At 48.9% G+C, this 138010-nt stretch overlaps 6 protein-coding genes across 15 annotated transcripts; 4 read left to right on the forward strand and 2 right to left on the reverse strand.

Moving 5' to 3' along the window:
• Positions 1–10822: 10822 nt before the first annotated feature.
• Hdac5 (histone deacetylase 5) lies at positions 10823–45975 on the forward strand. Of its 4 annotated transcripts, none has more exons than XM_047544159.1 (27): positions 10823–10979; positions 16338–16548; positions 23248–23322; positions 34448–34707; positions 34792–34936; positions 35036–35150; positions 35409–35539; positions 35697–35843; positions 35932–36044; positions 36374–36505; positions 36725–36947; positions 38023–38234; positions 38481–38771; positions 39467–39632; positions 40296–40429; positions 40752–40872; positions 41350–41399; positions 41530–41637; positions 42040–42095; positions 42219–42306; positions 43801–43920; positions 44163–44260; positions 44433–44551; positions 45038–45171; positions 45389–45473; positions 45604–45769; positions 45854–45975. In XM_047544159.1, exons 2-27 carry the CDS (start codon positions 16527–16529, stop codon positions 45891–45893), a joined length of 3351 nt encoding a protein of 1116 aa, XP_047400115.1. In that variant the 5' UTR covers positions 10823–10979; positions 16338–16526; the 3' UTR covers positions 45894–45975. The 4 variants fall into 4 exon arrangements, with proteins under 4 accessions (XP_047400115.1, XP_047400117.1, XP_047400116.1 ...); XM_047544161.1 differs by having other exon boundaries at positions 23251–23322; XM_047544160.1 differs by lacking the exon at positions 10823–10979 and adding an exon at positions 11008–11232.
• A 1838-nt stretch (positions 45976–47813) lies between these two features.
• G6pc3 (glucose-6-phosphatase catalytic subunit 3) lies at positions 47814–52386 on the reverse strand. 2 transcript variants are annotated; one of them, XM_047545839.1, is made up of 6 exons: positions 52060–52386; positions 49796–49902; positions 49371–49461; positions 49058–49176; positions 48706–48847; positions 47814–48477 (listed from the first exon to the last, which is right to left on the reverse strand). In XM_047545839.1, exons 1-6 carry the CDS (start codon positions 52275–52277, stop codon positions 48114–48116), a joined length of 1041 nt encoding a protein of 346 aa, XP_047401795.1. In that variant the 5' UTR covers positions 52278–52386; the 3' UTR covers positions 47814–48113. The 2 variants fall into 2 exon arrangements, with proteins under 2 accessions (XP_047401795.1, XP_047401796.1); XM_047545840.1 differs by lacking the exon at positions 49058–49176 and having other exon boundaries at positions 48303–48477.
• A 5498-nt stretch (positions 52387–57884) lies between these two features.
• Positions 57885–83805, forward strand: Lsm12 (LSM12 homolog). Of its 2 annotated transcripts, none has more exons than XM_047542631.1 (5): positions 57885–58094; positions 59875–60008; positions 79583–79692; positions 81260–81374; positions 82227–83805. In XM_047542631.1, exons 1-5 carry the CDS (start codon positions 57971–57973, stop codon positions 82317–82319), a joined length of 576 nt encoding a protein of 191 aa, XP_047398587.1. In that variant the 5' UTR covers positions 57885–57970; the 3' UTR covers positions 82320–83805. The 2 variants fall into 2 exon arrangements, with proteins under 2 accessions (XP_047398587.1, XP_047398586.1); XM_047542630.1 differs by having other exon boundaries at positions 57889–58094; positions 81260–81386; positions 82227–83798.
• Positions 83806–94599: 10794 nt separating this feature from the next.
• Positions 94600–98298, forward strand: Tmem101 (transmembrane protein 101). Of its 4 annotated transcripts, none has more exons than XM_047547731.1 (4): positions 94600–94781; positions 95071–95251; positions 96162–96308; positions 97251–98298. In XM_047547731.1, the coding sequence occupies exons 1-4, from the start codon at positions 94645–94647 to the stop codon at positions 97488–97490; spliced, it is 705 nt and encodes a 234-aa protein (XP_047403687.1). In that variant the 5' UTR covers positions 94600–94644; the 3' UTR covers positions 97491–98298. The 4 variants fall into 4 exon arrangements, with proteins under 4 accessions (XP_047403687.1, XP_047403685.1, XP_047403686.1 ...); XM_047547729.1 differs by having other exon boundaries at positions 97300–98297; XM_047547730.1 differs by having other exon boundaries at positions 94605–94754; positions 97300–98297.
• Positions 98255–103883, reverse strand: Nags (N-acetylglutamate synthase). Its single transcript, XM_047547727.1, has 7 exons — positions 103395–103883; positions 102622–102896; positions 102297–102510; positions 101805–101985; positions 101026–101197; positions 100760–100942; positions 98255–100030 (listed from the first exon to the last, which is right to left on the reverse strand). The coding sequence occupies exons 1-7, from the start codon at positions 103815–103817 to the stop codon at positions 99877–99879; spliced, it is 1602 nt and encodes a 533-aa protein (XP_047403683.1). The 5' UTR covers positions 103818–103883; the 3' UTR covers positions 98255–99876.
• A 29747-nt stretch (positions 103884–133630) lies between these two features.
• Positions 133631–135268, forward strand: Pyy (peptide YY). 2 transcript variants are annotated; one of them, XM_047547075.1, is made up of 3 exons: positions 133631–134264; positions 134657–134844; positions 134957–135268. In XM_047547075.1, exons 2-3 carry the CDS (start codon positions 134657–134659, stop codon positions 135039–135041), a joined length of 273 nt encoding a protein of 90 aa, XP_047403031.1. In that variant the 5' UTR covers positions 133631–134264; the 3' UTR covers positions 135042–135268. The 2 variants fall into 2 exon arrangements, with proteins under 2 accessions (XP_047403031.1, XP_047403030.1); XM_047547074.1 differs by lacking the exon at positions 133631–134264 and having other exon boundaries at positions 134588–134844.
• The last annotated feature ends 2742 nt before the right edge of the window (positions 135269–138010 follow it).

Below are 138010 nucleotides of genomic sequence, written 5' to 3' on the forward strand. Positions count from 1 at the left end.
CCCTATCCTCTACGCCCCCATCCAACAGCCACCTCCCCAAGGCAATCCCGGTTGATCCTCCTCCCGTGCTGAGGGTTAGTGGAAGGGAGCCTGGACCCCTCGTGGCGTGGCAAGGTCTGGCTTTGGAAGCACAGCTGACCCATTCAGTGCTGTGGGGCACATCTGCCCTAAATGTGAGGCACAGTCTGGGGCACATTACAGCTGGCTGGATCCCGGGGAAATGGCATCCAGTTTGCTTGGGAGGAGCATTAAGACAAGGATGGGGGCTGGGGTTGTGGCTCAGTGGTACAGTGCTTGCCTGGCATGTGTGAGGCACTGGGTTTGACTCTCAGCACCACATATAAATAAATAAATAAAATAAAGATCCATCGACAGCTTATATAATATATATATTATATGCATATAATATATATTATGTATGTATATATATATTTTATATATATATATATATATATATATATATATATATAGACAAGCATGGAGGCAGAGGGAAGGAGAGAAGGAAATGCAGAAGGGTGCTGTGGCGCACCAGTGACTGGAAGGGAGGAGGGAATAGGGGCAAGTGTTCCTCTGATTTCCAAGGAAGCTCCACACAGTTATCTCCCCAGTCCCTGACATCTTCACGAAATGGTAGCCTCTATGCTCTGCACACTTGTGTACACACACACACACACACACACACACACCGCCCCACATTAATCAACCTTCTCCTCTTGAACTAGATGTTACCTGAGGCTTCTAATTTGGACAACCTTGTCCCAAGGTGGCATCCCTCACTAGGTCAGAAGCCTTAAAAAAGTTTTAAAGGACTGGGGTACAACTCAGTGATAGAGTGCTTGCCTAGCATGTGTGAGGCCCTGGGTTGAATCCCCAGTACCAACCAACCAACCAACAACAACAGAAAAAATCAAATGAAAACTTGGAAACAACCCTGATTTCCATCAATAGGGGATCAAATAAAGAAACTGTGATAAAGCAACACAATGGAATACTACGGGACCACCAGAAATGATGGAGAAGATTTGATACCAAGGGAGTATTTTCATGGTGTGTTACATAAAAGATCAGCTTGTAAGATATGTATAGTGCGATATAATTTTTCTTTATATGAGCAAATAAAAAAGATATTTTATAAGTATAAAAGTTTTACCTTTTTTTTTTCTTTTCTTTTCTTTTTTTTTTTTTTTTAGCAGTACTAGGAATTGAAACCAGGGCCTTGCACATGCTCGTCAAGTGCTCTACAGCTGAGCTACATCCACACTATTTTATTTTATTTTATTTTGAGACAGGGTCCTACTATCCTCATACTTGGGATCTTCCTGCCTCAGCCTCCTGAGTAGCTGATATTACAGGCATGTGCCATCACACATAACTAATTTACCTAATTATTAACAATTGTTCTCACTGGATTATGGCTTTAGCAGTGGTTTTATTTTCCTCTTTGTACTTTTCAGATCCCCGCCCCCTAGAATTTTCTTTTCTTTTCTTTTTTTGGTGCCTATGTGCTAGGGATTAAACCTAGGGCCCTGCTCACGCTAGGCAAGTGCTCTACCACTGAGCTACATTCCCATCCACCCCCAGAACTTTCTACAATGAGTTCATAACTTTACAGTAGGAAAAAAAATTAATATATTAAGAATTTTAAAAAGCTGTATGTGGGGGTGGTAACTGGAATGAAATACAAATGGACATTTTATTTTGGTAATGAAAATGTTCCAAAACTGTATTATGGTGATAGTTGTACACCTTGATAAATTTGCTAAAAACTATTGAACTGTATACTTAAATAGGTAAATTTTATGTTATGGACAGTAAAATTGTTTTTTCAAAAAAGTTTAAGCCAAAGCCATTTGCTGGGAGGTTGGCTACTGAGGTCACTCTTCTGACCTGATGTACTTCTAGGAGCCCTGAAACAACCCCAAGGTGTGGAAGTAGGATGCCAGATAAATTATCTGCTAATTCTAGTAACCCTAATCTAGGGACCTTACTCCTGCAGGATTTCTGGGGCAGGAAAATAGATTTGGGAATGGACACTCAGGCTTGTACCTAAACCCCCATTCCCTGATACAGGATGATTCTACAAAGCCGGGAGAATGGGGCCAGGAGCCCAGGTGCTAGAAACAGCAAGGTGAAAACCGGCTGGGGTAGAGGTCATTTCCCATGTGGAAGGGAAATGCAGGTTCAATGAGTGGCAGTGGCCAAAGCTGGAGAACCAGGCTTGGGGTGAGGCTCGGGATTACCTTTGGCCATGTCCCATGCCCCTCTTCACTTATTATCCCCCAAAAACCAAATGAGGAGGATGTTGTCCATTTTCACAGATGAGGAAACAGAAATCCAAGCAATTACTAAGGAGGCTTCCAAGCTCACATAGCTGGTAAGTAGAAGAACCTCAGACCAGGTTGAGGATTTTTCCTTCTGGAGGTGCTTTCCACAAAGAAAATGGAGTCCACTGATTATACCAGTGTTAAATCAGGCCCTGGACTCTGATAACTTGGCTTCAGACCCTGTGTCTTCACTCCCTGGGTTTAGAGTTTCAGGTACTTCATCCTAAAAGTGGGCCTGGGACTGGAAATGCGGCTCAGTGGAGGTAGAGCACTTGCTTAGCATGTGCAAGCCCTGGGTTCCATCTCCAGTAATGCAAAAGAAAAATAAAGTGGGGATGATAATAATAATTATGCTCTCCACGGAGATGTTACGAGGATTAAATTGTACAGGTAAAGCGTGTCAATTGCTGCTCTGTCTGCTGGGTAGGCGTGTGTCCTCATAGATGTGTCAGGACCCTGTTGCTTGGGGAGGAGGGCTATACCTTCCAGATATCATGAATTGAGGACTTCCTGTTAGGGTATACCAGGTCCTTAGTGAATTCCCAGGAAAAACAGATATGCCTGGAGAGACCCTGTGTGACTCTGGATGTTGTCCTGACCCATCCATTTACTAATTGCTTAACTTTCCTGAGCTTCTCTCTCCTAATCTATAAGATGGAGTCTCTCCTTTGTAGAGTTATAAGAATGATAATATATGTGACAGAGTCTTTCAAAAGAAAATCTATAACTGGGCAGAGTGGCACACCCTTATAATCCCAGCTACTTGGGAGGCTAAGGCAAGAGGATTACAAGTTTGAGACTAGCAACTTAGTGAGACACCGACTCAAAAAAAATTTTTTTGGAGGGGTACTAGGGATTGAACCCAGGGACCCTTAATCCCTGAGCCATATCCCCAGCCCCTTTTTATATTTAATTTTGAGGCAGGGTCTTGCTAAATTGTTTAGGGCCTCACTAAATTGCTGAGGCTGGCTTTGAAATTGTGGTCCTCCTTCTGTCTTAGCCTCCTGAACCTCTGATTATAGGAATATGCCACTGTGCCCAGCATTCAAATTTGAAAAAAAAAAAAAATTAAAGAAAGAAAAAAGGGCTAGGGTTGTAGCTTAGTGGTAAAGCACCCCTGGGTTCAATCCCCTACCAAAAATAAAAAAAATAAAATGAAACAAAATAAAAAGGGCTGGGGGTGTGGCCCATTGGTAGAAGGCCCCGGTTTCAATCCCCAGTACCAAACAGACAGAAAAAGAAAAAGAAAGAAATTCTCTCAATAACCGTTAAGAAAAAGGTGCACAAAGTGTATGTTCACCAAAGACTTCCTGCTGGAGGGCGGCATTTGGGCCAGTGTTTGTGTGCCAATGGCTCATACCTCTCTGTGTAGCATTTAAGTCCACTGTGTCCTGTCCCCTGTTGTTTCATGACCTCAGAGCCAAGATTGCCTTCCAGAATCACTGGGTTCATACCTCCAATCACAGAAGGAAATTGAGTCTCAGGATAAATGATTTGCCTGAGCTTCTAGACAGAGGTGACTTCTATTCCCCAGGGGACATGGCCATGTTGTTTCCACAGGATGGTAAGGTCTCCCAAGGGGCAGGCACATTTGCATCTTCTGTCCTTTCCCAGCATTCTCTGGCCATGCTCTGTCCCAAGAAGACACCCTGGGAAGAACCTGTAAAGAAAGTTGTCACTTGTGTTCATATGGCCTTGAGTCCTAAGCTGGTATGCAGGAATCCTAGACAGTCCAGAAAATCCTGAGCCTCATTTCCAGGTTCCAGCAAGAAGGGTGGGAAATGATAGGCTTCCTTCTCAGCCATCCTTCAAACCTCTGCCTTGCTTGCTGTTGGAAGGGTAAGCAGGCTCTATGTAGAGCCATGTGTGTAATCCCAGCTACCTAAGAAACTGGGGCCAAAAAAAAAAAAAAAAAAGAAAAGAAGAAGGCTCAATGTGTGCCATTCCAGATCCCTAAAGGGAACTGGACTGTGAAACCTTCTCCTGGGTTCCCATCTCTGTCCCAGGCCTTCTGATCACTTGCTATTGTTTAGCAGGTAGCCAGCAGTTAGGAAGGCTTTTGGTCAGTGTGCAATCTGCAGACCAGAGGACTAACCACTTTTCTCTGCTTTCTCTTTATATACGTACATACATACATAATATTTACTATTATTATTTTGTAGGTGCCATGACATGGTAGCAGCTATACCAAGAATAATCTTTATTTTTAAACAAATTCACAGCTTGTTCTAGGAGTCATGGTACTGGCTTTCCCAGGTTTGGCCATTGCTAAGTGTAGAGACAGAGACCTGCTCCCAATTTCTAGACCAGGAAGGTGGGAGGCAGGAGTCCTGGGAAGGGACTTGAGGTGTCAAAAACTAGATAAGGGTCCTCACTTTTAACCAGGTCCTCTCTGTTCTGATGTGTTTTTTTTTGTTTGTTTGTTTGTTTGTTTGTTTGTTTGTTTGTTTTTTGCTAGGACACTAGAATAGAGTTAGCTGGCAGAACTGGAAAAGTCCTCAAAAGTCATCTCTCCAACCACACAGTTTTACAGTTGAGGAAACTGAGCCCAGAGGGATGGTGGCTCCTGCAAGGCCCCTGTTGCCCCTCCCGAAACATCTCAGAGTCAAGAGCTTCTGTGGCTGGATACTGGCCCAAAACTGGTTTCTTTCTGCCTCAGGCCCAGAGAAGAGGGCCCTGGGGGTGGGGAGGAAAGGAAAAGGAGGAAGAAATTGTTTTTCCACCCTTCCTTTTCAACTTTACCTTCTTGGACTTGCCAGAAATGTCTCCATCTGGAAGAAAGATAATCTAGTCCAACCCTCTCATGATACAAATAAAGGGACCCATTCACATTCCACTGCTGAAGAAAGAAAGAGAAAGAAGAAAGAAAGAAAGAGAAGAAAGAAAGAAAGAAAGAACCGGCCCAGAGAGAGAGAGAGGAAACGACTTGTCCGGGCTCATACAGGGGACACCTGGGCCAAACCCAGGCATTATAGGGGCAGTTTTCCTTAGGTTCTACATCTTCCTAAGTATCATTGCTTGGCTTTGTGCCTGGGAGCACATGGAGTTGCTCTAAAATAAACTTTCTTCTGGCTCCAACATTCACTGTGAACAGTCCAAAGGCAGGACTGGGCCTTAAGTACACTGAAGAATGAAAGTCCAGCCTAAATTTTGAACCTTGGCAACTATGCTGAACATTGTCACATCTGCCGTCATACCTAATTTGGTACTCACAATGTCAGAATTGAAAGGGACCTCAGAGAACAGAAGTCTAAGTTCAGCTTCCCAGATAAGGAAAGCAAGGCCCTGAGGGGAAACGACTCTTTCAACCACACACCAAGGTGGCGTTGTCCTGTGAACCCAAGTTTCCTCACCTCCTGACCTGTCGTCTTCTCCTTCTCCTTCTCTGCAGTCCCCACAGTACCTACCATTGTGCTGCCTCATAATTTTTCAGTATGCTCAATAAATTCTTGCTGAATGGAGTATAATACAAGATGCCTTTGTGTATAAGACACTTTCCATAATTGATGTAGGCCTCAGAGTACATATTGTCTTTGATAAATGACAATAATAAATGATTATTGCTAATAAATGATTATTGCTTAGGTTTATCAACTCAGTTCTTCCTCATTCTATATTATCTTCTGTCCAAGCCTGCATTTAGGCAGAACTGTTTCTACCACAGTCACTCTTTGGAGGCAAGGAGAGCTACTTAAATATGGTCCCACCAAGGACCAGAAGTGTGGGCTAGATCATTCTGGGCAGATCCTTTGGAATTCTGCCCATGTATCTGAAGATTTCTACTCCAGAGGAATTCTGGGTGAAGTTTGGAGGTGACAGTACATTGGAACTGTTTCCCAGGCACTGCTAACCCTAGAGGACACAGAGCCTGGGTGAGTGAGGGGTGTGGAGGAGGTGGGTGCTGACAGTCAGTTCAGCAGTGTCCTCCGCACAGCGAGGAAGGTCGCTTGATCTTCTGCCCCAAGTCATGGCCAAGACATTCTCATGATTCCAGACAGATATAGTAACTCCCAGAGCCCCTAGCAGTGTTGCTCACCACTTCCCATTCCTCTCCCAGCCCCTTCCAAAGTCCAATTCTATTACTACCTACCGGGTAGTTTAAACGCCTGGCTCTTCTCTTCTGTCACCAAGAGATCAAGTTTGTGCGTGGCTCCCAGGGTCAGAAGTTCCCTAGTCAGCTACTAGAGCCTACTTGCCGGTTCACTCTACCTGGGGAAACTAAGGTAGTGGCTAAGGAGACAGACCCTCAACCCCTGTTTCCATGATGAATGGACCTGGCAAGGGTCTCCACCTACTTTAGTTCTATTCTCTGTAAGGAACTTTCAGCTCCTTAGAGCTAGACACCTCTCACAGGTACTTAACAAACATATGTAGAATAAATGCTGAATTATTTAGCACTCACTTAACTGAGAAGGGGAAATCTGAAGGCTCATCTAAGTCCTATAAGGTAAAATCATTGTTTTGTTGTTGTCATGGAGATCAAAACCAGGACCTCAAATATACTAAGGATGTGCTCTACCACTGAGCTACACCCCCAGTCTCCCATGCCACAAAACCTTGTCCCTTTCAGGGGATTTGGCTGCTGCTGGGAGACTGAGATGATAATCTCAGAGACCTCCAGAGAAGGGGATTAGAGTTTTGGGTTTGGGAGCCCTACTCACCAGCTATTCGTTATTCCCTGTGTTTAGGGAACAGAGTCCAGGGTTTGAATCCCAGTTCTTGCTTCTATGAACTCTGAAATGTTAGGCAATTATTTGGCTTACCTGAGCCTCAGTTCTCTCATCAGAATGGGACATGCCTAACCAAGGTGCTCCATGAGACAATATTTGACCATCATCTATCACAGGAATGGGGAGACCCCAAGAAGAAAGAAACTGAAATCTTCCAGGACCCCCAAACCTTTACTGAGCATCTACTTTGTGAGAAATGATGTGCTTAGTGCTGGAAAGGCAAAAAGGCATCTGATATTGTCCGTTTTCTCCAATGGATCATGATCCAAGTTTAGGGAGGCAAAATATAAGCACTAAGAAAACAAGTTCCCTAGCCAACCCAACCCAGCTGCCAAGGGATATCAGAAAGTGGTGCAAGAATAATAACAAATGGGTGGTACAATTATTACAGGAAGAAACTGGGGGGACCCCTGTCCCAGAGTGATGGGGATGATTCCATGGGGGTGATCTTTTGGATGTTGTTGCATCCAAAAGTGCTCACCTTGGTTTACGAACACTCTGAATGAGTGTTCCACAAATGTTCAGATCTCTTTTGTTCCAGGAGATGTATGGTTTCTACTCTGGGAGATGAGTGGGTTTTATTCTCAAGAAACATAGTGGCATATAGGCCTGGGTACAGTGGTACACACCTGTGATTCTGGCTAAGGCAGGAGGCTCAGGCAGGAGGACTGCAAGTTTGAGGCCTGTCTGGGCAATTTAGTGAAACCTGGTCTCAAAATAAAATCTAAAAGGGGTTGGGGATGTAGTTCAGTGGTAGAATATATTCTTAGCATGTGCAAAGCCCTGGGTTTGATCTCTAACACATACATGTGCACATGAATTTGTTCTCTCTCTCTCTCTCTCTCTCACACACACACAAACTTACAGTTTATTAGAAGTTGAAACAATAATGCTATAAATACATATATATTTAAAAATTGTTATCAGAGTCAATGAAAACATATATAATAAGGGATTTGGCTTTATTAAAGGACCAAGGAAGGCCTCTTTCAAAGTGATATTTAATTGAGCTCCCACAGATGAGTAAGAGCAGGCAAAGAAAAGAGGGCAGGGCATTTCAGAAAGAAAAACAAAACAAAGGCCCGCCTGTGCAAAGGCCCTAAAGAGCAAGGAGCACATTGTTCAAGGACCCTAGAGAAAGCCACATGGCTGCCTAAAGAGAGTGCTCAGGGAGGAGAGGCTGGTGGGCAGGGACTGGATCATGTAGAAGCTTTTGACTGTTTTGTTTTGATTTTCCTTGTATGAAAAGACCAGCTGCAGCAACATCTCCTAGGGTATTAAAAACTAAGATTTCTGGGCCTCTTTTCCACTAAAAAAAAAATAAGATCTGGGGGTAGGGTTCAAGAATTATATTTTGAAAAAGTTCCTCTGGTGATTTGTTAGTACCCTAAAGTTCGAAAACCACTTTTCTGAACCAGCAGCAGATTCTAGTAACAAAATTAGAAAAGTATTTATTTATTTATTTATTTATGGTACTGGGAATCAGACTCAGGGCCTCGTGCATGCTAGATAAGTGGTTTACCACTGAGCTACATCTCCAGCCCTTTTTATCTTTTTATGTTATTTTCAGACAGGGTCTCACTAAAGTGCTTGCAGAGGCCGGCCTTGAACTTGCCATCCTCCTGCTTCTGCTTACTGAGTAGGTGAGTTACTGAGTAGGTGTGTGCCATCAAAAATAAGAAAGGTTTTGTCTGGCGTGGTGGCACGCCCAGCAACTATAATTCCAGCAACTCTGGAGGCTGAGACAGGAGGATTGCAGGTCTAGGCCAGCCTTAGCAATTTAGGGAGGCTCTAGCTATTTAGCAAGACCCTGGAGAAAAATAAAAAATTAAAAGGACTGGAGGATGAAGTTCAGTGATGAAAGAAAGAAAAAGAAAAAGAAAGGCTTTGATTAGATTTTGTGTGTAGACACACATATGTATATGTACACACACATGTTTGCACATATTTTTGTTTTGTTTTGGAGTACTGGTAATTGAAACCAGGGGCACTTCATCACTGAGCTATATCCCTAGTCCTTTTTATGAGTCAGGGTCTCTCTAAGTTGCTTAGGGCCTCTCCAAATTGCTGAGGCTGGCCTCAAAATTGTGATCCACCTGCCCAATCCTCCTGCGTTCCTGGGCTTACAAGCCTGTGTCACCTTGCCTTGTTACATTTGTATTTTTAAAAGATCATGGCTTGGGCTGGGGTTGTAGCTCAGTGGTGCAACACTTGCCTAGCATGTGTGAAGTACTGTTTTGATCTTCAGCACCACATAAAAATAAATAAATTAAATAAAGCTACCATGTCCATCTACAACTAAAAAATATTTTTTTAAAAAAAGGTCATGGGGACTGGGGATATAGCTCAGTTGGTGGAGTGCTTGCCTTGCAAGCACAGGGCCCTGGGTTCAATTCCCAGCACCACAAAAAAAAAAAAAAAAAAAAAAAGGTCATGGCTTTTGGAGAAGGCTGGGATGGATGCAGGGATTCGATTGGTTGGGTGTCAGCTACAGTATTTCAGGTGAGGGGTGATTTGCTTAGAACAAGGGGTGCTGATGGATATGTAAGATAGACAGATTCATGAGATACTTTGTGGGAAGAACCTTTATCATTTATCACAGAAACTTTTGTGTATGTCTTTTACTTTCTCTGATTAGGTAGGTAATATGATTGTTACAAAACTTCACATCTACAGGAAGAGACAAAGAAGAATGTAAAGATAATATTTTGTATATATCTTCCTACTCTTTTAATATATATACATATTCAGACATATCAGTCTAGTTTGTTGTTGCTCTTAAAATATTGGAAAGATTCAGTAATACCTGTTAGATTCCTGATTTTCAAGAAAATCAAGAGCATTTTGGTTTTGCCTGATCACACACCCCCCCATATATATATATGTATGATGGTGGGTACTGAACCCAGGGCCTCACACATGCTGACCACATGCTCTGTTTTGAGCTACACCTCCAGCCCTAGACCCATATAATTTTTAATGTCTGTCTGCTATTCCACTGAATGCATGTCCTTACTTCATTTATAAATCCCCTACTGATGGATTTTAAGTTGTTTTCAATATTTCATGCCATTATAAGCATTCTCTTTCTTTTTAGTCTCATTTTAAACCACAACAATATTTATTTTCTTAGAATAAATGTGTTGTTAGTGGAATTGCTGGGTCACTGACAAACTGTGTAGGTTTAATCATACATATTTATACTATGTTCCAAGGGGCACTGTGGTGAGGATGGCACCAAAATCAGGGACCAGCAATTTTGTAGGCTCCGGGTCTGCCCTTTTGACTGTTAGCCATATCCTGACGTTCCCCAGGCTTTTCTTTCCCTAGCACGAACTGGAGACCTGTCCAAGCCACGCAGTCTCCGTAGGGGCTTGGGCTCTCCCAGCCCCTAAGAATGCACCCCAGTTCCCCTCCCCCACCACGGGAGGGCGTGTTAGGGAGTCGTTTAGGCAGGCAAAGATTGCACCATTCACGCTCTGAAAAGGAAGTCGAAGAAGAAGCGCAGGGAACAAAGTCGTACGTCCCAAGGACTGAGCCCCAGCAGCGGATCCTGGTCCCTACAGGGCTCCTTCCACCACGACTCTCTGGACTCGGATCCCTCGGAGCTTAGGCTGGTAAGGCCCTTTAAGAAGTTGTCACGGTGGCGCTGCTGGCCCCGCCCCGCGGGGAGGGCCGAGAGAGAGGGGAGGGTTTGGTGGTGGCTGAAGCTGGTGGTGGTGGGGGGGGGTCTGGGTCTATTTTTAGCTCCGGGTCGGGTCACGTGACAGGAGTGACGTCTCCGAATGTTGTTGTTGGTGGCGGCGGCGAGCGGAGCCGGAGGAGCCGCCGCAAAGATGGAGGAGCCGTCGAGGAGGCGCTGTCGCTGCTGCCGCCGCCGCTGCTGCCGCCGCCGCCCGCGAAGCCGGAGCTCGAGCCGCAGGGGGTGAGCGCACCGCACCCGTCCGGATCCCATCTTCCCCGGCCCCCGGGACGCCCGGCGGCGCCCCCTTCTCCTGCCGTCGCTGCCCGCGGGCTCCCCGCGCGCGCGCGCCGCTCTCCGCGCCCCCCTTCCTTTCTCCCGGCGCCGGGGTGCCAGCTGGCGCCCCCCGGGAGCATCGCCAGCCCAGGAGCCCGGCCTTGGGCTTGCCGCGCGCGCCCCTCCCCACCCCTCCCATGCAGGGGCGCCTTCTCTGCAGGTAAGGGAGGGGCCCGCCTTCCTGTGCCCGGCGCCCCCAAATGGCCTGGGGACTGGCCCGGGATGTCTGACTTGCCCCCTTCTCGGCGGGTTATGTTGCGATGCAGAATGATTTGAGCCCTGCACCCAGATACTGTGCAGACCCTTCTTCTTTCAACACCCCTTTCTTGGTACTCTGAGGTCTGAGGAGCTGCCCACCCACAGCGCTTCTCCCCATCTCCTAGAACGCCTCCTTGATTTCATGTCCTTGACTTCCCGTGCATGAGGAGGGGTACTGCGGGGGCCCACCTTACTTCTCTCTTCCATTATTCTCACCCTCTCCCTGTGAAGCATTACTGCGTTTGTTCCCACCCTCTTCTGTCTGACACCCTGAAGCTAGGGAGAGAGCTAGTAAATGAATTGGAGCTCCCCCCTTCTTGTCTCGGGTGGATGCCCCCCGTTTTTCATACTGAGTCTGTATCTCATGGAGGCAGGAGCTCTGTCCGAGCCTTGTTAACTTGGGGGAGTCTGCTTTCTTACCCCACCCTTCCCTGGGCCCTGGGGAAGATGAGAACTGACTGGGTGATAAGTAATTCATCTGGGAGCCTGGGGGATAGTGAAGAGGGAAGGTAGGCATGCTTCATTTGGAGGAGAAGGTGACTACCTGATATTTCTGCTTCTGGCCTTCTAACATGAATCTTGTCCCTAGAGAGGAAGGGTAGCAGCTGCAGTTGCTTTGGGGGTTAGTGTGAAAGGGATCCACCACTCTGACAGTGACCACTGTGCTCCTGGGACTTGGAGTTAGCTTTGGAGCTTGGAGATGATGGTGGTGGTGATAGTGATTGGGTTCTGGGTCCAACTGGGAGGGGAAGATGGAGCCAGAGCATAGAAACAAAAGGAGGCAGGGGATGGGAGATTCAGGAGTCGTGGTCAGAAGAACCCCTGGCTAATTTGCCTTGCAGGATGGGATCCTGAGATGGTTCCTACCCTGAGTCTCCTTTTAGGTTCCAAAGGTGTTGTCAGGGAGGATCCTGAGTCTCCCAAGTTCCAGACACCAGGACCCCTGAACCTGTGCTCGCTGTAGAGATGATGGGCTGGGCTGGGCTGGGCTGGGCTAGGGATGTGAGTGAGCCATGTTGGGGGCTGCTTCCTTCTTCATTCCAATCTTCCCTCCCTTTCCCTCCCTAAACACAAAGCTTGGGCAGATCTTGTTTTGCCTCCTTCTCCTTTTCTTGAATCCTCTCTGCCCTCTTGCCACTTGGAGTTGAATCTGGGCTAAATGTTGATGAGGCAGGTTGGGGGTCTTGGAGTTAGAGGAACAGGCACCCACATCTCCACTCTGTCCTGGGGTGTGTGCATATGAGGGGCCAGAGACACAAGTCCCAGCTGCAGGTTACCTGGGGGCAAGGATGGAAGAGATGTTCACTCAGTCTGCCTTCCCTTCTTCTCCAGTATATGCCCCTACTTTGGATCATGTCATCTGGAGGGGGCAACCATGTCACATGCCCCACCCACCCTAAGTAGCTGCAGAGACAAAGGTTTGCCTTCCCTTTCCTAGGGGTGGCATCTTAGCTGTATGGGACCTGGGAAAGTGGGGATCATTTGTGTTTCTTCTTGGTGGTGGGGACAGGGAATCAGCCACAGAAGCTGGGGGTAGTGCAGTGGGTGCTGAAGTACCAGCTGCTCTTTAATAATTAATTCTTCCTACTCACATCCCTTCGAGGAGGGCTGTCTGGAACACCGCATCAGGCTCAGCCAGCCTGCTAGAGGACTCACTCCTGTTGGTTGGGGGGGGAGGGAGAGACAGCAAGGGGGGGCGGTTCTTGGCATTTTTGGAGCAATGTCGCTTGCTCATGAATGAAAACCTGATGCAGCCCGTGAGGGGGCCTATTGTAGCTGACTTTGGCTAATTAAACTTTCTCTGCCTTTCTTCTCCCCCACCTCACCCCAGCCCCAGCCCTAGCCCCAGCCCTTTCTTGAATGGGAACCCTGTCTAGTAGTACTGGGGAGGGGGTATCATTCTGTTTGAGGTTTTAGGGCAAACAGACCCCATCTTCTGCCCTCTGCCTCCGCCTCCTCCCTTCCTCCCCTCCCCCCCTCTTTTTTTTTCTAGAAATAGCAGCCTCCTCCATCTGGCTTGTGCAGATGCCTGGAGCTGCGTCTGAGCAGACAAACAGAAATGGGCCGATTGCAAAAATGAATTTGTCAGCCTGGTGCCTTTTTTCCTCCCATGTTGCCCTCCCCCTTTCCCTAGTTGGGGGTCTGGACATCCAAGTCAGCCACACTTCGTGGCTCTGATCCTCCTGGATGTCTGTTGGCTCAGCTTGGGGAATATACAAGGCAGTGGACACTGTCTGAGGCTGGAGAAAGTGGCCTGCTGTGGCCACAGTCAGGAAAGGTGAAGAGAAGCCCTGTGTGCCTTTGGACGGAATGTCTGGACTTGTAGCTTTTTGATGCCGTTGTTGGGGCCCATCCTGGACTCACAGCCTTGGTTCAAACTGCTTGCCACCTAAACCTGGGAGCTCATGACTTGGGCCTGCTTCTGTCAGGGTCAGAGCTAGTGTGTTAGGAGAGGGTAGCATGGTAATGCTGGAATCCAGGTTCTGGAGAAGCCCTCCAAGGCACACCTGATGCCCCAGGAATTCAGAGGGAGTTGTTTGAGGGACAAGATCCCTGCAGGGCAACATTGTGAACTTGTGGCCTTTGGGACATTGCCTTACTTCACATCTCCCTTGCTTGTCCACCCTTCTCCTCCCACCCTCTGCCAGACTTTTTTATTGCTCATAAGTGAGGTGGGGATGTCTTCCCTAGGGTTTTTACCCTACCTCCTTCACAGCTTATCTGTGAGCTTGCAGGCTGAGAGGCAGCTGGTTTCCTGCAGACTTCCCTACCTTGCTGTCCTGGCTGGAGGTGGAAGGTGGGTTTGGTTCCTGGAGTGGGGTGGAGGTCTATTTGGAAAAAACAGTTGGCCACTGGGGTGAGGGGAGCAGAGCCAGGGGATCTGCCTACTTAGGTCATCATGGAAGCCAGGCTGCTCATTGGTTTGGCATCCAAGGGATGGATCATCTGGGAGCCACACAGCTGGTCACTGACTGCCCACTGAGACCCTCCTGTAACAATAGTGAGTTTTCTGTAGAGGCAAGAACAAACAGCTCAGGTTTTGAACGTCAGGCTGCCCTCTTTCCCCTTTGTGCCCTGCCCCAGGCAAGAATCTATGCCTGTCCTGCTCAGACCCTGAACACTGCTTTGTTCCCAGGGAGTCCTGGACAGTAAGTGAAAGAAACTCACTAGACTTGAATGGAGGTCAGCAGACAATCTTTGCAGGTGGACAGGGGCCTAGGGTACTGCTGAGCTCCATGGGGTGGGGAGAAACAGTGTAACTGGGTCCTGAGCCCACTGTGAGTTCAAGGAGCTGCTCCCTTCCTCTTCTCCCCGGTAAGTGAGGATCAGCACCTTTAAGACCAGAGAGGCTGGGTGGGTGAGGATGATGGAGCCTGGGGGCTGAGCTTAATTTTTGTTTCACTGGGATCTGCTTCTCTGGAGTGTTCTGATAAGGAGGAGCCCCTCACTAAGGAGATGGGCTGAGCCACTCAGGCTGCTGGCAATCGTGGGAATTTCTGAACTTGTGTTCCCCAGCCCACGGGAAAGGGTGTGAGCGGGACTGGGCGCCAGCCCTGGTGTGGGCACGGGCTGAGCTGCCAACCCACGCGGGCCCTGCCAGGGCATCAACAGCCCCACCTTCTGCATTCCTGAGCTTGGCCCCAGCCCTGCGCAGCCTCCTTTGTCCTTAGCCCACACAGGTGCCTGTCAGGAGCCATCTAGCCCCTTCGATCTTGACCCTGAATCTGAAAGCACCTTTCTACAGCCACAGAGTCCAAGCCCTGTGAGAGAGAACAGGGGCAGCAGGCCCAGGACCTTCAGGTCTTTTCTGTGTGCCCATGTGTATGTGTGTGTGTGTGTTCCTGTGTTCCTGTCACGGATGGCTTCTGGGCTCCAAATGGACCCCACCCCTGGGAATCCTTGATGAGAATGCCAGGCTTACTGAGACTAATCCTTCCAGGAGGTGGGGCTGTCCAGGAGGCAGAGCTGACTGCCTGCGGGAGGCTTGGAGAGCAGGGTTATGGCTTAAACTTCAGCGGCTCTCAGCCTCCTCTCATTGCTTCCTGCTACTCACTTTCATTGGGTATTGGAGGGCCTGCCTTCATTTGGAAGCAAATGAATGAGATCATGTCTGGGTGGATCATGGACTGTTTAGGGATGGGCCTAGGTGGGTGCATGCCTAGTGTCTGAGACTTGAGGACAAACTGTGGGGCTGGTGGAGGGGAGAGCTGGAGAGGTGGGGACAGCTTGGGAAACCCTTGATCCTGTAGTACATCCTCCATTACTATACTGTCCCTAGCTATTTTGGGGCCCTTTGGTGCCTTTGTACAAAATGGCAAAAGGAATCCCTTGTTCTGGTGGACTCAGTGTGTGTCAGGCCATGGTTTGGCAGGCAGGGCATTGGGATACAACCTGAGCAACACATGCAAAGCTCTGAGCTTGGGCTCTGAACCCCTTAACCTGGGGGTGCTGGATCTGGGACTGGATGTCTCTGGCTTTCCCAATTCCTGGAAACTTACTGTCTTGCCTAGACCCATTGTTGAGTGGGGGACGACCAAGACAGAAACAGGTCTCTATTTCCAGACTTGGGTGGTACAAGTTCAAAAAATAGGGAGGCAGTGACTCTCCCCCTGGAAGTCCCAGCTGTGGGACTTCTGCCAGGAACTCCAGGTCAGCCCTGCATTTCCCTGCTGCCATGGATAAAGGCCAAGAAGCTCCTGAGCTTCTTCTTTGGTGCATACCTAGTACCACCTCAGGCACCCCTGGTAGTCTGTAATGTCTCCCCACCTGGCAGCAGATGCTGATATGCTTGAAAAGGAGTTTGTTTGACTGTGACCACTGTAGCCTTTTCCTACCCCTTGGGTACTAGGAACCTTACCAGTTAGGAAGAGAGGATACCAGTGTCTGATCCAGTTCTACTCTATCCTTCTGTGCCCCCAGACAGGTATAAACTGATCACTCCAAGGTCTCCTTTGATTCCCAGATTCCTGAGTTGGGGGCCTCTAACCCTGCTCCGTCTCTCCCCAGGGATGCCGTTCTGAGTGCCTGACTGCCTCACCCCGAAGGATGGCCTTGGATGGGCATTAGAGGCACGGTGGCCCCGGGCTCCTGTCCCGTCCATCTGTCTGTTATCGTCTGTCTCTCTTGACATCACCGCAGCTCCACCCCCTCCCGTCCCAGCCCCCAACGCCAGCTTCCTGCGGGCCCAGAGCCGGCATGAACTCTCCTAACAAGTCGGGTAAGAGCTGGGAGGTTGGAGAAGAGCCCCCTGGGGCCACTTTGGATGCAGTGGGCTGTGTGGGTTTCCCACCCAAACAAGCTGACTGCTGGTGTCTCAGCTGTCAGGGAACTTGGGGTCAGGAGTAGAAGAGCATTGAAAGAAAAGGACAGAGGTAGACCTGGGAATTGATGGCCCTGGGAGGGCACCTGTCTATCTCTGCCCTGAGCCTGCCCGCAGCATGAGAGCCTTTGATCCCTGTTCCTCCTTGCCTTGTGTGCCAGGCTAGGTAGGCCTGCAGGGGGTGTGTACCCCAGAATCTCTCTGGTTGGTCTGAGGCGGTGTTGGAAGTATTTCCCCAGGATAGCTGAATGCTCTGCTTCCTTTTTGTGGCGGCAGCTTCTTTCTTTGCTGGGATGTTTCTCTGTAGTTCATAATTTTTTCTTGGTGGAGGTTTGCTGGGCCTGGGCCTTCACCTCTGTGCTTGGGTGTGGCATTGGGGTGGGAGTTGGGGGACATGTTTATGAAGGAGTCTCAACTCTCTGAGGAGTCCAGGTAGATTAGTCCTCCTCGTCCTCTTGGGCCCTCAACATGGTAGATTTCTAATTTGGGGTCTTCTACTCTGACATTTCACATTCTCTTCTGCTCCTAGGACCCTGCCCAGTGCTGCCAGAAATAGTGTATGGGTGGGACTCAAGGCAGCTTTATGTTGGGGTGGGTCTGGATGTGTGCCCATGAGGATGTGTCCAAGTGGCCTGAGCTAGACCCTCAGGAGTTTCCCAGGAGGGTCATGGGTCAGTGTGGTCAGAGTAATGACTGCCTTCTCTCCCTTGACTGTCTCCTGCACAGTCTGACAAGCTCAGAGCCCATGTTGCTCAACTTTAACCCTCCATGGTCCATCCTGTCCCCACATTTTTTTCTGTAGGGGTGGATGGGTACTTTTCCTTCTTCTAGAGATAGGGAAATTGGAGCCTGGGATACAAGCCCATCTGCAGAATGGTCCAGAAGCAGCAGCAGGGAGGAATCCTGGTCACCCCCACTTGATCCCTCCTGTGGGCTTGTGGGCTTCCCCTCATGTCTTTCTACCTCTGCCCTTGCCTTCTTCATTCAACCCGTAGGGGCTGTACCAGGTGGGCTCTTGAGCTCTGGCCTCTAGCCTCTTCCTCTTAGACCGGGATGACAAAGGACAGTGGCAGTCCAGTGAATTGTCATCGTTTCCTCCTCTGCCTCAGCTGGACAGTGCACCCGTAGGTCATTTGTGTCTGGCAGTGATGCCAGCTGCTTCATTCCTCTGAGCTTTGACGCTGACCCTTCTGGGAGCCATTTCCATTCCCCGCTTCACACGGGAACCCGGTCTAACCTTTGGCCAACAGCACAGAGGCTGCTCGGAGGCATCTAGTAATGGCTTGTGAAGGATGTTTCCTAGCTGTAGGGCTTCACTCTCTGGCAGTGAAGGGTTGGCTAATCCATCCAGGATAGAAGAAGTTGTTGGGTCACCTTTCCAGATGCTGGTGGTTCAGGTTCCCTTTGCAGCCACTTCTGCCAGAGCTGGTAGGAGCATGGGGTAGTTGGAGGTGTCTCACCAGCTCCGGGACCTAGGCAGGATGGGCGTCTGAGTGGGTCTGCGGCATTAGCTATGCCTCCTGGATGGCTTTCCAGCTCCCCCCAGTAGGGGGAGATGCTGTCTTCTGTGTGTCTGGGAGAGAAGGAGGGAGCCCCAGATTGGGAACCTCATTTCAGGACTGTCGAGAGGCTTCAAAACTGGGGTCTCTGCTTGGGGGCGTCCTCCTGAGGCCCTTCCCAGTGGTTCTGGGGTCAGCTGCTGGGATGACAGCCAGCCTCCACACAGCTCTTCTTTGAGGGGTTTAGCATCTGCTATTCCCTCAACCTCAGCTAGCATCTGGGCCAGGGCTCTGCATGCCCAGTGCCTGGCAGAAGCTTGAAAATCATGTGCTTTGGGACTCTACAGAAGTACAATGAAACCACAAATTGTAGCCTGAGATTGCAGTTGTCCACTTCCCTGTGGACACCTTGGAGAGAGCCCCAAGAAGGAAAAAGTTTGGGGCCACAGGGTGGGGGACAGAGGTGGGAATGATGAGAATGGCTAGTCCCCAATGATGGGGTGCCGCAGGCCCTGAGCACCCATCCCTGCCTAATCTCTCCTCTTTCCCTAGAGCACAGATCAGCAGGGCTGGGTAAGGGCAGGGTATTTTCTGCTGTTCTTCTGTTTCTTCTGTGTCTCAGCATAGGGACTTTTGGTCTGGCAGATCCTTGCTAAATATCACCAATAAGCTCAGCCTGTAGGGGAACAAAAGAATATGAGATGGTCTATCCCTGCCCTCACAGCAAGCAAGTTAGTGTAAGAGAGTTCCTGGTAAGGGGTGGCAGATGGACACTGAGCTTCTGGACCCACCACCCCTCAGGAGTGGGAACTTATCCACCTACCTCTGGACTGGGCTGCATGCCAGTGTGTGACCTTATCTACCTCCCTCTTTGGCAGTCTTGGGAGTCTGGGCAAAGGCCATTGACGGGACTGCCTGCTTCCCTGAGGAGACCATTCCCTAGCCTCTGTCTTCATTCAGGCAGTAGGGGACACAGGAGTGAGGCATTCTTTTATTTTGCTAGAACTGATTCTGTCTGCGTGTTTTCCTCAGCGGGGTTGAAAGACTGACAGAATCTGCCACAGCTCGGGCTCAGCCCAGCCAGGTTGGAAGAGCTGCCCTGGAACCCAGGGCCTGGCCCGCTCCAGTCATATCCTCTCCTCTGTGCCATTGCTCAGAGAGGGCAAGAGTGTGGCCTTCCATGCAAGCCAGTCTGGATGGGGTCGGGGCCTGGAGGAGATGGCCAGGTTCCTTATTCCCAGTGTGGGAGGGAGACAAACTTCATGACAACACCTGTCTGCCCAGCAACTCCCAGAACCCTCCACACTTTCTCTCCTTCCCTTTCCCAGGAGGGGGAGGCAGTTACCCCCTCCCTTCTGGGTGACCAGAGAAACTGGGGCATGGGTATGGGGTGGAGCCAGGAACCACGGCGTCCTGTCTCCCAGCCCCAGGCTCTGCCTCTGAGCCCCTGGAAGGCAGGCAACCAGCCAGCCCTGAGGAAGAGAAAGTGGGTCAGTGCTGGTGTAGGGTAGGGGTCTGGGAAATGGACTCCTGGCCTCTGTTCTCCCTACATGGCACACTCTGTGCTCGCTCCAGCCTGGGATCTGTTCACCCTTCCTTCCTCTGCCCCGCTCCATCATTCCAGAGGGATTGAAGGCTTAGGATAGGATGACCAGAGGAGGCAGTGTTAACTGGGAGGGGAAGTGGAAGATGCCAAAGAAGACGTCCATATTTTTCCTGCAGTTGGTTTCACATTAGAGGTCTCAGGTAGCACATAGCTTGGACCTGTCACAGGGCAGCTCCCAGGCCATGCTCAAAGGGCAGGGAAGAACTGGAAGATAGGCAGGCCCAGTGTCTCCAGGTTGCCAGGGTGCCAGGGCCCCCAGCATCTCATAATTTGGGGTGATCCTGAGCCAGTCTTTTGACTTTTTTTTTTTTTTGTACTGGGAACTGAACCAGGGGCACTTTACCACTAGGTTAGTCTCCAGCATCCCCACCCCCTTTTTTGAGACAGGGTCTCATTAAGTTGCTTAGGGCTTGCTCAGTTGCTGAGGCTGGCCTTGAACTTGTGATCCTCTTGCCTTAGTCTCTTGAGCCGCTGGGATCATAGGCATACGCCACCTTGCCAGCAACCCTGGGCTTTTTGACTGCACAAAGCAAGACTTCTCTTCCTATCAGTCGGGATCACCTGCTAACCTTTTGGACCCCATTAAATGGGAGCCTGGAAGAGCTTAGGGATCCAGCTTCAGAGGGCGAGGAGACCACAATGCAACCCCAGAGGGAGGGGGTGGAGTCACCACTGACTGGGGAGAATGGTGCTGACTCTGTATGGGGCTCTTGGACCCTATCCTCAGTGTGTGCTCCCTAAGGTTTGTGGGATGGTATGTGGGAGCACTGGATGGACAGGGATGGAGAAGAGAAATGAACCACAAGGCAGGGGCTATAGCAGGAAGGATTGGGTTAGACATTAAGAAGACCTTGTTGCAATACCTGAATCTCAGAAGAAAAAAAGACATTTGTCCCCCTTCCCCCAGACCTTCCTTCTTATCCCCTGGAGGATTCTGGGAATCGCATTGAAGATTGTCTGGCTGAGTCTGACACTTTGCTTCCTACTTCTTGGAAGCTGTATGTTGCTGGGAGCTGGCTGCCACTGAGTGCCCGTGTCCTGTTTGTTCCTATCGTCCCTATTCGGGGAGTCCTCCTTTCATAGGTGTTTGATTGCACTGGGAGCCCTGCTTTGAGTCATTATAGCTGGTGACTTCCTCTTCTCCAGAGCAGGGCTCTCCTGCCACACTCTCCTGTGCCTGGGGCAGGCAGAGAAAGCCAGGACAGGGCCAGCCAGCCCTTCTGGTTGCTCTTAGCGTGTGTGGGTGGAGTTCTGGGCTGGGAGGGGCTGCTGCCCCCGGCTTTCTGGGCTCCCTTGTGTCTGCTACCCATTACCCCACTCATGGGGACCTTGGCCCACCCTTCTATTCTTCTTAAAAGAGTCTAATTGTCCAGGATGAGGATGGGGTAGGGGAATGGTAAGGTTCCTATCCCGAGATATCCACCAGCACCTCCTCTTTGTAGGGCCTTGTTCTATTACCTTTTCTAGCTGAGAAGCTGTGACCCCAGACCCTTGTTTGGTTCCTGGTCACTCTTCATCAATATGTTCATCTCACCTGTCAAGGGCCTGGGAAAGCCTGCCTCTGCCACCTCCCCTATTGGTGTGTTCCCTCACCTGAGAGAGGAGGACCTTCTGCTGTCCCTGACTGGCAGAAGCTGGATGGAAAGCCAGTCTCCAGGAGTCACAGCCACCATGTCCTTGGTTGGCCAGCCTCTCTCTCAGGCTCCCTACAGGAGGGTGAGGTCATCCAGTCCAGAGAGAGGACAGGTGTCCCTGGCTCCATGCCTGGAGTTGGGGGGGAGGAGGCAAGGAGGGACCAGGAGGGGCCTCCAAAATAGCAACTGTGACATCAGGAAGGGGGAGGGGGATATAGACCCAGGAATAACCAGGCTATTAAAAGGCTCCAGTGAGGTCAGGGGGCCAAGTGGGATCTCTGTACCAGTGGGAGGCACAACCTGGGGAGAAGGAGCAGGCCGGTGGTGGGGAAGGGAGGCAGGTGGCACCAGTCCTCATGGTGCACTGGCCCCATGTCCCAGCGGGGCTTAAAGAGCAGGACCCGCTCTACCAGCCTGGATACTGGCAGCCTAATGACCCTTCCCAGAGAGGTTCCAACCTCCATTCTGTTCCTACTTGGGGGCTGGGGTGGGTGGTACTTACTGATAGAAACCCTGGGGCAACTTCCGGCCCTTGCTTATGCTGAGAGCAGTGCAATGTGGTGATTAGATCTCAGGCTTGAGCCTCAGACCTCTCAGCCCTACCACGAGAGCATCTGTATGATGGAGGGCAAGTAACTTTAATCGCTCCGTGTCTCAGTTTCCCCATCTGCACCCCTCTCCTGAGGTCATCATGCAGAGTAAATGGGGTGATGTGTTATGCTATTAGCAATACACCTGGCACACTCCCAGGGAAGAGCTGCCTGTGCCGAGAATGGGCAGGTGCTGCCCGGTCCCCTGCCTGGGCTGGGGCAAGGCTTGCGCAGATATAGCATCCCTACCTCCTGTAAAGAAGCTGAGCAGCCTTTGGAGGTGACACTCCAGGATGGGTGGGAGGGAACTGCCCCTTAATTGCTGTTTAGGGGCCTCCCTGCTGGTAAGGGGGTGGAGAAGGTACCTCCCAGCTCTGCAGGAGAGCAGGAGTTAAACAGACCCCCAGGGGGTTATTAGGACTCCAGGGAAGGTGCAAGTGTAGGCCAGGTGGCCATGTCTGTCACCCTTTTCCCAACCTTTTACCTGCTCTAGATAGCAAAGGAGAAGATAGAGGATTGAACCTGGTCTCTTGGTCTTTCCCTTGCTTGCCAATAAGCAGTAGCCAGAGTGGCTCTCAGACGCATGGGTACCCCCGCCTGCCTTCTTCCCCAGCCCAGCCTCTGGCCACCCAGCTCTATGGCCTTGGCCCTGAGTGCAGGCCCTCTTCTGTCCCCCTCCCCCTCGCCTGGCGCTTCCTCCTGGGGTGGAACGCGCCTCCCCCCATGGGGCCTCCGCCAGGCCTGGGCTCCTGGCAGCAGGCCCGCGGCTCCCTGAGCATGCTCCACCTATTTATAGACAGGGCCCTCCCCCAACTGCTATTTCAGTCTCCTGCCAGCTGCCGGCGGCTCATTCGGGAAGGAGGAGCAGGGAGCCGGGCCCAGAGCTGTCACCCTGGGCTGGGAGGGAACACAGAGAGCCCGCCTGCCTGCCGAGCTACCCTTCCTGTCCCCGAGCACTCAGCCATACCCAACTCCTGAGGACAGACTAGTGGTCGATGCTCCTGTAAAAGAGCAGGCTTGCAGCTCCCAGGGCCTCCAGGTTCCCGCTATCATCAGGAGTGCCCAGGCCGGATGAGGCACCTCCCTGCCTTGGGGAGCCCGGTGGCAGTGGCCTGAGGGAGTCCCTGAACAGCCAGTCCATTCCAACCACCTTCCCCTGGTTGGCTCCCGCCTCAGGCGGCCCCTCCTGGGCATGCTGCTGGTGCCCAAGGCGCAGGGGCTGGTGGAGATGCTGCAGACCATCTATGAGACAGAGTCCTGTTTCTCAGCAGATGGCATGTCAGGCCGGGAACCATCCTTGGAAATCCTGCCGCGGACTCCTCTGCACAGCATACCTGTGGCAGGTAAGTGCCTCTGTGTCCCCGCCTGCCCTCTGCTGTTGGGCATCCTTGTCTGGGCTGAGCATCCCACTCCAAGTCCTGCCCAGATTTTCCTGCTTTGGTCTTTCTTGAGGGCTCTGCTGAGCATCCATGAGATTGTGCTCCCAGGAATGACCTCCCTGCCAATGCCCCTGCCCTCCTTGCCCAGAACTGTACTTCCACTGTGCCTCACAGCTGCACTCTGCTGCATCCCTTCCATCCCTTTTGCCTCTGGCAGGGTTCGTCTCAGCTGCTGGGGGCTGGGGCTTGCTCTAGGATCCTGGCCTAGTTGGCACCGTGGTCAGAGGGGAAGAAGTGGGTCAGTGACCTGTCTCCAGGCTGCCTGATCCCTGGTTTGGGCAAGGAGAGAATCTCATCTGTGGTATCCACAAGCATGAAAGTACTCCAGCTCCTCTGGTTTGGTCTTTGGGGTGGAAGTTCAGGTACAAAGACTTTGCCAAATCCCTAATTAGAAGTCTCCTCTGGATGCTTGGGGAGGAGGCTGCTGCATTTGTGGTAGATTAGGAAGAGACCGGCAGTTAGAATGTTGGGGGGGCTTGCTGCTTTAGCTTCTAGCTCCCCCATAGCTCTCCTCTTCCCAGGTTGGTTTATTCCCACCTCCTGAGAATGGAGAGGTGTTACTTTGGGTCAGGTGGGCTTGAGGACCCTTAATTCTGCCACTTTCTCAGCAGGAACTTTTTTGGCTCTCTGCTGGGGGTGGGGTTCCCCAGAGCTGTGCCACTCCTTCCCTCACTCCCAGGGACCTGTTGGCAGCATCAGGCCCTTCTGGCACAGCCTTCCCACCAAGCCGGCACCACAAGATGCTTCCTCTAGGGAGGGGCCTGCTGGACCCATGCCCACTTGGCCCCTCCTGGCAGTGGCTTGGCACTCATGAGAAAAAGAGAGAGAGAGAGAGAGAGAGAGAGAGTGAGAGTGTGTGTGTGTGGTGGGGAGTACTTGTCTCTGGATACTCTGGATATGTGGTGTTGGTGTGAATCCCAAGGTTTGGATTAGAAGGTGAGAGCACCTGTGATTTGGCACTGAACTGCTCAGGGATGAGGTTGTAATGGAACTGGCATATGTCAGAAGATGAATGTTTTGGGAAGTTTTGAGAAAGCCTTGGAATATGATTTGCCATCTGCCTGCACAGGGATGCCCATGCAGTGTCCTAGTAAAGGGGCATAGCTCTGGAGACCAGTCCTACAGAGAGTGTCCACACAGACCTCTTGATGGAGGCATGAGCCTGGGGCTAGCCCTGCAGGGACCTCTGGGATGGGGCATAACACTGTGCCAGTCCTGCAAGGGTACCCACCCACCAAGACCCCTGGGATGGGATTAAAAACATAGAGGAATGGTTCAGGGTCCTAGTCTAATGGAACCTCTAAAGCTCCAACTAAAGACCCTCCCTGACTTCTCCCAGCCCCAGCCTCTGGGACTCAAGGTGGGCTCCTGCAACACAAAGGACTGGGGGTAATTGCCATCTGTCCACCTTCCTGTGCTGGCCCTACCTTCCCTTCCTACCAGTAGCATCCAGCAGTTGGCCCAAAGTTTCCTCAGCTTGTTCACTCACTCCCTTTAAAGTTAGATCCCTGAAACCTTGCAGATGTGTTCTCCAGGCCTACCTGCCCTGGACAGACCCCAGCTGGCCCCTTTCTCGAGACCCCTGTCTTCCCTTCACTGCCTGGCCTTCTGAGCTGCAGCTCGATCCATGTTGGCAGGAGGAAGGTGTGAGTCACTCCAGCGGCTCGGGCTCGGGGAGAGGGCTAAGAATGTAAGAATGTTCCCCCTGAGCAACTCTGATGCTGTGTCTGTGACGCGGCTGGGGACAGATATAGGCCTGGAGCTTGGCTGTGTTTTTTTTTTTTTTTTTTTTTTTGGACTCTGGAATGTAAATAGATGTTTCAAATAGAAACACTTTAACCTTTGGGTTAAAAAAAAAGTCCACCCCAGATAAACACACCATGAGGGCCTAGGCAGCCTGGTGTTTCCCTCCTGTCCCTATTCCCCTCCCCCTTCTCTCCATCAGTCTCCAGACAGGATGCAAAAGCCTGTGGCTAAAAAGGCAGGTGTCCAGGGATGCCTTCTTGGATGGTGTTTGTCACCTAGGCCTCCCTATCCCAAGGGATTGGAGAAAGGAGCCTTCCAGGGTGGTGCCTCCCTGCCACCTGCAGGGAACTCTATTTTAGGGGTAACCTTTGCTCTCTGGACTGTCTTGTTAACTGCCAGTGCCCAGCACCTACCACACAGTACCTGGCACCTGGATGAATGAATGCTGTGTGAGGGGGGTGGCGTCCAGGACTGCTGGCAGGGTTCCTGGGCTCTGTTCTGGAGTTTGGACCTCTGGGTGAGAGGCAGCTGCAGCAGGCCACCTCAGTGGGTGAGCCAGAGCCTTAGCCCATGAGACAGGGGCATTTTCTGCTATTTTTTTTTTTTTTTTTTCTGGTGCTGGGGATTGAACCCAGGGCCTTGTGCTTGCAAGGCAAGCACTCTACCACCTGAGCTATCTCCCCAGCCCTCTGCTATTCTTGCTTGAGAAGGGGAACAAGTTTTAGCTTGCACTGGTGACAATTGGAGGTTCCCTTAATGGATGGGGGTCTGTGTATGGCCACCCTGCCACAGCCTAGTGCTCTGTGGGCTCCCCAGTCCTGGTCTTGGCTTGGGGATACTGGAGTTTGAACTCAATTATGGGATTCCCAGAAACACAGAGCTAGGGAATTCCCTGCCTCCCTTCTGAGGTTCCTGGATTCCCTTCTTTCCAGTACTGTGTAGAGCTGATACTGGGCAATGTGCAGGACATTTTAAGAAGGCATGGAGGAAGGGCTTCCTCTCCCCAGTCCTGGAGGGCATGAATCTGCTAGTGCCAGGAAGGAATGCTCGGGATGTTGGGAAGTGCCATAGGGTTTAGGTTTGGCACTGGGACTTTCCCTGGATATTCTTATTCATGCTCTCAGACCATTCCAAGCATGACTGTGTGTGTGGGTGTATAGGTGTAGGGATGCCGGGAAGGTAGGAAGAGCAAGATTTGGGTGGGAAGGGAACTAGTATAATATACTAGGTGACGGGGTATTAGGGACTTTCCTTACCTTATCTCTTTGGAAAGGTATTAATAACCGTATTTTACAACTGAGAATGATCAGAGAGGTTAAGGAACTTGCCCACAGTCACAGTAAATTGGAGCTGGGATTTGAACTTGAGTCTCTGTGAAGTTAATCCACACAAAAGCTTTTGTGCACATTTAGAAAAGGTGGGCCTTCTGGGTGAATGCACCCTCATGCTAGTGTGTGTGGCTTAACAATTGGAGCAAGGACTACATTTCTGCTACAATTTTCCTCTTCATTTGAGTGCCCAAGTACAGTACACAATTTATACAACCTTATGGGGTGGGCCTGTGTGCCTCCAAAGTTTGTGCTCTTGGAAAATAGAGACCATTCTATTTTATTTTTTACTTTATTGTACCAGGGATTGAACCCACTCGCACTTAACCACTGAGCCACATCCCCATTCCTTTTTATTTTTATTTTGAGACAGTGTCTCACTAAGTTGCTTAGGGCCTTGCTGAGTTGCTGAGGCTGGCTTTGAACCCATGATCCTCCTGCCTCAGCCTCCCCAGCCACTGAGATTACAGGCATGCACCACCCATCTGGGCTTGAAAATAGAGCCCCTTCTGACCTTGGGGAGCTGCACTTGGTCAATTCTCTCTCTCCCTGCATGGATTTTGGCCTAAAGGGAGAAGAGGGCTCAGGAACAGAGCCTACCTTCTATTAGAGACTGCCCCCCCCACACGAATTCCCTCCTGCCTCATCCTCTCTTGTTGAGACCCTCAGCTGTCCCTTCCCCATTACAGAGCTGCCAGACAGGAAATCAGATTAACTGTGTCCACATGCAGCTGTAACAGCTGTCAGATTGGCAGCAGAAATGAGTGCAGGTGGTCGGGGGACACTGAGATAGTGGCTCTCAAACTCTCAGTCTTATGGCAGTTACCAAAGGAATTATTCAAATTATTCCAGGTTGGAGGCTGCAGGCAGCCAGCAACTAACATTTTAAGCCCTTACCTCAGGTGATTTTGAGATAGGTTCAGACCATTCTTGGAGTAAGGGCAGTGAGGACAGGGACCATGGGCCCAGCAGTCTGCCAGTGGGTGTCACCAGCATCCATGGAAGGCCCTCTTGGGCCTTAGAGTTCCTGGGAGAAGGGCCTATATGGAGAGAGGGTGGCTTTTGCTGTGGTTGCAGGCGAATCCAATTCCCAGCAGCCTGGCAGTCTGGAGAAAGAGGATGTTTTGAGATGCCGAGAGCAGGTGTCTAAACCCCAGTGGAGTGGGGGATTATGGCAAGTGGCCAGGTGGGCAGAGTGCCTTGCTGGACATTCAGGGTTGGGTTGTGCATGGGGAGTGGAGTCAGATCTCTTGCCTGAGGGCCCATTCCATCCTAACCCCAGGTGGGGAGTGAACAATCGCAGCAACAGCTGCAGACTTTGCACAGTTAGTGTGCCTTTTAATTGCCTCCAGCTTTGTGTCCAAGTATTTCCTGGAAATGGCTGGAAATGGCTTGGAGATGGGAGTCTGCTTCTTCTCCTGATAGCATCCAAAGATCAACTAACTCCATCTTCCCCAGTTAGAGACATCCTGTACCTTCCACCAGAGCTCTGTATCCCAGAGCTTAATGTCCTTCAGGGTCACAGTCTGCCTCCAGATTTCTGGGACTTAAATCTACCCTGTCTCCTTCCCTGCACTCCTGAGCTCTGGTGCTCTGGGAACCAACCAGGTATTCTTATCTCTTTTTACGGATCCTTAATACAGAGCCTGGCTCCTTTCTCTCACTAAAATTTGGGAGCAGCCTTTAGGTTTTCCCCTTCCGTTTTTTAGTGGGGGGAGGGGGCAGAGAGAGCCAGAAGTTTAAAGGCTGGTTATTCTGCCTCCTTTCCAGGTGACCTTGGACAAGCATCTCCCCTCTGACTTTCCTCTTCTCCTCTGTCAGGCAGGGGAGCTGAGTTGTTGAGCTTCCAGGTCTTTCCCACACTGACATTCCAAGGGTCTCCGGGGTCGGTGTCATGTTGCTTCTGCCTTGTGGGAAGAAGGGTTTAAGGTCTCCCAGGTCCTTGCTCCAGGAGAATATGGAATAATCCTGAGGGCACAGTGAAGCTAAGACAAGGGAAGAATTTCAAGTTACTTGAATCTGGGGGTCTCCAGAGCAGGGATGAACACTTGTGCTTATTTGTGTCAGATAATGTTTTGAGGCACAGAGGAGGTCCCAACCATTGTGACCTGAGCCGCAGAAGATAGAGTGACCCTTCTTGGGGGTAGCAAGGCAGGTAGCATGGACTGGAAGTGCTGGAGCTGGGGCAAAGCTGCTCCCAGAGATTCCTCTCTAGTATTGGCACCCAGTCGCTGGCTGCTGTGGCTTGTGTGGGGCCCACACACAGGGCTTTGATAGGAAAGAACCACAAAGTGACCTTTGAACAGTCTGAAGTAAGAGCTAAGGCCTCACTTCAGGAGGAGTTTGAGCCTGGCATCCTTAAAACTCAGTATTTTTACAGGCTCACACCTGTAATCCCAGCAGCTTGGGAGGCTGAGGCAGGAGGATCTCGAATTCAAAGCCAGCCTCAGCAACTTAGCAAGGCCCTAAGCAACTTAGCAAGACCCTGTCTCTAAAATATAAAATAAAATATAAAATAAAAAATATAAAAATATAAAATATAAAATATAAAATATAAAAAAGGGATGTGGCTCCGTGGTTAAGCTCCCCTGGGTTCAGTCTCTGGTTAAAAAAAAAAAAAAAGAAAGAAAGAAAAAAGAGAGAGAGAAAGAGAGATAACTCAGCATTTTTTTTTTTTTTTTTTTTTTGGTGCAGTTTTGAAACTTTTTTTTCTCTCCCTTCCTTCCTTTCTTCCTTTTGTGCTGGGGATTGAACCAGGGCCTCACACATCCCAGGTAAGCCCTCTATTACTGGGCTATATCCCTGGCCCACAGGAACATTCTGAGAAGTAGTTTATAGATTTCTCTAGATTGCCAAAGGGATCCAGGACACACAAAAAGTCAGGAGCCATTAATAATAGCCCTGACCAGCACCTCCGGAGCTCTTCCCAGGCCCTATACCAAGTTCCTTGGCAGGCATCCTCCCAGGCCTGGCAGGTCTGGGAGATAGGTGCTCTGCTGCCATTTTGCAGATGCCTGTGTGGAGCATGGGGAGGCGGCCAACACCTTGCCCTAGTAAGAGGCGCTGCCTCGAACCCTCTAGATCTCTTACTCCAGAGTCCTTGCTCTCAACCATTACGTGATGTGCATTCGCTTGTGTTGCTTGACGAGTTGTGCAAATTGCTAGGTGAGAGTCATGCCCAGCCTGCACATGTGGAAATACTGTCTGAATTGTGGTAGAACCTGTTGAGCCTAAATCAGCCTCACTAGTCACGTAAGAGCACAGAAATAGATCATGGGAAACCATCCTCGGTGGGGAGGGGTCATTGGCCAAGAAGTGTGAAATGCTGTTCTCTGTTTCTCTTACCAAAGTCCCTCAAAGCCAGGACAAGGACAAGAGTCCTTCCCCATTCTTCAAAGGACAGAACCAGGTAATTAGACATTCAAGGAAGCTGCCTACTGATCATCCTGGTGAGGGAGGTCCTGAGGGCCTGGTTGCTTGTGGGAGATGCCACCTGCTTGGGTGGGCTGCCAAGTCTGGGCTCTCTGGAGAGATGCCCCATGTTGGAGCCCATGTTGGCTGGAGGGTTCCTTCCTGTGCTAGGAGTCTAGCCACCTGGGTTTGGATCCCTGTTTTTCTGCTGCTTAGCCCACGGGTCATTCCACAGCAGCCTCAGAAGCTTGTTTTCCTTGCTTGTGTCAGGAAGGGCTTGAAACAGGTCGGTAATCTCAAAGGTCCCTTCACCCTGTCCCCTCTTGGGAAGGAAGGCAGCTGCTCAGATCCAGGGATTGCCTGCCCAGGCCTTGTTTCTGTCCTATGTGAATGTCATAAGCAGCTTAATGCTCCCCTATCCTGAGTCCCCTCCTCCCTTAGTCCTTTATGACTGGTGGGTCCTGGAGGAGGGTTTTTTGGAGGGTTTTTGGCAGCAGGTTCCACACACTGCGCCACTCCAGAGCTTCTCTAGGGGAAGCTAAAGGTGCTCTTTTCCTGCTGGCCAGGGTTTATGACATAGGGATTCTGAATTGCTGATGTCTCCCAGAGAGCACAGAGTGGGGGCGCATCTTGTTGTGCGTTCAGATCAGGCTCAGACTTGGCTGTACTTTCAGGCAGCTAGATCTGTTCCTTATTTTGAACTGTGGTTCCCAAAGCACTGCCAAGACCTGCTCCTCATGGCCAGAGCCCCTTGTCTTCTTGGAGGCAGTAGCCCTTTGAGTGGACCCTCTTTTAAACTAAGGCTATGCTGTAGTCCCAGAGTTACCCCGTCAGCACCTGTATCATCTCCGCTGGGGGAGCCCGGCTACCTCTTGTGCTGCTGAAGAACCTGCTTGGGAGCCCGTTGGGGAGGAGGGGTTTTAGGGAAAGGAAGAGGCAGCTGGATGAGAAAGAACTATCGCTAAGGTGGCACTGCTGTCCAGTTGTGCCTGTGAAGCAGGCAGGTTGGCCCTCTTGAGCCAGAGCTTGGTTTCTGCAGGGCCACTCTGATGACTTGAAACACCTGGCCACCCTGTTGCTTGGACTGGGGCTTCTCCACAAAGGCAGCATGAGTAACTTGCATGAGGCCAGAGGACAGGACGGTGTTGCTCCTTCCTTATTCTCAGGAGGAGGAAGGGTCTGAGTGCCCTGGAAAGAGTCTGGAGCAAGGTGCCCCTGGAACCCTGCCACTTCCCTCCACATGAGGTTGTTGTGGTGGCGGCTGTCTGGTCTCTCAGTTCTCTGCACCTCTTTGTCAGAGTGAAGCCTGGGAGGTGAGGGAAGGACCCAGGGCCTCACCCATCCGTGTGACCCTTTTCCTAGTCTTTCAGGAACCCTTTGCTAGCCAGAGCTCTCAACCCATCCCCTTAGGGAGCAGTACCCCTTCGCCTAATCTTTCTTTTAAGGTTCTCAGCCTTCCTTAGTCCACCAGGAGGCAGTGGAGGGCCTGTTCCTGTCAGGACACACCTACTTCCCCTTCCAGGTGCTTGGCTTGATGGCAGCTGCCACCACCTACCCTGCTCATGCCAAGCTGGCAGAGGCACATATCCTGAAGGGGATCTAGGCCATCCAGGTTCTAGGTTCTGTGCCTGGCAGACTGTATCCTTGGGGCTCCAAGACCCCCCACTTCCTGATTCTAGCCAAACAGCCATGGCCCCTTCCATTTTGGATGGTGCCAGTTGCTTCTCTGGCAGCCCCCTGGGGCGCTGCATGCTGCCACAGATTAACATTCTCCAGTTGCCTGTGCTTGCTACTCGCATAGGAGCAAGACTGTGGCAGAGCCCTCTGGCTGCCCGCCACCTGCATACCAGTGGGGCTGTGGCTCCCGCTGCAATGCTGGACCAATCGGCTCGGTGGTGGTGGTGGGAGATTCCCCTTGTCTGAACCCGTGTGCTCTCTGCAGGGCTCCCGCAAGCGAAGCCAGCCCTGCTGGCTGCAGTTCTAACCTGAGGCAGGGTTATCTGTTGGGAGCCAGGAGTGCTTGGACCCCTGCCCTTCCCTGGTCGGGCAGACTGGCATCCGGCTCCCGCTGCCCCTGTTCTGCCGGGAGTAGCAGGTTGAAGCCCGTCTATCTCTTGGCTTAGTGATCAGTGTCACCGGCCAACCCAGCTCTGCCTAGGAACACATAACTCCTCAGTCAGCCTGGGGCCTTGCCGATCACAGAGGAGCAGGGAGAGCTGAGGCTGGCCACTGGCTTCTTGCTGCCAGTGCTGCTTTTCACTCTGGACCAGGGCTGGTCACCTCCAGAAAGGCCCTCTGCAGATTTCAAGGGCCCTTTTTCCTGGCGCTGAGGCAGGACATGGGTTGAGAGGGAGAGTGACTCTGTGTGTGTGTGTGTGTGTGTGTGTGTGTGTGTGTGTGTTTGTAAAACTCCACCCTCTTAGCCACATCTGGCCACTCCTGCAGATGTGGCTCTGGCTTGGTGGCCGCAGAGTCGTCAGTGCGGCTGACGGGGAAACCACAGAGGAATGTGCCCAGCAGTGCTGTGGGGAGAGGGGTGGTGGGATGGAGAGACGTCCTGCTCTGGCTTTACCTTCTCCTACCCACCCACCCCTGCCTCCATGGGGTCCCAAAGGCATATGTAGGCATGAGAGTGACGTGGCCTTGACCCTGCCTTGGGTGCTGGTTTCTCTGGAGAAATCCAGGCCCACAGACAGGCTATGGACCTCACTGAGCCCTCTCCCAGTGCCCTTCACTTTCTTATGTGGTATGGTGGTGGCAGCCTGGGCCTGCTTGCTGGCAGCCATCAGGATGTTGCTGTCCCATCTTCTCTGCCTGGGCTACAGTGGGCCATTTTGCCTCAGGAGTGTCTCCAGCCCCTTGTGGCCTCCCTGGGCTGTAATAAGGAAAGGGAGCGCTTGCTTTGGAGAAAAAAGTGGAAAAGAAACAAGATGGGCTGGCCCTGCCCTTCTCACTTCCTCCTTCCCAGGCAGCAGTATCCTGCCTTCCCCTTCCTGCTGGCGTCAGGAGGCTTTGTGGGGTGTGGGCAGGGCTTGGGGCTCCTTGCTGGTGTGGTGTTTGCCCAGTTGCCCTGGCAACCACAGAGCGGTGGTGGGGAGTAGTGACAGTCATTGACCAAGGACAGTGCCCAGAGATCAAGAGGTCGAGACCCAGCTTTCCCATAAGCCCATTGGAACCTTTTGCACTCCGTAGGGCCTCATGGCCCCTTACCCACATTGGGGCTGGACCCTAGGTCTGAGCCACCTGGTCGACCCCTTCCTCTCTTTCCAGCCCCAGCCCCAGTTCCAGCCCCCCGCCTGCCATAACACTTCTTCCTGTCTGATTCCTTTTCCTTTCCTGTCTCCTCCTCCCACCTCCTCCCTGCCTGCCCATTCTCTCATCTCCCTCCCCCCAAGCACAGCTGCTGTTTGGCTCACTCTATATATAGCGGCATTTTCAGGGTAATTACAATAAAACTGTTGAAAGGAGATAATCCAGCAAAGGAAGCCAGGCTGACTCCCAGCCCCCTCCTGTCCCTGGTTTGGTGCAGCCATGCACCCCCTTTCCCTGGTCCCACCCCCATTCCTATACCTCCCCTTCCTGCCCCATCTCTCCCAAATAGGCTAAGACCAAGAAAAGGGCAGGGGGTATCCAGAAGGTCTCCACAGATCTGGGTTTACCCAGATCCCTGACTGCCAGCCACAGCAGTTCTAGAACCAACCTCTATGCCTCAGTTTCTCTTTGGTGGGGGCATGATGCTGAGAGATGTGACAGTGAATAAAAGTATAGGACCTAGATCACATCCTGCTTCTTGAGTCACCTGTGTGTCTGGTCAAGTTACTTAAACCTCTCTGAGCCTCAATTTCCTTATCTATAAAATGAAATATAATAATAGCACCTAAGTCAGGTAACTATGCAATTTAAATGAGTCATTCATGTAAAATGCCCAGTGGTGCTAACTGTCAATGACAGTATTGTGTGTCAAGTACTTCAAATCTGCCAGCTACCAAGCTTCATGCTCATGTATTTTTTTTGCGGGGGTGGGTACTGGGGATTGATCTCAGGGGCACTTGACCATTGAGCCACATCCTAGCTCTATTTTGTATTTTATTTAGAGACAGGGTCTCACTGAGTTGCTGAGTGCCACTTGGTTACTGAGGCTGCTTTTGAACTCACGATCCTCCTGCCTCAGACTCCCAAGCTGCTGGGATTACAGGCATGTTCCACTGTGCCTGGCACATGCTCATGCATTTTTAAAAAAGTTTTTCTCCCCCCGACTCCTGCAATGCTGGGGATCAAACCGGGGCCTCACACATACTAGGCAAGCACTCTACCACTGAGCCACACTCCCAGTCCTGATGCATATTTTCTAATTGAGGTTCATGACTTGACCTTCATTTAATGAAGATGAAAGTCTAAATCCATGAGCAGAAGGATTTGACTTCTCTATTCTTTTGGGTCTAGTGGCCCTGCCTGGTAGTCTCTTGGGCCCCAGTCCTGTCTTTCAGGGCCTAGTGAGACCTGGGAATGGGTCCACTGACCACTCCTATCTCTTGTGCCTACAGTGGAGGTGAAGCCGGTGCTGCCAGGAGCCATGCCCAGCTCCATGGGGGGTGGGGGTGGAGGCAGCCCCAGCCCTGTGGAACTGAGGGGGGCTCTGGCTGGCCCTGTGGACCCGGCCCTGCGAGAGCAGCAACTGCAGCAGGAGCTCCTGGCGCTCAAGCAGCAGCAGCAGCTGCAGAAGCAGCTTCTGTTTGCAGAGTTCCAGAAACAGCATGACCACCTGACCCGGCAGCATGAGGTCCAGCTGCAGAAGCACCTCAAGGTGAGCAAGGCGGGCATGGGCCGCACAGAGCTGCCACCTTCCCTGGGTCTGGCTCACAGCACTCCCACCTCTGCACCCCTGTAGCAGCAGCAGGAGATGCTGGCAGCCAAGAGGCAACAGGAGCTGGAGCAGCAGCGGCAACGGGAGCAGCAGCGGCAGGAAGAGCTGGAGAAGCAGCGGTTGGAGCAGCAGCTGCTCATCCTGCGCAACAAGGAGAAGAGCAAAGAGAGTAAGGCCCTGCTGGGCAGGTGGGCAGGCATTCCTCTGCCTGGGATTCCTGCCCTGCCCCTCACACAGGCACCCAAGTCACCTGTGCCCTATCCTGCAGGTGCCATTGCCAGCACCGAGGTGAAACTGAGGCTCCAGGAATTCCTCTTGTCGAAGTCAAAGGAGCCCACACCAGGCGGCCTCAACCATTCCCTCCCACAGCACCCCAAATGCTGGTAACAACTCTGGGAGGCATTAGTGGGCGGAGGGGTCCTTTTCAGGGTCTGCCTGGCTACGGGATAGCAAGCGATACCTGCCTTGTGGCTGTATCCAGGCCTGGCAGTCTCTCCCAGGGAATGAGATGCTCTTCACTTCCCTCCCCAGGATTCATTTCCTGTCCCTACATATGTGCAGCGGACTTTCCCTAACTATAGATTGCCTGGTGGCGTGTCCAATGGTGGGTGGTAACTTAGATCTTCTATTCTCATCCCCAGGGGAGCCCACCATGCTTCTTTGGACCAGAGTTCCCCTCCCCAGAGCGGCCCCCCTGGGACGCCTCCCTCCTACAAACTGCCTTTGCTTGGGCCCTACGACAGCCGTGATGACTTCCCCCTCCGCAAAACAGGTATGTGAGCACCTGATCTGGCCTCCCAGAGTATGGCTCCTGGGGTGGAGGTGGGAATGTGCAGGGGCCAGGACTGCTGCTTTGAGTCAGCTCTGACCTCGGTGGGCTGGGCTGCAGGTGTGTGAATATATCTGAGCCCTGGCTCCCTTCTCTCCAGCCTCTGAACCCAACTTGAAAGTGCGTTCAAGGCTAAAACAGAAGGTGGCTGAACGGAGAAGCAGTCCCCTCCTCCGACGAAAAGATGGGACTGTTATTAGCACCTTTAAGAAGAGAGCAGTGGAGATCACAGGCGCTGGACCTGGGGGTAAGGGCTCCTCTTGCGTCCCTGTTCCGAGGGCCTGGGAGTGGGGGTGGCTTGGAGCAGGCCCAGGTGACAGCCACTTCTTCTGTAGTGTCGTCTGTGTGTAACAGTGCGCCCGGCTCTGGCCCCAGCTCTCCCAACAGCTCCCACAGCACCATCGCCGAGAATGGCTTTACTGGCTCAGTCCCCAACATCCCCACCGAGGTACAGGCCTGACTGAGGCTGGCGGGGAAGGTGGGGTGGGGACACAGAGCTGCTTTCTTTCCCTTGGAAGGAAGAGTGCAGCTCCTTCCAGTCTGGCTGAGAGTACCCAGCAGGGACCTCTGCCCGTGTGGAGTCCTTCCCTGGACTGTTGCCTCTTCGGGAGATTTTGTCCCACAGGCCCACGAAGGGCTCTGATTTCTCAGTTACCCCTAGTTGGAACTCAGGGTGGGAAGAATGGAGCACCATTCAGGTCCTTGGCTGACCCCAGGCTCCTCCTTCACTGTCTCCCCTTGCCCGCTCTCATGCCTGTCTCTCCACCTGCTCCCCAGATGCTCCCCCAGCACCGGGCCCTCCCTCTGGACAACTCCCCCAACCAGTTCAGCCTCTACACGTCTCCCTCTCTGCCCAACATCTCCCTAGGGCTGCAGGCCACAGTCACTGTCACCAACTCGCACCTCACTGTAAGTACAGGGCACATACCCCATCTTCCCTCTGGCCTGGGCGGGGGGCCAGCATGTCCTGCATGCTCTCATCCAGGACTTTTGCATTCCCAAGGCCCTGAGGGAGCTCAGATGGCTTGTCTAGAGCTGGTGGGTGGGAAGAGGGTGGACGAGGGCTGCATTGACTGGGGGTGGTATGAGCCTCTGCCTTCTCTCCCTTCTTCTTTCACCCCTTGCCAGGCCTCCCCGAAGCTGTCGACGCAGCAGGAGGCCGAGAGGCAGGCCCTTCAGTCCCTGCGGCAAGGTGGCACACTGACGGGCAAGTTCATGAGCACGTCCTCCATCCCTGGCTGCCTGCTGGGCGTGGCCCTGGAGGGTGACACCAGCCCGCATGGGCACGCCTCTCTGCTGCAGCATGTACTGCTGCTGGAGCAGGCCCGGCAGCAGAGTACCCTCATTGCTGGTGAGTGGGCAGGTGGCTCTGCCAGGGAGGGGGGCATTTGACCCTTCTGGGGAACCAAATCAGGATGAACTGTTAGGGAGAAGCAGCCAGGGATACTCTCCAGCCCTGCCACAACCATCAACAGTTTCCACATTCTGGAATCTTCTGCCATCACGAGTTCATATTCCAGAGCAGCGCTGTCCAGTAGAAACAATACAAACCATATATGTAATGTAAAGCTCTCTAGCAGTCACTTTAAAAAATTTAAAAAGAACCAGGGTGTAGTGGCATATGCCTATCATCCCAGCAATTCAGGAGGCTGAAGCAGGAGGACTGCAAGTTCAAGGCAGCCTTAGCAACTTAGTGAGACCCTGTCTCAAATAAAAAATAAAAAGGATTAGGGGGATGTAGATCAATGGTTCAAGCCCCTGGGTTTAGCCCTCAGTGCAAAAAAAGGAAAAGATAGAATTAATTTTATAATATATATTTAACATGTTGGAACTTTATTTCAACATTTAATAAATATAGAATTATCAATGAGGAATTTCACCTTTTGTTTCATATTAAGTCTTCGGAACCAATGTGTAATTCACCCTTCTAGCATATGTCAGTGTAAACAGACCACGCTTCAAAGGCTCAGTAGTCACATGTGGCCAGTAGCTATGGCATTAGCACAGTTTTAGACAATCAGCCCTTAAGTACTTGTTGGCAGTGGTAGAAATTCTGCTTGAAGGAGATAGGAGATCCTGGCCTGCTGGGATGCATGGGGTCCATGATCAGCGAGGTCTTACTGCAATTGGAGAAAACTAGTTGTTTACACACATGGAGGGCCTAAGACAACCTGAACACTAAATTAAGCAAACTGAGGAGAGAACGGTGAATACAGGAAGGCTCGCTGGGGGCAGTGCCTGAGACGTGGGGAAGGGAGAACGGGGCTCAAGTTTGGGGATGGGGTACCTCAGGCCCCTCTAAGGTTTTTCCTGAGTACGGAGGTGGTGGTATTCTAGAAGGGAGAGCTGTGGTGTGGGGGGACTGTGGGTGGGCCTTGTGTCCTGACAATGACAGTGGCATTTACTCCCCTCCCTTGCCTTCATAGTGCCACTCCACGGGCAGTCCCCGTTGGTGACAGGTGAACGTGTGGCCACCAGCATGCGGACAGTGGGCAAGCTCCCGCGGCACCGGCCCCTGAGCCGCACTCAGTCCTCACCGCTGCCACAGAGTCCCCAGGCCCTGCAGCAGCTGGTCATGCAACAGCAGCACCAGCAGTTTCTGGAGAAGCAGAAGCAGCAGCAGCTGCAGCTGGGCAAGGTATTCTAGAAGGGAGGCAAATGTCTTAGGGCTGTGCCCAGGAAAGACCAGGCTGGTAGGAAGGGATGGGGGCTGAGCCTGTCCTGGGGTGGGTGTCTGCTCAGAGGCGCCCCCTTGAGTTTTTCCAATTTATGTAGAAGCTCTGTGTGGGTTGGCAGATGCCTGGGAGAAGGCAGGGAAGGATAGACCCAGCAGCACAGCTGTGCCCCTCCTGCAACTGATATGCCCCCTACGTTCTGCTCCCAGATCCTCACCAAGACAGGGGAGCTCCCCAGGCAGCCTACTACCCACCCTGAGGAGACGGAGGAGGAACTGACAGAGCAACAGGAGGCCTTGCTGGGGGAGGGAGCCCTGACCATGCCCCGGGAAGGCTCCACAGAGAGCGAGAGCACACAGGAAGACCTGGAGGAGGAGGAGGAGGAGGAGGAGGTGGAGGAGGAGGAGGAGGAGGACTGCATCCAGGTCAAAGACGAAGAGGGCGAGAGTGGCCCCGATGAGGGGCCTGACCTGGAAGAGTCCAGTGCTGCTTACAAAAAGGTGCCTGAGCTCTTGGTTCCTACCACTTTACCCTTTTTTCTACCCTTGCCTGCCTGTCCCTCTCCCAAGCAGTGCAGTTGCCAGGCTGTGCAGGAGTAGTTTTCTGAAGAGAGCAAGAGGGGAAGCGAGGCCAGGAGGGAGAAGAAGGGAGGAGATGCTTTTCTTGGTCCCCGAGCTGTGCCTGTGCATGTCTGCCAGCCCCCCTGCATCTGCGACTGCCCCCGCCTCTCTGCTTCGGTGTGTGTATGCGTGCGTGTACATACACGTGTCCTGTGTGTATATGAGTTTGTGCCTGCGTCGGCCGGTTGTGCGTCAGTCTCTGCGTGCATGTGAGAGTGTGTACACACACGCCCCCACTGTTACTACAGTCTGCCTTGCGCATTCATTCACTGCGGACACAGCTGAGCCCTCCGGGCCTGACTCATCCCGCCCCCACTCCGCCCCCGCCCCTCAGCCTCTTACCTCAATGCTACTCTTTGGTGTGACTCATCACATCCCCCCAACCCTCCCCACCTAAGAGGAGATGGCAAGGCTGGAGTGTCTTCTGTCCCTGGAGGGAGCAAGGGGGAGGAGGTGGGAAGGAGGAGACTTGTAAGAGCAGTGCTGGATTGGGGGCCCCCTGGAGGCCCCAGGGGCACCTTTCCTCATTCCCATCCAGACTGAGCCTCACCCAGGTTCCTCCTGCGCCTTCCCAGCTGTTCACAGATGCCCAGCAGCTGCAGCCACTGCAAGTGTACCAGGCGCCCCTCAGCCTGGCCACTGTGCCCCATCAGGCCCTGGGCCGCACTCAGTCCTCACCTGCTGCCCCTGGGGGCCTGAAGAGTCCCCCAGACCAGCCCACCAAGCACCTCTTCACCACAGGTGAGCCCCAGCAGTTATACCTCTGTGTGGCATCCAGGCCCCCTCAAGACACCCTGGAGGAAGGGAAAGTGGGCCTTCATTTTTTCCCTGTCCCCCACACGGTAGTAGAAGTAACCTTCTGCCCCAGTAGGGAGGAGGGGCAGTCCTGCCCCTACCAACTGGGCAGCACTGTTTTCTAGGCCCTGTCATTACCACTGAGGGTACCTGATTTTGTACATCACCTCACAAGCCCTGAAACCTTGGGTAGAGAGAGCCCACTGTCTATTCCGGGTCTTGCCTTTCTAGCTTCCTGTCCTCTCTGTGGGGTTCAAGTTGAGGCCTCAGTAGGTTCTAAAAGGCTCTTCCCCATGAGGCTTCCACATGTTTCCACATGAGGGCACATCTTTCCTAAGGATGCTCCCATCTCACCAATGGGGAGCAGCACACAGGAGCTGGGGCAGGGTGGGGGAAGGAGGGTGTTCCATGGAGGGGCAGTAGAAGGGCACGGTAGGCAAAGATCAAAACAATGGGGTGTCAAGGGCAGGGCAGCATTGTTGGGTGGCCAGGATGGCTGAGGGCAGGTGTTCAGGTTGGGAGTGGGTGAGCACTGCTGAGGATCATGGTGGCCAGGCTGAGACTCTGGGCCCAGAGCAGTGCTGGCTGACACGAGGGTCTGTGGGCCAGGCGTAGTCTACGACACGTTCATGCTGAAGCACCAGTGCATGTGTGGGAACACACACGTGCATCCTGAGCACGCCGGCCGCATCCAGAGCATCTGGTCCCGGCTGCAGGAGACGGGCCTGCTTAGTAAGTGCGAGGTGAGAGTGCACCCTCCTCCAGTCCCAGCTTCAGTCCTGCCATGCCTTCGTCTCTCCCCTGCTAGTGACACTTCTTCCCACCCCAGCCCTTGGGCCAGTCCCACAGACACTGCCCTGTGTCTTTCATGGTCCCCAGCCAATGGTGAAAAGTCCTGGAGTGGGCTTCCCAGGGGTCAGGACATAGTTTCTCGAAATCCTTTGGATCTCCTGAGACCACAAAATGGGTCCACGGGCCTGGGGCTTGGTAGGCAGAGTTTGGGCATCAGGGGAGCTGAGCCTTCAGTGTAGCCCTTGGCTGGACTCTTCTGCCCTCCCCTGGCAGCGGATCCGGGGTCGCAAAGCCACGCTGGAGGAGATCCAGACGGTGCACTCTGAATACCACACCTTGCTCTATGGGACCAGCCCCCTCAACCGGCAGAAGCTGGACAGCAAGAAGCTGCTTGGTGAGCTGGCAGGCAGGGTGTGGGCCAGGGCGTGTCTGCTCTCTGGGTGGAATAGGGCTGCCAGGAAGATCTGGCCAGAGTAGGTAGGCGATTCTGATGGGCCCAGGTCATCCCTTTGGCAGAGGTGACATGTTTGCCACATCACACATCTCCAGAGGGTACCATTAACATAGATTCAGCCTGACCAGAACATGCTGGCGGGCGCTAGACAGGAGGATGGAAGTGATGGGTTGTTTTGATGGTGGGTGCTTTGTTCCTCTTCTCAGCCTGTCATACCCCTGCCATCTGTCCCCAGAGGGAGGATGTCCCACAGAACAAGGGACAAACAGTTCCCAACTGGTGTAGGCTGAAGAGGCCTGGCCTGTGCGTGGGCCTAAACCTTCATTTTCTGTGGCTGAGTTCACTGCCCTCTGCAGAGCTCAGCCTGTGCCCGGGCAATTGAGGCAACTTCCAAAGTCGCTCTGTCCTTCTCTGCAGGCCCCATCAGCCAGAAGATGTACGCCATGCTGCCTTGTGGGGGCATTGGGGTGAGTAGGGTGTGTGGCAGTGGGGGTGGATGGGCAGGCAGCTCTTACCCACCATTGATCAGTGCTGCCGAGGGCCTTCCTGCCCTCCTCCTGCAAGGGGCCACTGAAGCCTGCTCTCCTGCCCCTACAGGTGGACAGCGACACTGTGTGGAATGAGATGCACTCTTCCAGTGCTGTGCGCATGGCAGTGGGCTGCCTGGTGGAGCTGGCCTTCAAGGTGGCTGCAGGAGAGCTGAAGGTGAGTGTGTGCTCATGGCCTGGGCACCCCCTGGCTTGACCTACATCCTTAGGAATGGAGAACAGGGGCAACCTTGACTTCCCTTCCATGAGGCACTCTCCTTTATAGCCTTAACTCAGGAGCCAAGGTGGGGAGAACATGACAGCACTAGGGAGAGCTAGGGGTTAAGGGGCATGAGGACAAGCACTGATTTCTTGTGCTTGGTTGAGTGTCTCGAGGCACTTCTTGCCTGCCAGCCCAGGAGTCCGGTGACTGCAGTTTTAATGGTGTGTTGAATGTATACATGCTTTTCTCACCTGTGTTCCCTTCCCTGGCTGGCGTGCACTTTCTGTGTCCACTCCCCTCCCCTGCCACCTTGTTTTCCTGACTCTGGTCTCCATACCTCTGCCTGCATCTCTTCAGAATGGATTTGCCATCATCCGGCCCCCAGGACACCACGCAGAGGAATCCACAGCTATGTGAGTGCCGCCCCATCCCCACCCTAGGCTTCTGCCCTTGGCCCTTCCTGCCTTTTGCTCAGGAAATGAACCTCACCTAACCTGAAACTGACCTCACCACCCTTTTCTCCCCCGCCTCTTCAGGGGATTCTGCTTCTTCAACTCTGTAGCCATCACAGCTAAACTTCTGCAGCAGAAGCTGAATGTGGGCAAGGTCCTCATCGTGGACTGGGTAGGCAGTGCGCTGGAGAAGCTGGGCAAGGTGGGCAGAGCTAGGCCAAGGGCGGCCTCCAGGAAGTCCTGCTCCTCCCAAGCAGCGCACTGTGCCTCAGGGTGGCACTGGGACTTGCTCCTGATGACTCCTACATCCCTTCTGCTAGATCATCAGCCCAGTGCTCCAGTTCCAGTAGGGTTTCCTCTTCTTTAGAGATCTGAGAGAGTTTTTGCCCCTTAGTCTCACCTGGCAGCCTCAAGCAGCTGAAGGATTTCCTACTTTGAACAGTAGGGACAGGTGTGCTGCCACCACTGCTAGAAGCCACCTTCTCTCCTACTCCACACAATTAGGAGCCGTTTTTTAGGAACCCAACTAGTATTTGACACACTGTGCTTGACATAGCTACCTCTAGTAGTAAGAACTGGGATGTCCATTTCTACAAACAAAGGCACTGTTGGGTGACTTATGCAAGGTCGCTTAGCTGGGAGTGCTTCATTTCTGCCCCATATGAATGCTTCTCAGACCCTGCCCCAATAACAGAAAGACACACACCACTCACTACTCACTCACTGCCCCAGGAGGTCATCTGGAGCAATCCTCAGCAAGGATGACATTTTTGAAGTCCAATTTTGGCTTAAAAATTCATTTAGCTGAGCATGGTGGCCCATTTCTGTAATCCCACTAACTTGGGAGGCTGAGGCAGGAGGATCACAAGTTTGAGGCCAGTCATAGCAACTTATCAGGGCCCTAAGCAACATAGTGAAACCCTGCCTCAAAATAAAAAAATAAAAGGTCTGGAGACGTGGCTCAGTGGTAAAACGCCCCTGGGTTCAATTCCTAGCACCAAAAACAAGACAAAAACAAAAAAATTCATTTAAATGTTAGATTCTACCAGGCATGGTGATGCACATCTGTACTCTTAGCAGAAGTAACAGGAGACTCAGGCAGGAGGATCACCAAGTTCAAGGCCAGCCTCAGCAACTTAGCAAGACCCTAAGCAACTTAGAGAGACCTTGTCTCAAAATAAAAAAAGGGCCAGGGAAGTAGTTCAGTGGTGCCTGAGTTTAATTCTCAGAGGAAAGGGTTGGATCCTTCTTCAGAATTGATCTGCTTATTTATTTTATATTTTTTAGTTGTCAATGGACCTTTATTTATTTATATGTGGTGTTGAGAATCAAACCCAGTGCCTCACACATGCTAGGCAAGTGCTTTTCCACTGATCTGCTTATTTTAATTCCTTACCATCCCTAATGTTTCCCCCAGACTGTTCAGTGGAACGGGTTCTGCAGGGAGTTAAGCCACATTTGCCCTGCGGCTGTGTACAGCCCTGTGCAGTACCATATTTCAGTTGTGCAGACCCCAGTTAGGAGCAGGGGAGGCAGTCCTGTTGTAAACTGAGTACAGATGCTCCGGAACCATTGGTGAGCTCACCCTCAGAGCTCACCAAGTGAATTTCAACCTTCGGGTCAGAATTTGGGCCATTTTCCTAATGTTCTTACTTCTCCCTACCAGGACATTCACCATGGCAATGGCACCCAGCAAGCATTCTACAGTGACCCCTCTGTGCTCTATATCTCCCTGCATCGCTATGACAATGGGAACTTCTTTCCGGGCTCTGGGGCTCCTGAAGAGGTACAGCTCCTGGACCTCTGGGGGGTGGCAAGATGGGCCCTGGCAGAAAGCCACAGAAGCCCATAGTGGTGCTGGTCCCTGGGGCATCTTGGGGGCTCCTTGTGGGAGGACCTCACAGGTCTGACTGCCTCTCAGGCAGAGCAGAGGTCAGTGGAATGAGGTCTTGGAGGCAGGGGGGAGGGCGGGGCAATGTCAGAGATCCCCATGCAGTGAGAATAACCTCTTTCCAATCCTGGTGCTAGGTTGGTGGAGGGCCAGGCATGGGGTACAATGTGAATGTGGCATGGACAGGAGGTGTGGACCCCCCCATTGGAGATGTGGAGTACCTGACAGCCTTCAGGTGGGTCTTAGAAGGACCAAGGGAGAGATGGGAGCCCCTGGGTCCTGTGGTGGGATGGGCAGTAGGTGCTCAGTTCAGTGTGGGTGCAGGGGTGTGGTCTCCTAGAAGAGAAGAGTGGGGCAAGGCCTGGCCTGGCCATCTGCTGGGGTCAGCTTGGGCCATCCCTTTGCAGGACAGTGGTGATGCCCATTGCCCATGAGTTCTCACCTGATGTGGTCCTAGTCTCCGCTGGGTTTGATGCTGTTGAAGGACATCTGTCTCCACTTGGTGGCTACTCTGTCACCGCCAGATGTAAGCCTGGTGGGAGTTTGAGGGAGGGTATAGAACAGTAAGATGGAGTCAAGTAGGGACGTGGGGCAAGGAATAGACTGATATTCCAGGGGAAGGGAAGGGCAGTGGGTAGGTCTAAGGCTTGGAATCATCCTGCTAGCTCCTTCCACCCTCTGCCTTCCCTGGCCTGGGTAGGGGCAGCAGGTAGAAGTGGGGTGCAGAGGATGTCTTCTGCTGGAGCCATGGGGATGGAGCTTACCAACCCCTGACCGTTCAATGGTGTTCCTTATACCATAGCATGTAATCAGATTTCTTAGCCTATCTTACGTTTTGTCATTGATTGATTACTTAGTCCACTGTCATCGTGTATTATTAGGGACATATTTGGGTTTATACCTTCCATCTTATTTACTGCTCTTTGTCCCACTTTTTCTCTCTCCCTTCTTCCGGTCTCTTGAGTTGATATTATTTACCATTTCATCCTCTTTCCTTCACCCACCTCCAAAGGTTTTGGCCACTTGACCAGGCAGCTGATGACACTGGCAGGGGGCCGGGTGGTGCTGGCCCTGGAGGGAGGCCACGACTTGACCGCCATCTGTGATGCCTCTGAGGCCTGTGTCTCAGCTCTGCTTAGCGTGGAGGTGAGGGGGTCAGAAAGAGGGGACAGCAGGCCAGGGGTGAGTGGTCAAACAAAAAGTCTACTTCCCTGGGTTGAGTAGCACCCACAGGCCCCTAGTTGGCTGGGAGGGCTTTCTGAGGGTGCCTGCCCCATCATGAGGGATGGCTGGGCCTGAATGAGGGCATTTAGAGGGGCAGGTATCACCACCCCACTCTAAGCCTTTTTCTTTCTCCTACCAGCTACAGCCCTTGGATGAGGCAGTCTTACAGCAAAAGCCCAACATCAATGCAGTAACCACACTAGAGAAAGTCATCGAGATCCAGAGTGCGTGGGGACAGGTGGAGGGGTGCAGACCTCAGCCTGCCTGGGGTCAGGGTTTGTGGGAGTGCCAGGGCTGGGGTGTACCTATGGGTTTGTCTCCCCTCCCTGACCCCTCCCCATTCCTCGTGCACAGGCAAACACTGGAGCTGTGTGCAGAGGTTTGCCACTGGTCTGGGCCGTTCCTTGCGGGAGGCCCAGGCTGGTGAGACGGAGGAGGCCGAGACTGTGAGCGCCATGGCCTTGCTGTCGGTGGGGGCTGAGCAGGCCCAGGCTGCTGCAGCCCGGGAGCACAGCCCCAGGTAAGCTCCCAGCCTTCCATCTTTCTGTCCTAGCCCAAGGTTGCTGTCCCCCACTCAATGCCTTTCCTGTGCTTGTCCCCACAGGCCGGCAGAGGAGCCCATGGAGCAGGAGCCTGCCCTGTGACACCCCGGCCCCCATCCCTCTGGGCTTCATCATTGTGATTTTGTTTATTTTTTCTATTAAAAACAAAAAGTCACACATTCAACAACGTGTGCTGTGTGGGTCTCTCAGCCTTGCCCCTGTTCCTCTCAGCCGCCCAGCACTCCTGTAGCCTCCATCTCAGCTCTGAAAGTGTGCTCCCTCTGTAGGGCTGGGGTGCACTGCCCAGCCAACTCCCCACATTGTATCCCACACCCACATTCCTTCATTCTGTCCTTTTCCCTCTTTGGAGCCTGGGCTAGCTCAAGGTGGGCACAGGGGACCAGATGATACCCTCCGGTTCTGAGGCACCCGAGTGAGGTGGGAACAATAAGTTGGTGCCTTGGCTTTGGCTGACTTGGGGGGAACGCCTTAACTTTACCCCCCCTTCCCTGGTGCCGGAGAGGGCCCACTGCTGTCTAAGATGCAGAGCAGAGGGGAGGTGGGCTCCCATGCTGCATTTCTCTACCCCTTCTCCTCTGCGTCCCCATCATCTCTGCAGACCCCTCTGCTTGGTCTCAGTATCCAAGGCAGGCTTGAGCCATGGAGGCAGAGCTGTCCTGCCTTTGTACTTCTCAGGGCCTATTTCCCCTCCCAGGGCCCAGAGGGTAAAACAGATGGGGGACAAGCACCTAGGTTCTGGGGGCTAGAAGGAGTCCCAGAACCAGAACCAGGTCTGCTCTCCAACTTACTCTTTTGGCCTTTCTGCCATCTGCTAGCACAACCTGGGGAGGGGGAGGAGGTGGTTCCCCCAGGGGGACTCTAGGCTGGTGAGAGGCCCCTTGCTGTTCAGTGGATTTTCCCCAGCCATTTAGAGATGCAAGTAAAAGTGTCAGGGCTTACCTCCTCCTGGGGCCTTTTGCTCTGAAGCCTGGGGCTGGTGGCAGAGACATTTCTAGAAGGAGGGAGAAAGGGGCAGGGCCATAATCCAGCAATCTAGGAGTTTGCCCTCAACAGGACCTTCTCTTTCTCATGAGCACCCTCAGTTGACCACTAACTCAAGGGAGCGGAAACCAGGAGGGGCCTGGGTATTCCCCTTCCTCCTTTCCAGGAGTCCTCTGGAGCCCCCTGTTTTCAAGGGGTTGGGGCCCATAGGCTTCCAGGGAATGCTGTCCAGCCTATAGGAAACCAAAGATGGGAAGTGGCTCCTAAGGGACTAACTCTTCCTCCCTCCTCCTTCCTGATGCCTCACACTCTCTACTTTGATCCCCAGGGCCCTACCAATCTGTTTACATACTTATTAACCTAATGCTCCCCCTCCCCAACAGGGTTGAGAGCCAGGGGAGGGGCAGAGTCCCACCACTAGTTGGTTCATTGTGTGCTGTGTTCTAGATCCTCCTGGGGATGGGGATGGGGCTAGGCCCACTGTACCAGGCCTCCCCACACTGAGCTCCAGGCTCCGGCCCCTTACCCTCCCCTTTCCCTGTAAACCCACTCCTTGCTTTGTCTTCCTGGATATGGACTTCAGTTAAGAATTTTGTAACCTGTTACACTGTGTGTTCTTGTGTAAATAAACTTGTTTCTGGCAGTGCCTTCTGGGGCCAGTGTCTCTGTGTCTGGATTCTCAAATGGAATGGGTTCTCATTCCCCTTCCTAGCCTTTTCTCAAGCCCTGGACCAGAAGCCAATTTGGAAAACGGGAGGTTGGGGCAGAAGATCTCTGTCCTGTAGATGAAAGACAAGGTTTTACTGAATGTAGCCACCACAGTATCTCATGGAACCTCTCTGTGGCCTCAATGGTTGTGTGTGTTGGGGTTTGGAGACAGGGCTGAGAGCTCTTGGCTGAGTTTCCAGTACACTCTTTCCTCTGATTTCCTGCCTCTAGAAATATAGAAATAGCCTGGCAAGTGTTCTGCTCCTACACATGCAGGCAGGGTTGGTGGTGTATGCACAGGCAAGAAAGGAATCCAGAAGTTACAAGGGTTTTATTGGGACCCCCCCCAAGCCACCCCTCACAGTGTTGCAGGAACCCACAGGTCTTGCTGTTGCCTTGGGGATTGGCGGGGGAAGGCAGGAGGAGGCTCAGCCTCTCTGGGAGACAGAAGGCCCTTCTTTGGGACTAAGACTAGGTGGTGGGAAAAAAGGAAATTCAGGGTAAGAAGGGCCTGCTTAGGGACTGAAAGGGGATGGGGCTGCCCCCTATAGTATGCAAGTCATGGTGTGTTGGATTTGGAGGAGGGAGAGTGGCAGAAGGAGACACAAGAAGTTAGGAGGAGCGGATGGGCGGTAATTCCTGGGCACTGAACATGTGTACAACCCAGGGCACGAGGGCAAGGACCAGACATGGCCAGAGGGTATACTTAAGGAAGTTGAAGATGTAGAAGAGGCTGATCTGAGGTGGGTGGCCTAGCCAGTCCAAGGGACCCAGAAGCACCATGGCCAGCAAAAGGCAGGCTACCTTCTGGCTATTTCCCAGGTGTGCCCTTCGTATCTGGGCATAGCAGGGAGAGTGCAGGGCGATGCCCAGCCCCAGGGCAGCTCCTGAGTCACGGCTCAGAGAGGCAAAGGGCCGGCTGTCCAAATGCACCCACTCAGGTCGCTCACACCACTTGGAGGCTAGGTTGATGGACCTGTGGGAGAAAAGAGTCCTTGCCAGGAGAGACTAGAACCCAGAGGGCCACTGGCTCTTGGCCATCTGCCCTTGGCCCACTCCCATGTTCTGCTGTGACCCCAGGAGAGTCTATGTTTGGGAACGGGGAATGTGTCCTTTTTAACTACAATGAACCAGAGACCCAACAAATTAGTACAGGTGAGGTAGGTCGGGCCCCAGCCGGCCCATGCTCCAAAGAAGGACTTACCAAGAAAGATCTAGGCCCAGTGAAAAAAGGGTCCAATAGATGAGGCTGGCACCCAGCATGAGGGCCAGTGCCGTCAATCCGTAGAAGCTTAATTCCCGTTCCATGGGCACCCGTGGAGTCATCAGCCAGCCCAGGATAGCACCTAGGAGAGTGGGGTGACAGCAGCTTCAAGAAGTTTGGGGAAGTTATCCCCACCCCCACCCCCTGAGCTGCAGTGCAGCTTGGTAGAAGGACAGAATAAGACCATTTGGGGTTGACTCTACAGAAGCTGGGAATGATGGGAGGACCTTAGACTGGTCCTCCCACTGCCAAAGGCACCCTCTTGGCCCACCCTATGGCCCTAATTGCTCACCAGTTATTAAGCCAGCCAACACCTGGTGAGGGAAATGTGCTAAAAGGAAGATCCGGGACAGGCCAACCGCCAACAGGAAGGTGCAATAAGCCAGGCTAGGAATCACCCTTACCCAGCGGCTAGGAAAAAAGAGGCAAGTGATTCAAGAGGTGTCCAGTCACAGCATGGCTTCCCTCAGTACCCATACATTTCATGGTTTGACCAAATACCCGAGTCCCCAGAAGTACAGCTCCCCGGCTGCCATGCTGCTGGATCTTTGGGGTCTAGGGTGCCATCACCCCTGCTCCCATTGGTGGCAATGCCAAAGGTCTACCTGCGGGCCCGAGCAGCCACTTGAGAAGAGAGGGCTGTCATTATTGGCCAGAAGGCTGCTCCTGTGATCATGCAGTGTCCAGAAGGGCTGCCTGTCAGGGAATACAGACATGGTGAGAGAAGAAAGGTGGAACCATGTTGCCCTGGTAACACCTTGACACTGCTGCCTCCCCCTGGCTGAGAAGCAGCTTTCCCTAGCACTGCTCCATCACTCCCTCTGGCCTGAACACACCCCGCCCCCAACCCCTGCACCTGGGTCCACTGCTTCAGGTTTCTGCCCTGTCACTTGCTCAACCCTGTACTTGCTTGCTTTGTTTTCTGGGTTAGTGAGAAGTTGGGCCTCTAGTAGGGCCACTCTGGCTGAAGAATACGCTGAAATGCTCACCTAAACCCTAACTACACGGGGAAAGGGAAGAAGTTTCCCACCTGGACCAGTTTCACAAGAAGAGGGGAACTGGTGAACCCGGGCAGGAGCCTGGCTGTAGTACCCAGACTCATGGACCCACCAAAAGGGCCTGTCTCCAAACAGAAACCTATAAGAGAAAAGACGCAAGATGACTGACAGGCACACACTGTCAGGGGGATGGAAGGGGACAGAAAAGATTGTAGAAGCACCTGAAGACGGTGGAGGGCCTGAGGGATGGAGTCAGAAAGGGACTCTGATTCTGGCTATTATTTTGCCATGGTTTTCTACCTTGGCACATGAAAAGCACACTGTTTTTAAAAAGTGATATGGAGCCAGGGGAGGTGGTACACATCTGTAATACCAGATACTCGGGAGGCTGAGGCAGGAGGATTACAAGTTCAAAGCCAGCATTGGCAACTTAGCTAGACTCTGTCTCAAAACAGAAAATTACCTAAAAAAAAAAAAAAAAAAGTGATAATGGAGGCAAGAGATTGTGGTGAGTGTGTGTATGTTCCAAGATACTCAGATATACTCAGATATTCTACTCTTATCCCTCCCACTGCAGAATCAGCTCTTTTCTTCTCACCCAGAGAGTCTAAGACTTGATCTTTTTCCTCCCTGTGTCTCCTGCTATACCCTCTCTATGTCCAATTTCAGCCTGAATTATCTATACCATAATTATTTAGGTGAGCTTCTCATATCTGAAAATGGGAATAAGGAATATAGAAAGATGCCTGAGGACAATTAAGGAGGACAAAATTTCAAAATCCTCTGATCTAGTAAGTGCTCGGCTGGGCTCTGGAGAACCACACACAGAAGAGGCTGCTGTGGCCAGAAAGTGAAGGAAAGCAGAAGAGATGATGGCAGGAAGCAAACTGCTGGGAAGTGAGGTTCAGAAGGGACTTGCCTCTCCAAAAAACTAGGCCTCATACACACTAAGAGTTCAGGACATACTTAAAAGTGAATAGGGGTTTTCATTTGGGGGGCATTAGAGTGCCCACCAAAGCTGAGCACAGTGACACACACCTGCAATCTCAGTTACTTGTGAGGTTGAGGCAGGAGGACCACAAGTTTAAGGCCAGCCATGGCAACGCGGCAAGACCCAGTCTCAAAATAAAATAGAAAGTTCTGGGGATGTAGCTTAATGGTAAAGCACTTGCCCACCAGTGCCTTGCCACAACACCCTGGGTTCAATCCCCAGCACAGGGTGGCCAGGTGTTTGACCCTTGGGGGAACAGAAATAGGGAGGGAGGCTTTTACAGATTCTGGGGGAGGAGAAAGCTCAGAGCAGAGGGCAATTAAGCAAGGAGGAAATGATTCCACAACTGCTTTTCCGTCTACAGTGGGATGAAACCCCAGTGGAGAAGAGTGGAAAGGAAGGCTATTCCAGTTTTGTTTTGCAGTAAGTCACTCCATCCCATTCAACTGTCTCCTATAAATCTCCCTTTCTTCCCCAGGTTGGGGACTTGGCAACAGAGGCTGAGGTGAAGGGAGGTGAGGCTGCATGTCTACAGGCTCCCTTCTACACCCAAAAGAGAGAAAACAAGTGTCACAAAGTGATAAACCCCAAGGGCTGCAGGGCCTCCGCCCACTTGCCTGGGATTCCTGGTTTCTAATTCTGTGTGCAGAGTCTACTAACGAATGAAGGGTAAAGAAAAGAAAGTGTTCCCCGGAAGGCAGTGGTTTTCTTACATCCAGTGCTTTTCAAACTTCACTGTGCAGGGAAATCACCTAGGGACTTGGTTTAAATGCAGATTCTGATTGAGGAAGTCTGACCTGGGGCGTGAAATTCTGCATTTCTAGTAAGCTTCCCAGTGCTGCCTATGCTGTTGGGCATGGACCAGGGCCACCACTTTAATTTGCAAGACATCTAGTGTGATGCCTGTCACAAAAGCATGCTTTTAAACAATTACGTCAAGCGAATGAATAGGTGAATGAAACAGTGAGTTGAGAAGTAGAATTTCTCTCTAACTTAAATCACTGTAGAGACTTGTAAAAATGCAGATTTCCAACCCCTTCTTTGGAGTTTCTAAATCAGAAGGTCTGAGGCGGAGATAGGGTATTTGCGTCTTAAACGCGCACCTTCCGTTATTTCTCTAATCAGGCCACTTTGAGGAACGCTGGTCTAATAGGTAGAATGGGTGGAGTCTGAGGTTTGAGTCCAAGATGCACAAAAATGCTCAAAGGGGAAAATCGGGGGTGGGATGGCCTTTGAGACACCTGCTGAGAGACCGGGGCCCTCGAGGGTGGGGGACCAGGATGACCGAGGGCTTCGCAGTCTCACCACTTGAAGACGAGGTTGAGCCACTCGGTGATGAGGCTGATCCAGAGCACCGCGATGCCCACACGGCGAGAAGCGTAGTAGGCCGCGGGGAAGTAGAACAGAAAGAGGATCTTGGGATCGCCCAGAAAGGTGACCCAGAGCCACACGTTCTCCAGCCAGGGCAGGCGGTTCTGCAGCGCCTCAGCCATCGCGATCCCCGCGCCCAGCGCGGACTCCATGGCGATCCCTGGCCCGGCCGGGCCGGGACTCGCTCTAAGGAGGAAGCCAAGGAGGCCTGGCGACAATGAAATGGCTACCGGCTGCCCTCCAAAGCCCACCCTTCCCAGCCCCAGGCCCCACCCACTTCACCAGCGTTGGGAGGTAAGCCCCGCCCCCGCCCCGCCCCCGGCAGTCCCAGGCGTGCGCGAGTCCGGTCTTTTGCCGGTGCGGTTTTCCCGGTCGCTCTTCCCAGGCCTTCCTCCCTACTGGGCAGCGGAGGGGACAAACCTTTTCGAAGGCGTTTTCTTAGGGCCCCACGTGGCCACTGTTGCTGGCACGTGGGTAGCCAGCGGAGTAAAGGAACCGGCTGCTTTTCCGGGTCAGGGGACGGATTAGTCCGCAGCGAGCCGAGGGTCCTTGTTCTGGCAAAGAAGGTGAATGTGTAATCTCCAGGGCCAGGATTTCTTCTAGATGGGACCTCTCTTCTCCAATACCACTCTCGGCCCCGAAATCTGAGATCTCTTAGAGAGAAGACTAAGGACACCTCCTCTTACAGGAAGCTGAAGCGGGACCCTAAATTTCCACACACCCCTAATCGGTCCACACCTTCAAGACTTTCCCGCCCTAATTCATCTGGTATTGATTTGGAGGCCTCTTGATTTTCAGAGTCTTCTTCCCTAAAAGATGCGAATTCTCAGTTACACTTCCTCAGAATTCTAACCTTGCCTTGAACCCACCCCACCTCGCCCCTTCCTTCCTCCAGCTATTCCCCCCTGCTGCACACCACCGCAAAATTATGAATAATTTGGCCGAGTATGGTGGCGCACCCCTGTAATAGCTATCCGGGGGGTTGAGGTAGGAAGATTGTACATTTGAGGCCAACCCTGGCAATTTAGCGAGACTGAGCTGGGAATGCAGCTCAGTGGTAGAGCACCAGTGCCCAGGGTGGGCGGTGGGGGGACCGAGGGCTTCGCAGTCTCACTACTTGAAGACGAGGCCCTGGAATAATTTGGAGGAACACACAGAAAATAGAAATCCCAGCTTTTAGTGGAGGTTTTAGGAGGCAGAGGTCGGGTGGGAGGAGACTGTTGAAGTGGCTCCTCAGTTTTCTTCCTACCTACAGCAACTTTATTCTTTAGTTTTCTAATGGGTGAATGAAAATGAGAATGTAAATCTGGGTTTCACTAAGGGGTTGGGGAGGGAAGCTGATTGTAAATCTCAGTTCACTTCCTAGCTAAATGTTTTTCAATTGCCTCAAAGAGAAAGCCTAAATTTCTTTTAAAAAGTCTTAAATTTTGCCCTGGCTGGGCGCGCGGACCTGTGATCCCAGTGGCTCTGAGGCTGAGGCAGGAGGATTTTAAGTTCAAAGCCAGCCTCAGCACTTCAGTGAGACCCTGTCTCTAAATAAAATACAAAAAGGGCTGGGGATGTGGATCAGTGGTTAAGCACCACTGGGTTTAGTCCTTGGTACCAAACAACAACAACAACAACAACAACAACAAAATTTTGCTGTGACTCTACCCTCAACCTTCAGCGGCTTACCCACACTTGCTTTATAATCTATTTTTATTTTCTTTCTTTCTTTTTGGTACCAGGGATTGAAACCGACCCCTCCACTCTGTCCCCAGGGTGTGCTTAACCATGAGCTACATCCCCACTTTTTTTTTTTTTTTTTTTTTTTTTTTTTGAGACAGGTCTCACTACGTTGCTTAGGACCTCTTGAGGCTGGCTTTGAACTTGGGATCCTCCTACCTCAGCCTGCAGGGTTTCTGGGGTTACTAGTGTGCACCACCACACCCTGTTTTGTTTTGTTTTCTGAGACAGAATCTCATTATATGGCACAGGCTGGTCTCAAACTCCCAATCTTTCTGCCTCATCTTGAGTAGTTGGGATTAACAGGCATGCACTGTTAGGCCTAGCTTTTCTGTTTGTGTGGTGCTGGGGATTGAACCTAGGGCCTCTTTCATGTGAGGCAAGCACTCACTCACCACTAAGCATCCCCTCTTGGCACTTTAGACTCTTTTTGATCTATTTACATTTGTTGAAATCTCCAAGGTCTTTCTTCTTAAAGGTCCTAGCACATGTGAATCTTCCTTGCTAAAATATGGCCACCCTCTTTTGCTGCTAAACCCTAAGATCCCAGCTTCGATTATTTTACTCCCACTGGAAAACTTTTAGGGGGCCTGTAAGTCATACATGAAATCCTGCTCGGTTTGGTGGCTCACGCCTGTAATCCCTGGAAGGCTTTCCAGTTCAAAGCCAGCCTCAGTAATTTAGTGAGGCCTTAAGCAACTTAACAAATAAATAAAAATATATAAATAAAAATATATAAAATATGTAAATCAAAAATAAAACAAGGTCTGGGTATGTGGCTCAGTGGTTAAGTGCCCCTAGGTTCAATCCCCGGTACCCGCTCCCCCCCACACAAGAAATCCTGCACATTAACATTTCTCTCCCCACCTGTGGTTTTTCTTTCCATGATAGTAGTACTGCAGTCAACCTATATGTGAAAATACTAAGTGAAAAATTCCAGAAATAATAAGTTTTAAATTACATACAGTTCTGAGTAGCGGCACGGAATATCCTATTATTCTGTTCCAGTCAGTCCAGGATATGAATGTTCCCTTTGTTTAGTGTATCTATGCTGTATATACTGCCTACCGCTTAGTTACTTAATAGATGTTTGGATTATTAGATCAACTATCACTACTCAGTGCTTGTGTTTAAGTGGCTGTCATTTTACCTAATAATGGTCCCAAAGCATAAGAGTAGTGATCCGGCAAACAGGGTATAGTGATAGATGCCTAAAATCCCAGTCATTCAGAAGGGTGAGGCATGAGGATGGCAAGTTTGAAGTCAGCTTGGGCAACATAGTGAGACCCTGTTTCAAAATAAAATAAAAAGGTCTGTTGGTGCAGCTCAGTGATACAGCTGGTTCAATCCCCAGAACTGGAAAAACAAAAAACAAAAACAAACAAACAAACAAAAAACACAAAAAATAAGATAAAAAACAACAAATGGACCTGGCACTGTGACCCATGTCTGTAAGCCCAATGACTTGGGAAGCTGAGGCAGGAGGATGACAAGTTCAAAGTCAGCCTCAGTAACTTAGGGAGACCTTAACAATTTATCAAGTACCTGTCTCAAAAGAATAATTAAAAAGGGCTGGGAATGTGGCTCAGAGGTTCAGTGTCCCTGGGTTCAGTCCCTGGTACCAAAAAACAAACAGCCAGGTGCGTTGGTACATTTCTGTAATCCTAACAACTTGAGTCTGAGGCAAGAGAATCTCAAGTTCAAAGCCAGCATCAGCAACTTAGTGAGACCCTAAGTAATTTATCAAGATCCTGTTTCAAAATAAAAAATAAGAAAGGCTGGGGATGTGGCTCAGTGGATAAATGCCCCTGGGTTCAATCCTCAGTACCAAAAACCCCAAAATAAAACAAAGAATAGTGCTGTCGGCAATTTGGATATGCCAAAGGGAAGTGTTTAAATGAAAACTTTAAATGAAAAGGTAAAAGTATAAAATATCTTGATAGAGAGCAATACCACATTTTTATAACTTTTATTACCATATATTATAATTGTTTTATTTTTATTAGTTATTACTACCATTATTTAGTACTGGGAATTGAACTCATAGGCGCTTTACCACTGAGCAAACATCCCAGTCCTTTTTCTTTTTTATTTTGAGACATGTAACTTGCTAAGTTACTTAGGGCCTTGCTAAATTGCTGAGGTTGGCCTCCAATTTGTGATCATCCTGCTTTAGCCTCCTGAGTTGAACAGATTGTAGGCATGCACCATTGCACCCAGCACATTATTAACCTGTTATTGTGCCTAATTTATATATTAAACTTTACCATAGGTATATGTATGTATAGGAAGAAACAGCTTATATAGGGTTCAGTACTCTCCAGGGTTTCAGGAATCATGAGGGAAGACTACTGTAATAACAGTGTTATATAAAAGTGGATTGGTGTTGCAAAATGACTTGTTATAGGGACCAGAACAAGGATGAGACATAAAATTTCTCTGAAAATATGCAAGTATGAGGAGCAGATTTTGTGTGTGTGCACATGCGTGGGTGCTGGGGATTGAATCCATAGGTGCTCCACAGCAGAGCTACATCCCTGGCCCTCTTTATTTTTTGAAATGGAAGATCTCCCTAAGTTACAGAGGCTGACCTCAAACTTGGAATCCTCCTGCCCTCGCCTGTTGAGTAGCTTTAGGCACACCCAGCTAGAATTTTTATTACTCTTTACAATGCTTGTTCAATACTCCCAACACCAGGAAGTTTTTTGCCTCTTACAGGGCAAGGAAACACTTATGAACTTTGTTCAGGTTCTGTATTGCCAGTGCTGGCCTTTTGCCTCCCTCTCCACTAGAGAAAGGTCAACTGTTTCTCATACATGAGGTTCCAATATTTCTATATTGTGGGATGGATGGGTTAGGGATGGCGACTGGTCTTGATGGGCTTGAATATGCATCTGCATAGTACCTTATATAAGGTTAATAAAATAGTTATCTTATTGTACCAGGTAGACATTAATGGGGGGGACCCAAAAGACTGTCACTAATACCACTCCTTGTTTCTGCTTTTTGCCTGGCTTTCTGAGGGATAGGGCAAAGAGGGAGATGAAGAAGTGTCTTGGGCTCCTAGGCTCAGATGGGTGATCATGGGGGAAATACTATTTATTTATTAGTATCAGGGATGGAACCCAGGCCCTCCCACATGCTAGGCTACATTCCCAGTCCTCCACTTTTTTTTTTTTTTTCTTTTTTGAAAAGAAGGTTTGAAAACGAAGTTGCCGGGGCTGGCCTCAAACTTGGCAATCCTCCTACCTCAGCGTAAGGAGTAAGCTACATTTAGGTGTGTGCTACCACACCTGGCAGGGAACTACTATTTATTAAGGTCCTATTACGTGTCAAGCATGTATACACTATCTCATTTAAACCTTCCTACCTCCCTTATGAAGCTCGTATTATTATCTAGTATAGGACATAATTAAATAACACTTTCTTTGGAAACAGGCAGATTGGGGCCTTGCCAGTAGTGTGACCCTGTGCAACTTTAGTCAAAGAGTTTGTTCTTCTGTAAAATGAGGATGTTGATTCCTACCTTGAAGTGTTGTTAGATGCTTAATAATTAATACTTATATCTCAGTGAAGAAACAGGATCCAGTTTAGTAATTTGGTCAAGGTCACATAATTTGGTAAATAGCAGATCTGAGATTGATTCCGGTTTAACTCTATAGCCAATGATCTGTTCACAACCTTTTTGTAATTAGTTAATATCATCTTGAGCAAGTCTCATTAAGTACTCTGGGCCTCTGATTCCTCATGTGAAAAACGGGGATAATATGTGTATTTACAGAGTTCATTCATTACACTGGGTGTGCAAGGTGTGCAAGTAAATGAACTGCAGCTCTTTCCTGTATTTATTCCACTAAGGTAATTTATTCTTAACTTTTAAAATGGTCCTCACATATACTTAACCAAGCGGGAGCAGCTGCACAAACATTATTACTGTACTCATTCCCTTTTATTTCCTCTTCTTTCCTCTTCCACCTAGGCTCCCGCCCCACCCAGCATCAGGCCACGCCCCGGCGTGCGACGTCATCACGTCTCGTACGTCGCGGCGCGGCGCTTACTGGGGGCCCGGCTTTCGCCCGCTGCTGCCGCCGCCGCCGCCGGCCGCGGCTGCTCTCCCAAGATGGCGGCTCCTCCGGGCGAGTACTTCAGCGTTGGGAGCCAGGTGTCGTGCCGGACGTGCCAGGAGCAGCGGCTGCAGGGCGAGGTGGTAGCCTTCGACTACCAGTCCAAAATGCTGGCTTTAAGTATCCTTCCCTGCGTGGAGCCCGAGGCCGGGCCAGCGTGTAGGTGCGGTGGTGGGGGGGGTGGGGGACGACGGCGGCGGCTAGGGCCCTCTCCGGGCCTAGGGGCGACCGGCTACCGCGGCGCCCGGGGCGCATGCGCATGGTCTTGAGCTCCCCTCCCCCTCCCGCTAGCCCTTTGGTCCGCTTGGGGTCCCTGTCTCCCATCCCTTGTGGGAGCTGGCCCCAAACGAGGGTCAGTGGGTGGAGGGGTGCTTGACACGCGGGCGGCTTTTCGTGGGAAACGCCATGAGAGGGGACACAGTGATTAGGAGAAGGGGTAGTGGTGGGAGGGGGCTGGTGGATTGGAGCCCGGATGGAGTGGGGGGCGGGTAAAATCATAGAGTGAGGGGGTGTGTAGGGTAAGGGACTGTTTGTAGGGCCAGGGTATGGAATTTAGGAGCGGGTGTCTGCTGATGGGATTTGGTCCAAGAAAGGGCGGTGGGATGGTGACCATTTGGGCCTTGCCTGGTTGTGAGAAGAGTAACTGCAGGACAGAGTTTGTGTCTGAACTGGTGGCTCGTTTTGCTGATGCTTGTGTTTGCGTGGTCCTGGTATGGGGGGAGTGTTGGTTTTTAGGTTTCTCAGTCACTTGGAATTTGCTGTTTTGAGGATGTTTGCATTGGAAGCCTGTTCCAGAGAGGGCTTGCCACGTTTTTCAGGGGCCCATGTATGGGTGTTTGGGTTACAGGTGACAGTAATGTCTCCTTTTTTCTTGCTTAATCCAGCACATGGGAGTCCTGACTTTTTTATAGTAGTACCCTCCTTTTTGAAAGTAGCAGTGTTAAACTGAATGGAAAAGCTGGCATGCACCTTTGGGATGGAAGTGATTTCTGAATTACCCAGGAAACTCAGTCTTGGGAACAAAACACTTCCTGGTTAGAATAAATTTGCCAGGTCTTCTCTTTTTATTGGAGCTACAGGTGGGTTTCTTGGATTTATTTTATTTTATTTTTATTTTTTTTGAGGAGTAGTCCTTTATGGTGTATTTCAAAAGGAAGTTTCCTACTGAGTCTGCTGCCTTTGAGTGGCATGCATTTTAATTCATTTAACCACTAGTTGTAGATTTCTAGTTTAAGAAGGTGTCTTCTTAAACTAATTAGGACAAGAACAGTTGCATTTTCGTTCTTTTTTAAACAAGAGGTCACACCTGGACCAAATTCTTTTTCTTCAGTGGTTTAGTTGGAAGTATCTTAGAAGAAGGACTTACTCTACTTTTAATTGGTATACAGCAGGCTCTTAGTAAATAGTTGAATGGATGGATGAATGAATGGATTAACTAGTTGGGCACGTTGGGTGAGTTTCCTTTCCAGTGCTGTAGTTTTCTTTTCTGCAAAATGGGAAATCTCAAACCTAAAAAACTAAAAAGGGCATCGTACTGTATTATACCAAGAAGAAAAAGTACTGGCTCTTCGTTGTGTTTCATAGGTTCTAGGCTAACAGTACATAAGACTCTAAAACTGCTTTATGCCTCTCCGTAAAACCCATAGAAATTGACAGAAACCCCTTTGAAGGCTTCCAATTATGGGTTGTGTATGGATATAAAATCCTTGAAATATTTTGGTTATGGGTTTGGACAGGAGAAAGGTTAACAGATTTCCTGAAGAGAGCTTTGAATCTTGTGAGACCCTTTTGCTTGTGGCATCATGCCTATTACACAAGCCTTGTGTGAATTGTGTTTTCTCTGTTCCTTTGGGTTGTGCCTCTGCTTGCCCTGTTTTCCTTAACTTTATTTTCTCACCAGAATGTCCCTCTTCCAGTGGAAAGCCCAACCATGCAGACATCTTGCTCATAAACTTACAGTATGTTTCAGAAGTGGAAATAATTAATGACCGAACAGAAACCCCTCCTCCCCTAGCTTCACTCAATGTTAGTAAGGTAAGGACTCAAGGATTGGTCTGGCTCTCCAAAATGGTGGGAAAGATGAGCCCCATTAACGTTTATACATTGTTGTCTGTTTTTCATTGACATATGATTGCTTGTTCTGATATCTTTTTAAAAAATATATTTGTTTAGTTTTTCTCTTTATTTTTGGATATCTGCAAACCTTAAGAAGCATCTTGGCTTGGGGTGTGACTCAGTGGTAGGATGCTTGCTTAGCATGCATGAGACCCTGCTGTTTGATCCCTAGCACATACAAAACAACAACAACAACAAAAAACAGAACTAATACCCAAATAGCATTGAGAACTTGCTTTTACCCTTTGTGAAAAAGGGCTTATTTTAAAAATCTGGAGTCTACATGAACTTCTGGTGGTGGTAAGGTTGGATGAGGGGTGTTGCCTACCAACCTTCTGAAGTTGTGTAATGTGGATATGTGCATACATGAATGTATTTGTTGCGTAAAGAACTGGAGCATTTTTCAGATTCACAAATTAGAAAGCTGCTGCCTTAGAGTTTCATTTTTGTCTTTATGTTTGAATTTTGAGGTCTAACATTTCTTCAGATGTTTAGGGTATATTTTAAGCTTCCATGTGCAAATTGATCTCTGGGAACCCAGGTCTTTATTTAGACTCTTCAGTTCATTTAGCCAAAGTTCATGTCGATTAATAATAAAATGCCCCAATCTCGTTCCATATCTATACTGTCTCCTGTAGTTAGAAAACACTTTTTTCTAGAATGATTGGGACCTTATCCATTAGAACTCAGTTAAATGGCACTTCTTCCAAGAAGTCTTCTTTGATGACCAGGCTAACGTAATTTGCCTCCATCGTTCTCTTTCATAATACCTGTTCCTCATAGTTATCATTTTTAATCAACATAGCACCTTTTTTTTTTTTTTTTTTGTGGTACTGAGGATTGAACCCAGGGGTGCTTTACCACTGAGCTACATTCTCCAACCTTTTTTTATTTTGTAATGGGGTCTCTCTAGTTGCTTAGGGCCTTGCTGAGTTGCTGAGGCTGTCCTCAAACTTTTAATCCTCCTGCCTCAGCATCCCAAGTTGTTGGGATTATATGCATGGGCCACTCTGCCCAGCTCTGGGGCATTTTTAGATTTAAAGGGGGATGCTTTTAATTTATACTAGGATAACAATTAGAGATTGGTGTGTCCTGGGCAAATTGGGATCTAAGGTTATCTTACATGCAACCTTTTTGTAATTATATACTGTTTACTTGCCTAATGTTTGTCTTACCAAACTATCCTGGAAGGATGGGAACCATGTTTGCTGAAAATATAGAGCCTTGCACTGAGTAGGTGTTTAATACATTGGGTGAGTAAGTTATGACTTTGATTTTAGTAGCAGCTGCCTTTCTGTAAGTCTCTTGAATTATTAGTATGGTGGAAGTTTTTTTCCCTCTAGGGGAGTCTTGTAATAATGTATGTTCTCATCTTTCTTGGCAAAGCAAGGAAACACAGGCAGATGAGACAGTAGTGGGTAACTGAGGCTGGTCAGTCTTAATCTTCTCAAATGTGGAGCTCTCGCCAGATTCCAGAGAAATATGCACTTTTTTTTAGTGAGAGGGTCTTGGGTTTCATGTGGAAGGCTGTTGCATTCAGGATGTCCCATTCTTTGAAACCTTTAACTTTTTAAAACTCTGACTTGTCAGATGCCTCCTACTAGAATATACCTCTTTGGACGGACTTTTTTATTTTTTGGTGCCAGGGATTGAACCCAAGGGTGCTTAACCACTGAGCCACATCCCCAGCCCTGTTATATTTTTATTTAGAGATAGGATCTTTATTGTCACCTGTAATTCCAGTGCTTGTGGGACTGAGGCAGGAGGATTGTGCATTCAAAGCCTTGGCAGCTTAGCGAGACCCTTTCTCAAAATAAAAAATAGGACTGGGGTTGTGGCTCAGTGGTGGAGTGCTCGCCTAGCACTTGTGAGGCCCTGGGTTCAATCCTCACCACTACATAAAAATAAAATAAAGGTATTGTGTCCACCTACAGCTAAAAAAAATTTAACAAAGATAAGGACTGGGATGTGGCTCAGTGATGAAGTGCCCCTGGGTTCAATCCCTAATACCAAAAAGAATTAGGATGGGCTGGGGAGATAGCTCAGTGGATAGGACCTGGGTTCGATCCCCAGCACCACAAAAAAAGAATTAGGAAGTGTGGCACTGTTAAATGAGAGCAGTTAAGAAGCAATTCTCATCATATATTTGTCCTCAAAGAACAATAGCTCTTGGTTATTTATTTTGTGGATTGTGTTTGCTTTTAGTATTTTGCTTTCTGCTGGTTAGTTCTAGTTGTTGACCAGCTTTATTATAAACTAATTGTTTATTCACTTTTTCAGGAAAGCAGCAAGATGTTAATAGCTTGGGGAGTACCAGAAATCTTTACTTACTGTATGGATAGCTTGCCAAGTCTTGAAAAAGGTTGCTGGGAAGAGGAGTCAGAAACTAAACACTAAAATTAGGTTGGAGGGTTATCTTTGGATTTCATTTATTCTTTCTTTCATTTGCAGAGATGTTTATGAGTAAGCCGTATCTTCTTTCCCTTGAAACCAACATTTCAGGATGCTTTATGATTCCTCCTTAGAGATTGATTTACAGAGTACCTCTGGTTGTTACTGAAAACAGCTGAACTGGGCAACTATTTATGTGGTAGTTAAATGACATTATTAAGAGCATGGACTTGGCATTTTCTTAAGATGGAGGATTGTTTAAGCATGTGGAAGGTAAAATACTCTGAGATGCCTGGAAGAAAACTGTTAGGTGTTCGCAGTCTGAAGGAGCATAATTCCTGTACTCTTCCAGTGGAAGATGCCAGCATGTGTTGGTTATCTTGATGATATAGTAAGGTGCTATCTAATTAACCTGTTGATATAAACTGGATATTTGTTTACTCTGTTCCAGCAGGAAATGAAAAGGATTTTTAAAAGAAATACTTAGTAACAACTCAACTAGAGAAGGTATAAACTAGCAACTTCTTGGAAATGAACCTGTTTTACTTTCAGTTGGCAGGTCACACTAAAGGCTAAAAAGTCTTAATGTCTATCCCAGGAATGAGATGTAAGAGAGAGCTTGGGAGAGGACTGGTCTTGAATAGCTTCTGTTTTTTGGCAGTGTTGGGTATTGAACTCAGGGCCTTGAGCATGCTAGGCAAGTACTTTATTGCTGATCTACAGTCGCAGCTCCTTGAATATCATCTTATCTTCTGCTTAGTAACATTGTACCCTGTTAAAGTGTTCTGACTTTCCTAACTCTTAAGACAGAAGCATTCAAATAAAAGTACAAGATCATACAGTCATAAGTGAGGTCCAGGTTATTCACCATTGTGATTCATTCCGTTTCACAAAGACTTTAATCATTGCTTGGAGATGGAAGCCACAGGAACCTCTTGGAGTGAAATAGGAAGTTTTTTTTCCTTTGAAATGGGGTCTAGAACCCAGCTGAGCTGTATACCTAGCATCCTCCCAACCCCCACCCCCCTTTTTTTTTTTTTTGAAATGGGGTCTTGCTAAGTTGCTAAGGCTGTCCTTGAATTTGGAGTCCTCCTGCCTCAACCTCCCGAGTCACTGGGATTTCAGATGTGCTTCACTGTGTCTATGAAATAGGTTTCTTTGAATTGATTATGCATCTTAGACTCTGGAGATAAAGATTACCCATGGGTTAGTAGTGTTCTTGGGAGATTTGGGACATGTCAGCATTAATCAAGTATTCTTATGTGTAGCTTTTATCAAACATTTACTAAAAATTAGGGCTGGGCTATAGCTCCAGAGGTAGAGTACATGCTTAGTATGCTCAAGGCCTTGGGTTCGATCCCCAGTATCAAAAAGAAACCACTACATTTACTGAAAATCTATTTTGTTGTAAGTTTTGCTGGGGATCACACCTCCCATACCCTTTTCTAGTGCTTTGCTGTTTACAAAGAGCTTTGACACAGTTCATTTCATCCTTGCCATCATCCTATATAATTCTTTTTCTTCCTGTGGTAGAACACAGGGGTGCTGTACTACTGAGCTATATCTTTAGCCCTATTATTTTGGGACAGGATCTTGCTCAGTTGCCCAGGCAGGATGACCTTCAACTGGGGATCCTCTTGCCTCAGCCTTCCAAGTAGCTAGGATTACAGGCATGAGCCACTGCGCATGGCCCAATGTGATCTTTAGAGTACCCCTTTTCTCCCCCTGTTTAATAGATGAGAAAACAGGCTTGTCAGTTTTAAGTGGTTCCTTCAAGGTTATATAGCTAGTAGTCTATCCTCTGAACTGGATCTTGTTAAATCCTAACAGCAGTTCTTTTTTTTTTTTCTTTCTTTCTTTTAATTTTCTTTTTAGTTGTAGATGGACACAATACCTTTATTTTATTTATTCATTTTATGTGTGCTGAGGATTGAACCCAGTGCCTCACATGTGAGAGGCAAGCGCATTACCACTGAGCTACGATCCCAGCCCCGAACAACAGTTCTTATGGTGGGAATATAGTTGCCGTCTCACAGAACAGTAAGTGGAGGCTCAGAGAGAAAATTATGAGCTTAAGGTCATGTGTCTAGTAAATGATAGAGCTAGGAGTTGAACTCAGGTCTTACATTTTTACTGTGAATTCTTGTGTTTTTCCTTCCCTCCCCTCCTTTTTAAAATTGGTGCCATTATGATTTAAATAATAGTGGGATTTGTTGTTAAATATTTGTGTGCACACAGTATAATAATATGATTTGGTCAGTATAATTCCCAGCATTTTTTCCTTTCCCTCCCTCCCATCTTTCCTCCTTCCTTCTTACCCCTTGGTGCTTAGCCCAGGTAACTCATAGAGCAGTTGGGCAAAATGAAGTGAGTACCCAAACTAAGTAAAGTTTCTAAATAAAGAGAAACATTTTTTGTTGTGTTTTTGGTGAGGGCGGTCTATTCTGAAGAACCCAGAAATGAACAAAGCAAATTAAGTCTTTAAAGTCACTTCTCTACTTTTTTTTTTTTTTTTTTTTTTTTCCAGTTCCAAGGTCTTACACATGCTAGGCAAGTGTTCTAGCTACTGAGCTACATCCCCAGCCCTTCTTATTTTTTATTTTGAAACAGAGTCTCACTAAAATACCTCCACCTTGTGTTCTTCTTGCCTCAACCTCTTGAGTCACTAGGATTACAGGCATGTGCTGCTATGTCTAAAGATATTTTTAAGAGACCTCTTATTGGTAACCAGAATTAACATGAATTTCTAGAGCAGTGATATCAGGTGGCATAATTAATTGAATACTTGCCCAAATACTGGAGGTCAGAATAAGTTGTCACAGAACTTAGGAGGCTGTGCTTTCAACTTCTGAGACTCTTAGGGACTTCCTGAACCAAGGCCAGTGTGTATTATTTATTTACTTAGAAGAATTTATTCAGTACATTGAAAGAGATATGTCACTTTCCTGTGTTCAAGAATACTTTTCTACAAGCGTTGTTGTGGGTAGGGGACACAGGAAAAAGAGACAAAGCATGGAAAATTGAAATCCACAGTAATACAGTTTAGGTATTCACCTTCCTTACTAAACCACTGACTGGTTTGTCAACCTTGTGTGTGTGTTGACATAAGGGGTTGCAGGTGGGTTGGGGAGAGAGACTGGGTATTGAACCCCTAGCCGTGTGCATACTGGGTAAGCACTTTACCCTGTCAGCCTTTTTGTTTTTGTTTGTAGTACTTGAACCCAGGGGCACGCTACTACTGACTTGTGACCACAGCCTTTTTTTGTGGGGTAGGGGATCATGCTGGGAATCAAATCCAGGGTCCCAGGGCCTCACCTATGTTAGGAAGTGCTGTACCACTGAGCTACTTCCTCAGCCCTTCCCTAGTCCTTTTGAGAGAGTCTTGCTAAGTTACTGAGGCTTGCTGCAAACTTGCGATTCTCCTGCCTCAGCCTCCTGAGTTGCTGAGATTATAGGCATATGTACCAGGAGGCCTGGCCTCTCAGCTTTTTTCAATCTATTTCTGACCTGTTTTCCATTACTAACAGCAAGCAGTTAGTGACCAAGTGGGAACAAAAAGAAGAGATTCACAGAACTTGTCATCAACCCCTGGTAATGAGGAATGAGTTGGCTTCCACTGAGTAAAAAATGGACTCTGGAGATAAGTCTGGTGGAGGGGTTTGATAAGGCTGAAAATATGGAAAAAATGACAGTTTTCTTATTTTAAAGCCTTTTGATTTTTCATCACTTAAAGAAGCTTTGTTTTTCTGTTTAGCTTTCTGACTGTGTATCTTCAAAACCTAAACTAGATGAAGTGTCACATTCCTGTAATCCCAGCGGTTTGGTAGGCTGAGGCAGGAGGATCACGAGTTCAAAGCCAGCCTCAGCAACGTCTCAAAGCCCTACATAACTTAGTGAGACCCTGTCTCTAAATAAAAAAATACAAGAAAGGGCTGGGGTCTGTAGCCGTAGCTCAGTGGCAGCCTGTCAGTTGTGAGACACTAGGTTCGATCCTTAGAATGACAAAAAGTAAATAAAGGCATGCTATCTAACTACAACTACAAAAATATTTAAAAAAAAAAAAAAGAAACAAGAGCCAGACAAGGTGGCTCATGCTTGTAATCCAAGCCGCTTGGGAGGCTGAGGCAGGAGGATCTCGAATTCAAAACCGGCCTCAGCAATTTAGCGAGTCCCTGAGCAACTTAGCAAGACCCTGTCCCTAAATAAAGTAGAAAAAAAGGACTGGGGATGTGACTTGGTGGTTAAATGCCCCTGGGTTCAACCCTTGGTACCAAAAAAACAAAACAAAAAGACTTTTAAACAGTTTTCTGCTCTTCACTGAGAAGAGCATACTTGATACTGTCACAAACACATTTTAGCACACATGAAGTGCCATAGGCCCTGCTGACTTGTTTTTTGTTTTAGGCAATCTCATCAGAATTTTAGGTCTTACAGCATGAACCTCTTGAAGTCTGCCTGGGCACATACCATGTGCTGATTTTTTGGTGTTTTCCCAACTTTTTTGGTTAAAGGTAAATAATTCTATTATCAGGGGTTCAGGAAAGCCTAATTTTGTTAATGGCTGTATTGTAGGAAAGCTTGCAATGGCATGTGAAATGCTGAACCATTCTGAGTGCCTCTGGACATTGTCCTCAGAAACGGAAAAAAAAAAAAATCACGTTTACAATAAAGTCTTTTTTTTTTTTTTTTTGGGAGGTACTGGGGATTGAACCTGAGGATTGAACCCAGGGCTTGTCTATGCATGGTAGGCAACTGCTATACTACTGATTTACATCCCCAGCCCTTTTTATTTTTATTTTTTGAGACAGGGTTTTTCTAAGCTGCTCAGGCTAGCCTTAAACTTGATATCCCCCTGCCTCAACTTGGGATTACAGGCGTGTGCTATTGTGCTTTGCTTAAACTTTACATTCATTCATTCTGGTATTGGAGATTGAACCCAGGTGTGCTCTACCACTGAGCTGTTCCCAAGTCCATTTACTTATTTATTTATTTTTATTTTGAGACAGGGTCTCACAGAGTTGCTGAGTCTATCCTCAAATTTGTGATCCTCCTAACTGCCTCACCCTCTCAAGTTGCTATGATTGGAGGCATGTGCTGTGGTGCCCATCTCCAAAGTATACTTTTTGAAAGAAACTGACTTAAGTGCTTACCTTTAGTAAGCACTGATGTTATACTGAGGGAATAATTGACTTTGTTTTTATTTTGTTTTTTGGTACTGAGGATGGAACCCAGGGGTGCTTAACCACTGAGCCATATCCCTGGCCCTTTTTATTTCTTTATTTTTTTATTTTATTTTTTTTTTGTGGTCTGGGGTTTGAACCCAGGGCCTTGTGCATGCCAGGCATAGCACAGTACCCACTGAGCTATATCCCCAGCCCCCTTTTTATTTTTTGAGATTGGGCCTTGCTAAATTGCTTAGGGCCTTGCTAAGTTGCTGAGCCTGACTTTCAATGTGTGATCTTCCTGCCTCAGCATCCAACTGGGATTACAGGCGTGCACCCCATGCCCAGCTGTTTTTGTTTTGAGTTCTTCCAGTTTCACAGCTAAAATTCATCATAACTTTAGAATTTTCTGGTGATTTAAGGGTTGAACCCCACATATGAGTAAATTCCTGGTGTAGTTGATAGACCCTGTACTATGGCCTGTGTTCTTGGAACTAACCTCTTAGCAGGGTCCTTGACTATATTTTGATCCAAATATGTGAAAGTATGAAGTTACTACCAAGTAGAGGCAGAAGTAGCTTGGCTACCTGTTTAGGTCTGTATGTATATATTTTTTCTTTGGTGCTGGGGATTGAAGCCAGGGTCTTGCATATGCTAGGTAAGCTCTCAACCACTAAGCCACACTCCTAGTCCTAGGCATGTGTATTTTGGTAGGATGTAGAAGGCATGTAAATGTGGGAAGGGAAGTAACCACTACATATGGCAAGAAAAATTTTTCTTTTCCTTTGGAGGTTGGATATTAAACCCCAGACTTCATGCGTGCTAAGTAAATGATGTATCAGTAAGGTACACACCTAGTCAAGAAAAAAATTCCTTGTTAGAATTACATTTGGTCCTAGAGACTGTAACCTTTTGGTTAGAATATATTTTCAAGACAGTATTCTCAGGTATGAGCCCTTCAGTAAGATTTGCATCTAGCTCTTGGCAGATAGTGATTTCCTCATACAGGTATGAAGATGCAGGTGAGAGGTGGAGAGGAAGAGTGCATCATTTCTGAGTGTCAGGGGTCATGTAAAATAGTGAATGGGATCAGATGAGGTCGGAGAGGTAGAATGAATGACTGCCATTTTATCTTTTTTTGGGGTGGTACTGGAGATTGAATCGAGGGGTGCTTTATCACTGAGACACATCCACAGCACTCTTTTTTTTTTATTTTGAGACAGGGTATTGCTAAGTTGTTGAGATGGGCCTTGAACTCACAGTCCTTCTGCCTCAGCCTCCCAAATTGTTGGGATTACAGACTTGTGCCACCTCGCCTAGTGATTAACTGCCATTTAAAAAATTACTGGCTTTGGTGGGAGTACTGGAGATACTACTGTACCACTGAGATACATTCCCAACTCTCAGCTCCCTTTTTTTTCCCTTGAGACAGTGACTCATTAAGTTGCCAAGACTGACCTCGAACCTGTGATCCTCTTGCCTCAGCTTCCAAAGAAGCTGGGATTATAGGTGTGTGCCACCATGTCCACTATATCACTGATTTTTTGAAAGTCAGGTTCAGTGGCATTCAGACTTTGAGGTCAGCTTCACAGCTGTGGTAGAGGATGCAGTGCTTTAAACCAAAGCTCATGACTCAGGTCAGGCTATAATGCATGTCAGCCAACTGACTCAGTGGGACCCTCATTAGACCTTCTTGGCATCATAGGGGATGAGGGAAAACCACTGTCCACCTGAAAATATAGATTTTTGAGTCCAGGAGTCTGGTAGAGTTGTGCCATAGCCAGCCTTTGTACTCTACCTCTTTGATAAAGACAGTTCAAAGTAAGGACTGTATGGTGGGTCAGTGGTGGTATCTCCTTCAGGGTAATAGAGGGGTATTCTAACTGGCAGAGAATAGGTTTGGGGGAAGAAATCCAAATAAGTGGTGCAGTTGAATTCTACCACTGAAATGTTTAAGGCTAGCTTATGTAGATACCAGAAAACGTTCTAGAAATTGAATCAAAAGTGACCAAGCTGGAAAATTCAGAGATCTACACACTGTGACAAAAGTATAAAACGTGGGGAGTGCGCATTCTTTTTACACTGGGCTGCTAATGAACTGGGTGACTATTTAGTCACCTAACCTATGGGAACTGTTAGTTTTATGATTACCTCTATGGACCTGTAATAGTCATTAAGGTTTCTTCATTCATTTGCTTTCCCTCTTGTACTCTGTGCCAGGTGTTGAGAAATGTCAGAATGATTATGATACTGTGCTTGTCCTCAGGAATCTCATATTTTTGGGAGTTGTGAAGGGCAGCAACTTTTTTATGTTTTTGATGTGGGTGGAGTTTGCTTCTGGGGATCCATTTCAGGGCTTTGTACATGATGAACACATTCTTTATCACTGAACTGTGTCCCATCCTCCAGTGTGTTAACGTGGTAACAATATGGTAAAGTCTGTGGTAGTAGGAGTATTAGCAAGGTGCTATGACAGCATAGAAGACGGGCAGCAACAGGGCACTGTGGCACATGCCTGTAATTCCAGTGACTCCGGAGGCTGAGGCAGGAGGATTGCAAATATAAGGCCAGCCTTAGCAATTTAGCCAGATGCGAAATAAAAAGGGCTGGTGATATAGTTAGGGGTAAAGTGCTTCTGGTTTAGTCACAGCTGCTGCAAAAGAAAAGTGGGCAGCAGTCTTCTTCTATAAAGAGTCAGTGCCAGGCATTGTGGCACATGCCTGTACTCCCAGCAGCTTGGAGGCTGTGACACGAGGATCATGAGTTCAAAGTCAGTCAGCAACTCAACGGAACTCTCTAAATAAAATCCAAAAAAAGACTGGGGATGTGGCTCAGTGCTTAAGTGCCCCTGAGTTCAATAGCCAGTACCAGTACCAAAAAAAAAAAAAAAAGATACTACATCTTTTACGCTTTATGGATTCTCCTGTCTTTGTTAAAACTACTCAAATTTGCCTTTGTAGATAGTATATAAACAAATGAGCATGATTGTGTGCCAGCCAGTGAAACTTACTAAAACAGGTGGTTGTCTGAATGAATTTGGTTGGTAGACTATAGTTTGCTAGCCCTTAGAGTAGTGAGCATTTTAGGGAAGGCTTCTGAGATGTGAGCATGGGGAGAATAAATGGCAATGCTCATCTTTGCAGTTTAGAAACTTTGCATTTTCAGTGGCTAAATCTTTGGTGTCAGAATGATTTTTTTTTTTTTTTTTTTTTGGGGGGGGTACTGGGGATTTAAACCAGGGGCACTTTACCACTGAGCTACATCCCCAGCCCTTTTTGTTTTTTATTTTGAGACAGGGTCTCGCTTAGTTGCTTAGGACCTTGCTGAGTTGCTGAGGCTGACTTTGAACTCATGTAATCCTCCTGCCTCAGCCTCCCCAGTTGCTGGGATTATAGGCATGTGCCATGATGCCCACTGGGAGATGGGACTCTTAATTTGTTTTTTTAGTTGTTGATGGACATTTATATTTTATTTATTTATTTATTTATTTATTTATTTATTTATTTATTTATTTATTTATATGCAGTACTGAGAATGGAACCCAGTGCCTCACACATGCTAGGCAAGCTACCACTGAGCTATAACCCAATTCCTGGGAAAGGACTTTTTTTTTTTTTTTTTTCCTTTTTTTTTGTGGAGGGGGTATCAGGATTGAACTCAGGTGTACTGAGCCACATCCCCAGCCCTGTTTTGTATTTTTTTTAGAGACAGGTCTCACTGAGTTGCTTAGTGCCTCGCTTTTACTGAGGCTAGTTTGAACTCATGATCCTCCTGCCTAAACCTCCTGGGCTGCTGAGATTACAGTGGTGTGCCACTATACCCAGCTGGGAAAGGACTCTTAATGACCAATATTTATTTGCTTTCTTTTGGAGTGCATGTAGCATTTCATTTGACAAGTAAAAAAATCATATATTTAACATATACCTCATTAAAAAAAATTAATCAATTGTCAGGTATTTATTGAGCATCAGCTATGTACTGGGCTCGGTTTTGGGTTTCTTAGAGGATGTGTTAGTGAACAAAACAAAGGTCCCTGTCCTTGGGGAATTTTTATTTTAGCAGGGTTTGGTCTTTAGGAACAGTTTCCAAAGAACTGGGCCAACAAAACAGGGTTTTAATGATCTGTCCAGGGGGCTGATAATAGCTTGCATGCATAAGGTCATGGATTCAATCACCAGTACTGCAATCAATTAATTAATAAGACTAACCCAGGGCCAGTTGTGGTGCATACCTTCACAACTGTACACCTGTACTTCCTGGGAGGTTGAGGCAGAAGGATCACAAGTTCAAGGCCAGCATGGAGAATCTAGACCCTGTCTCAAAATTAAAAAAAAAAAAAAAAGGACTGAGGATATAGCTCTGTGGTATAGCACTTACTTACATACACAAGGCCCTAGGTTCAATCCCCAGTACCGCAAAAATAAAGGAAAAAAAAAGACCCTAAAACCACATGACCGTTGTCACAGCCAGAAAGCAGCTGTGATCAGGAAGTGAATGCTGTATTAACGTTTTAAATACTTTTGTATATTGTGGAATGGGTAAATCAAGCTAATTGCATTGCCTTGCATACTTATTATTTTTTTTGGTGGGAAGTGCCAGTATTGACATTAGGGACTTTACAGATGTATTTTACTAAACTCCAACAGTAACCCTTCAGGATGGATTTTGATGTACAGATGATGAGCATACCATGGGTCAGTAGACATATATCTTGCCTCTAGATGTGTGGCATGTGTGAGGCACTGGAGTCATGCATATAGTGACTAGTAGGGATTTGAGCTGGAATTTCTCTTTTGGAGGGGAAGATGTTGGCACTTCCGTTCTACTTTTTATTTTTTCCTCTCACTAGAACCCAGGAAGCAGCAGCACATGGCTCTATCACTGAATAAATTGAACTCTTAACTGGGTGCAGTGGCTCATGCCTGTAATCCCATCAGATGGGGAGACTGAGGCAGGAGGATTTCAAGTTTGAGACCATTCTGGGCAAAGTGAAGACCCCCATCTCAAAAAAAAAAAAAAAAAAGAAAAGAAAAATGAACTTTTTTTTCCCCCCCCTACAAGTGGAGCCTCTCAACTTGGATGATAAAGACCTTTTCCAAGTAAATATCCCAGTTATGTTTTGGAAAATACTTTCTAGGATTTATAACTTCTCTAGCAGTTGTTACAGAAAATAGAAGGTGTGTTACTATGTGAGATAATGATATGTTAATTTCACCACTATAGTAGCCATTTTACCTTTTGTATCTTGTAACATGTTATATTCCTTAAACATACATAATGTATAAGACCAAAGGGGAAAATCAGTCTAAGCTCATTGACTAAAGGAGGGTTGGATTGTATGAATTTTTCTGAAATGACCCACAAGCCACCTTCTTTATGCTAATAATATTATAATAACAGCTAATATTTGCACAGTGCATTATAGCTCACCTACTGCTTTTCTAATTCCCTCATGGAGCATTAGGTGACTAATTTGAGCCTACATTCTCAGAGATAAATTATTGGGGTCAAATTTCAGCTTGTATCTCAACCAATTTTCTTTCTGGCAGAGCCACATGTAAGTTTGACAGCAGTTTATTAAAGGATGTCATGTCTAGGAAATTATTCTAATGTTTTGTGACATAATTCATAATTACAACCCTTTTTTTTTTTTTTTCTTTTTCTTTTTTTGTATACTGGGGTTGAACCCAGGGGCACTTAACCACTGAGCCCACATCCCAACCCTTTTACTTTGAGTCTTTTTTTTTTTTTTTTTTTTTTTTTTTTGTGATGCTGGGGATCGAACCCAGGGCCTTGTGCATGTGAGGCAAGCACTCTACCAACTGAACTATATCCCCAGCCCCTGCCAGCCCACTTTCTATTTTTAATTGTGAGACAGAGTCTCACTAAGTTGCCTAGGGCCTCCCTAAGTTGCTGAGATTTACTTTTTTTTTTTTTAATATATAATATTTTTTAGTTGTAGATGGACCACAATTCCTTTGCTATATTTATATGTGATGCTGAGGATGAAACCTCACACATGCAAGGCAAGTGCTCTACCACTGAGCCACAATCGCAGCCTCAAGACTGAATTTGAACTCTCAATTCTGCCTCAGCCTCCTGAGTTGCTGAAATTACAGGCATGTGCCACCATGCCTGGTTTTATTTTACTTTTGTTGAATTTTGAGACAGGGTCTCATTAAGTTGCTGAGTGTCTTGCTCAGTTGTTAGGGTTGGCCTCAAACTCGGGATCCTCCTGTCTCAGCCTTCTGAATCTCTGGGATTACAGGCATGCACCACCATGCCTGACTTTGTGACATAATTACACACAGTTTTTAAAAACTTTTGATTTTTCTGACATATAGTTTGCATTTTAAACTAAGTTGAAGATAAAACTTTGTCTATAATGTGTATTGACTGTGACTTGAATCTGGTTCTGTATTATATGGTAGCAATATGGAAGTGTTCACGGGTGTTCTGTACAAACCTGGTAATTGATGTGAAAATGTGGGCCCCTGGTTTTGCAGTATTTTCATCTTTTCATCATACTAAGTAAGCACTTAACATGTCTGCATTTATGTGGAGGAGACTTGGTTTGATTTACCTTTCTCTATTCTTAGAACATCAGAAAACAATGGATTTAGGGAGTATACTTAACCATATTGGCCTGGAATGTTTTCTCACACAGGATATTTTCTTTGACATGCCCCCCTGTGAATTACCTTAACCAAAGAAATAAGGGGGATGTTCTTTACGTTTAGGGTAAGACTGGGGCCCTATTTGAAAAGAAAGGCCTTCCCTAAAAGACAGGCAAGCCTGTTCTGTACCAGGAATTTTGTCTAGTGGAAATAGCAGAGTGTATTGATTTTAAAAAGAAAAGAGAGTTGGGACTGGGGATGTAGCTCAGCAGTAGAGCCTGGCGTATGTGAGACCCTGGCTTTAATCCCTACCATCACACAAACAACAAAAAGGATTGCAGTTTAGTTTTACAGTGTGTGTTTGTTTTTTGTGTTTTTTTTTTTTTTGGTACTGGGGATTGAACCCAGGGGCACACTTAATCACTGAGCCACATCCCCACACCCTTTTTGTATTTTATTAAGAGACAAGGTTTCCCTGGGTTGCTTAGGACCTCGTTAAGTTGCTGAGGCTGGCTTTGAACTTGTGATCCTTCTGCCTCAGCCTCCCGAGCCACTGGGATTACAGGCATGTGCCACCATGCATGGCTCATAGGATTGTTTAAAGAATGTTTTCTTTTTCTATTTCTGCCAGAGCTGGGGATCAAACCTAGGAAGTCCGTATTTTAGACAAGTGCTCTATCACTGGGCTATACCCCCAGCCCTCAATTCAATGTTTTGATTCATTATTATGAATTCTAGGACACAAGTTTAAGAGGTATACTGTATTTTTTGAGTTCCCAGCTGTCTAATGTTGTAAGAAACAGGATATTTTTCTTTTTTCTTGTTTTGGAAAAGATGGGATCTTACCTTGTTACCAAAATATTCCTCCTACCTTACTCAGCCTCCCAGGTAGTTGGGACTACAGATGCATGCCATAGTGCCTGGCTCAAAATAGTATTTTATTAGAAACTTATTTCTTTATGGTGTTGGTGATTGAATCCAGGTGACTTTACCATTGAGTTACTCCCCCAGCACTTATAATTATTATTTTTTCCCCCAAGTACTTCCAATTTTTTATTTTGAGACAGAGCCTAAGTTGCTGAGGCTGGCCTTGAATTTGCAATCCTCCAACTTTAGCCTTTCTGAGTTGCTTGGATTATAGGTGTGCACTACTATGCTGGCTATTAGAAAATTTTAAGCAGATGTTTTCTAGTGAACAAGGAGACTTGGGTGTACTGATACTTGGAAGAAATATTTTTCAGAGCCTTTTGTTGATAGCTAAGAATGAGGGCTTTCAGGTACCTACCTTAGATCCAAAGGAGCCATGAGCAAGATTTCTTAGGATGATAGTTCTTAACCATTCTGGTTTGCCACCCCCTGACTCTCACCCCACCCTCGGGTTGCAGGCAGCAACCAGTATTTCAGGGTAGCAGCTGCAGTTCCTTCTAACCCCTCTCTGAGGGCAGCTGGTTTAAAGACCCAAATACACAGAGAAGACAAGCTGAGAGTGTCTCATTGGAGTCAGTAGGTCACACGGAGCAGGTTTGTCTCTGGACTCTGCTTCCCTTGTTGTATCAGCTGTCTCAACCTGTTAAATGCTTGTAGTAGGAATCCCCACAGCACCTGTGCTTTCCTGGTCTGAAAACAGCTGATAACTAAATAACAAGATGATGTGCATATTGCCTGGATTTTGTAGTCATTGTGGCTCCTTGCTCTTCCCCTTATGTCACTGAATGCACAAAGAGATATGTGTGTGCCCTTGGTGTTCATAAAAGTCATTCATGTAAGGGTTATGCAGCGACAGGCAGAACTAGACCTTTTTATATTGATTTGCTTTGGTATCAAGTTCATGCACTTTTCTCCTTTGCCCACATCAAGGTGCTATATATAAAATGGCCCCTGGAGGAAGCACTGGTTAGTAGACAAGGATTGACTTTGTTTTCACTGGGAATCATACAAAATGAAAGGAAAGGCAGGTAAGTGCAGGTTGTCATGTGCAGTCATTTAGTTAAGCCACATGCACATTAGTTAACACATACTTGTAGGTTTATGCTTCTTGTTTTGCCTGAACCCAGTGTATCCTTAAACTTGGTGCCTTTTATTTTGAGAGATTCTATCTAGTTAGTGCTTTTTTTGTATGGTAGCAAGGCCAGCAGCTGGCATGTTGTCTTTAAAAATAGGTGTAGAATGGGCAATAGTCATTAAATTTGAAAGCATAATCCCTATGACCCTCTCCAGCTTAAAAGACACACCCTACACCTTTACTACTTAGGGCAGCTTTTATTTTTTTCTCTCTGGCATTCTGACATTAATCATAAACTTAATAACTTGGAATGTAGGTGTATAGTCATTTATAAAAGATGAAGTGAAAAAATTAGATTTTATGACAATTCAATGTAGAGTGGTATTCATTTGCTCTACAAAAGAAGGCTTATCCACATTCCGCATGAATTTTCATGCCTAAAAAATAACAGGTACTCTTCCCTACGCCGACCCTCAGTTTTAAAGAGAGGAAACAACTTCTAGAACAGTTTCTTCATATCTAATTGGTGGGGTCCTCTGTGAGAAAAATTTACCCCATTTGCACAACTTCCTGGTGAAAGCAGATTCCTGTAACTAAATGCCAGATTGAAGCATTTTTCAATTTGCCATGAAAATGCAACCTGTGAACTGATAGCTGAAGGCTTCAGGGTTTTCAGTGAATCTAGGTCCCTAAAGTCTAATTGCAGATCCAGGTAGAGTAGTTGAGGCCATTGGGTTGCATTGAAATATTGAAATACAGCTCAGTGGTAGAGCTCTTGCCTAGCTTGTGCAAGGTCCTGGGTTCAATCCTGGCACTCCCCCCACCCCCCCAAAAAAGAAGAAATGTAGTCATCTTGCACTCATTTCTACTGAGTTCCAAGTGCCCCCTTAAATTATTTAACATTTGGGATCTGTTCACATTAGAACAAATGGAGAATTACCTAGTCCATTTTCCTTTGCTTTCAGACAAGATTGTGCAATTGGTATTTGGGAGAAGAGGGTGGGACACAGGGTGTATTTTGAAACTACTGTTCTATAACTAAAGTGTCATTTTACTCTTGCTGTCTAAATAATCATTCTGGCTGAGATTTATATCCAATTTGTTCTGCCTCTGGTAAAAAATTCAAAGTGACTCTTTTCCCAGCACCCCCACTCCCAGCTTAATTTGTCAGTTCCATTTTTAAACATTCTGCATAGATGCCTGGTTTCCTGAACTAACTCTTCTCTTACTGAATGGGGTGATGTTATGTTTTTGAGCTACTGTGTAGGTGACAAGGACATTTTACTAGCCACCACAAGCTTTATAGAAGCAACTTTGTTTGACCCAGCATTGGGAGATGATTTTGGTTTTCCAGTTGAAAAACATTTTTAAAAGGGTTTGAGAATTCACAGTAAAACCCTCCTACTGGCTCTTGAGATGAAGCCCTGCCTGACCACTAGCTGCTTTCCGGGAGTTCCACTCCTTCCAAGTTTTCCCTTTCTTCCTTGGAGACTTTTTAGATTTTTTAAGGCATTGCTTAGAAAACGAGACTAAGTGAAGCCCTTTCTTGTTACCAGGGTTTTTTGGTACCTGAGTAAGTGTAGTTTAAAATACACCATGAGGACTGGGAGTATAAACTCAGTAGTTGAACACTTTCTTAGTGTGTATGAGGCCCTGGGTTCAATCCCCAGCACCATGCAAAAACAAATGCCATCAACAGTTCTTTTTTCATAGAAATGGGATACTTTCAAGCCACAGGGTTTTCTTGGTACATTTGGAACTGTTACCACTCAGAATGCTGTCAGTTCTGTACACTTGTTTCTCTAAAGGTAGCACGATGAGGCCAGAATAGTGGCCAAGCCAGAAAGATTATTTGTATGCTGTTGATGTATTTGTCCATGTCCTAGAGACTGTTTGCTCTGGCATCAATTCACTGCTGTTTTGCCTTGCTTTCCTCTCTTCTCTGGGGAGACTGAGATGACAGCATGTATGTGCTAGCCTTTCTGCCCTCACATCTCCTCCTCCCTCAGACAGTTTTTGAAATTCAGGCAACAGTGAATCTATCCAGTTCCACATAACCCAGTTGAAGGCTTCCTTTTCTTAATAACAAAGCCAAGCCTTAATAAAATGTTTCATTTTACCAACAAAGAATTAAGATATCTTACTTTACTTTTTCCTTCTATAGAAATATGTTTGGTTGATGGTTTGACAGGTCTCTATAAAAGCAGAATAAAAATATTTAAGGATTCAAAGCACCTAGGTACTATTAGAACATGCTGATGGTGTATTCCCTCTTTGTATTTAAGGATCTGATGTTTGGGAAAGATTGCTTTTGCATGTGTTTAGTATGCTACAGTATCATTATATTCAGTTATTTAAGTTCATGGGGCTGAAAAATCTCCATTTGTTTGCCTTTCACATACATTATCTGCCTTTCCTTTGTTTTAACCACCTTGTCTAGCACATTTGTTTTGTCTTAACACAAATATGTACTTCTGAAGTCTGTAGCACCCAGTTGTGTGGGTTGGAATGATAGATTGATAGGTTACCCACCCATGTTGAGAAATTTTTAAAATTTTAATAGATTACCAGATTTTACTAGAATTTCTTTTGATGAATTTATGATTGTTCCACCAGAGGGCAGTGAAGGAACTGAGGTAGAATTCAGATCATTTTTTTTTCCCCATAAACAGGGCAGAGTTGCTGTCAGCTTAGATGAAAGTAGGCAGAATCTTGTTAGGTTTATTTGAGTCTTGCCTCCTCATGTGAGTGTGATAATGGTGTTGGACAAGGCAGAGCCTCAAGAACCTTGAATTTTGGTCTGTAAAGATGTGGTACATGTTAATTTCTAAGCCTGAGGCTCTGACACAGTAGTGGATAAACATTCTTTGTTTTCTCCTTTTGATAGAAATGTATGTATTACTTTTTATCTTTAACCATCATAGTCAAACTCTGTAATATTACCCTGCTTTATTTTCTCCCTAACCCTTATCACTGAGATTGTCTTGTGCTTTTATTTACTTGTTTATACTTTGTTTCTACCCCCCCGCCCTCCCCCTTTCAAACTGTATGTAATCTAGTAAATGTCTGGCACATGGGAGGTACTCAGGAAAAATAAGGAGGAAGGAAGGGGGTGTTTTCCAGGAATAGCATTTATCTGTTCAGTATCTGTGTTTAACCCACATTTATATTGCGGGTTATTTGTTTGTTTCACTTTGAATCTCTGATAAAACTGAATCTATCCAGACTGGTCTTTTCTGACCTCTTTTCTCAGCTCAGGTCCTGACTTGGGAAGAATAAAGGTGAATGCTTTTCTGAGTTTCTTTCTCTCCCCCATCCCAGCTTGCCAGCAAAGCACGGACAGAGAAGGAGGAGAAGCTGAGCCAGGCCTATGCAATCAGCGCTGGTGTCTCCCTAGAGGGCCAGCAGCTCTTCCAGACCATTCACAAGACGTGAGTTGGGAAGCATAGGGGTCCCTTGTCCTGGGTATGATGTCTGGCTGTGTTGTCTAGTGGTAGACTTTTGGGTCATTGATTTCTAAAAGTGTGCCAGGGAAGCTGGGAAGTATGTGGGCAGGACCCCATTGCATCTAGAGATGCAATGCTTGTTGCTGCTTTCTAAACAGAAGAGTAGTGTCATCACAGACAAGGTATCATCTCTGGGTTTCAATTTCTTGTCTATAAAACTTAAAGTTTTAGATTAGATTATCCATAAAATTCCCTTCCAAACCTAGTAGTCTGTAATTTACAACTAGTGATTTCTTTTTCACTTATTTTTGTTGTTGTACCTTTCTGTAAAAGTTGATGCAGTTTTATTATGGGAAAGTTATATCTGTATCACTTTTACCTGTTGTACATTGAGATAAACGGAGACTTATGGAGAGCATAAGTCCATCCTGCCACTCCTAAAAGACATTTTGTCACAGAATAAGTCATTTGACTAACTGCTGAAAACTAGAACATTTGAGATCCCCCTTCCCCCTGCTGCCTTCTGTTACCCTATTTAACCCTGGATCTGGTGCACAGATGGCAGCTGGCACCAGAGTTATGTGAGGCTGTGGTATATCTGAGCATTTACAGGTATGTGAAGGAACTCTCTTAGTAGTATCAGCTGTCCTGGGGTTCCCCCAAGTGTGAGCTAGAATAGGTTTTCCCAGTCTGGCAAATGCCCAGTTGTCTGAGAAATGTGCGGGGTTAGTTAGAGGAGCAGCTCCCATGGTGGTTGGTAGTGACAAAGTATAGATCTGTAAAGTGGGGAGGTTTTTTGTTTTGTTTTGTTTTGGTACCTGGGATTGAACCCAGGGGTACTTTACCACTGAGCTGCATCCCCAGCCCTTTTTATTTTTTATTTTGAGACAGGGTCTCACTAAGTTACCTAGGACCTTGCTAAATTGCTGAGGCTCGCCTTGAACTTTCAGTTCTCCTGCCTTAGCCTCCCAAGTTGCTGTATTACAGGCATGTGCTACTGCACCTGACTGAGTTTTTACTGGCTGGGTTTCTTCTTTCTAGAGGTAGTATTTCTCCCTACACCAGGGGTGAGCAGATTATACCAGTGGACCAAATCTTTTCATTTGTATATATATCTCCTGTGGCTGCTTTTGCACCACAGTGGCAGAGTTCCATAGTGACAAAGCCCAACTGGCTTGCAGAGCTTAAAATACATACTATCTGACCCTGGATAGAAAATGTTTACTATTATCTAAATTGAATCTAGTGACCTGAGTTTAGTTGTTTATTTGTAACTGAATTTTTTTTGGATAAATTTTTTATGGTTCTCCAGGTCCCTGATCCTTCAGAGTAACAATTCTGGATTCTCCCCAGGATAAATGTACATCAGTTTCATTGCTTTCCTAGCCAGTGGTGCCCAGAGGATCCTGGCTCCTCTCTCTGGGCTGCTGTCATCTAGCCGTTGGCTGAGCTGGGAATTTGGACTCAGCCTTCTGGAGTTAGTTCTTCATCAGGCAGGAGGTGTGGCATGCCCCCAAGAGGTAACCTTTCACTTGTTCTTTTCTCCTTCTAGCATTAAAGACTGTAAATGGCAAGAAAAAAACATCGTAGTCATGGAAGAAGTTGTTATTACACCCCCATATCAAGTGGAAAACTGTAAAGGCAAAGAGGGGAGTGCACTGAGCCATGTACGCAAAATAGTAAGTAAAGGAACCGTAAGACTAGTGAAAGATGGTTCCTTGGCCCTACCATACGAGCATCAGAGCAGGACATGGTGCTTTTACATACATAATGTTTCCTCTAGCAGCCCTGTCTGACGTCTGTGTACTGTGGGGACTCTGCAGCTGTAACTTGGACACTCCTTTGGGGTTGGAACCACTGGGCATTATGGAATACTATGAGTAGTCAGCCCCATTTCCTTTGCCACATAGCTTTATAGAGTTAGCCAGGCCATTCTGTGGTATTGGACCTGAGCAGTTTCTCCCATCCTTGGTTAGGTTTTTCTTAGCCACAGATGTCCTTTTTGGAAGGACTAGTGTAAATCAAGTACCATTGGCATCTCTGACCTTACATGTATCACATGACTTTCTCAATTGAGGCATAGCATTGGTAAAATAAAATAATACCCCTGCCATTTTATTTATTTTATTTATTTTTTGCTCTGAGGAACACTGAGAAGTCATTGTTGTGGGTGTGAAAGGTATAAGTCTTAATTCCCCTCCCCCTAGCTTTCATTCAGCATTTGTGTAAAGAAGAGAGAAGGAATTTGAGTCATAATGATCTCTCCTCATTTTATGTTTTGTTAATTGATTCAACCATTTCTAACCACTTTTAGCTAAACTGCCACAAATGTGACTGAAATCAAAGGCTTCTGTCTACCTCAGGCTTGACATGGCCCATAGACAGCAAGAGCAGAGGTGCTGCATGCATAGTTCATGGGTCAGACAGCTGGGCTGGGACTGTTAAAGCCTGGGCTGGGTTGTTAGGGAGACCTTGCTTGCCCATCTCCTTTTCTGATTTGACTCCTTGGTCTCTTTCAGGTTGAAAAACATTTTAGAGATGTGGAAAGCCAAAAGATACTGCAGCGTTCACAAGCCCAACAACCACAGAAGGAGGCTGCTCTGTCATCCTGAGTCCACACACATGGAGGACTCTTCCAGCATCCAGCCAAGGAGGCAGTGGTGGTGGCTTCAGCGGAGGCAGGCCGGGGGAGGGAAGGGATCCTATATTTCCTGTTGGCTCTTGTTAACAAAGGGTCAGCATTTCCAAATCTTAGACTTGAACAAACAAAACACCCAACAAAAAAGAACAAGAGAATAATTTAAAAGTTGAATCATTACTTGACTAACAGACTTTGGTCCACCATGTCCTTTTCACAGCCCCCTTCTGGAACAGTCACCTTGTTAATTTTATTTTTGAAAATTCCTTTCCGGCTCTGCCCTTTGACTTCTGACTTTCCTTTCCTAGTCTGTTCCTGCCATTCTGTTTTTATAAGTGGCTACACTTGCCTTCTGAATGATCGAAAGAAACTTTTACATCTTTTCTTCCAAAATAAAAGTAACAAGCTGACTGTGATTCTTAAGTTGAGACCTGAGCAGCAGACGGTGGTCTCACTTTAAATTTTTCTTTTTTTTTTTTTTTTTTCTTTAACTTTTTTTTTCTTTTTTGCACAGGGCATGGCTTGAATTAGTTTTATTTTTCTTAACTTTAAATATATATATGAAAATATATATTAAAATGTTCTCTAAATATTTTCTGCTTCTTGCAGGTCTCTTTTTACTAGATCATGGCCGTTCTTCCCACCTCATCCCTCTGGAAAAAAAAATGTGTTGCCCTTTCCACCACCCGTAATAGCCAGGACAACTAACTTGACTTAGTTACAGCAAGAATCTCCTGCAGCACTTTGTAGAGCCCGTGTGTGCAGATGGGATTTGGCTTTAAGGGTTCCTGATAGCTTTTCAGTCTTTATGTATGTAACAGTCTCACGTTTGGCCCCAGCCTCAGGACTCTCCCTCTGCCTTTGTTGTACTTCATGGTACTAGAAGATCCTCTTCGCCACTCTCCACGTGGGAGAGTCAGCTGCCCTTCCTCCTGTGCCTCTGCAAGCAGAGAACTGCTTGCATGGCACATCTCAGCTCTTCCTCCTTGAGGGATGATTTTCTTTTCTAAGAAACATGGAGTCTGTCTACCTGACCTCTCTTAAAATCTATATTCAGAACCTCTAGCCCAGGAAAAAGCTTGGGTGACCTCTAGTTTCTCTTCTCTTGTCATCTTCCTGCTCTTCTGCCCTGCCTCCACCCCCTGAAATTTTACAAGCTATTGATAGTTTGTATGCGCTCAGCCAATGGGCAGAAAACCTGGAAAGAATTTCTGGACTTTAGCCCACCAGTTTGTCTGGTTTGACTAACCTGCTGAGAACTGAAAGTGGCACTTATCCCTGGGCCTTCAGGGTGGTCTCATGGGACGAGTGCTACCAGATGAATATCAGGCACTGAGTGGGATGTGGGTGATGCTCATGTGACTGGCTAGAGCTTTGGGGGTGGGGTGGGGGTTAACTACTATTTTTTTGGCCATGATCTCTTTCCCCTTCCCTTTTTTTTTTAATTAAATAAATGGATCAAAATTAAATAATTCAAGCCCTGCCTTCAAAATGAAAAAAAAAAATTTTTTTTAGTATTGTTTAGCAAAAACAATAAAACCCAAATTTTTTTAACCATCACTCATGTCTCGGGTTTGTGCGTACTTTAGAGGCCCCAGAGGAAGGTATCTGAGGTGTCTGAGGAAAGTGTGTCTGTTTGGCTTAACCTTTTCCTCTAGTTTCCCTACTTTTTATTCTTTGTTTTTCCACATCTGAGAACTTACCTGGAAATACAGTGCAAAGTGTGTCATTTAAGAAGGGGATTCCAGGGTTTGGAGGTATGTGCAAGTGGATGTGGGTAAAAAAAATACGGGTCCATTACAGAAGAGCATTCTTTATAGGCTTCTTAAGAGGCACAGATGATCGAAGAGCTGAGAAGTAAATTTCAAATTCACCTGTCATTGATTTAAAGAACTGTCTCAATTTAGTCTGCATGGGAATTGAGACTTTTGGAGAAGGTGAAACAGGAAGAGGAGACTTTGCCAGTTCCTAGAACCTAAGGGATTCAATTGAAGAAGAGAGAGTGATTTATGTAGTGAAAAACCCAAGCTTTGTGGGAAGCCCTGGTCATGTGCCCTGTTGTCTTCATTTCCCTCCTATTATTCTCTAGGTCTGTTAATGGGAGAAAGACAGTAGGTGCCAGTGGTTTGTGCAGGAAACAGTTATATTTTCTAAAATGGTGTGGGACAGGTTAATCAGTTCAAGAGATGGAGTTAGTATGGTTGGAAAAGCAGATGGTGAGCCAGAAGAAAACAAGGACTTTGGAGATAAATAGTTGGGTTCATAAACTTCTATTCATTTTGGGACTGGATAAGTCGTTTCACCTGCCTGAGCCTTAGTTTCCCCTTCTGTAAACATGAATTAGTACCCATCACCTACTATTGATGCAAAGAGTTAAAATGCTTCACGTGGGCTGGGGATGTGCCTCAGTGCTTGCCTAGCGTGTGTGAAGATCTGGCTTCCATTCCCAGTACTGCAAAAAATAAAATTTCTAACTCTTAGAAGGTGCTCTGCAAATGTTAATTTAAATGTTAGCTTGGTTCAAAATGGTTAAATGAGGGAACGAAATTAGATAATTTCCAGAAGCTCCAACTTTGCTTTAGAAACCTTCCTTTAGAGGGCATTTAAAGTGAGATAACAACATAAAGCATTCAGGCAGGTGGGGTCTCAGATTCCTGCCCTCAGTCTCTCACAGATCTCACCCCTGCTCCTTTTCTGAAGTCCCTAAGCAATGTCTGATTATAATTTCCTTTTTCAGAAAGGAAAATGAGATTCATTAAGATCAAGTGACTTGTCCAGAGTGCCACAGCTGCCTGTGATGGCAGAACTGGAACGAAACCTTAAGCTTACTACTCATGGGCTGCTAAATGCACCTGACTTTCCAAGTATACATGATGCCATGGATGTTCCCTTTTGTTTGCCAGATATGGAATAGAATATAGCAATGGGGCTGGGTGCATTGGTGCACACCTGTAATCCTAGGTCAGGAGGCTGAAACAGGAAGATCTCGAGTTCAAAGCCAACCTCAGCAACAGCAATGCACTAAGTAACTCAGACGCTGTCTCTAAATAAAATACAAAATAGGGCTGGGGATGTGGTCAGTGGTTGAGTGACCCTGAATTTAATCCCCAGTACCCAAAAAAAGAAATATAGCATTAATGGCCCCCTAGATTGAAAGGACATTGAATTGAAGAGTATGTACCTTTCCTGCCTGGTCTCTGTCCCATTTTCCTGTAACTTCTAGTTTTATTGAAAAATCTAAAGTGGAATCAAAGTCCTTTTTGAACTGACAAGGTAGGACAAAGTTTAGGCATATTCCTAGTGACTTCTTAACTAACTTCCCCTTTTTTCCCTCCACTAACCCTTGGGTGCCAACTCCAGCAGTGGTAGACTAGAACTTGTTATGGGTTTGTAGTGGTAGTGGAAACACCAACAAGGTGGGCTTGTCAAATCTGCTCTCCTTTATTCTGGCCTTTCTTAATAAGTTGTTGCTTCTGCTTACTAGAGGGTGGGATATGTACCACTCTAGGATATTTATGGATAGCCTCTGAGATATGATTCAAGCTGACATCTGAACAGTAGTGTTTGGGTAGAGTGAACAAAGTGCTAAAGCTGAGGTTGACAAAAACTTAGGATGTTCAGCAACTGAGAGAAGGCAAGCAGCCGAAGTCTGTTGGGCAAGATGATGGGGTAGGAGTCCGGATCCACATGGTTACAGGACCTTCCAGCCATTGTGTAGAGACAATTCTGTTCTTGGTCTGAGGGCAGCTGGAAGAGGGTTTTCAGCAGTCAAGGAATCTGATGTTAAATGGTAGCCCTGGAAGCAGGAAGGCTGTTGTGCAAGGAGGCTGCTACATGGGAGGTGGTGGTGGCAGAACAGATTTTAGCACCAGCCAGAATTCACTGATGGACCAGATGTGAGGGCATTTGGTGAGGAACAGAGGAACTGAGTATGACTGTAAGGTAGATGGCAAACAGCGGAAGAGGCAGAGATTTATGGGAAAAGAGTTCTGTTTTGTCATTTTGTGCTGTCCGTGAAACACCCACAACTGGGCAGCTAGATTACAAGTCTGGGATTCAGAGAAGAGTGTGCTGGAGCCAGACATTTAATAACCTTGTCATGACCTCTAAGGAGAGGAGGGGATGGAATTCATAGCCTGTCAGTGACTTTGCTTCTGATAGGTGGTGGCCCTGCCTCCTTTATTAGAGGTAAGAAGACAGTACAGTTGGGACTGCCGAGGCTACCAAAATCTGGATGCTCAAGTCCGTTATATAAAATGGTATGGTATTTGCATATAAATGTGCACATCTCACATGTTATTTTCCTCCCTAGTACCAGGGCCTTGTGCACTGAGTTAGATCCCTACCTGCCACCTGACCACTGCCACTTTTGTGTGCATGTGGTACTGGGGATCTGACCCAGGGGTGCTTTACCCCTGAGCTACATGCCTGGCCCTTTTTTTTTGTTTGGAAACAGGGTATCACTTTGGCAAGGCAGACCTCAAACTGGAGATCTCCTGCCTCACCTCCTGAGCTGCTAGAATTACAGGTGTGTGTCACTGCACCAGCACCTGGCTCCTCACATATTAAGTCATCTCTAGATTACTTTATATAGGTTGAGCATTCCTGAATTTGAAAATCTGAAATCCTAAATGCTCCAAAATCTGAAGATGATATGATGCCACAGTGGAAAATTCCATACCTGGCCTCATGTAATAGATTATAGTCAAAACACAGATGCACTAAAAATATTGTATAAAATTACCTTAGGCCTTGTGTATGAGGTGTATATAAAACATGAAGAAATGTTTAGACTTGGGTCCCATCCCTATTGTATCATGTATATACAAATATTCCAAAATTCATAGAAATCTGAAACACTCTGGTCCCAAGCATTTTGGAAAAGGGATACTCAGTCTGTAATACTTAATACAATGTAATTGCTCTGTAAATAGTGGTTATACTGGGTTTTTTTTTTGGGGGGTGGGGCATGATGACGGGAGAAGTTTTTGTTTTCTTAATATAGCCTTTTTTTTTTTTTTTCTTTTTTCTTTTTTTTTTTTTTTTTTTTTTTTTTTGGCGGTTCTGGGGATTGAACCCAGGGCCTTGTGCATGCGAGGCAAGCACTCTGCCAACTGTGCTATCTTCCCAGCCTGACAATTTTTTCCCCAAATATTTTTGATCCGTAGATTGGGAGCTTGCATGGTGAGACTGTAGATTGGCCGTGAGATGAGGGTAAGGGAGTTTTTGTTTGGTGGCTCAGTAAACAGGCAAGGGGCATGTGATAAAATGAGTGTCCTTAGAGGTGGTTGTAGGATGTAGCCAGGCACCTATTGTGCGACTCTTGCCAGTCATTTGGAGTGACTTTCATGCAGACACAGAAGTGAAATCAGTTACAACCGGGGCGGTAGATCATGTCTGTACAACGGGGAGGAGAGCTGAGTGGAGGGTATTTGCAAAGGAGTGACTATAGTAATGGGACCCTTCACTCCTGTAAATGGATACTCTCATCAAATACCTTGCAGTTCTTGTTGAGATAAGCCTTTTTTGAAAGTATCTGCTGTCTGTACTGGCTATAGGCAGTGTATGCAGTCATTTAACTCAGCCCTGTCAGTGTGTGAACTTTGCCAGTACAGGATGCTTCCAGTGCCAGGGAAGAAGCAGAGGCAGCATCTGGAAGCTTAGATTTCCTAGCACTTAAAAATAAAAAGGATCCTGGACCTCCGTGTACACTACAGTTCAGCCTCCCAGTTTAAAGATCCCCTCTATTACACATCCTTGACAAGACTTACCCTACTTCCATTTATGGGAGCTCATAACTTGAGGCTCCTGGGTCTCTTACATGCTAGTCCTTGCTCTTTAGGGTTTTTCTTTTTCTTGACAGACCCAGGTTGAGGCAGAGGAGTTGCTAAATAGACAAATGTCACTGTAAGCTGTTTTTTTTTCAGTGAAATGATCCCTGAAGGACCCTTTCCTTATTCTAAAGTGTGGCCTTAGCACAGAGGACACTGGAATTGTTTCCTGCAATGCCTGGGACACTATCGGCATGTAGTTTCTTACAGTTTCTTTTGGTAGGCACGTCATATCATTGACTCAGGATGATGTGATCAGCAAAATCTACCCAGAGTTTCTCACAGAGATAGGCCAAAACTTCAGCTTGCATGATGTAGATTTTAAATCCCTGAATGCAGAGTTTTACATTTATTCCTATTCAATATATTTTATTTTTTACAGTAGTAGGGATTAAATTCACACATGCTAGGCATGCACTCTACCACTGAGCTACCCCACCAGCCCCAAATTTTTTTTTTTTTTTTTTTTTTTTTTTTTTTTTACAGTGCTGGGGTGGAACCCAGCTCCTCTCTCATTCTAGGAGAGCACTGTGCCACTGAGATGTATTCCCAGCCCTCAGATATATTTTAAACTACTATAACCATTAAGAGTTTATAAAAATATTTTACTTTTAGAGAGCTACAACCCCAGCCCCCTCAGGAATTATTATTCTTTTTTTTTTTTTTTTTCTTTTTTTCTTTTTTGCAGTGCTGGGGATTGAACCCAGGGCCTTGTGCTTTACAGGCAAGCACTCTACCAACTGAGCTATCTCCCCAGCACCCCCTCATGTATTCTTGGCGTGTTCTACCACCGAGCTACATCTCCAGCCCTTTTATTTTTTCCCCCTAATATTTTTTAGTTATCAAGGGACCTTTATTGTATTTATATGTGATGCTGAGAATTGAACCCAGAGCCTCACACATGCTAGGCAAGTGCTGTACCTACCACTGAGCTACGGCTCCAGCCCTCCTGCCCTTTTTATTTTTTATTATTTTGAGACAGGGCTTTGCTAAGTTGCCCAGACTGGCATCAAATTTGTAATCCTCCAGTCTCAGCCTCCTGAGTAGCTGGTGTTACTGTAATTTTACTAGGGGCTCTCGCAGCTTTCTGTTTGTAATGTTTTCTTCAAGGTCACTGACTGTTGGGTCTGGGGATAATGCTCAGTGGTAGAGCGCTTGCATGAGTATACCAGAGACACTGGGTTTGATCCCCAGCACCACAAAGAAAAAAACCAAAAAGGCCATTGACAGTAAGTCAAGTTTTTCCAGATCACTTAAATCAGTTCAGAGGCTTGAGGTCAACCAAAGGATGGTGGTAGTCTTAGATTGTTGTAGCTCAGCTTCTCTTCTGCAGTCTACGTTATTCACAACTCTGGGCTTTTGTCTAGTAGTTCTTGATTTTTTTTTCTTTTTCTTTGTAGTACTGGCAGTGAAATTCAGGGACCCTCTATCACTGAGTTATAGCCAGTCCTTTTTATTTCTTATTTTGAGAGAGGGTCTCGCTGAGCTGCGGAGATCCTCCTACCTTAACCTCCCTAGTTGCTGGGATTACAGGTGTGTGTTATGCTCAGTTAGACCTTGATTTCTTAAAGGGGTGCTTGACATGTGAAACAGTGGCCCAGTGTTTGGGGCCGGATAATCAGTAGCATGGCAGGATTGAGATCTATTTCACCTCTGCCACTAATTAACAGTATGATTTGAAAACTTAACTAGCCTTGCCAAGCATTAGTCTTCTCATCTGTGCAGTGCGAGTCCCTACCTCTCAGGTGAGAATTAAATGAGGCCTTTAATGAGATGCTTGGCTATTGTAACTAGCCCTTTTGTGTGTCCATTATTCTCTAAAATTTGCTAGGCTGGACTAGTGAGCACACTAGGGATCTTAGACAAGAAGCAACATGTTTGTGCTTCTAGGGGAAGAATACTAAAGCTAAGTACAAATACCCTGTTTTAGGAGATACTGGGCATTCCTTGAAGACCAAGGTGGCCTTGTGAGATCTCTGGCCTAGTGAGAACAAGGGAAAGTAGTCCTTACTTTGTATTCAGAGAAGACCTGAGTGGATGATGGATTAGGCAGGCAGTGTAGAAAGAAAAGAAACAATTCCTAACTCCTTCCTAACCTTCTCATTCGTGTATCCCCAGGAAGGGTGCCTATGGACTTCGAGCTCCAGAAGGGAAAGGGGTTGGTGCAATCATGCTCTTAGAGAGGCAGCGCTGGGTCCTGTTCCCCTGTATACAAGGTCACAAGGCTCTGAGGATTTTCCCAGCTTGTCTGTATGCCCACCTTCAGGGCTAAGTCTTCCCTGAGAGCTGGTTCCCTTGCTGCCCTTGAGGTTGGGACTTGGGCAAAAGGTCAAGTAGGTGGGAAGCTAGAGCTGAGATTTTCTTTTCACTGCCACTCCTGGGCTTGGGCTGCATTCAGCAGGTGTTGCCAGGAACATAGGTGAGTACACTGCAGTTTTGTGACCTGGACCTCAGTGGCCAGACCAGGCCAGAGTCAAGGCTCTACTGTTCTTGCAGAATAGGAATTCTGCAAATGTTGGCTGCAAGAGTGTAACTAAATGTTTAGGATCAGGAGAAGGGAGTTTCTCCTGGGGCCTTATGGAAAATGAGGTTGGGTGATGTTGACTGTAAGGAGGGACCATAAGGATTAAAGAACCATTTTTCCTGACTAAGAAAATGAGGGTTTGCTAGGGTTGGGAATCAGAATGTTCAGGTCTCAGGCTCTTGCAGGAAGCTTAGTAACAGTTAAAATTGGGCATGCAGGGATCCAGTAAACAATGAGACCCCTGAATGGTATCTGCTTATATTTTTTCCCCCTGATATCACTGCACTTCATGACTCTAGGTGGATGAGTTGAGACAAATGTGAAATATGTCAGCATCTTTTTTTTTTTTTTTGTACTGATGATTGAACTCAGGTGTGCTCTACCATGAGCTACATCCTCAGCCCTTTTTCTTTTGAGACAGTCTCACTAAGTTGCTCAAGCTGGTCTCAAACTTATGATCCTCCTGCCTCAACCTCTTGAGTTGCTGGGGGAACAGCATCTGCATTCCTGTGTGCCTTACACCATTCTTAGCCCATCCCCTCATGGGCCACTCCTTGCTCACAATGGCCATAGTCATAACTGTGGTATTGGATTTTTTCTGGAATCTGGCAACAGTGTGCCCAGCACTGTGCACCTGCTCAACTGTTGGCCTCATGGTGGACTCTGGGGCCTCCACTTGATTGGTTTCCCTCCTAGGCTTCCTTAGTGTCTAACTCCTAGAGCTGAGCCAAAATCAGTCCCTTACTTGGCACCTTCCAGAGTCACTGGGTGCTGTGGGTGCTGTTGCTTTCTCACAGTGTTCTGCGAGATTTGGCTGGTGGGACCCGAGGGGGTCTGAGTTTCCTGGAACAGCTGGACCTTAGCTACAACTAGCTGGCCCAACCTGCCTCTGGAGTTCTCACCTGCCTGGGCTCTGCTCCACCTGGACCTCAACCTGCTTACCACCTTGGACCCTACAGCTTTGGGACCTGGGGAGCTTGGAACAGCTCAACTTGAGCCACAAACAGCTGGATAAGCTGAGTACAAGTGGCCTTGAGTACTACTACTTCAGGGTCCAATGACTGGGAACTATTTGCAGCAAGTTGAGAGTGCTGCCTTGACCATCATGCCAGGCCTGAAAGTCCTCTCTCTGGCTGGGAACGATATCAGCAAACTGTCGACTGAAGCCCTTGCAGCCTTGGAGCCACTAGGCTCCCTCTCTCTTGTGGATGACTTACTACAATACCTAGAGTTCGAGGTAGTGGTGGACAGTCAGCAGGCACGTGGCTACTGTTGTCCAGTAGCCCCTGGAAATGCTACTGTGACCTGCAGTGGGCCTTTGGGAAGCTGGGTAACTCGTGGCACTTGGAATGTAACCAGCCTGGGTAACTTGACATGTACTGGGCTTCTGCTGCTCTCGGAGGTGGTGCTGAGCAGTGTAGAGGCCTGGCTCTGCCTGGCTGAGATGGCCCTTGTGCCAGGCATCACAGGCACCATGCTGGTTACCATGGCTGTGGTTATGGATGAGTGTAAGTGCAGCCTGGTGGGTCCAGGGAGCTGGGCAGCCTTCTGGAGAAGTGAGGGGGGTTACAGAGGGAGGTCAAGGCAGCTAGAGGAGGGAGATTGGAAAGTTCCTCAAAAGTTCAGTTGTCTGCCCAGACAGTGTTCTGAGGAAGAGTGGGCAAGGGCAAAATGGCTATGTTGATTTCTCAAGAGTCCAGGTAGCCTATCCATCCCTTCCTCTGATCTAGTACAATGCCAGCGTCTGTTTCAACTCTAGAAACTAGGATTTGGCTATAGTCCTTCCCTTCTTGATTCTCTGGGAGATGGCAGTGAAAGAGAATAACCTAAACCAGAGGGCCTATCATGGAGTAGGCACCAAGGAAAGCTTTCTTAATCCTTTCTCTCTCCTTTCTTCACACATATCAATTACTTCTGCTGGGGACTTAACTGAAACATTGCTAACGTTATGGTGGGAGCATGCGCCACTAGCCTAGATGGGTTTCTAGGATTATTTTATGAACATACATAATTCCTGTTTTGGTCCTCAACACCTCAGGGCTGTGCATCTCACTTTAATCAGGCATGGGTAAAGAGACTGGAAAAATAAAACCAATTCAAAGTGATTCTGTACTATGTGCCTGTATAGGTGAAGAAAATTAATTTGTGTGGTTGTCACTGGTGGGCAGAGGTAGGTAAAATGACTTGGGGGGAGGTTTGAGAATGGTACTGGGGATTGAACCCAGAGCCTTGTGAATGCTAGGCAAGTGCTACCACCAAACTACATTCCCAGTCCCCCTTTTTAAAATATTTTGAGACAGGGTTTCACTAAATTATCCAGACTGGTCTCAAACTCTCATTTCCCCTGCCTAGCGATCTCTCCATTCGCACAAGATAAACTTACACAAATCTCATTCTCTAGTTCTTTGCATGGATATATTCTCATGACTTTTAAAAATAAAATGTGAAAAAGGATTTTATTTTATTTTATTTTATTTATTTATTTTGTGTGTCCGACTGTATTTTAGTTTGTTGTTGCTGTGACCAAAATACCTGACAAGCAACTTAGAGGAGAAAAATTTTATTTTGGGCCATGATTTCAAAGGTTCAGTCTATGGCTGACAGACTACATTGCTCTGGACCCAAGGTGAGGAAGAACATGGTAGAAGGGTGAGATGAAGGAAAACTGCTCAGCCCATGGCAGCTAGGAAGCAGAGAGACAAAGGGACCATGGACCATTAATAATTCACTGGTAAAGTTACAGCTTTCATAATCTAATGATTTTCTAAATGCCCCACCTCTGAACCATGCTATATTGGGGACCATGCTTTAAAAGCATGAGCTTTTGGTGGGGGCATTAAAGGTCCAAATCATAATAAACTATCACTGGCTATTTGGGATTTTTTTTTTTTTTTTTAAGTTTACATGGTTAGAAATGCATGCTGTTTGGACATGAGCCCTTCCAGGGAATGCCCAGAACTTTTGCCTTTATTTAACAAATATTTATTGAGCAACTATGAACTAGATATAGTAACAACACCTTTTGTTACTTTATAGTACGTATTTCATGAGTATATTTTGTATACTTTACCCCTCGAGGTAAATAGAAGCCAGGAATTGTCTTTGTTCTCATGAAATTCACAATCTAGTGGGGGAAGATAGTCATAAATTAGTCACAAATATGTAATTGCCTTTGTGCTAAGTGATTCAAAGAAAGGGCAGCTGGTGTTAGAATGTATAATAGGGGAGTTGAGAACAAACTGGAGGAGGCCAAAGGGGAAGTGGGGGAGACCATTTGGAAGACTGCTGCAGTTAACCTGACAAAAATGATAGTTTGGGCTAGTGTGTGAGCATTGGAACTGGAAAAAATGGAGTGATTTGAGGTGTCCCAAATGGCTACGTTAGATTTCCCTGTTTCTCAGGTGACAGACAAAAAGCTAACCAAGACAGGAACCAGGAGGATTTATTAATTTAAACAGAAGCCGCCCCCATTTCCTGTGGGATCTCTGTGTGTATGCCCTTTGTTGAACTCCTCTTATGTTCTAAGACTAATCGTCACAATTAAATTTCCGAAAAATTGTGATCATTATCCCCATTCCACAGATAAACCTAAGTTTAGGCAACATCACAGAGTTGGAGTTCGGGTGAAAGCCCAGGTCTGAATGCAAAGGTTAGTTTGCTTCCATACACCAAGCTACGATACAGGACTTACGAGGTTCTGACCCCCATGTTTCCTTACTCTGATTAGTATTCAGTTTTGTGAGTACAAAGTGGAGCCCTGAAGTCTATACCGTGATAGTAGAAGCCTGAACTCCGTTACTAGAATGCCCCCTTCCTTTCGGAACTAAAAGCGAGAGCGTTGTTTTCCGTCGAAAGTAATAAGCAAGGGACCGGAAGTTGCATACCCTTTCCAGCGCCCGCCTCCCTGACCCGGGTGAGGCCGCAGCGGACTGCCCTTTCCCAAGATGGCATCGAAGATAGGTTCGAGACGATGGATGCTGCAGCTGATCATGCAGTTGGGTTCGGTGCTGCTTACACGCTGCCCCTTTTGGGGCTGCTTCAGCCAGCTCATGCTGTACGCTGAAAGGGCCGAGGCGCGCCGGTGAGCGCGCCCACGCAGCCGCCGAACGCGGTGGGGGGCGGTACGGCGTGTCGCGAGAACTAGGGTGCAGTGATGAGGGAAAGGAGTTGGGGCCCAGAAGTTGGGACACTTGGACTGGGGGGAATTGGTGCCTTGAACTTGGGAGGGGGCGCTCTGTTCTGGGCATTGGACCAGATCTGATGGGGTGGTCCTACCCATGAGAGGAGAGCAATGGAGTTTGTGGGAACTCACGGGGTCTGAAAAAGGCTCTTCCCGCTTTATTCTGTCCTCATTGCTTCTCGGCTCGCAGGAAGCCCGACATCCCAGTGCCCTACCTGTACTTCGACATGGGGGCAGCCGTGCTGTGTGCTAGCTTCATGTCCTTCGGAGTGAAGCGGCGCTGGTTCGCGCTGGGGGCAGCACTCCAGCTGGCTATTAGCACCTACGCTGCCTACATCGGGGGCTACGTCCACTACGGGGACTGGCTGAAGGTGAGCGCATTGGCCCCAGAAGGGGTTTCGCTGTGGGAAAGGGGGGGAACTTCAGGCCAACTCCCAGGGCACTTGGTGGGCTGCATGGTGTGCTGGTCAGATGTAAAGCCATAGAGGACGGAGTCCTTAGACTTGTGGAGATTATTACAAAGGGCAGAAATGGAAGATCCTTAAGAGATCACACAAACCTCCATTTCAGTCTGTGGAAACTGAGGTCCAGAGATGAGAAGCACACTTTACTGTGATCATATTACATCCTTCTTTGGTAGGATTAGAACCCAAGTTATCTGGTTCTAAGAACCTTTAAACCATTATTAGTTTAGTAATCCCAGATTTATACATCAACAGGGACCTTGGTGAGCATCTGGTCCAATCATCTAATTTTATGAAATGCAAGTAATCTTAGTGCAGCATTTAAACTTGTAAGTGTCAGAACCTATGCCAGGCACTACAGGCTTGAAGGTAAGGTTGGTAAAAGGACTGACTTCAAGGAAGGGACTGTCAGTCCAGTAGGAGAGGCAGATATGTGAACAGTTACAGGAGGGTGAGATCTGCCCTTCCTCCCTCCCTGCTTTCCTTCTTTTGACTCTGTTCTGTATACTGTATAAAGGAAAGAATACCAGCTGAGTCTCCAGACCTAGGGGGTGGGGAAAGGGGTAATGTGTGGTGTCTGGGTTCTGTCATTTACTTTCAGTAGGACTGTGATCAATTTTATGAACCCCTCTGGACCTCAGTTTCTTTTGTAAAAAAGAAATATCTATCTCTGCTCTATCTGCCAACTGTACCTAGAAATAAGAGGGTTTATCTGTTGGAATTAGATATGTAGAGATGGGCAGTTCTGTACTCTGGACAGCCAGGAAAAATGTGGTGGTTGCAGTTCCTGACTGGGGTCTCCTTGCCCTGGCCTTAGGTCCGTATGTACTCACGTACAGTTGCCATTATCGGTGGCTTTCTGGTGCTGGCCAGTGGTGCTGGGGAGCTATACCGTCGGAAACCCCGCAGCCGCTCTCTACAGTCTACCGGCCAGGTGTTCCTGGGCATCTACCTCATCTGCGTGGTAGGTTGGGTTCTAATGGTTGGAGGTTCCTCTCTGGGAGTGAAATGTGAGCCCAGGCCTGACAGAACCCAGGAAGGCAGACAGAACAAGGACTTTCTGATGGCCTGGCCGCCAGAGATTGTCCTGAACAGCTTCTGGGTCTCAGAAGCCCTCCAGGCACCTCAGAACTAGCTGAGAGCCCTTCTTCTAACATTATTGCCTCCAGGTAGAGAAGTTGGATTGACCATTCAGTTCTAACCCTGAGAGACAGGAGAACAAGATGGGGTGGTTTCCTCTCATGGTGCCAGCCTCCAGAGGACTGGGAAAGGGGACAGAGGAGAGTTTTGGTGGGATTCAGACCCTAGCTTGGTCTCTGCCACCTAGAGCTGATGGGGGATACCTAGGTAGCAGTCATGATTCTCCTTGGTGTTAGGGGAGGCCAGTGTGGTGAGTACATGAAAAGGCCCCAGGTACTTGGCCTCATCTTAGTTACCAGGTATCACATCCCTTGTGTAGAAGTCCATGTGGGAATCCATGGTATATAGGTGGTACCTCCAGTGTGACTATGGAGATGTATTTCCTTCCTTCAGAAGCCTCAGGGGGCCAGTACAGTGGTGCACACTTGTAGTTACAGTTTCTCAGGAGGTTGAGGTAGGAGAACCACAAGTTTGAGGCCAGCCTTAGCAACTTGGTGAGACACTGTCTTAAAACAAAAAATTAAAAGGGCCGGGGGTGTAGCTCCGTGGCAGAATGTTTGCCTAGCATGTTCAGTCTCTAGCACCGCCAAAAAAAAAAAAAGAAGCTCTTGAGGGAGAGGAGATACACCTTGACCTGCTGGGACCCTGTGGTCAGGGGGGAAGACACAGGTCCTACTTTCAAAGAGTCCCCATTCTGAGAGGGGACTTAGTGGCCCATTTTGCAGGGCTGACTTGCAGGTGCCATCCCATGGGTGGCCTTCCCCAGATGGGCATGCCAGCCTGTTGGAGAGTCTTAGAGGATGGTGTGTCTCCAGGCCTACTCACTGCAGCACAGCAAGGAGGACCGACTGGCATATCTGAACCACCTCCCAGGAGGGGAGCTGATGATCCAGCTGTTCTTCGTGTTGTATGGCATCCTGGCCCTGGCCTTCTTGTCAGGCTACTACGTGACCCTGGCTGCTCAGATCCTGGCTGTCCTGCTGCCCCCAGTCATGCTGCTTATTGATGGCAACGTTGCCTACTGGCACAACATGCGACGTGTTGAGTTCTGGAACCAGATGAAGCTCCTTGGCGAGAGTGTGGGCATCTTTGGGGCTGCTGTTATTCTGGCTACTGATGGCTGAGTTTTTACAGCCAGAGGCTGAGATGGGCACAGGGAGCTTCCACTTCACTGGCCCAGTTGCTGTTTATTTATGCTTCTTGGTCTGTTTGATTCTTTGCTCTTTTTAAATTTTTTTTTGCATAGTTAAGAGGCGGGTCTCTTCTTCAATTCCTGGCTTGCCCTTGGGAAGGTGGGAACCCTGAACCTAATGCCTCACAGATTGTTTTTTCCTGTTTGATGAGAAGAGAGCTGAGGCCAGCTGCTTCCTGGGTCCCCAGGAAGGAGAGAGTTCCCGAGAAGGGAGTGAGGCAGGGGTAGGGTGCAGCTGCTGAAAGTGGGAGACTGGGAAGTGCACGAATGGGAAAATTTTCCTTTTTGAAACTGGCAGATGCAGCTAAGCTCTGTGGTGCTTTTCAGAGACTGTGTGTGTTGACACATATGATTCAGACCCTGGACGAGCAGAACAGTTTGCACAGAAATCACACAGTTCTTAGGGTGTGCTGCGGGGCAGAAACAGTACCAGCTCTTGGTCACCTACCTTGAGAACTTCTGGGTTTTGCAGGGGTGGAGCAGGCAGCAACCAGCTTCCCACCCCTGCTATCTCTGTTTCCAGCTGTATGGTTGGCCTGGTGGGAGTAGAGTGCCCTCCCAAACACCAGACCACACAGTCCTCCAAAAATAAACACTTTATATAGACATTTGGCTTCACGTTTCTGTTTTCCTGGTGGGGCACTTTGCCATTGGCTGGGATTGATTGCGGGTTTCTCGAAAGACCATATCTGGTTAAGCCCAGCCTTGATCCTCCCATGGTTTCCCCTGTTCTGAAAGTTCCACAGTTCTTTGGCTCACTTCCAGAATTTCAAAATCTGAGCTGGGGTGTAGCTCAGTGGCAGAGCACTTGCCTAGTATGTGCAAGGCCCTAGGTTTAGTCCCCAGCTCTGCAAAACAGCAAAACCTCTCAGAATCTTTACTATTGTTTATACTTTTGATTTCTTTCATCAGTCTCTCTTTCCCTCCCCATTTGGGACCAGCTCTTTTGAAGAAAACTTCAGCAAGGGCAATTAGAGGGAGTGAACTAAGGTTGTGTCCACTTCGCCAAGCATTTTACATTTTCACATGAGGGGATGGAGGCTCAGAGAAGGTAAGCAGCTTACCCCATGCTGCAGAGCAAGTCCAACCACAGAGCGGAATCCTGGGTCAGATGTGTCTAATATCCAAGCCCAGATGTGTCTTGAGACACATGTTTCTTGAGGGAAGACAGAGTTTTCCTGGGGCCTGGGTTTTGTCACTAAGAGGGGCTCTTAATTGACCATGTCCCTATTTTTCCATGCACTTTTGGACAGAAAATAATCCTAGTATCCAGTAAGGCATCTGACACATGGTTCAAAAAATAGTGAGTGAGATGTCTGGGCTTTGGATTCCTGCCCCTCTGAGGCATGCTGGTCTTGCAGAGGTGACACAAGCTCCACTGAGGCTGGGGGGACACGTTCAAGTCTAAACTTTGAAGCCAAAGCTATCCTAGGGCTTCTCTGGGCTATTGTAGGTAAAAAATGAGCCACTGCTATCTGGGCTTGCTCTGGGCCCAGCCTGGAAAGGGAGTTGGAGGGGGAGGCCTCCCCCAGGGAGTGGAGGCTGGGGCTTCTCTTAGTCTGGACTGTCAGATGGAGGTTTTCTGACCCAGGAGAAAGCTGGCACCAGGTGAGGAGATGGTGGCAGCCTTCATCCTTGGGGCCCTTCATCTCATTTTCTCCTTTACTCTAGAAGTCCCCTGGTTCTCTGACTCTCAAGTTCTTGATCCCAGAGGGTCACTGCTAATTTCCTTTCAAGTGTGAACTGACTCACATAAGTATTTGCATTTTAATCAAGGCCTTCTGAAAAACTGCAAGACCCAAAGGAATTAGAGTGAGTGATAGAATATCAGGTGGTGTCGGTGTGAGAGAGAGATGTGGGCAAGGGAGCCTTAGAATGGCACAGAGGTGCAGAAACTGGCCTATCCTTAAGGTTTGCCCCAAGTAGAGCCCTCCAGGGTACCACCCCCCACCCCATCCCAGTCCCCAGGCTGAAAATTGAAGGCCACCTGGTTGTGGCTTCAAAGCCTTCAGCTGGTCCTTCTTCCTTGTACTTGTTCCACTTTGGTGTTCCCTCTGGGCAGAGCTAGGGCTGCTTCCTCCTGTGCAAATTACTCAGCCAACAAGCCCCAACCAGCCCGTGGCTGCCTGGGGTCACCCTCAGCAGGCATGGCTTTCTGTCCACCTGGCCGTCCCAAGGCCTACAGGGCCTGTGGCAAGGGTCAGCTTCCTGGATCAGAAGCTGGCTTGCAGAAGGAGTCTGGCAGCCCCTTGGCATGGTTGACCAGTTCATAGGAGTCCCGGATATCTGCTAGGCCAAACCAGAAGAAGATCCACTGCTTGTTGGAGAAGCTGCCGTCACTGTGCTTGAAGTACCTGGTGGTGGGGAAGGAAAAGGGGAGCAGCCTTTAGGCCAAGGCTCATGCTCACTACTCACTGCTTCTGTTTTCAGGAATATTTATTGGTTGTTTATCACATGCTGAATGCAGCAGCTGAGCCTGTCATTTCAGAGAAGCAACTAAGACTCAGAGAAGGTAGATAACTTGCTAGGGTCACACAGCTAGGAAGGTCAGAGTAAGGACATCCCTTCCTCTCCCCACTGCCTTGATTGTTCTCAGTTATTTGTTTTTGAGACAGGGTCTTGCTAAGTTGCCTGGGCTGGCCTCAAACTCATAATCCTCTTGCCTCAGCCTCCCAAGTAGCTGAGATGTGCCAGCACATCCAACTTCTTGGTCACTTCTCAGTGTCCACAGAGCAGGGTAGTGAGGGATAGGGGCATAGTTGTGAAGGAAAGAGGGGGTTTTCCGTTGAAGGTGCTATGGGCCTGGAGTCAGAAACTAGGCAATGGGGTCTGAAAAGAGCCTCTAGAAGGGTCAGGATTTCTTGGGACCCTGGGAGAGTTAGGCTGCTGCATGGGGGTTAGGAGGTGTCACTTGCTTCAAGGAAAGCAGAGGTGTGAGCTGAGGAATGTTCCTAGGGAACCGCAGGTGGGACCTTTCTCTGTGGAAAGGAAGCTAGTAAAAGAAGGGAAGCTTAGCATCCTGATGATGAACCCCAAGGCATAGTTGGCTGGGACCACAGAGAAGAGGGAGGGACGGAGCCTACCAGGGATTGATGGGGTTGGTGACTCGGGAACGCCAGAACAGCATCTGCAGGTCCCGCCGCAGGCATTCCCACAGCATCTGTCCGGAGCCTTGGCCCTGGCGGCTGGAACTCACTACAAATTTGTCCAGGTACGGGGTCCCCCCGAGTACGGGCTCCAGAGTCAGAATGGCCGCAGCATTGTACCTGACGCAGAGGTAGAGAGGCAGGCTGGGACCTCTCATTGACCCAGCCCCTCGGTCCCTGCCCTCCGAGGCCTGCAGGCTCACCCCTCAGAGACGTAGATGGAGTGCAGCCGCGGGCGCAGAGAGTCCAAGTAGTCGTCCCGGAGCTTCTTGCCAAAGCTGGCGTTGACCAGGTTCACCAGGCGCCTCTGGTCCAGGCTGTCCAGGGTGCGTACTCGCAGCATTCTTTCGGCATTTTTGAACAGGGTCCCTGAGCCTAAGGTGAGAGGGAAGGAAAAGGTTAGGTTGATCCAGGGTCGGGCCCACTTTTCGGTGTATTGGGCTCGCTGGGGGCTCCTGGCAGAGCGAGGACTGGTGGCACAAATACTGGCTTCGGGACACCTCCAAAGTCAAATGATTTCTGTGGTCAGTAGATTTGTCTGATTTTCACTCAAGGAGATGCTCTTCGCAGACAGTTTGTACCCCAAGTTTCGCAGGTCACTCGTAGTCCCTCGTATTTCCTTTAGTCCCACCTCTCCCTAAATTTTGTCCTATCCAGTCCCTAGTTCCACCTATCTGCCCAAGTCCCGCCCACCACTCCTAGGCCTGTCCATTCCCCCTTGGTCACGCCCCCTCAACATCCCGCCCATCCTCGCATCTTAAGTCCCGCCCATCTCCCTAGTTCCACCCAAGTCGGGTTACAGTCTGGTCCATCTTTGCCTCGCACACCTCCACCACGTTTCAGCAGGAGCAAGAACCCACTGGTGTGGCCTCCCATTGTGACTTCCAGGCTGTGGGGAAGCCGCACTCCTGCTCACCGCCAGCCAGGCCGGACCAATGCTCAACCCCCAGCCCCAGCCCGCCCACCCACCGGCGGCCCTCACCCTTGTTGCTGAAGAGCTCGGTGAGCAGCGTGCTGGCGGCGGTGATGACAGCCGAGGAGTGGTGGGGCAGGCGACTGAGCACATCCACGATGAGACGTATCTGTTGCCGTTCTTTGGTGCTCACCCACTCCGCGTTGGTCACCAGGTCCAGGTCCGCGGGCAGGTTCACGTTACTCAGGACCTGCGTCCCCGGCGAGGGGATGAGCCACCGGCCCTTAGTCGACCACGGATGTCTTCCTTAGCCCCTGGATTGTGCCTTTCCCTGGGGATCTCTTTTTTCTGACCCCTTTATTAACTTACTTCCCCTGGCGTCCAGGGAATGCTCGGATCTAGACGCAGGGGGCCAAACCCCTTTCAGATACTCAATTAAACTTTCCTACTCATAGGGCTTGACTGTGGCCTGTAGCGGAGGCGAGCAGGGGCCGCAAGGGAATGGGCTCAACTCGTCCTAGAGTCACGGGGTGGGGTGGGGGCGCAAAAGGAGGAGCGCACCTTATGACTGGTGTCACGCAGGCCGCCTGAGTTATTGAGGAAGATGATTTTGGTGGGCTGCAGTGCCTTGGCCAGCGCCGCGGTCACCTCCAGAGAATCAAGAAGCACCGAGCGGCGCGCGGCCGTCTCCCCAATGGGGCACAGGATGGGGATGCTGCTGGACTCCAGGCACCACTGCAGCAGGTCCGTCTCCACCGAGACGATGCCGCCATAGCTGTGGGCCAGACGTGGTGCTCAAGAGGGCCCCTCCAGCCCCACCGACTGGGGCAGGGTGGGCCGAGTAGCCTGCTCTGATGACGCCCGGGCAGGCAGGGCCGGCACTAACCTGGCATGGGGAGCTGGCTCTGCCGCGCTCAGCACTGACCCGCCGCCAAAAAAAGGCACTGCAGAGGCTGCGTTGTGCCTCAGCTCGTCCACCAGCACCTTGCAGCTCTGGGCAAGCTGTGCTTTGGCCTCCCAGAATGAAAGACAGCCCGAGGGTGCTGTGGGGGCCGGCAGCCCCAGGACCACCAGCGGCTTCATGTCCATGCGCTGCAGGAAGGCCAGGGCGAAGGCCAGGCTGGATACGTCCCGCGGACACTTGAACACCTCCTCGTCCACCTGTGGGCACGAGTGAGCAGTCAATGAGAGCTACATTGACCCTGAGCCGCTTGCTCTTACAGCCAGATCCTTAGGGCCCTCTCATGACCGCACCTGCTCAGGAGCTGACAGACCCCACTTTTGTTCACTGGCGCCCACCTGCTGTGCCCTTTGCCCTTTGGGTCTTGCCACTCCCTTATCTCACACTGGTGTTCCTCCCACTGCTCCTCCCAGTAACCTTGGACTCTGGGACACCTTGGGGGGAGGGGTGATGCAAGCAACTCCGCCCTGTGAACCCCTAACTGCATCCATGGTGGGGGACCTTCTTCAGGCATCACATCTGCCTGTAAGGCTCCCCAGACTTCTCCCTCTGGTTGCGTGCGACCTGGCCCATTCCCAGCACCCATCAGCTCTCGCCGCACCCTTTCCCAGTTTCGTCGCCCAGCCCGCAGCTTGTCCTGCTGTGCCTAACTGTTGCTCCACCACCCCATCCCCTCACTGTGACAGGGCTCCACTTACCTCCATGACGGCGAAGGGCTTGTCTGCGGAGTAGTGACAGGTCTGGAATTGAGTGAGCCAGTGGCGCGCCTCCCCGGGGCTTGCCCCACACTGGTTCAGAAAGGCCTGGATGTCCCGTTGCACCAGGGAACGGCTAGCCGGGGGCGCGGGGGTTTCGGGAGGCGCAGGAGGCGGCGTCCACAACGGCTCGATTGTGGTGGGCGACTGTGATTGTGGTGGGTCCTCAGTGCCCTCGGTCTCCTTGGGCTGGGACTGGGCACGTGCCCACGCGGTGCGGAGCCGGCGTCCGGGGCTAGCACCCCCAGCGGCCCGCCGCCGTGTGCTGCCGCTCAGCCTCCGTGCGCCCCCAGTGCCTCGTGGGCCGCGCAGCCTCCCGCCGGTAGCAGCGGTCCGCAGGGTAGCGGCCACCCTCGATGTCGCCATGATGAGAACCAACCCCGCCGGTCCCCCACGGGTGGCGATCTCTCTGTAGCACTCGGCACGGGGTGTGTGGGGGGGCACTTAACTTGTCGCTGGGCGGGGTTGGACCTGGCCGGGGCAGATCCGACCCGGGACCGGAGTCTCCTCCCGTTGAGTTTGAGGAGGGTCAGTTCATTGGTCAGGAGGCGGAGTCGCCAGCATCTCCCGCCCCTGCGGGGGACGGAACTCACTAGCTAGGTACACGAGGCCCTGATAAAAGGTGACGGAGCTCTTTAATCTACTGCCAAGTTCGGTTCCAGGAAGGGCTCAGCGGACCCAAAGGCGGCTGTGGGAATCTGTGGGGTCTTGGATGATTAAAGGGGACTCTGACTAGAGCGAGAAAGGAGAACAGGTGGTCATTAGCGCAGAAGGGACTGGAAGGAGAGGTCGGGAAGAGTGGAAGGAGGTGGAGTCAGCCTCGCTGGAGGGCTTGAATGCAGCGTCCTGTGGTCTGAGCTCACGCGAGGTTACTAGGGTTTGTGAACTCCAGCCCCTAGAAATCACCCTAAGGAAAACTACCATATCCCCAGAGCACCCCTTCCTTGTATGTAAGACTTTTCCTTAAATTGTTTAAACTTTAAGTCTACTCATAACAGGACTGTAACTTGAAGGCCGATATTTCTTTCCAAAGGCAGGAGAAATCCTTAAGAATAAAGTGATACCGCAGTGGTGCATGCTGGTAATCTGAGAGATTCTGGAGACTGAGGCAGAAGGATTGCAAGTTTGAAACCAGCCTCAGCAATTTAGGTTGGCCCCTCAGCAACTTAATGAGAACTTGTCTCAAAAACAAAACCAAAAAAGCAAAAAAAGGAGTGGGATATGACTCCGTAGTTAAGCACTCTGGGTTAAATTCCCGTTATAAATTAATTAATAAATTAATTAAAGTGAGACTAAACAATGTTACTAAATTCCAGCTGGATGGTGTGGCCTGCTTTCCTGGAACAAGGAAGCTTAGCAAGTGCCAGGTGTTAACCACACCCTAGCACCATGTGAGGTCTTCATACACTGTGCAATGGCATTTCCCAAATTGTAACTCATTTAATCCTCAGAATGACTTTAAGACATATATGGCTATTATTCCTGATGAGGAAATTGAGGCACAGAAATAGGTGAGAGCTAAGGTCACTCTACTCATAAGCAGGGTTGCCTGTCTTTGAAGCAAAGCAGTTCTGTTCAGATCCAGGCTCTTAAGCAAGATTTGGAATGAACTTGAAAGACTTGGACGCTTTCAGGGGATGTGGTTCAGTGCTACTTAACTGGGTTCCTGTGCTGCCTGAATACACCTCCCTGCACTTAAGTTGTACATGTCCTACACCCAGGTGGACCCCATCCAGTCCAGTCCTCTGGAGGAAATAGGACTTGGCCAAGGTCATACAACTTGTCTGCATCCTGGCTAGAATCTAGGTATCTTAAGCTCCCATCTCTGCCCTTGTCTTCCTTAGGGTGGTTTTGTGCTCCCCAGGCTGGGACTCAGGACTCCTGAGGCACTGCCTAAATTGGGAGCAGTGGCCTGGGCTGCTTCCCAGCCTTCTGAGTATTTCAGAGGATACCAGGGCTGGGGATGTAACTCAGAAGTAGCGTGTGTGCTGCGCATGTGCAAAGCCCTGGTTCCATCCCCAGCAACCCCCCAAAATAATAAATGAAATCCATGGATGCAGTGTGAGTATGCTGATCCCTTTCCTGGAAACTGTCCCCCCCCACCCCACCCCCCAACACAACCACACACTGTACCAGGTAGGAGACTCTGGAGGGGGAGGGGGAGCTGACCTTTGTGACCTCATCATCAACTTGTCCATTTTCCTACTCAGAAATCTGGGTTTCTAGGCAGGGAGTAAAGCAGTGGTTCTGAGAGTCTACACCTGTCCCCTGGGGGCCACCTCCATAGCCTTCGTTCTCTTCCATCTTTCTGCCAGCCCCCTCCCACATACATTCCTAGAGCATCTCAGAGCAGGTGGGCCTAGCCCCTGGGGACATAATAGTTTTCCTCCCCACCTTCAGAGCCCCAAAATCAAATACGCTTCTCCTTCTGGGTTCTCCACCTAAGCTCTTCATCAGAGCACCCCTCCCCCTTCAGAATTCTTCCTCTTCTGTCTTTCAGTCCTCTTTGTCATAGATTGGAGCTCCCTGCCTTCTTAGATTGGGGGCTTCCTGTTAACTCAGAAGTTTCTGGCTGCATTAGCCCCATTTCCTCTGAGTCTATAGGGCACACATAGGCTAAGAACCTGCTTCCGGCTCCTTTGGGCGTCATCCCAGAGGGTTGTGTCCCCAGGCAGCCAATGGGACCCAGATATAACCCTAGAGAATGATTAACTCCAGGCCCATCGACCCTGGGGCCACTGTGTCCCCACAGCCTCTTCCTGAGGGAAGGCCAGCCTCTGGCTGGGGGGCTGGCCCTGCTTTCTGAGACGATGTGATGCGTGGGGTCTGAGCCCACCCCTCCCACCTGAAGGCCTAGGGACCACTGTTGCTCTGGGGCTCCAGCTTGAATGTTCTTTTGACCCTTTAATGACTGGTGTTTCACTTCAGAGTGGAGCTCGTGGTCAGTGTGCCCAAATTAGGGTCCCAGTTTCTCCTTAGGTCTCGGGTCTTTGGGATTCTGGGAGCAGGGACCTAACTTTCCGACTCTCCAAACACCTCCCCAACAGGCTCCTCTCCCCTGAGCACAGCGGTTGATTTGAAGGGCCAAGGCCACAACATGGCACAGGTGGGCACGGAGGTGACAGGAATCTGGGCAGGGCGAGGGGCCAGGGGTAACATTGGACAGTTCCACATCACAGCACCTGAAAGTAGACACATAAGGGACATACAGGGCCCATGAATACAGAGACTCACACCAACCATTGAGACACACACAGACACACAGGTGTGTGGATACAGGTGTTCAGGGACACACAGTACACAAACTCACACCCCTCACCATCTATAGTCACACAGATTCATATTTATATGCACAGAGATGCATGTGCAGACACACAGGTGTGCAGAGATAGTTGAAGAAAGACACAACCTGGTCACCTGATTGAGCTTGAAATGTACCACCACAAACCTTCAATTCTGCCAGACGGAGCTGCTCACTCTTTTTCCCAGACGACTGGTTCTCTTCTTTCTTCTCTCCACCACCTGGCACCTCCCTCAGCTCTCTGCTTCACTGGGAAAAAAAGAGAAGTTCTTAGAAGAAACTTCCCCCGTCACCGGTGGGTGCACCCAGCTCTCTGCACTCTACCTGTTAGTCTAAAGGAACAGCCCACGTGCCCAGAAAGCCAGCCCCTCCTGCCTAGGGCCCTGCTCCAGCAGTCTCCCCGCTGTAGCCCTACCATCAAAATTCCCATCAGCATAGCAACGTACTGTTATTTCTCCATAGAAACACAGCCTCTTGCCAGCAGGTGGCATCCACCTGGAATCCCAGTGGCTCAGGAGGCTGAGGCAGGAGGATCTTGAGTTCAAAGCCAGCCTCAGCAACTTAGTGAGGCCCTAAGCAACTCGGCAAGACCCTGTCTCAAAATAAAAAAATAAAAAGGGCTGGGAATGTGGCTCAGTGGTTAAGCAGCCCTGGGTTCAATCCCCAGTACAAAAAATAAAAACAAAACACAAACTCTTGGCCCTGACTCCCCACTTGGTCAATGAACTACTCCCCATTTCTTGGTGCCTTTTAGCTTTAAAATTTCTGGAAATAGTGAACAAACTTGCCGCCTCTAGTTCTTTCTTAGGCCCAATCCCCTCCGACCTTCTCCCTCCCCTGTTCTCCTCAAGGTCACTGGTGACGACCTTGCCCTTCTCAGCCCTTTGGCTCCCTCCCACCTCTGCTACACTCTCCTCACAGGCCTCCCTGACCCCTGGCCTCCTCCTCCCTGGCAGCTGGGCTGCTGCTCCCCTGTTCCTTTCCTTACTGACCTCACACTGTTGGAGAACCCCAGGGCTCGTTCCCCGCCTCTCCACTTCACCTCTCCCAGATCCTTAGTCTCAGGACTTACAGGCTACCTCCGAGCTGACTCCTGCCTTTTACTTTTCAGCTCACACCTTTCTTCTGAACTCCATATTTGTGTCTCTACCTACTCCACCTCCTGGATCTAGAGTAGACCTGTGGATGGACACCTCGTGTTCAGTGTCTCTGAAGCAGATCTCCCTCCCCCACCCAACGGCGAGGTCTGCTTACCCACATCTTCCCTGTCTCCCTGATGGCAACTCAGCGTTTCCTCTTAGCTCAGGCCCCCAAACGTGGGGTCATCCTTGATTCTTCTCTTTCTTTCATACCCAGCACTCGATTTGTATATATTTTACCCATAAAGTACATCCAGGGCCCAGTAGCTGCCCACCTCCTCCAGGCTGTCACCCTGACTTTGGAGCAATGGTCTCCCTGCTCCCACTCTTTGTTTTGGTACCAGAGATTGAACTCAGGGGTGCTTAGCCACTGAGCCACATCCCCAGCCCTTTGTATTTATTTTGCATCGGGGTCTTGCTAAGTTGCTTAGGGCCTCGCTAAGTTGCTGAGGCTGGCTTTGAACTTGCCATCCTCCTGCCTCAGCCTCCCAAGCTGCTGGGATTACAGGCGTGCGCCACCTTGCCTGGCCCTGCTCCCACGCCTGCTCTTTCCCCTGGGGTCTGTTTGCAGCACAGCTGCCTCTGTGATGCTTTGAAAGGCGAGTGTCAGCATGTCCCTGCTCTTCTCTGAACTCTCATCTCAGAGTAAGACCCAAAGTCCTGGGGGTGGCCAGTTACTCGTCTGGTCTTTTCTTCTCCTGCCCCACTGGTCAGTTCATGCCTTGGTAGCCACCTGGACCTCTTCACTCCTCTCCTTAAACATTTTGGCACAGTTTCTTTTGCCTTGACATTGGCTGTGTCCTCTTCCTGGGACACTCCCTGCAGATCTACAACCCCATGGTAAACTGTCAAGGTTTGCTCAAGTGCAACCTCCCGATGAGGCCTTCTATCAGCATCTGTCTAGAGTTGTCACACCCCAACTCTACTCTGTGTCCCCCTTCCCTTGTTTTGTCTATAGTGCCATCATCTTTGTTCGTTTGTTTCTTTGAGATAGGAGTTGCTTAGGCTAAGTTGCTGAGGCCGGCTTTGAACTCGAGATCCTCCTGCCTCAGCCTCCCTAGCTACTGGGATGACCGGCATGTGCCACTGCACCTGACCTATAGTGCCATCACCTTTAAACATGTATACATAAACATGCGCACACAAGTACATTTATATGTAGATCCATTTTGTTTGTGGTTGTCCCAGTTATTGTTGCTACATAAAAATAATCCCCAAACTCAATGGTTTGAAAGAACCATTATTATTTTTTTTAAAGGACCATTTTGTCATGCTCATGGCTGCTATCAGTGAGGAATTCAGGAAGAGCTTCCTGGGGCAGCTCTGGTGGCTTTTCATGTGGTCAAATGATGGCTGGAGCTTGAATTGCAAGGATGGAGGCTAAGGCGGCGGGAGGCTGGGCAGCTTCTCTGTCTCTGTGTAGCCCCATTGGCCTCCGCTGGTCTCTCTGGGTGGGCTGATTTGGGCTTCCTCAGTGCAGTGGCTTCAGGGCAGCTGGGCTGCTTACATGCAGGCCCACGTGGTCCAGCAAACAGGGTAGATGCTGCATGTCATTTATAGTCCTACCTCAGCAGTCCTGCGGTGACACTTCTGCCACATCCTATTGGTTACAAGGGAATCACAGGCTCCCTCGGACTCAAGGGGAGTGGCCATCAGCCGCATTTCTTTTATTTTTTTTTATTTATTTTTTTTTTTGGGTGCTGGGGATCGAACCCAGGGCCTTGTGCTTACAAGGCAAGCACTTTACCGACTGAGCTATCTCCCCAGCCCCAGCCGCATTTCTTGATGGGAGATGGCAGGGTCTCTTTGGAGAATGGCATGTGAAGTGGGAGGTATTGTTTCGGCCATCCGTGGAAAGTACGGTTGACCTAGCATGATTGTTGATAGTCTGTCCCCCTCTCCCTGGATCCCACTAGGATACAGTAGGAATTCATAAGGGCAGACATCTCTCTTCTGCCCATTGATCTATCCCAAACTTCTAACATAGTGTCTGGCGTGTAAGAGATGCTCAATAAATATTTATTGAGTAAATTAATGAATGAAGAGAGACAGAGAGAAATGAGTGGAACCCAACTACACTTTTGGTCCTCCTGCCTCAGCCTCCCAAGTAGCTGGGATTACAGGCGTGTCCACTATGCCCAGCTTGGAATATTTTTTAAACATAATACAAAGGAAAGGAAGTCTGACTCTGTGGCTTGTGGGGTGTATGGAATCTGCACTGGCGGTGTTGACCCTAGAACTGCTCACTCCATTTATAATCCTAGCAGCTTTGGAGGCTGAGGCAGGAGGACAGCAAGTTCGAGGCCAGCAATGTAGCAAGGCCCTAACCAACTTAGTGAGAACCTGCCTTAAAAAATAAGGAAGACTGGGGATGTAGCTCAGTGGTGAAGTACCTCTGGGTTCAATCCCTAGTACCAAAAAAAAAAAAAAAAAAAAAAATTACTGGTGGTGGAGTACACCTGTAATTCCAGTTTTTTGGGAGGCTAAGGCAGGAAGATCACAAGTTAGAGGCCACCCTGTTCTCAAAATAAGAAATAAAAAGGGCTCTGGGTGTAAGTAACTCAGTGGTAAAGTGACCCTGGATTCAATACCCAGTACCCCCCAAAATAAAAATAATTCTATATATTTTACTGTACATACAGAATACTTATAGATAAAATGAAAAGATGTCTTGAATTTGCTTCAAATAACCCTGGAGGGGAAGAAGTGGGTGGGGAACAAATAAAACTGGTCATGAATCAGGAGCTGATACTTGTTAAATGTGGATGATGGACAGAGGTAACTGTTACACTATCTTTCTGCTTTTATATATACTTGGACAGTTTCAAAATAAAAAAAAAAAGATTTAATGAATTCCCATATGTGCAAGTAAACATTCAATAAATGTTAGTTTTTTCTTCCAGGTATAGTTTTCCTCTAAGATATAAGTATGTGAAGTACTAAATACTCCACAAATACATAGTACAAAGTCCATCAAGAAGCTGCTGGATTTATGGATTTAAGAATTTCAGCCGGTGCAGTGGTGCACACCCATAATCCCAGCGGCTCAGGAGATTGGGACAGGAGGATCTCGAGTTCAAAGCCAGCCTCAGCAACTTAGCGAGGCCCTAAGCAACTTAGTGAGACCCTGTCTCTAAATAAAATATTTTAAAAGGGCTGGAGATGTGGCTCAGTGGTTAAGCACCCCTGGGTTCAATCCCCAGTGCCAAAAAAGAAAAAAGAATTTCAGTTCCAAGTGGTCCATGAGCCCCTTGTCCAGCAGAGGGCTCTCTACTCTGCCTTTTCCTCAGGCTGCTGCCCTGGGGTTTGCTGGGAAGAGTGATCAGCTGTGTGAGAGAGACCCTTCCCACAGTGGCATGGAGAGACCTCCTGTTTAAGATGATTGTGGGGGAGGGGGAGGAGAAGGAAGGGAGAAAAAAAGGTGGAAGGGTAGAGGGGAAGGGGGAGATACATAACCCCAATGATCTGAAAAGTTTTACCTGAGTTTACAACCCCTGAGGATCAGAAGTACTCAGGAAAATCAGATGTCTAAAAGATAATAATTGTAAACTTGCCCTCAGGCCCTGTTTTAAGCATGCATTAACCTATTTAATTCTCACATTAACTCCATGAAGTTGGTTTTACTGTTATTACCGAGTCGTAGAAGGCTGGTTTGAGAAATGTGGAGGGGAGGCTCTTTCAGGACACAAGTGGAGCTTGCAGGGAGACACTTGGGAAAGGGGCCTGAGGTCAGGAGAGTTGTGGAAGCTGGCGAGGGCCTGCAGAGGCGATGGATGGAAGTTCTGAGTGTCCACTCCTAGTGTGTCCTGACTGTGGTCATGAGATGCCAGAGGGGACTGTAGAAAGGAGCCTACCATTGAAGAAAGGCGGGGGGTGTCAAAAGTAGGAGGTCTATTGAGAATCATTCAGAAGCTATATGGTTGGGCACATTTCAAGAAGGAAGGGGCAGACCGTAGTATAAATGCCTTAGGGACTGAGAAGAGGCCATTGACTTTTGATGGAGTGTAGGAGGTAGCAGGGGGAAGCCAGAGGGCAGGGGGTGTGGTAGGGGCCCAGGATGAGACCAGAGAAACTGTAGCTAGAAAAGGAAGCAAAGATTGATGCTGGGTCAGGGAGGGACCATGGCATTGCCTGGGGACTGATTAGAAATGCAGAATCCAGGGCCCACCTTGGCCTACGGAAGCAGAGATAAGAGCCGATTCCTAGAGCTCGGGAGTGAGTCTCAGGCAGAGGAGGCAGGACAGAGGGAGGTGAACATGCTGGGGTGCACCTGGTGACTGAGGGGTGCCGTTTAAATGCTTATGGCTGTGTGGAGCTGGGGCGTCGTCTGGGACTCCTGGTTAAGGTGGTGTAGTGCCAGGTGTTATTTCCATGTCCCATGACTGAAATCTCCCTGAGGAGTTTTCCTCTCTGTTTTCCCAAGGAGAGAGGAGTGTATAGAGGTGTCTCGTGTGTGTATATGTGTTTGTGAGCGTGTTGGCATGTGAGTTGTGGGGCGGAGTTTGTGTGTGTGTGTGTGTGTGTGTGTGTGTGTGCGCGCGCGCGCGCGCTAATGGAAATTTCATAAAATGCATCTTTTTTTTTTTTTTTTTTTTTTTTTTTTGCGGTGCTGGGGTTCCCAGGGCCTTGTGCTTGCAAGACAAGCCATAAAATGCATCTTAATATATGAATGTACGAAGGTGAAGTTAATATGTGAAGAGGGGACTGTAGGGTGTCAGGATTCAGGAACATGTCCTTAGGATGAATATTCAGCCTCCTGGACTAGGTTTTTGGCGCAAGTCCACATCCACCAAACCTCTCAATTCCTAGGTACAGAGAGGGCACGACTCCCCTCTGCTCCGGCAGGCTGTAATTACACATAATTGCCACGAGGGGGCAATGCCGGACGCGGTAAATCCCGGACTGGTCGCCTCACCTCTGGGATCCTCGAAGTGAAGCGACTATTTGGGGATGGGGATGAAGGTGGGGTGGGGGTGGGGACGGGGACAGGAGGGGGATCTGCTGGGGTCGACTCCGGATTCCCTCGTGGCTTACAACCACTCCCCCGGTCCTGGCCACCTCCGCCCCAGCAGAGCACCTCCAGCCACCAGGCGGGGCCCCCACAGCCCAGCCCTCATCCGTGAAAACAGCCCAGGGGCGCAGGCGTGAGCGCGCAGCCCAAGGTGGAGTCCAAAGAGAGGCAAGGGCCTTGAGAGCAGTGGGAGGTTTTATTTGGGAAAAGAAGTCCTCTCCCACCCCCCGGGCTCTGAGCCAGCAGAAGGGGGCCAGGCATCCTCCACTGGGACGCGCGAGTGTGCCGCGCAGTGCGCTGGGTTGATGGACCCGGGGTCACGGCACGATCCGTGCCTAGATCTTGCGTCAGACGCTAGGGTTTGAGTCCATCTCATTTCCTGACTGGGACTGATGTTGAGCAGGACGCTACTCCCACCGCAGGGATCCGCGTTCCCTTCTTAGGAAGCAGGGAGCTCCGCTGCAGGGAAAGCGCCGGTGTTCGCCGCCTCCTTAGTGTGGTGGGGCAGGGAAGGAGGAGGGAACGGCAAAGCCCAAGGGTAGGTCGAGGCCAGTGGTGGGGTGGATGAAGGTTAAGGAGACCTCGGAAGCCACTGCAGACGTTGAAGGAAGGCAGTGATCTGATTCCCTCCGGGCGCTTGGGAGATAGAAAGGACCTCGGGCAGAGAGACCAGGGGCCTGCGGTCGGTCGCGGTGCGCGAAGCCTGTGGGGAGGCTGACGCAGGAGGAACACAAGTTCCAAGCCAGCCTCCGCTGGGTCTCTCAACTTAGCGAGACACTATCTCAAAATAAAGTGGGCTGGGAATGCGGCTCAGGGGTAGTGCACACGTAGGTTCAAATCCCCAGTACAGGAAAAAAAAATTGCTATTTTAATACAATTAAAAACGTTGCTAAATAGCCTGGGGGAGGAGAGGAGCTCAGTGCCCAGTGGTGAAGTTCATGCTTCCCATGCGCAAGGCTGTGCGTTCCATGCCCAGCACTGAAAAAAAAATTGCTTATTCATATATATATTCAAATATACATATTATTCTAAAAATAGCAAGCTTCCCCCCCCCACATTTTTATTGGTGCATTATAGTGGTGTATACTGCTGGGATTTGTTGTATATTCATACATGCACACAATACACAATATAACGATATAATTTGGCCAGTATCACTCCCCAGCACTTCCTCCTTCCTCCCCGCCTCCACCTGGGGTTCCTTTGCTGTACTGATCTCCCTGTGATTTTGAGGAGATCCACCCCACCACCTCTCTTTTCCTTTCTCCTCTAGCTTCCACATATGAGTGAAAACAGCGTCCTTTAACCTCTGATTTTTGGTTTATTTTGCTTAACATGATGGTCTCTAGTTCCATCCATTTTTGTGCGGGTGACATCATTTCATTTTTCTTTATGCCTGAACAAAACTCCATTGTGTGTAAAGTTTTGGTTTTTCAATAAATAAATATACGAGTTAACCAAAAAAGAACAGATATTCACTAAAAAAGAAAATGAAAAACGTTATTGGGTTCTGCTTAGTGTTAAATATTTTGTGTGCTGTGCATGGAGATTGTAAGAACGGTAAAATGTAAAGGTTCCCATGGTCCATGGGGTTCAAACTATTAAACCAACAATCACAACACAGTTTCATCTCTGCTTTGAAAAGGGACTGAGCAGCTGGCATGGTATTGAGCACACAGGGGACAGCCAACACCTAGTGGGTGGGGTGGGGGCAGGGCAGTCAAGTGGTCTTTGGGTGGCTAAATGGAGGACAAATTAAGGGTTAGCCTGGCAAAGAAAGGTGGTCCCATCTGTAACTTCAGCGACGTTTTTATGACAGGCACACCCTCTTAACGCTTCTGTGGACAAGGCTGTTGACTTTCTCTGTGATTTCTTCCAGGGCTTTTACACTCATAAAGACCTCTTCCCGCAAGAGGATTCATGAATGATTCTCTTTCTTCCTGCCTTGCCATGGTTCGATTTATTTATACGTTTAACTCTTCAGTCTACCTGGAAACAGAAACTTGGATTGATTGGTGGAGGATGAGGGGCGCCAGGGAGGATGAAGAGGCAGGAACAGGAGGTAGGGTAGCTGCAGGCACGATGCTGGTCTTCATTCCGAAGCCCTCCTTCCTGACAGGTGGCTGTGGGGTCCCACTGCTCACCCTGTCCTTCCCCTGTGGTTGTTTTAGGTGATTGGTGGTGTGTGTGTGTGTGTGTGTGTGTGTGTGTGTGGTCTGGGTGAATGTAGGGGATGATCCAGTTAGACCAGGTTGGCTTTGAAGTATGAGGGGTGCAGAGCAGACTTCTGTAAGGATTTCCAACATGGGATTTAAACGGGATGGGATGGGGAGAGCATGTGCCATCTCTTCCACCCATCCCGTGCAACCCTAGCTGTCACGCCACCTCAGATCCCACTTTCTCCCTCTTTATAAATAGTTTACTTTATCTGTTCACTTTCTTGTCTAGGGCTGTGTCCTGGCTAGACTCTAAGCTCCTGGGGGCACATGTCTGTCTTGTTCCCAGTGCCTGCAGCAGGGACTGGCACAGAGGCAAAGGGAAGGAATGGCCTCTTCATGGCAGCTCCCAGGAGTGCCAGCATGTGGGAGGCCATTAGTAGCTGTCATTTTGAGCTATCTGTTCCAATCCCCAGAGTCAGATGACTGAATTGGGGACTGAGGATCTAGGACCCCTAACTTGGGCCAAGCCCTTGTGTTCTGGTCTCTGAGCCTGCATTCCCTTGGTGGCAAGGAGGCTGAGAGATTGGAGTCTCCAAGATGCAGATGCCCTGTGTAGCTGGAGCCTGGGGCCTGGGGCTGGGATGGGGACAGGTACAGGGGTTGGGGCTGTGGTCTGGGCCCAAAGAAATCAGGCAAGGGGAGGCAGGGCCTGAGTGCTGGAGGTGACTGTTCCGGATGAAGTTCCTGTCTCAGGGGCTCAGCGACATTGATTACAGCCTGGAGGAGAAGTAATTAAGGCAGAGAGGGAGGCAGGGAAGGAGGTGAGCTTTTCTCAAGAGGCTCTGAGTGCAGTTAATAAGGGCAGGGAGGAGACCCTCCTGCCCAGTTTGAGAATAATGGTTACAGAGACGTGGCTTCAGGGCATAGTCACCCACATCGTGCTGACCGCCAGAAGAGGGGTGAGGGATGTGCTGGCATCTGGCTTCATTGGGTAGTCTCCCCGCAGCCTGGCTTCCTAAGGTTAGGCTGTTATGGGGCGCAACTTAAGAACAGACCGATCACCACTGAGAAGTCCAAATCTGAGAGTCTTTATTAAGCCGGCCGGCCGACCGTCTCACACAATGCCCCAAAAAATGGCTGTTGGGAGAACAGCCCCGACCACAGGGTTGTAGGCGTTCTTATACCAAAAATCACATTAATCATAAGTGTCTGTTGCTATGATTCAAAATAACACATTAACATCATGAGATCATTGGCAGAGGGGGAAGTGGGTCAAAATGACCCTTACCTAGGTACAAACTAAAGAATGGTTACTAACGTCCACACAATCACTATTCACATGGTACATTGTTTAGGAGCAATAGGAATCAAAAGAGAGCAATTCTTTACTACATAGGAGTTGCCATTGTATATTATTAAACATGTCACACCAAGTAACTGATGATGGGTACAGAGGCGGGGTGTTCCCATGGGAGAAGCTTATTTCCTACATAACATGGAGTCTCAGAGCAAAATGGAGTCTGTTTAGTCATTTCCCTTAGAGTCTGGTCTATAACATTCTCATGGAGTTAGATCTGTCAGCCCATAACAAGGCCTGAACTGGTCTGGGCTTGGGTTCTTGGGTTGTTCTTTACTGTGAAGCCCTGGGCAGGTGGCTTAATCTCTGAGTCACATTCCTTATCAGTGAAATGGAGCTAATGACATAGCAATGTGCCTGGCATGCAGCATACACATGCAGAGCAGGGATCCAAACCATAGTTTGCAGCAGCTGGGCCCGAGACTCCACAGGCAGCAGGTGAATGGGCAGAGGGTAAGGACCTGCAGGCCACCAGGACTGTGGCCTGGTTCTGAGTCCTGGGGCAGAGATTACAGTCTTGGGTAAGGTTTAAATGGACTCTGTATTCTTTTCTCTATTATCTGTGGTCCTTCCAATGACCTCACAAGTCTCGTCTTCCCATTTACAGATGAGGAAACAAGACCCAGAGAGGTAAAGTGGCCTGCTGATTATCAGTGCGTGGTGGAGTGGGGATTCTGGTTCAGGCCTGTCTTTTGCATGGTAGGCAAATAATTCTTTCCTGAAATGTGTAAGGTGCCCAGGGCACAGGAAACCATGGGATCTAGGCCTGGGGTGAGCCATGGAAAGTACTGGATACCAACCTCCTCTCAGATACCTGCAAGGTCATCTCTGCTGGATACACACCTGAGCACACGTCTTCATAGGAGAAAGACCTGGACACTCACCTTTCTCAAAGGCTCAGAGGGTGTCCCCACTCTGTTGCCTAATCCTGGCAACTCCTGGGTCTCTGCTCTTCCCCTCCCTGCTAGACTTTGGGTCTGGCTTCTGCTAGATCACAACCCTCTTTGCTCTGGTCCTTCCTCACCCCCTCATTCACAGCCAGAGGGCAGATCTGGTCAGGAGAGGGCACTGGGACAGACTTTGGCATTGGGATGGGCAAGGGTGGTGAGAGATACTGAGTGTAGTCCTGAGGCCTTATGACAAAGGGCCAGGAGAAGGGGCAGGGCGTGGTGGACGGAAGAGAGCCCAGAAGAGAGGGAAGGCAACAGACCAGGGTGGAGGGAGGAGGGCCCTGTGGGCAGGCCAGCCTGAGGGGTGCTTCTAGGAAGTCTGGACCCCCACATAGAGTGGGTAGAGTCCTCTACCCTTGAGCAAATTTCAAGATGTTCCTGGGCCTGGACTTAAGTGCCAATGACAGAGAGGAAAGTATACCTCATGTATTACACATTTTGTGTTCTCATTTCTTTTATTTGATTTTACCCTTCACATTTAAAATTTTAAATTTTTTAATTATTTTTTTTTTCTTGCAGTGCCAGGGAATGAACCCAGGGCCTTGCCCAGGCTAGTCAAGCGCTCTATCAGTGAGCTGCACCCCCAGTTTTGAGTCTAAAAGTAATAAATGTTCATTGTGAAATGTGCAAAAACTACGGAAAATATAAGGAAAAAAAATCTGTAATCTCACACCAAGAGATCATCACTCTTAACATTTCTCTATATAAAATCCCTTCTATAGGGTTTCCTATGTATACTCATATAGTTTCTCCTACAGAGTTTTTTTACAAAGTAGAAATTATTCTATACTGTTTTTTTGTACTTGGCTTTCTCCTCATATAAGCACATTTTAAGTATTTCCTTGTCATTTAACATTTTTCTAAAACTTGATTTTCCATGACTCCATTAAAATATTATATTCTTTATACGCACTCTAATTTATTTGTTGAATCTTTTGGAAATTTGTGTTTTCCTTTGTGTGTGCATGAGTGGTGTGTGTGTGTGTATACATGCGTGTGTGTGCGTGGCCACTGTTAATCACTGCTTGATGAACATCCTTAGGCTTATTTCCAGCTACACTTGAAGGTCATATTCACAGGAATGAAAACCCTGGGTCTCAGGGTAGGTACAGTGCCCTAAACCAGCCTCCTAGGGACAGGCCTGTTAAAATCCTATGGGTAGCATTTGTGAGGGGTTTGCCGTGGCCTGGGTAGCACAGGGCATTATCACTTAAAAAATATTTGTCAAGGGCTGGGGATATAGCTCAGTTGGTAGAGTGCTTGCCTTACAAGCACAAGGCCCTGGTTTCAAATCCCCAGCACCATACACACAAAAAAAATTTGTCAAAAATGTTGTATTTGAAAAATAGTTACTCTTTGTTTTAATTTCTACTTCTTTTCCTTCTTCTTCTTCTTCCTATAGTACTGGAGATTGAACCGAGGGGTGCTCTGCCACTGAGCTACATCCCCAGGTTTTTTTTTTTTTTTTTTAGTACCCAGGGGAACTTAACCCTTGAGTCATAACCCCAGCCCTTTTTATTTTTTTTATTTAAAATTTTTAAAATTTTATTTTCTCACTAGGTTGCTCACAGTCTCACTAAGTTGCTGAGACTAGCTTCAAACCTGTGATCCTCCTGCTTTAGTCTCCAAGCTGCTGGGATTACAGGTGGGTGCCGCTCAGCACTTTTTATTTTTTATTTTAAGACAGAATCTTGTTGAGTTGCTGAGGCTGGCCTTGAACTTTCAATCCTCCTGCCTCAGCCTTCTGGGTAACTGGGATTACAATTGTGCATCACCCGGCCCAGCCTTAATTGGTACTTCTTTGGTTAGTAGTGAGATTGAATAAATGCTTTTTACATTAATCATTTGTGTATTGTCCTTGCTTGTTTGGTGGTCTCTGTCATATTCTTTTTTTTTTGCGTATGTGCGGGGGGTACTGGGTATTGAAACCAGAGCCTCACACATGCTAGGTAAGTACTCTGCCGCTGAGCTTCGTCTCTAGTCCTTTTTATTTTGAGACATAGTTTCATTAAGTAGTCAGGATGGCCTTGGAACTTTTGATCCTCCTTTGGCTGAGATACAGGAGAGCACCAGTTTTTCTATTGGTTTGTTGATACTCTTCCTATGTTCGGATCTTCATGTTTCTTTTTGGTTTGTTTCTGTGGTGCTGGGGACTGAACCCCCCAGCTTCGGGCATGTTCGGCAAGCTCTCTACAAACTGAGCCTCATCCTCATCCTCAACCCTATTTCTTTGGTTTTCTATGATGTGAAATGTTTGTATTTTTGATTTTGAGAACTGACTTTTAATTTAGTTTTTTATTACAGAGAAATGTTAAATTTTAATGTAGTCAATTTAATAAACATGTTCTGTTTTTATTTGTCTATATTTAGAAGGGCCTTTTACTTTTCATTATAAAAGTTATAACCACTTTTCTACAAGTTGGTAAGAGAACAGTCATGGCCTGTACCCCCACCTCATGCAACCAGATGGGATTTAATTAAGGCCAAAATTGAGATTTAATGAGCCGAGGGCCCTGGTCTAGACTTAATCAATTTCAGTAACCTCAGAGCTGGCTGAGTGACTGACTCCCAGATGCAGTGGGTCATCAGAGGGCACAGAAGTGGCAGGGTGGGGGACAGCCCAGGATGGGAATCAGAGACTGCCTCTCCCTATCTCCATCTGTAAAGGGAGGAGGTTGGACCACCAAGCTGGCTTTTGAGAAGGCACTCGAAGGCTCTGGGTTCAAATCCCCACCTGCCCCTGACCAGTGGTAGGGGTTTCAACCTTTAAACAAGCAGTGTCTTCCTCTGCGAAATGGGGATGGTAGGGCCTCTTCATGGACTCCCGGGGGAAATGAAACGGGCTGGTAGGGATGCTGCTCAGGCCGCCTCCGAGTTAGACCCTGTCACCCTTAGGGGTGGTGGCCTGGGGTGGGTGGAGTGTAGGAATTCCTAAAGGGCCTCTGGCCCACCCCTTGAGAAGCCACCTGGCTGTTAGCCACTAGGGGCAGGAGGTGTGACAGACAGGTGGCATGGTGAGCCAGGGCTGCTCTCCATGAGCAGCTGCCGCTTCCGCACGGTTGGGGTCCTCACTGTGTCCGATCCGACACGAGGGTGACTGGAGCGAGGGGTGCTGGGGCATGACCTCCTCCCGGTCCTTATCAGTGACAGGCCATTGGGATGGACCCATAAGCGGGGACCGGAGACTCTGGCGCTAATGGAGGCGGCGAGGCCTTGGGTTCCGGCGGATCCCGCCGTGTTTGCGGGAGATAAGCTGCGGCCGCGGCGCCGGGCTGGGTACACAGAGGCCACTTAGCTGCGCAAACAGCCGCGGGCCGCCGCGCCTCGGCCCCTCTGGCAGGGTGGCACCGGACACACGGTCCCCCGCGCGGCTGGGGCGCAGGACTCCTGCGCAGGGGTGAGGTGTCCGTGTGACAGGCGGTGACCCCACAGGCCTCCGGCTGGCGGGCACACATGTGCGGCTAAGGCCTTGCTGTGTGAGAGCTGGTGACTGACTGGGGGGACGGTGGGCACGAGGACACCAGGGGGATCTGAGGGACTGTCCCCGTGTGCACTTTGGGCTCTCACTTCCTGCAGCGTCCCCTACAGCCAGGATGTTCCCTACTGGCAGCTCATCCCCCAACTCTCCTTGGGCCCCTGTCCCCTATTCCAGCTGTCTTTAGAACCCCGACAAGCTGCTGGAGCCTACAGACGTGGGGCTACACCCCTCTTCTCCTTAGGACAGCCTTTAAAGAAGGTCAGAAGGTCTTTGAGATAAGGACAAAATAAACACCTGTCCCCCACCCCTCCTCCTCATTGAAACCTGTTCAACATAAACTAATGACAGGAGTCAGGTTTAGACACCCAATGAACTGAACTCAGAATCTAGCTTGGCCCAGCCTCAGACGTAAGCCTTACTGACATCTCATTAGCTTAGAATTCTTTGCTAGTCCCATCTAGTCCTGTCCTGTCATGCCTGTTCCTGCCACACAGCCAAATCTGCTTTCTTTCTCTGCTACTACCCCTGCTTCCACTTCAGCCTTGGCTAAACCCTCTCTGATTTTGGCTTGACTCCTGCCTGAAAGTAAGTCCATCCAGAACACATATTTGGGCTGTGCACCCCACAGGTGCCTCATATCTCAGGGGTACTGTAGACCCAGTATGGTACAGAAGTGTGTATTGCTCCTCTGGTGAACTCCTGAATCAGCAGGGCAGCCCCTCTGATAAAACTCACACAAACGCGCAGGGTCACGTTTGGGAAAACATCCTCTGACACACCCGCGCAAGGGTGTCACCCTACCCACGCTGGGCTGCCGTCTTCTGAAGCAGCTTCTCCTGCTGCTCTGACACTCTTGCAGATGGGATTCCACTCTGAAGTGGGGGTGCTTGTCCATTTGTATTGACCTGGTATTCAAAGTTGAGGGGCGAGGGTTGGGGCTGGAGCCCCATGGTAGAGTGCTTGCCTAGCTTGCCCAAGGTCTTGGGTTCAATTCCTAGCACCACGAAAAACAAAAACTGTCAGGGGGTGATGGGTGTGGGTGACAGTGTGGCTGCCTGTGTTTAAGGCTCTAGGGAGTTGCCCTGGGAAGAGGTGGAAAGAGCTTGGAAAGCATTCATGAAGTGGTAATTTCATCTGATTTCTCACCCCCCACCTATTCTGATGTTGGGGTTTGAACCCAGGGCCTCACACACGCCATGTAGCCATGTTCTTCCACTGCGCTACACTCCCAGTCTCTCTTTTTTCCTTATCCAATTTCTAAGAGGATATATATGTGCTGACTGCTGGTTAAAATGTTTTTGAAAATTGATAGATGCCATGCCATTAGGAGAATAGAAAGGTAAGCCACAGAGTGGGAGAAGATATCTGTTGGTAAGGGACACAAATCCAGAATATGTAAAGACATTTTACAAATCAATAAGGAAAAGAAAAATCAGTGGTGCACGCCTGGAATCCCAGCTACTCAGGAGGCTGAGGCAGGAGGATCGTAAGTTCCAGGCCAGCCTCAGCAACTTAGGGAGACCCTAAGCAATTCAACAGGACTCTTTTGCTAATGAAATATAAAAAGGGCTGGGGATGTGGCTTGGGGATGTGGTTAAGCGCCCTGGTACCAAAAAAAAAAAAAAAAAAAAAAAAAAAAAAAAAAAAAAAAAAAGAGAGAGAGAGAGAGAGAAGGAAAGAAAATTCAATAGAGTCAATAGAAAGAAATGGGCAAAAGACTTGATCAAGCAATATGCAAAAGAAGATATTCAAGTGACCATTAAACATAAAGATGCTCCACTTTATCAACCACCAGGCAAATGCTGATTAAAACCAGAATGAAATACCACTGCACACCCACCGAAGGCTAAAAGGGAAAAGTCAGATCAGACCAAGTGTTGACAAGGATGTGAGAGGGGAAGTTTGTACGATCACTTGGGAAACTGCTGCATCCTATAACCCAGCTGCCTCACCCCTAGGTTTGTACACTCAATAGAAATGTGTACACATGGTCACTGGAAGACACCTCCAAGAATATCATGGTCACAGTCATCAGAATATCCCTGAACCTGAAACTACCCAAGCACCCATAACAGTGGAATGGTAAATAAATTGTGATATGTTTACACAATGGAATATTACATAGCGATGAAAATGAACAAATTACAACTACACACAACTGCATGGGTGAGTTTCACAAACGTAAAATTAAGTCAAAGAAGCTAAAAGAATACTGCCTCTGTGACTCCATTTATATGTCGGAAACCAGGACAAGTTACCAGAGGCAGGGAAGACCTGGGGAGTGGGCACCAGGGGCACGTCTAAGGGACCTGTAATGCGATCTGTTTCCTAAGCTGGGTGCTGGTAACACTGAAGTGTTTGGTTTGTGAAAATCCATTGAGCTGAACATTTACAATCTGTGCACTTTAACATATGCATACTAGACTTCTATAAAAAGTTGAAAACTGTGTGTGTGTGTGCATGTGTGTGTGTGTGTTTTAACATTTATGGAGCTACATTTGGATGGATTTAAGCTGTCTGCCACTGATTAAACTCTCTGGGCCCTGCCATCTCCCCCTCTTCCTCTTCTGTTGCTGGGCCTCATCTGGCTGGCTCCGTTCCTGTTTCCCCCAGTCTGGCCTGCTTCTGGTTGCTCAGCTTGTGCAAATTATATTCTAACATACATTTAAAAAAAAATCTTTGTTTTAGAGGAAGAAGGGCTTTGAATCTTTTCCCCTACAAAGATATTGAATCAGAGCCTGGTTTGGTGACCCATGCCTGGTAATCCCAGCTACTCAGGAGGCTGAGGCAGGAGGATCACAAGTTCAAGGCCAGCCTCAGGCATTTACTGAGCCTATATCTCAAAATAAAATGGGAAAAAAGTGGAGCGGGGGTTCTGGGGACTTAGGTCAGTGGTAGAGCACTTGCCCAGCATGGGCAGGGCCCTGGGTCCCATCCCCAGGACTGAGGAGGTATAAAGTAACACTGTATCTGCAGAGCAGCCCTTGCCTGGAGATTCTGTTTCCCCTACTGTTTATCAGTCAGGATTATATTCAGCCTCAAGTAATGAGAAATACAAATTAACAATGCCCTAAAATCAGGGGTTCTCAAACTTGAGTGTGCGGAATCACTCAGTAAGCTTGTGAAAATGCAGTTGCGGGGTTCCACCTCCAGAAATTCTGGTTCAGTAGATCCAGGAGGGGGTCTGAGGATGTGTTTGTAACTCGTTGCCAGGTTGTATTGTTGCTGATCTTGAAGCCACACTTTGAGAACAACTGCTATAAACATGCCAGTGTTTACTGTCTTGTGTAAAAATCTCACAGGTTGATGGCTCAAGGCTGGTGTGGCAGTGAATTGTCAGGGACCCAGAGTCTTTTGAGGTTTTCACTCTGGGGTATGGCCTTCACCTATGGTCCAAAAGGCTGCTTGAGCTCCAGCCATTAGAAACTCATTCCAGCAGATGGGAAGGAAGGAGTGCTTTAAAGTGCCTGTAAGGACCCTTCATAGAAATTATAAATACCATTTCCACTTGCCGCTTACATATACATGCACGTGTGGGTACATACACACAGACACAAATATGCACGATTCATCACAAGGGAGGCTGCGAAGTGTGCTTTTTTAAATTCAGGATGGTCAGGTGTCAGCTCAGTCAAGGGCAGAACACATTCTGGGGACAACCAGGAGGAGCTAGAGAGCACATCCTCCCACACTGTCTGCCCAGAGTCAGGAAAATTGGCCTGTGCCAGGGACCCAGCAAGTGAAGATTAGGTGACCTCAGGCAAGACAGGTCACTTCCCTCTTTGTGTATCGTTTCCTGGTCTGTGAGATGAGGACCTGTTCATGTCTCCATCCAACATGTTCTATCGATTCCCTTCCCTGCCTGGCACTGTGCTGAGAACCGGAAATGAAGACGAGTGAGGCGGAGGCTGGACCAGCGTGACCACAGTGCAGGGTGCATGGACAGTCCCTGGGCCCTTGGACAGGCTGTGGGGAGCCATGCTGTAGGGGGAGCAGACAAGGCCGCTAACCCACGGGGTGGGGGCCAGGTAGGAGGTGGCTCCTGCAGGTAGCCATTCCCACTTGCCCTTGGGCGTCGTGAAGATCAGGTATAAAAATTGGATGTGCGTGTGATTTACCAATGGCAAGTCCTCTAGAGAAGGTCACTGCTTTTCCCTCTGAGGCGTGGAGCCCAGGTGGACCTGTGATTCCAGTGTCACTGAGCCCCACCAGCAGCAGAGGCGAGCTTTAGACTTCCCTGGGGGCCAGGCCAGGGCGCAGAGGGTGCTTTCCTGTTTTCCTTTTCTTTCTCTCTCCCTCCCCCGCCTCACCGCTGCAGAGCTGGGGATCAAACCAGGGCCTCACACCTGCTTGGCAAGTGCTCTGCCACCGAGCCCCCCCGCCAGCCTGCCGGGGAGGCGTACCTTCCTGGAAGTTTTGCCACGAAGCCCCAAGTGGTTCACACAGCCCTGGAGCTACTCTCCATGGTGGCGGGTGGTGGCTTTTAGGAGCTCCAGGCTCTGGGGCAGCTGTTCCAGAGTTTCTCCTGAATAACCCTAACTCTGCAGCAGGCTCTCAGGAGAACACCCCTGAGGTGGTGGCAGAGGTGGCTCTGAGACGTCCGTGCGTTCCAGGGACCCCAGTGCTGCCCTAAAGAGATAGAGGAGAGCAGGGTGGGGGAGGGGAGAGAGGTCACCTCCCGCAGATGCCAAGGGTCAGTGGTGCTTCAGTGGCATTGGGACAGGCTGCAGTGTCCCCTACTGGGGGCAGCACCCCTACATCCTGTGGAGGTAGGAGGGGTCCACGGGAGGTCCCTGGAATCCTAGTTTGCACGTAGCCGGCTCAGCCCCGTTGTCCCTGGGAGGCAGCAAGAGGAGGAGAGCTGGGTCATTTTCTTGTTTTCTCTTCTCTCTGCTGTCACCCTCCGCCCCCCTCTCTGATGAATGGCACGGAATGAGTCACAGCTAATGGCTTTCCACGGAGGCCCTGCAGCTAATGAAGCTGCTAACGAGGGACCGAGTAAAGGAGTTAATGAGTCGTGGCCTCTCCAGCACTGCCCCTTCCCTCTCCCCGCCGGCCAGCGCCAGCGAGGCCCGTGCATCAGGCCATGCTGCAGGGTAGCTGGTGGACACTGGGGACCCGGAATGGGGAGGAAGCGGGGTGTGTGGGGTGGGGTGGAATGAGGACCCCCTTTGGGGCACAAAGGTAGGAAGCCCTGGCCTCATGCTTGCAGAGATGGCAGTTGAGAAGGAGAGGGGGATGTGGAGAGAGGTAGCTACTGTGCCAGTTGTCAGGAGGGGCCTGTGACCCAGTCTTTATCATCCCACAAAGAGACTCGGCGAGGTCAGGCAACTTTGCCAAAGTCACACAGCTGACAAACGTGTACAGGATTCAGCGTGGTCTGACTGCAGAATCCATATTCTTTCCACGACCTTTAGGTTTCTAAGTATGTGGAAAGAAAAGACATGATCAGAAACAACGAAGAACAAATTACTCTGGGTTGATCTGGTTTCCCGAGTTGATGGGATGATTTGGTCTGAGATGGGGGCGGAGCAAGCTCCCTCACTGGACTTCAGCAAGGCACTCAGCAGAATCCCTCCTGACATCCTGTGGACACTGCGATGGGCCAGCAAAAGAGCCCCGGGGCTGGAGGATTTCTAATTGGCTAAGGTTCTAAAAACAGTCAATGACTGGACCCAGTGGGTGGTGGTAGGGCCACCAAAGAGCTCTGTCCTTGGTCCTGTTCCATCTAATTTTTTTTCCTTTTGCCCCCTCCCCTTTTTATTTTTAATTCTCCAACTAGATCTGCTGTAGAAAAAAAAATAAACTATAGATAAACAAAAAGAAATTAAAAATCAATCAGGTGCAGTGGCACAAGCCTGAAATCCCAGCAGCTCCTGGAGGCTGAGGCAGGAGGATGGCAAGTTCAAGGCCAGCCTCAGCAACTTAGGGAGACCCTGTCTCAAAAAAACCAAACGAAACAAAACAAAACAAAAGACGGGAGATATAGCTGAGTGGTAAAGTGCCTCTGAGTTCAGTCCCAAATACCAAAAAAAGAAAAGAAATAAAAAAAAAAAAGAAATAAATAAAAATCAACGCTCTTGAATCTCAGCAACACCCTTTTTGAACGGTCTTTCCGATTTCCTTAACTTTGAAATGTTTCATAATGAAATGCTGGGGCTAAAAATCCCATGACAAAAGGCTCACTCACTGGTCACATTTAGGCACATCCTGCCAATCTCTTTATTGCAAACAATAAAATGTGGCGTGTTACCGGGCTGTCGCCATGCGCTGGCGACAGTGCTCTGCACTAATGGGCGCTGTTCTTTTGTTCCTGGCTCCCAGCCATTTTCAAGCGCTTTTGCCCTCCACTTTTCACAGACGACAAAATCGAGGCTCAAGATGCACTAAACCTGCTGAGGCACGGGCCCCGGTGAGCTGCTGAGGCTGGATTTCTGGGCTCTGAGCCCGGATGTGCCTGGCTTCTTAGGTGCCCGCGATGGCGAATTCACTCCGTGTTCTGCGCCACCCGCTGTTGACCCAGGTGATGGCCAATCTCCCCCTTGCTATTATTCCATTCTGCTTGCACAGAAGCAGCAGTGACAGTTAGAATGTGACCTCAGGGCCTGTCCAGACCCCAGTAAGCGCAGAGATCTTTGAGTTGCCAGCACCTGCGTTTATCAGGTGTTTCTTATACAGGTGGCGCCTCAGGAGGCCAGGAATTGTTTTTGTTTGTTTGTTTGTTTTTGTACTTGGGATTGAACCCAGTGGCACTTTACCACTGAGTCCTTTTAATTTTTTTATTCTGAGACAAAGTCTTAATAAGTTGCTGAGGCCTTGAACTTTTATGATCCTCCTGCCTCAGCCTCCAGAGACAATGGGATTATAGACATGTATCACCTTACCCAGCCCAGGAATTGATCTTTAAGTAACAAGTACTTTTTTTTTTTTTTGTATTGGAGAATGAACCCAGGGTGGCCTAACCACTGAGGAACATCACAGCCCTTTTTTATCTTGAGACAGGGTCTCACTAAGTTGCTGAGGTTGGCCTCCAACTTGTGATCCTCCTGCCTCAGCCTCCCTAGTCACTGGGATTACAGGCATGCCCCACCACACCCAGCAACCAGCATTTTTTTGAAATATTATTATTTTCCAGGAGCTATTCTAGGATTTTAGAGACAATAACTTTAACTTTTTAAAGTAACAGTGAAATTGACTTTTTTAGTTGTATTTATTAGTTGGTCTATGAATTTTAACAAAGATATAGATTTTTATAACAAAGATATAGATTTTTATAACTACCACTCTAATCAGGACACAGAATAATAGAATATTTCTTCCCCCACCCCTAACTTCTTTTTTTTTTTTTAATTGTTTTGTTTTCTGGCAGTACTGGGGATTGAATCCAGGGGCACTTTACCATTGAGCTACAGCCCCAGATCTTTTAATTTTTTTAAATTTTGAGACAGGGTCTTGCTAAGTTGCTTAATCTTGTTAAGTTGCTGAGGCTGGCCTTGAACTTGCAACCCTCCTGCCTCAGCCTCCTGAGTTGCTGTGATCATAGACATGTGCCTCTGTGCCTGGTGGAAATAGGCTTTTGTCTTCAAGAGTCTGTGTGTGTCTGTGTATATACATGTTTTAAAATGTGACTGCATGGAAACCACGTAGCCATGGAAACTGAGGCTGTGATCCCTTCATCGGGCAAGTGTGATTTGAGTCCCACCATGTGCCGTGTTGTTCTAGGCTCTGGGGAGACACTGAGGGAGAAAACAGACAAAACCAACGCCCTGGTAGCCTGCGTCCTAATAGACAATCGCTAAACACCCAGGTAAGCTGGTTACCTGGTATGACAGAGGAAGAGCAGGCAGGGCAGGACTGGAGTGCTGGGCGGGTGTGGAGGCGCCGAGGACAGAGGCTGGCAGATCGGCAGGGCACGGAGCAAAACTGGAGCTCAGTGCCAGAGGCAGAGGAGGGGTCCAAAACTGCTCCTGAGTCAGAGAAAGACGAACAGAAGGGGCCGAGAGGCACTGTTTTTCCTCGTTAGGTGGCGTGGATTTTAAGTTTAAGGTGACTGAGAGACGTCAAGTGGACGTCTGGTGACAGTGGAGCACGTGAATCAGGGACTCAGCAGAGGAGCAAGTGGTAGAGGAGGGTCAAGGAGAGGCCCCTGAGTCGTACAGGTGAGAGGAAAGGAAGGTTCTGGGAGGCCGGTGTTGGTGGGAGGGACATGGGAGCGGCCCCCTGAGATGGGCTCCTAGATCCCCAGCGGCGGCCGGGCTGGGCGAGGCCTCGGCTGTTCTGGGCGAAAGTGGATGAGGATGAGCGTTTCAGTGTGGCGCGCTGCCCTCGGGGCAATCTTCTTTTTAACGGTCTGTGAGTTAGTGTGTTACGGTGCAGGTGCTGATTCTCAGACACCAATTCTAGTATCGGGAGGACTGACGCAAAGCCACCTCTCTGGTGGATTGGTGTTGCCTCTTAGGAAGATGGGTACCATCCCTGGATGTTCCTACAACCTTGCTTTCAAAAGATGGCCACTCTATCCCTTAAGACTTGTGGCAGAAACTATTTATGTACCTCCAGTATTTAGTCTTTTCTTCTTTTTTTCTCTCTTTTTCTTTTTATTTATTTATTTAGGTACCAGGAATTGAACCCAGGGGTGCTCAACCACTGAGCCACATCCCAGCCCATTTTTATATTTTATTTAGAGACAGGGCCTTGCTGAGTTGCTTAGGGTCTCACTAAGTTGCTGAGGCTGACTCTGAACTTGTGATCCCCTGCCTCAGCCTCCCCAGCTGCTAGGGTTAAAGGCGTGAGCCACTGTGTCCAGCAAGCCACAGTATTTTTACACAAGAGAACGTTTATGCTCAGGACAAAGTGCATGTGCTTGTGTTTCCACAAGCTCTTCACCGTGGCCATCTTTCCTTGGACTGCAGCCAATGATGAAGGTCGGCGGTTCCATGGACCAATAAATGAGGAATCCTAGTCTCAACAATTGGGGAGCAGAGCCACAGCTGAGCTGCTGCGCTCGAGTCCCTGGATTTTCTGCTCTTCTCCAGAGGAAGCTAGATGTCGGTTCCATATGGCTTCAACTCAACTGGAAATCGTTCTTGGGTTAAACATCGTGGGACATCTGCAGCTTTGAGGAGTGCGTGTGTGTGTGTGTGTGTGTGTGTGTGTGTGTGTGTGCACCACCATCACCTCTTGGCTGGATTATTGCAGTAGTTTCTAGTAGTTTCTAATGGCCTCCCTGCTTCTGACCTTACCCTCCACCCTGAGTCTACTCTGATACCACAGGTGGAGTGCTTCTTCCAGAACACAGGTCACTCCTTTATCCAAAGCCCTCATCTCATTCTGAGCAAAAGCCAAAGTCCTTACAGCAGCCTACAAAGCCCCCCTATGTGACCCCACCCCTCTGCCTCCCTGATCTCATCTCCTAACTCTCCCCACTGCTCACTCCACTCCAGTCATGTGGGCCTCCTTACTCTTCCTCCAACTGCCACACACTCCAACTCCCACCGCAGGGCCTTTGCACTTGCTGTTTCTCCTGCCTGCAACTCTCTTCTTGATGTAGCCTCATGGTTTGTTTCCTCATTTCCTTCTAGTGCCACCCTACAAGAGAGCCCTTCTCCAACCATCCTACAAAAAATAAGTCCCCCACCCACTGGCACTCTGCAGCTCATGTTTTTCTATAACACTTAGCAACAGACTTAGTCATGCCTGCTTTTTTATTTTCTATTTCCTGTCACTTTATAGGCCTGTTTGTTCTCTGTTCTATCCTGGTGTCTAGGACAGTGTCCAGCACACAGTAGGGGCCTAATTGTGTTTCTTTTTTTAAAATTTTTTTTAGTTGTAGATGGACACAATATCTTTATTTTATTTATTTTTATGTGGTGCTGAGAATTGAACCCAGTGTCTCACACATGCTAGGCAAGCGCTCTACCACTGTGCCCCAGCCGCAGCCTCTTGTACCTTTTTCTCTTGTACTAGGGATCAAACCTGGGTCCCCATGCATGCTGGGCAAGCACTCTGCCGCTGAGCCACACCCCCAGCCAGTGAGTGTCCCTTGAATCAGGACTGACACTTTGCTCCCTGGCGAGCACCTGTGGTCTGGAGGACCCTGAGCACAAAGGCCTTGCCTGGGGGTCGAATGCTGCAGAGCAGCGCTGCTCATTGCTGATGCATCAGAGATGCCTTGTGTGTGTGGGGGAGAGTGCAGGTGGCAGGTGGTGGGGCAGAGTGCCAAGCCTAGCTGGGCATGGTGGCGCATGCCTGTAATCCTAGCGACCCGGGAGGCTGAGGCAGGAGGATGGCAAGTTCAAAGCCAGCCTCAGCAACTTAACGGGGTCCTAAGCAACTTAGACTCTGACTCGAAATAAAAAATTAAAAGGACCTGGGATGTGGCTCAGTGGTCCAGCATCCCTGGGTTCAATCCCTGGTACCAAACAAAAACATAACAAAACACACATATGCGCACGTGTGTGCAAAATAAAAACCCCCAAACAGAATGCTAAGCCTTTTGGTATGAGTTGCATGAGCCACTGGATCTTGATGAGTTGTCCTGGTGAATGGCCGTCTGGGGTCTGGGTTCATGGCATCCCTGACCTGGGTGGACTTGTCGGGGCTTTGAGGATGGGGACCAAAGGAATCCCAGTGATTCTGCCTCCCTCCTCTTCAAGGACACATTGGAGGCAGGTCCTGGTCTCAAGTCTACAATAACACTTGTTTCTAAAGTTTGTCCCTTCACAGATTTCAGACCCTCAACCTGAGACATGTCTCATGGTGACTGAGTCATGCATCAATGACGGTGGTGGGCGTGTGGGTGGCGGGTGACTGGGCCCATCGATTGAGGGCTGAGACATCCTTCTCCTTAGTCAACAAGTTAATAAATTCTCTGATGAGGAGGTGGTGATTAATGGACTAATCAGCTTGCCCTGTAATTGGGGAGTGGAGTTGGGTGCGTGATGGATGGGGAGGGCTCGTGAGGCCGCGGGAGGCTGGCTCCTGGTCCACACTGAGGGGCCACCTCGGCCCCCCTGGTCTTTTGTTTTGGAGGTGAATGGGGAAGTGGCTTCTTCAGAGGCTGTACAATGAGTGTGGGTCTTCTCCCATGTCCTCCACTTCTCACTCTTCTCCTCTCCTCCCATTTGTCCTCAGACTGTGCAGTCGCCAAGGCTTGAGAAGGTTCCAGGGATGTCCTTACAGGCTCCTTCACCTCTCTCCTCCAGGTTGAGCACCAAAGAAACGTCCTTCACCACCCTGGCTAGTGCTGCAAGGTCAAAGAGCACCCCTCACCCCACACATATCCCTGCCCCCCTCAGCAGGTGGGGCCCCTGTCTAGACATGACCCTGGGGTCACAGCTGTCTTTGGGTGTGCATGATGCTGGGGATCTGGACCCAAGACTTTGTACCCAAGACTTGGCACTTCACAGCTGTCTCACCCAGTCCCCTGGCTTTTGTCTTCCATGGCCTGGAGGACAGGAGTTCTTTTATTTCCGCCATCTCCTCTCCCATGGAGGACAGGAATTCTTCTATTTCTGCTATCTCCTCTCCAGTGTGGGCATGGGCTTATCCCTGTATCTGCTCTGGGAACCCCTCAGATGGGATTTCTAAAGACAGTGCAGTGCCTTCCCCTCCCCAAGACTAGGGCTCCCCTGTGATCACTCTGTGCTCCTCACCTCAGACTGGGGGTCCGCAAGGATACAGCCCTGACTCTTCTTAGACACTAGGGCTCTTGGAGGACAAGGCTGGGCTGCCTAAGAGTGATTTTTCTTCTCCCTCTGAAGGTAGGTTCCATATCCCCTTCCATTTCCATGTTCAAGGTGCCCTGGTGTTTCTTGGGTTGTACGGGGGCCCTCTGGGCCTGACAAGCTGATAAGGAGCCATTTCCGGAGAGCTCAGGTGACTGAACCCATAAAAAGGCAATTGAGGGTTCCCTGGACTCTCCATTGCAGGATAATTCTAAAAATAGCACCCATTGCCATCTGTCCTGGAGCGTGGAGGGGCTGGCCCAGAATGAGGGGCCTGGACAAAATGACTCCTCTTGCCTCAGTGCACTGAGGGGAATGGGATGTCTGGAAACACTGGAGGCTCTGGCCATGTCTCGTAGACGGAGCTGGAAAAGGCTGTATGGGGAGACTCCCTAAGAGCCCTTTCTCTTCCTGGGGCTCAGGTGGGTCTGATGGGTTCAGTCTGGGGTGCTTCCTCCACTCTGACCTCTGGGTGGGTGGGAGCCCCAGACAGCCTCCCATCCCCTGCTCTCGTGTCTGACTCCTGAGCTCCAAAGTGCAGAGCCTGTCTGCCCTCAAGATTGAGAGGGCTTCTTCTTGGGGTCTTCCCCACCCTCTTTCTGGGTGACCATCACCTCTCAGAGTTTCAATTTTCCCACCTGTAAAATGCAGATAAACTCAGTTCATGGCCCTATCATACCAGAAATGATGTACTACCTAGCACACAGTAGGCGCACAGTAAATGTTAGTTTTCTTATTTCGTTTAAAGGCTCTGGGTGAGAATATTGCCCCCAAACCTCAGTGGAGGCTGTAATGGGCTGGGGACCATGGCATAGGCTTGGCAGCTTGACATCACTGAGCCACAGAAGACACCAGGTGCCCTGAATGACATGTAGATGGGATTGGGGGCTCTGCCTTCCAGGGGGGACTCTATAGAGAGCCTAGCCGGACCAGGATCTGTATGTGCCAAGGTGGATGTAGGGGTGGCTCATTCAGCAGCTTCTGCCTCCTGCCTCTGTCCCCAATTTCTAATGAAGAATGAACATAATGGAGTATCCAGAGAGGCCTCTCCCCAGGAACGTCATAAGCAGCAGGTCAGGAGCCAAGGTCATATACTCCGACTCTGCCTCCAGAAAAGAGACTTTCCTGCACAGGTCCGGTCACTCCTGGACCCTCAAAGGCATTAGCAAGCAGAGGCTGAGGATGATTGCCTCTTGGAAGGAGCAGCCACAGGTCCCACAGACTGGAGGAAGCCTGTCCTCCCTCAGGTTCCCCATTCCCACCTAAGGACAGGCTAGGGAAGATGGACTCACATTCCTGGTCCTAGGGGCTACCCGACTCTAGATCCAAAGGCCTCACTTCCTCTGGAGGCTAGACCTGCCACTGGGGGGCTGTGCGGTGACCAGTTCAGTGGACCCTGAGTCTGAGCATGGCAGCTGCTTCCTTGGCTCCTGCGAGGTGAAGACATCACGTCCTGGCTGGCTGTAAACTCAGCGAGTGGCAGGGGTGGAGGAAGGAAGGAGCAAGGGCCCTCCCCTGCTGGCTCCCCCTCCCCTTGGACTCCCCCTCCCTTTCCAGGCCGGGATATAAGCCCCGCAGGGAAAGCGCCGAGCAGAGGCCGCATCTCCACCTACAGCAGTCGTGCCCTTGAGGCTGCCAGCACCTTCCACCTCCTGCTCCTGCTCGCCTCGCCTCGCTTTGGGAGCTGTCGCTGTGAGTGGCTGGGGATCAGGAGTGGTCTGGTAGTGAGTTATTTTGTGGGGAAACTGAGGCTGGGATGGTGGAAGCTGGAGCTGAGTGGATTGGAAGGGGGCCAACGCAGGTGGGAAGCAGAAGTCTGGGAATCGGGTTGCCAGCATAGTCCTCTTCCTTCGTCTGCCAGTTTGGATAGCAGCGGGCGTGGGGAGGCAGACAGGACTTAGGACTCTGGCACAGGAGGAAACTGAGGCCAGAGATGGTGCGAGAACACAGCGCGTGGGTGGCTAAGTCTTGGTCCAGTACTAGTCCCAGACGAGCCACCTGAGTGTGGGCCCGATGGCAACCACTGCCGCAGCCTCCCACTGTCGAGGCTCGGGATGCCCCACACTCCAATGCCCCCTTTCCAGATGGTGACGGTGCGCAGGCCGGCGCCCGCCACGGCCACAGTGCTGCTGGCTCTCCTCGCCTGCTTGGGAGCGCTAGTCGACGCCTACCCCGCCAAACCCGAGGCCCCGGGCGAAGATGCCTCCCCCGAGGAGCTGAGCCGCTACTACGCCTCCCTGCGCCACTACCTCAACCTGGTCACCCGGCAGCGGTGAGCGCATGCGCGGGGCGGGGGGGGGGGATCGGCGCCTCCTGACTCAGGGCCTCCGCCCCGCCCCGCTCACCTGGGGGCCTAACCACGCCCCTTGTGACCCCGCCCCCAGGTATGGGAAACGCGACAGCCCGGAAGCTCTTTTCTCTAAGCTGCTCTTCCCCGACGGCGATGACCGCCCAGTCAGGTCGCGGTAAAAGCGTCCTCCTCACCACACACTGGCCCCTGGAGCATGACCCGGCCCACGGGACTCGCCCTGGCACCACCACTTAAGACTTGCCCCGGCCTCGCCTCCCCAGATGCGATTCCTTTCCATTCCCTCCTGCGGGCTAGAAGGCGCCTACAGGTGGAGAAGACCCTCAAGGCCTCCTGGGAAATATGCTAAATACACCGACATCATTTGCATATTGGGTTCTGAGTAGGGCCCTCCGCCCATTTCTCTGTGCCCCAGGTCCCTGGGGCTGAGGGCTGTGTGTGGTCCGTCCCTGGTCCCCAAATAAAGAGCAAATTTCACAGAAAATGAATGTGTGCGTCTGTTTCCTTTCCCTTTGGCATCGGTGGGAAAGGGTGGAGGAGCCAGAGCAGGGAGAAGACTCGGCGCCTAAGAAAAATGCGGCCTAGGACAAGGCTGGGGCGGGGTGGGGCCTCCTGTGCTAGCAGCTGAGCATAGACACTACTTCCTAGCCTGGGGCTAGACAGTACCCAGACAAGTAACCTCTGTGAAAGGAGTTCCAGGCAAAGTGGGCGTGAATAGGAGTTCTAGAAAAAGGCACAAGAAGAGTCGCTGGAGATGGAGAGGTGGAGAGGAGCATGCTAGGCAGCCTAGGAGGGTAATCCGGACAGAGCAACCTTGCAAAGCAAAGATGAAGGCGGTTACCAGGCGGGGCCAGGAACCAACACCCTAGGATCGCCCCCCACAACCACCGCAAGAAGCTGTACTACTAGTCCCCACAGCTGCAAAGGTTGGAGTTTAAGACGGGATCCGGGATGGGGCTGTGGAGGAAACGCCATTTGTGGAGTAGGGGTGCTGGATGAAAAGGAAGATCATGAGCCTGGCCGCAGAGGTGTATGCCTGTAATTCTAGTGGCTCGGGAGGTTGAGGAAGGAGGAGCGCACATTCAGGCCAGCCTCAGCAATTTTAGCGAGGTCCTAAGCAACCTGGAGAAACCCTGTTCAAAACACAATTAAAAAGGCTGGAATGGGGCTGGGGAGATGGCTCAGTCGGTAGACTGCTTGCCTTACAAGAACAAGGCCCTAGGTTCGACCCCCAGCACCAAAAAAAAAAAAAAAAAAAAAAAAAAAAAAAGGCTGGAATGTAGCTCAGCGGTAAAGCACCCCTGGGTTCAATCCTCAGTACTCCCTCCCGCAAAAAAATCACTTCTAAGGAACGTGTCGCCTGAATAGGAGGAACAATGGGAGTGTGGAGACCACTCTTTCCCTCAAAACCATCCTCCCCACCTTGTTGAATGCACATACAGTGCCTAAGTCACTAACTGTGCCTTCCTGGTGACTAGACTATAGGAATACTCTCTAGTCCCGCCCCCACCCCACCAGGTGCTGTGGATGTTTCAACTGGATTCTCACCTGAATCCACAGACACCTTTCCTTCTCAGTCCGTTCTTCCAGAGGCCTGCCACGTTTGACCTGATTGGTACTTTCTGCCTTCTCTGGGTAATGAGCACTCATAGCTTCTGCTCTGTTCACTAAGAGATCTTCCCATGTCTCTGTGTCTCTCCCCACCTATGGTCTGGGAGCTCCCTAAAGAAAGGGCCTGTCTGTGGACTCTCTCCTGGACCTCCAGTTCAGCAGGACCTGCCTAAGTCCAAGGCAGGTGGCCAGGGGATGAGAGGGAGAATCAGGCTGAAGCCAAAGCTTCAGACCCAGACAGGATAAGAAGGGCAGGAAGACTGGGCAGCATCCCTGTAAGCGCCAGGGTCGTGCAGTTAGCTGACCCTGGAGGTGAGAAGACTCTAAAGCAGGCTCTGCTCTGACACAACCTGCACCAGCAGGTGCTGTCCCCCAGCCTTTCTTGAGCTAGGACAGCAGTGTGGGACAGAGGAGGCTGGTCCAGGGACTGGAACCCGTCATGGGCTGTGTGGATTCTGATGCTCTGTGCCTTTGCCCAGGCCACTTACCCTACAGGCAGAACCCTTTCCTTCTCTTCAGCCTAAAATACATCTTCTGGGTAGATGTCGCCTCCCAGAAGCCATTCCTGGTTTCTCAGGATGAAATCAGTCTCTCTGGCTTCCCCATTTTGCCATTTCCTGAGACCCATTCCCATCTGTTCGTTTCCTGTTTTCTCTCCTCTGTACCAGGATAGTGGCTGCTTGAGCCAGGGAAGTGGTGGGGTTTGTGCCTGTGTGCTGGTGTCCGTGGTCCGCTGTCTGTTGGTCTGCCAACTGTGGTAAGTTTGAGGCTAATGGAAGAGACCTGGTATGAATTATATGCATGACTGCAGTTTCTGCTCAGATCTCATGTCTGTTGACCACAGTCATGGATTAGAGGCAGATGGAGTCTCCAGGGTGGAGAGAAGTGTAGACAGGGTCTAGACTCAACAGACTGTGGACTCTCTAGACTCTCTAGAATGAGGTCCTTGGGGTAGTTGAACTCGTGTGAGTGCTCTGTTGTTGTGTTCTTGCACTTTTGTACAGCAGTCCCCTCTATCTGCAGGGATGTGTTTCAAAACTCCCGGTGGATGCCTGAAACCATCCCTAGCACTGAACTCTACAATGGATATACTGTTATTCCCAATACATTGTGCCTATGATAAAGTTTAATTTAGAAATTGAGCACAATAAGAGATTAAAAATAACAATAAGATAGAATAACTATAACAATATTATATAATAAAAGTTATGTAAACGTGGTCTCTGATTCTATGTAAATAGCTTATTGTTCTGTACTCATTCTGCTTGTGACAATGTGAGATGATACAATGCCTATGTGATCAGGTAAGCGGGGTGGATGACATGGGCTGTGTGTGGCAGCTTTCGGCTACTGCATAAGGGTTATTTGAACGTAAGTGCTGTGATGCCTCTGTGGTCTATACGGTAACCCAGAAGGCTACTAAGTGACTAATGGGTAGGTAGCATATACTGCTTGGATATGCCACACAAAGGGCCAATTCACATCCTAGGCCAGATGGAGGTGGATGGCATGAGATTTC

Source organism: Sciurus carolinensis, chromosome 3 (assembly GCF_902686445.1).
Source record: "Sciurus carolinensis chromosome 3, mSciCar1.2, whole genome shotgun sequence".
Lineage (NCBI taxonomy): Eukaryota > Metazoa > Chordata > Mammalia > Rodentia > Sciuridae > Sciurus > Sciurus carolinensis.

Bases quoted from the DNA above. Each gene is read 5' to 3' on its own strand.
- Hdac5 (XM_047544158.1), top strand. From the start codon at position 23,172: ATGCTGCTGGTGCCCAAGGCGCAGGGGCTGGTGGAGATGCTGCAGACC. The intron at 36,948-38,022 runs GTGAGTGGGCAG...TTGCCTTCATAG, and splicing joins GCAGAGTACCCTCATTGCTG to TGCCACTCCACGGGCAGTCC. The intron at 38,235-38,480 runs GTATTCTAGAAG...TTCTGCTCCCAG, and splicing joins AGCAGCTGCAGCTGGGCAAG to ATCCTCACCAAGACAGGGGA.
- G6pc3 (XM_047545839.1), bottom strand. From the start codon at position 52,277: ATGGAGTCCGCGCTGGGCGCGGGGATCGCGATGGCTGAGGCGCTGCAG. The intron at 49,903-52,059 runs GTGAGACTGCGA...TTTCTCTTATAG, and splicing joins CTCAACCTCGTCTTCAAGTG to GTTTCTGTTTGGAGACAGGC. The intron at 48,478-48,705 runs GTAAGTCCTTCT...TTTCTCCCACAG, and splicing joins CTGGGCCTAGATCTTTCTTG to GTCCATCAACCTAGCCTCCA.
- Lsm12 (XM_047542630.1), top strand. From the start codon at position 57,971: ATGGCGGCTCCTCCGGGCGAGTACTTCAGCGTTGGGAGCCAGGTGTCG. The intron at 58,095-59,874 runs GTATCCTTCCCT...TTTTCTCACCAG, and splicing joins GTCCAAAATGCTGGCTTTAA to AATGTCCCTCTTCCAGTGGA. The intron at 60,009-79,582 runs GTAAGGACTCAA...CCCCCATCCCAG, and splicing joins CTTCACTCAATGTTAGTAAG to CTTGCCAGCAAAGCACGGAC.
- Tmem101 (XM_047547729.1), top strand. From the start codon at position 94,645: ATGGCATCGAAGATAGGTTCGAGACGATGGATGCTGCAGCTGATCATG. The intron at 94,782-95,070 runs GTGAGCGCGCCC...CTCGGCTCGCAG, and splicing joins GAAAGGGCCGAGGCGCGCCG to GAAGCCCGACATCCCAGTGC. The intron at 96,309-97,299 runs GTAGGTTGGGTT...GTGTGTCTCCAG, and splicing joins GCATCTACCTCATCTGCGTG to GCCTACTCACTGCAGCACAG.
- Nags (XM_047547727.1), bottom strand. From the start codon at position 103,817: ATGGCGACATCGAGGGTGGCCGCTACCCTGCGGACCGCTGCTACCGGC. The intron at 102,897-103,394 runs GTAAGTGGAGCC...TCGTGCCCACAG, and splicing joins AGCCCTTCGCCGTCATGGAG to GTGGACGAGGAGGTGTTCAA. The intron at 100,943-101,025 runs GTGAGCCTGCAG...CCTCTGCGTCAG, and splicing joins TCCATCTACGTCTCTGAGGG to GTACAATGCTGCGGCCATTC.
- Pyy (XM_047547074.1), top strand. From the start codon at position 134,627: ATGCCCCACACTCCAATGCCCCCTTTCCAGATGGTGACGGTGCGCAGG. The intron at 134,845-134,956 runs GTGAGCGCATGC...CCCCGCCCCCAG, and splicing joins AACCTGGTCACCCGGCAGCG to GTATGGGAAACGCGACAGCC.